General features: G+C 42.3%; 5 protein-coding genes and 1 long non-coding RNA gene across 7 annotated transcripts; 3 read left to right on the forward strand and 3 right to left on the reverse strand.

Moving 5' to 3' along the window:
- Nucleotides 1-8,305: 8,305 nt before the first annotated feature.
- On the reverse strand, nucleotides 8,306-18,573 carry LOC124140238 (vacuolar protein sorting-associated protein 37B-like). Its single transcript, XM_046507690.2, has 5 exons — nucleotides 18,511-18,573; nucleotides 15,455-15,634; nucleotides 12,115-12,280; nucleotides 10,634-10,716; nucleotides 8,306-9,103 (listed from the first exon to the last, which is right to left on the reverse strand). The coding sequence occupies exons 2-5, from the start codon at nucleotides 15,605-15,607 to the stop codon at nucleotides 8,813-8,815; spliced, it is 693 nt and encodes a 230-aa protein (XP_046363646.2). The 5' UTR covers nucleotides 15,608-15,634; nucleotides 18,511-18,573; the 3' UTR covers nucleotides 8,306-8,812.
- A 3,411-nt stretch (nucleotides 18,574-21,984) lies between these two features.
- Nucleotides 21,985-38,750, reverse strand: LOC124140268. The gene is made up of 11 exons (XM_046507774.2): nucleotides 38,717-38,750; nucleotides 35,152-35,228; nucleotides 34,424-34,539; nucleotides 33,964-34,090; nucleotides 32,522-32,668; nucleotides 30,034-32,005; nucleotides 29,168-29,323; nucleotides 28,093-28,584; nucleotides 26,867-27,078; nucleotides 25,797-25,857; nucleotides 21,985-24,496 (listed from the first exon to the last, which is right to left on the reverse strand). Exons 2-11 carry the CDS (start codon nucleotides 35,188-35,190, stop codon nucleotides 24,099-24,101), a joined length of 3,720 nt encoding a protein of 1,239 aa, XP_046363730.2. The 5' UTR covers nucleotides 35,191-35,228; nucleotides 38,717-38,750; the 3' UTR covers nucleotides 21,985-24,098.
- A 16,160-nt stretch (nucleotides 38,751-54,910) lies between these two features.
- LOC124140239 lies at nucleotides 54,911-63,243 on the forward strand. Its single transcript, XM_046507691.2, has 5 exons — nucleotides 54,911-55,649; nucleotides 57,376-57,559; nucleotides 59,798-59,928; nucleotides 60,611-60,670; nucleotides 61,237-63,243. The coding sequence occupies exons 1-5, from the start codon at nucleotides 55,589-55,591 to the stop codon at nucleotides 61,968-61,970; spliced, it is 1,170 nt and encodes a 389-aa protein (XP_046363647.2). The 5' UTR covers nucleotides 54,911-55,588; the 3' UTR covers nucleotides 61,971-63,243.
- A 2,754-nt stretch (nucleotides 63,244-65,997) lies between these two features.
- Nucleotides 65,998-91,268, reverse strand: LOC124140240 (cuticular glutathione peroxidase-like). The gene is made up of 3 exons (XM_046507692.2): nucleotides 90,978-91,268; nucleotides 68,323-68,564; nucleotides 65,998-66,630 (listed from the first exon to the last, which is right to left on the reverse strand). The coding sequence occupies exons 2-3, from the start codon at nucleotides 68,374-68,376 to the stop codon at nucleotides 66,319-66,321; spliced, it is 366 nt and encodes a 121-aa protein (XP_046363648.2). The 5' UTR covers nucleotides 68,377-68,564; nucleotides 90,978-91,268; the 3' UTR covers nucleotides 65,998-66,318.
- On the forward strand, nucleotides 78,986-82,814 carry LOC125380115. Its single transcript, XR_007221066.1, has 3 exons — nucleotides 78,986-79,462; nucleotides 82,484-82,553; nucleotides 82,705-82,814. It is a non-coding gene; the product is annotated as an uncharacterized LOC125380115 (long non-coding RNA).
- An 8,240-nt stretch (nucleotides 91,269-99,508) lies between the features above and the next one.
- Nucleotides 99,509-106,134, forward strand: LOC124140290 (nmrA-like family domain-containing protein 1). 2 transcript variants are annotated; one of them, XM_048395936.1, is made up of 6 exons: nucleotides 99,596-99,708; nucleotides 100,063-100,210; nucleotides 101,539-101,666; nucleotides 103,039-103,279; nucleotides 104,268-104,458; nucleotides 105,806-106,134. In XM_048395936.1, exons 2-6 carry the CDS (start codon nucleotides 100,132-100,134, stop codon nucleotides 105,995-105,997), a joined length of 831 nt encoding a protein of 276 aa, XP_048251893.1. In that variant the 5' UTR covers nucleotides 99,596-99,708; nucleotides 100,063-100,131; the 3' UTR covers nucleotides 105,998-106,134. The 2 variants fall into 2 exon arrangements, with proteins under 2 accessions (XP_048251892.1, XP_048251893.1); XM_048395935.1 differs by lacking the exon at nucleotides 100,063-100,210 and having other exon boundaries at nucleotides 99,509-99,708.
- Nucleotides 106,135-111,027: the final 4,893 nt, after the last annotated feature.

The raw sequence follows: 111,027 nt of genomic DNA on the forward strand, positions 1-111,027 counted from the left end.
GATTTCCCACATGGGTACAATAATATTGGAAGCCTATTTCGGGTGTTCCCCTCCGTGATATTGCTGGAATAATGCTAAAAGCGGCGTAAAACCATACCCACTCACTTGTGTAGAACGACCATTGGGTTGGTACTCCTTGAAGGTGACTGACGTCAGAGGCAAGTTGCTTTACTTATCGTCAGGGCGGTCGGGTAGCCTAGTAGTTAAAGCGTTCGCTCGTCACGCCGAAGACCCGGGTTCGATTCCCGACATGTGAAGCCCATTTCTGGTGTCCCCCGCCGTGATATGGCTGGAATATTGCTAAAAGCGGCGTAAAACTATATTCACTCACTCACTCACTACTTATCGTCAATATTTTATTTATTTGGATGGGACCTACTGTTCAGTACCCGGAGACTGGCAAACTCTGATTGTACTAAATTGAGCAGGTGATTGGGCTCGATAATTTTGTTAAGTCAATGTCATCGTACCCCTATGACGTGGATCGTGAATCATAATAGCAATCCCTTGTTTGTCTGGTCCAAATTCTATTATTTACAGGCCGCCGTCATAAAGATAGAATAATGCTAAGTGCTTCGTTAAACAAAGAAACAAACATCAATATTTGTTCAAGTTCTCTCTATTTTTTGTTTGTTTGTTTGTTGTTTAACGCCGCAATCAGCAATAGTCCAGCTACATGACGACAGTCTGCAAATAATCGAGTCTGGACCAGACAATCCGGAGATTAATATCATGCGCTTCGATCCACGCAATTGGGATCGATGAAATGCATCAATCAAGTCAGCGATCCTGACCACGCGATCCCGTTAGTCGCCTTTAACGACAAGCATAGTCACCTTTTACGGCAAGCATGGGTTGCTGAAGACCTATTCTACCCCGGATCTGCACGGGTCCAGTTCTCTCTAAATGATAAGATAATGATAAGAACCGGCGCCAGAACAAGGTCACGTTTATACATTGTCGCGCAGTGTAAAATAATCGAGTTTAAAATAATGATAGAACCATGTTTACAAATTTCGTTTGCGGGCACGTGAGTATTGCTTGGACGTTCATCATGTTCGTGCGTTGTCCGTTACTCCTGCTCGACACAAAATGCGCAAAATGATGAAGTTGAAGTTCTTTTACGAGCGCTTTACTCACTATCCTTTGCCGCACACACTATGCTTGACGCCGTCGTTAACAATGGCACAGCCAACTGTTTACAGTCATATAATAGAATCACGAAAAAGAGAAAATAGCTGCATGCGTGCTAATACTAATAAAATGAAAACAAGCCATTCCGCTGATAAGAAGTATTACCAACAGTAATGACAAAAATTGCAAAGAAATCTTTTAACAAGCTGGTACACAGCAGCTGATGTAGAAGGAATGGAATCAATTGAATAGTTGTTTGAGTGTCTCATCAACTCTTACAAAAATACTGGCCCGATCATCGTTAAGTCCGCAAAAGGCTGAAAAAATCATAAATCGGTATACAGTTACACCTTACTCTTAAATGTCATGTGGGGCACGGGTGGCACAGTCGTCTAAGTCGCTTTGCAGAGTTGCGTCTCTTGGGCACGCCAGAAACCTATGATTGTGGGTTCGAATCCCGGTTCGACCCGATTATACCCATGCACATGCATTATGTGGCCGGGGTCCCATAAACATATACATAGTGAATGCAATCGAGCAATATCTACATTTCAACCAATCAGAGGCCTCCGTTCCGTCGCTGTGGTATTACGATAGTAACAGAAATCGTGTTACGTTGTAGAATATGGTAAGATACACCTTTGCACAACAGTAAATTTGATAGAAATCGGTTGAAAGTATTAGAAGTCATGCCTTATATATAAAACCTGCAAACAGCAACCAGCATATAGTTGTTTTAGAGTGAGTGAGTGAGTGAGTATGGTTTTACGATGCTTTTAGCAATATTCCAGCAATATCACGGCGGGGGACACCAGAAATAGGCTTCACACATTGTACCCATGTCGGGAATCGAACCCGGGTCTTCGGTGTGACGAGCGAACGCTTTAACCACTAGGCTACCCGACTGCCCCCAGTTGTTTTAGAGGGGGAACCAAACAATTATTAGTCATTTTCACATCAAGACAATGTAACGATCAATTCAATCTTCATTTCAAGAACTTCCGATAAGTGTTATTTTATAGTGATAACCTGAATGTAAAACAAAATTTCACTTCAACCCTTAATGTAAACATTTTTAAAAGAAGAGTATTTTTTTACATTAATAATTGTAACAAAGGTTAACCCTCAGCCTATAATGTAAACGTTTTTACTTAGGCTGGTCCAAAGAGGGACCAAATGGATCTAGCAAAGTTCGGTGAATTATCAATCACTTGATTGTCTGGTTCCACCACAGAGCTTGAATACTGCGGAGTGAGGCATTCAACAAGAAAGAAAACAAAACTTTTTATTACATTCTTAAAATATGTAAATGAAGAAATATGTGATACATTGCAAGTTATAGTAAATTCCTTCAAAGACCTTTCACATCACATTATTGCTGAAATATTGCCGATGTGACGATTTTAAGTCACTCCCAAAAAATTCACTCTCACACACTCACTCACTCTCACTCAGGCAAACTTACAAATAAGATTACACAGGACCTACTCAGTTTTAAAAATAATTTATTCACAAAGACATGATACATAATTACCCAATAATGCAACAATGGCCAGGATTCTATGCCTCAGCCAGCACAGAGCATCCTCAGGTGCAGGAGACACTGTTTTACTCTTTATTCCCCCTTTAGGATATCAATAATCCATTGATAGATATCATATATTGGATATGAAACTAATGTAGTTTAGATATCAACTTATGGAATCATTGATATCACAAAATGAAGAAGTGATGTTTTATATTAAGATGTCATTTTGTGATATCAATAATTTGACACATATTGATTTCTAAAAATCAAGTATGTCATATCAATAATTCACTTCTTGATTTATCAAAATAATGAATTCTCCCCAAGAAGTCATACCACTAAAAGTCATGATGCAAAATACTCCCCACTCTCTTAATCAGCAAAGTCAAGGGAGCCGTTACTTATATATCACTTATTGGATTACAAGATATCATAAATTGAATTACTGATATCACTATACTTAATCTGTCCTATCAAAAATACATTTGAAGATATCAAAAGCTAGAATCTTAGATATAATATAATACAATGGATAACATACATTTATTGACATCTAAAATGAGAATTTGTCATGTCCATGAAAATCTTATCATATGAAATATTTAATAATAAATGATTAAATAATTTTCATCTGAGATATCAATAATTAATTTTGAGTATCAATAATTCATTTATTCAGATCAATACACAGGGAATAATTAGTAAAACTGTGACTAATATACACTTTCGAATTAAATTTGTAAGCGAATTATATTTGCTACAGCAAAATAACGCTTATCAAAAATGTCTTTCCATTAACTGCACTATCTCACTACAAGATCAGTAGTGTTACTAATCCAACAGATTTAGTTTATGCTAACCTATATACCTCAATACCTGAACATGTACATTTGGGAAAAATAGAGTAACTGAAATAATACAATCAACAAGAATATAAAAATGATCAAATAAGGCATGCCTTCAGTTATATGATCAAACATTGTTCATCAACCTTTGACATCAGGCAGTCATACAACACTCAAATGAAGGACTTTCTCTGAGTGAGTGAGTGAGTTATGTTTAACGCCGCTTTTAACAATATTCCAGTTATATCCAGCGTGTCCGCTTAATGTGGAGGAAAGCCCGATTTCAACTGAGACACCATACTCTGGTGATGTATTCACACATGTACAGACCTGTTTAATTCCAAATAATCTACAAAGGCATATTTATTACTCAAAAGAGGTTAAAGAACACCGGATTCTTTCATATTACGATAGTTAATCTTTCATGGAATATATACTACTCAAAAGAAGTTGAAGAGTACCCAATTCTTTCATATTTCTATAGTTAACATGACCGATTAACTATATACAGTAAAAAAAAAATATGAAAGAATCAAGAGCCGTTCCACAAAAGCGTCCTAGCGCTTAGTTGATTGTAAGTCCCATCTTTTAACCTCGGCTTATGAATAGTCATAGTGCAAAGATCGCTTTGTGGAACGGATCCTAGGTGTTCCTTAACTTCTTTTGAGTAGTATATATCCTTTAGGTGAAAAAAATGCATATTTATGTCTGTCATGCAAAGTAATATATATCATAGTTACAGACAAAACATATTGCTTGCACATCATCTTCTTGCCCAGACCCTCATGTTCAAACACACATTTTGAGGTCGTAGATGTTATAACTTCACACATAATATCCTTAATGTAAAAAAAGGTATATTTCTTTCACTTCTCAAAATACACAATGCTGCATCATGTATATCAGGCCACTGTCACTGATGATAATACTTGACAAGGGCAGACAACTCTAAAAACATGGTCGTTCTCAGCGGCATTCGTCACCACTCGCCCCTTTCCGTAACCTGCAAGAAGACTCGTCCCCCTCTCGATGAATGTTATGTGCGAAAATCAGAATGCGCGTATAATTTCGAGTTCTTTGTCAAATAATCCCTCAGAAATAATTTTTGATTATACATATGTCTTGCATCTAAAAATATACCCAAGACACAGTTAAATGTGTTCAATCATACTGTATAATTCTGCACATCCCGGTGTCCTTTAAATTGCATCTGAAATATATATATACTATATGGGGAAATATATGTGAACCATTACGCAACGAGTTGACAATTGTTTTAGGTATGCCCGTATGCTAAGACGGAACCTAGTCGCAAAAATGGTCATGAGAGGGACACGAGTCGCTATTCGGCTTGTCCCGGAATAACACAAGTTGGTCACGAATGTCTCAGCGGGTGACACTTTCATCATGTTCATTACCCTTACGCAAGCTCCTCACAGCGAAAGACCGTTCGCAGAGTTCGCCATACCACAAGCTGGGAAAGAGCTTGACCCTTATGATACCAAGGGCGGGTAACTCCAATTACATTTCAATGACAGTGACATATCAGTGTCAACAAGAATACTTTAATTTGTATTGTGTAAAGCCAAATTTAGAAAAGGAGGAAATTTTGCACAAACCAAAATGACAAGAACATTGTGCCAAGGGTGTTCATAGATTAATTGAATCTAAATGGTACAGATTTCAAATGATACAACATTCTGACACTCTCACATGAAGTACTGAATGATGGACTTGGTTTCACAGGGCTATAAACAGTATTACAGCAATATCACGACGCCTCAGCTTGATCTAGGAGAAAACCTGAAGTGATGCAAGTCATAGACATTTACAACTTTGATGAAACCCACAAGCACAGCATGGTGCTGACAAATCTAAAAACATAATCCGGGCAAATCAAACTTTGAACCAAAATTCAAACCCATGATCTAACTTTCCTGGCACGCCTAAGGGATGCAACTCTGTACAACCAAACTGCTGTTCCCTCGACAGCTCAGCCCTCACCATCTGCCTAAAAACCTTGAGTGGGCAAGAACCCAGAAATTAAAAACTAATTTCGGCCATGGGAGCCGTGCCAGTTTACACTTGTCAGAGGGGTACACAAAGTATGTGATCTAGACTACCAGTTGTCAGACTTTCCTTTTTGTGGAAGCCTCGGTGGCTGAGTGGGTTAGATCGCTGACTTTGTGTGCTGGCGATTAGGTGCCTCAATCTGGCAGTGTGAGTCGAATCCCAGACAGGACTCAACCCAAAAAAGTACAAGAATCTGTACTTTACAAAGAAAGTGTTATTCCAAATATAACATTTGTTACAACTAGTTTCAAGTCTTGTTTCGATATATTTATTTTAATACATTATTTTGCTGACAAAAACATAATTCTTTCTGTCAAATTAACAATGTGACATTACCCTTAGACCAGTTAATGAACAAGTTCTGATACATCGTCCTCACCTTTCATTCAAGAAGAAAAACAAGGAAGGCAGTGTTATACATACCTAACAAGGATGGGTAACCATAGCAACAGATACAGAGAGTATAGATCGCAGTTCCAGCCTAACGCTGTCTCCAGTACAACACTACCACTACTGCAGCATCCCTACTGAGGGCGGAGCTTCATCAGATCTGGGTACATCTTGACATTCTGTGTTGGTACACATTATTGATCACTATGCATAGAGTACCGGTACATTCTTTCAAAACAAAATATGCAAGAAAAACAAATATCACTGCAATTTTCAGGTGACACAAAGGAGTTAGGTGTTCAAATATCAAACAATCTGGTAGATGTATTTTGTCATCTTTGTATTTGTGATCAAGCAATTCACATATCGTCATTCGTGTTGAGTGAGTGAGTGAGTTGGGTTTAACGCCGCTTTTAACAATATTCCAGTTATATCGCGGCGTGTCAGCTTAATGTGGGAGGAAAGCCCGAAGTGATGCAGGTCTCAGACGTTTACCACTTCGGTGAAACCCACAAGCACAGGTATGGTGCTGACAAACCTAGAAACATAATCGGGGCGAACCGGGGTTCGAACCCACAATCATATGTTTCTGGCGTGCCCAAGGGACGCAACCCTGCACATTGAATCGCGGCGCCTTAGACGACTGGGCCACCCGTGCCCCCGTCATTCGTGTTGAGCACACAGCACATCATGAAAGCTTTAAACTGCTCAAGCTTCACACTTGGGACGCCAGCATAGCAGCGTGCATTGATAGGCTTCTGACATGCAATTTAGAACCCCCTGACTTAGGGAAATATTTTTTAAGCATACTCACTTGAAAAATATACACAACATCAATTTCTCTATATTAAGTTAAAAAATAGAAACAATTGGTTCCCTGATCATACTGATACTGATTCTCAATATTGGTACCAATTGTGTTTTTCTGAAAGAAACCCGATTTAGTTTTGACCTGGTGTTCAAAGTTACTTCAAACAGACTATTTTGAGGTCATTTCAGATGTTATATTGTCTGACACACGATATCAAGGTCATAACTGATGTTATATCCCCTGATACAGGATTTGAAGGTCATAACTGATGTTATATCCTGACACAAGATTTTATGGTCATAACTGATGTTATATCCTGACACAATATTTCAAGGTCATAAATGATGTTATATCCTGACACAAGTTTTGAAGGTCATAACTGATGTTATATCCCCTGATACAGGATTTGAAGGTCATAACTCATGTTATATCCACACACAAGATTTCAAGGACATAACTGATGTTATATCCTGACACAGGATGTCGAGGTCATTATTGATGCCATATCCTCTGACACAGGACAGTGAGGCCATTAACAATGCATCTTCACAAAAATATCACAGGTAATCAAACATTCCCGGAACCTTCTCACAAGCCAAATTAAAGACACCATTTTCATACCCCCTGGTTAATATACATAAGATGACATCAATAAATGTTCATAGTCAGTAAGGGTCCGAGGTTCTACCCTGTGACATGTCTCACATAGCAATCTTACCGTTACGAAATTTCCATTAACTTATGACTACAGACAGTTAGCCCAGAATGCTGTGTAAAACAGGCACTGATAGACTTAAGCATTGTAGAGTGAGATGACCTGCACAGGTAGCAAATAAATATGCATTGAGCAGTCCGACAAGACCTGAAAAAGGTTTTAAGAAAATCAAATAAATTCTGAGCATGTGGATTTAAAGCTCCAATAAAGCTGATATAGCGCCATGCACAACACACCACCTGTATCACCTGGGCCCCGTTCCTCAAAGCGATCGTAGCGCTACGATTGTCGTAGGTCTATGTTTAAGTATGGGAGTTACGATCGTCTTAGCGTTACGATCGCTTTGTGGAACAGGGCCCGGTACTGTTGTATCACAGGTGTTGATGCATCAGGGCATAGTTTATTTACAACATGGAAAAAGAGGACATGTTTATTCTCAAGGCATTGTTTGTTTTACGATAATCAGCGGTAACTGACACATGAATCAAGATTACTTAATACGCGTTGGCTGGTTTCTTATCACGCACAGTCATTCATTGACAAATTTCCATGTATCCTAGGCTTAAATAAAAGAGAATTGGTTCTCAGGCAATGGATTCTTAAAATATAGTGCGGGCGGGTGGTGTCTTTTTTTTTGTGTGTTCAAACTAGTATGTAACCAATAAATAGTTGTGTAATCAATAATTGTATACAATCAACCTGGGACAGGTCCTCCCTACATAAATGTATTCCTTGATGAGTAAAATACTGGAATAGAGTAGTTGACTACTGTTGGACTTGGAATATTTTAGGATCTTTTGGTGTTTTTAAAAAAAATGGAAATTAAAACGAAATTCAAACTTTATGATGATGCCGCAGTGCCTGAGAACCAAGACTATTATTTTTTTAGCCCTATTGTGTAATGAGGCTTGACTACGATGTAGGTCTTGTATTGTGCAGTGTGCTGAACATGTTGAAATGGCACAATTATAATGTTTCCTAAAGAACCAGCAAAATAAGTAGCTAACCCCTCACACAAACAAAGTAAGAATATGAAAGTTCCATGCATTTCTGGTTCAATGGCTTAATATCACCTGAAGCTGGATCAAGTAACGATGCATATGGTTAATTTCAATTTTCTTTCATGTTACCAGTCTGTTTAACACCTGCAACCAAAGCATCAATGTTAGTTTAATATAACCATGGTTACACTTACAGCATGTGTGCATGGAGGTCTGAACAAATTCCACAATTCTTGTAATTTCTGAGTGTCTCAGAGAGTCTTGCCATCACGCACTGATCAACACAAATATTTCCCCACCAGATCGGAAACGACGTCAACGGTTATAGTACCCAGGTTGTGGCATCCTAAAAGAGCCGTTAGTGGGGTACGGTGCCGGAACGGTACCAGCGCCACCTGCTTGGTGGGAACCATGCCAGGAATCACGCATAGATGCGTTTTGTTGTCTGTGAAGTGTGGGGTGGTTCTCAGCATGCATGTTGCGCAAAAGTTCGGTCATTTTATCCACTTTGACTCTCTGTGTGTGTGCTACTGTTCTCTGGCTGATGTACTGGTTTACGAAGTCCTCCACTGAGATCTTGTTGTCACAGAAATCATCGGCCATTTTCTGAAATAGGACACAAGAACAAGCATGAAACACAGTCAAACCTCACTTATCCAGACATGTATTGTCTGGATAAACGAATTCCCAAATATTTCAATCCCTTGTCAGTTACCTGCCTTACTCAAATTCTTAGGAGGCCAAAAAAAAACCTTTTATAATACAAAAGATTATTCGACTATTATGGCAGTGAAAAGTAACATCGTATCCCTTCAGCAAATTCAGTAGAATATACAGGTGATAAAAAACTCGGTCAATAAAAATATAAAATTTGCAACAAAACAGCACTGGACATGATGATTTACCATTTAAATTGTATTTCCTGTTCTGCTAGGCATTGTTTTATATTCAGGGATTAAGATTACCGTGTCTATTTTCTTGTTAACTAAGCCAGAAATAGCTATCGGCTGTATACATGTTTATACAAGTATGTTTTTAACATGTTTAACAAAGCTGTTCCAATTAATTCATTTCAGGTCAACTGACCTCAAAGACTAAAAACAATGATTGATCATTTGTCAATCATTAGCTCATAGCATTACAGTGGCAATCAATCTTACTGTCCTCCATGAATACTATGATTACTATAAGTGTTGAGACGCTTAACTCGGGTACTCCAGTCGGGTGGGTCCTGAGTAGGACCCGGATACTCACAGGACCACATATACCCATGGTGAGTCACATGAGTGAGTGAGTGAGTATGGTTTAACGCCACTTTCAGCAATATTCCAGCAATATTGCAGCGGGGGACACCAGAAATGGGCTTCACACATTGTTGTACCCATGTCGGGAATCGAACCCAGGTCTTCGGCGTGACGAGCGAACGCTTTAACCACTAGGCTACCCGACCGCCCCAGTAAGTCCCATGATTTACAGTACAATGACAATAATAAAACTACATGGTTCCACTACAAGTCACAAATGTTCACATGTCCTTCTGATTATCATGATTATGCACACATTGCTCCTGACTTTCATATGTTTGCGTAAAGATAAAGCTTCAGTCAACTTCAGTGCATACATGACCAGATCATTATATATGTGTATCTAAATAGCTTTTGCCACGTACAGGTAAAACCAGGGATCTGGAAATCGGTCTGTGCTCCGGACTTGTCCGATTGTGACTGCAAAATGTCTGATTTGAAATAGTGCAAACCGGACATTTTAAATTCGGTCAACATCAATCACCACAGGCACACTGACCCAATCAGACATTTTATACCCAACACTTGATACTTACAGCAAGTATCCGGTTACCGTCTGGTAACATTGGGTACATTGGTAGTAAAATTGGACTCATCCCAGCCCCAATTACTGTTTCAACAGACTGTTTCATAGGCCTGAGAGATTGAAATACAAGGGAGATAACTCTGCACATACTAAATCATAAGATAAGGCCCCCTGTGTCCATATTTCTACACTGACTTATCCAAGCTACCATTGTTTGCAAATCTGTACAAATATGAACCCCACAACAGAAAGAGTGTGGTCTCAACCACTGAAACATTTCAATCACAAATACATTTGATGTCTCACCTCAGACTCTTCCTCAGATTTGGCAGCCTCAGTCTGCAACAGCGCCAACATCGTGTCAAGGGACTGCTCCCCCACCAACATGTCTGTAACCATGGTAACAGTTCAGTAAGTGATCACATGGCAAAATCTGTATCAAGTGAGTCTATTTAATTGAACAGTTTTTCAGTTATATCACGCCATAACAGCTTGATGTGGGAGGAAAGCCCAAAGCGATACAGGTTTTAGACCACTGGGGAAACTCACGATCTTGTTATGGTGATGACAAACTCAGAAACATAGTCAAGGCCAACCTGGCAAGACGAGCTCCTCACAGTGAATGCCCGTCCATAGAGCTCTCTATATTATCGCTGCCACCAGTCACAACTCCCCGCTGTGAAAGGTGGCCACAGCCATGCTTGGAGTTGAACTCGACTGACCATTATGTTCACAAACAAGTGATGACTGCTGTGGAGCAGAATACTCTTCACCCAGATAAATTTCTTTGTTTGTCAATTTGAATTTCTATTTCATTTCAACTATCATGTATCACATAATTTCTGAGATGAACAGATTTTGTTTGTTTGTTTTGTTGTTTTAGCAGCACTTAGCAATATTATGATGGCATTCTGTAAATAATCAAGTCTGGACCAGACAATACAGTGACTGACATCATGAGCATCGATCCTTGCAATTAGAATACGATGACATGCATCAACCAATTCAGCGAGCCTGACCACCTGGTAGTGTTAGGATGGGTTGCTGAAGATCTATTCTACCCCGCATCTTCATGGGTCCTGAAGAACTCAACTAAGACTGACCCTATGACCCATGCAGTCATCTACCACAAGCATAGGTCATCAAGACACTGGCACCGATGAGGGATTATTTATAAACATGTTCATGGTCCAAATAAAGTGAGTAATTTGGGTTTAACATCATCACCATCATCATCATCATCATCATCATCGACATCATCGTCAAGACACTTGCACCGATGAGGGATTATTTATAAACATGTTCATGGTCCAAATAAAGTGAGTAATTTGGGTTTAACATCATCACCATCATCATCATCATCATCATCGACATCATCGTCAAGACACTTGCACCGATGAGGGATTATTTATAAACATGATCATGGTCCAAATATAGTGAGTAAGTTAGGTTCATCATCATCATCATCATCATCATCATCATCATCATCGTCATCGTCAAGACACTTGCACTGATGAGGGATTATTTATAAACATGTTCATGGTCCAAATAAAGTGAGTAAGTTGGGTATAACACTGCTTTAAACTGAACTTCCGCTACATCACAGCGTGTCGGCTTAATGTCAGTGGAAAATTGGAAGTGATGTAGGTCATCGGTATTTACCATCTTTGTAAAACCAACAGACATAGCTATGATCAGTGATGATGCCAGAAACCTACGATCTTAATTAGAATGTACTTCATCAACAAATATTATCGCAACTTGATATGAACAGTATTTAATCTGACCTAGTTGTGCCTTGTCCTTGCCAAGGGTCGTCTTCTTCGTGTTTATTTCCTCGTAACCCGTGGCAACCAGTCGTTTGAGCTCATCCAGTCGGGGCTGCAGGGACAGGTTGAACTCGGCCAGACTCTTGTTGCTGGTCAACAGTGTATCCTTGTCGTTCACAGAGGGCTGGAGCAACACAGAGACAGCATGGTCACTTCACATACTTCTGAACAGGCATGCATGGACGAGTTGAGTAATGTTTCGTTTGTTTGTTGTTTAACGCCGCACTCAGCAATATTCCTGTTATATAACAGCAGTCAGAAAAATAATCAAGTCTGGACCAGACAATCCAGTGATTGACATCATGAGCATCGATCTACGCATTTGGGATACGATGACATACATCAACCAAGTCAGCGAGCCTGACCACCCGATCCTGTTAGTCGCCTTTTACGGCAAGCAAGGGTTGCTGAAGTGAGTTGAGTTAAAGAACAAATTAGTGTATGTGGCGGTAACGTAATTTACACAGAGCTTCATACAAGAGAAAACCTTAAACAATCTCTTATACGATCACCTAGGATACACAGACTATGGTTACTAACAATTGAAAAAAAAACACTTCTATGATTTAACATATTTGTTATATCTTAGCACCTACAGTATACAATCTGATGAATGTTTATGCGGCACATTTGCTTATGATATAATTTAAACATGTATTTATGTATTGTAAAAAGACATAACAACAAAGAAATATTCTTGTTAAGTCTATCATTGATTCAGATGTGACAACTTTATCTGGCCAGTGGAACGATGATGACGAGTACTGAATACAACTTATGGACAAATGTAATGCTCCACGTATGTAAAACTGTTAAAATGTGGAAAAACAACCTCAGTAACCTTATATGATAACGATGTAAAACTGCCTGTACATATAATATATCCCCTGGTATATATATACATTTGTAGAACACTGTAATATCTTCATCACTTGGAGGAAATAAAGATGATCTATCTTCAGATATGTAAGTGACTTGAAAATTTGTTTAAATGGTTGTACAATATAGACACTTAAACGTAGTCAATAATGGTAAATTACAAACTCTTTTAAAAAGGATTTGATATAATGTCAGCAAATTAATCCAAATATCTGATTGATATACAGTCAAAAGTAGCTTAAACAGACACTTGCGTTTTCTCAATAAATGTCCCGATAAACAAATTTCTGGATATCTGAATCCCATGTCAACTGACCAGAGTTATCTCCCCTACCAACATTCTCTTCTTCTCTATCATCATGACCAAATAAGGCATACGATTTCTCGAGTATTATGCACAGTGAAAAAACTACACCTAATCCCTTATAATATATGTATCCATTCTCTGTGAAAAAACATTCCTTGGTTGCTGTAAGTAACGGTGAGTTGGTGCGATTTGCCGATCAGTTCCCATACTTAATGTAAACAACATTGAACATGTTGAATGAAATTTTTAAATAAAATTAATTGCAAAACAGCAGTATATACATGTACTAACTTTTTAGTCCACTAGTCCTTTTAATGACAACATATAGCAAAACTCTAAAAAAACGGCAATTTCTACTAGCCCTTATGATACCTTAACTATTGGGCAGCTTGGCAAGGGACTACAGGACTAGTGTCAATTTCTAACTCTGCAATACAACCATTGGCAAGCATGTTGCTGTCCGGTAAGTGGAACACAAAAGTGAGTAGTTTGCACTGTTGGTAATTAAAAATCACTGTCCGGATCTGGAAACTGGATTTCCGGATAAATGATGCATTTAATGCAGTATATATTTCATTTCACATAAGTATCATCCGAAAGGTGAGGGGTCTGGATAAGGGAGTTCCACTGTACAGATGGGCGAGGTCATAATGGGTTGTGTGAGTCAACAATTCCAGCTATATGACAACAGCCTGTAAATAATCAAGTGTGCACCCGACAATCCAGTGATTGATGTTATGAGAAACAATCAACACCGTCAGAGAAATATGACACACAATCCTCCAAGTCACCGAGTCTGACCACTCAATCCATTTAGTAACCTCTTGCGACCAGCATAGGTTGCTGGGGGCCTATTCTAACCTCAAATTCCCACGGCTGAGGTGTGGGATTCAAAATGGTGGACAAGATTTGCAGAGGAACAAACTATGGATATAACGAAGAAATGTCATTTGCCATGCTTGTATTTCTTTAAAAATTACATTGTATTATATATATCTATATAAATTCAATCCCAAGTTTTTGCATACTAGAAATTAAAAGTCATTTAATATGAGTAGTTGGGGATCAAAAATGGCGGACAAGGTTTGGAGAGTGACAAAACTACGGATATAATGAACACGTCAACAGTCCTTTGTAGTTTATGTCAAGTTTTATCTCGTTTACTGTACAATAAACAAGCTCTTAACATGGTTACACATCGAGCATTACATCTTACAGCCTTCCTTATTACAAAGATAGTATGATTTATTTTACACCTGTAAAACTGAACTGTCTGATCAACATAAATCATCTTTTGGTTACCATGGTTACTGACAATAGTTTTTATAACAATGTACATGACGCAGTGTTGGAAATTAAGGGAGGTCTTCGGGTCCTTGAGGTTTGCTCCTATAGCATTTGAATCAACAGACCTCCTAAATTAAATACATTTATTAACATTCCAGCTACGATTACATCCCTTTGCCTTTCATCAGTAGAAGACATAACGTGTAACCATACAAGTGACATCTTCCTGAGGCAAGGGAGTTAACTGACTTTAAAAGTCCAGTTTCCACCCTTGCCGAACTAGGCTGGAATTCCTGGGCTCGATTGTAGTGCCACCAGTGTTTTTTAGGAGTCCCTTCTATGCCTCTCCTATTGACCAATCAGATTCCGCCTCTTGTATCACGTGCCTTTGCTTCAAACAAAATGGCAACGCCCGGTCAAGACGATCTGATCAATAATCAAGATCTTTATTGTGATAAAACGGGTCTTACTTCGCAAATCATGTGAGCACCTTGATTAAAAACATAAAAAGATTTGGAAAATATCTGTTGACACCGAGTTGGCGGTGCACATGCTTTGCAAATCCTGGAATCGACTGAAATCTGCATGACAGTTTATGTACCTGATTTCGATTGGACTATGCATAGACTCGTAAGTCCATCCAAAATATAACTCCATAATACCAGCCTAGTTCGGCAAGTGTGGAAACTGGACTTTTATAGTCAGTTAACTCCCTTGCCTCGGGACGATGTACAAGTGACTGCATGAGAGAGGATCACTTGCACACGTGACTGACTGTCAATGGACCATGTTCAATTTCATTATTGCCATGTGATAGTATGATACCTGAGATGCATCTTTCACAAGGTCATCCAACTTTGCTGAATCTTCAAGTAATCTCTCCAGTTCATCTTTGTCCAGGTGTTGCAGCAGGGCCAGAGCCTGTTCTTCAGCTTGACTGGGCTGTGCTGGAGACTGGGAGGAGTAGGCGTTGTACATGGTGCTGCAGATCACCTTCACACAGACCTAGGAGCACACGAAAACTGAATAACATCAAATCACCGACAAATGGAATCGATCAATCTATAGTGCCGTATTCAACGCGCCCCGCTCTAACATGTGTCTAATAAGCGCCCACGGCGATATTTGCTAATATATTGGCTAGTGAACAATCCCATTTGGCACCCCTTCCTATTGATCAATATACACAAGACTTATTTATTCGCGTATAATACGCACTTGTGTGTTATATGCCCCCTTAATTATGGGCAATTAAATTCTGGAAAAATATATCAGTCGTATATAAACATTTCATATAAACCACGAAATTTATCCTAACTCTGTTTGTTTCACCAAAATAATATTCTAAAAACAGCCCCCTATTTCTAATATTGAGAGCACCCTGGGCGCTTATTACGTCGAATATGGTAAGTGAGTTGGGTTTAACGCTTTTTGAACAGTACTATAGTTATTTCAAGGCATGTCAGCTTAATGGGGAGGAAAGCCCGAAGTGAAGCAGGTCTCAGACATTTACCGGTACCACTTTTGTGAAATCCACGACCATGGGTATTTCGCCTACAAATATAGAAACATAATCTGGGCAAACCAGGATGCGAACCCACAATCATAGGTTTCTGGCATGCCCAAGGGACGCAACTATCCATATTGAATTTTGGCATCTTAGACGACTGTGTCCTCATGTCAATCTAGAACACAGTGAGTGAGTGAGTGAGCGAGTTGGGTTTAACGCCGCTTTTAACAATATTCCAGTTATATCGCGGTGTGTCAGCTTAATGTGGGAGGAAAGCCCAAAGTGATGCAGGTCACAGAGGTTTACCACTTCCGTGAGACCCACGAGCATGGGCATGGTGCTGACAAACCTAGAAACATAATCTGGGCAAACCAGGATTCGAACCCACAATCATATGTTTCTGGCGTGCCCAAGGGACGCAACTCTGCACAGCGAATCGTGGGGCCTTAGATGACTGGGCCACCCGTGCCCCCTCTAGAACACAGTCATGAGTTTGAAATTTGTTGATCATGTTGACTGGACTTCATTCTACTTTGTTCCCAGTTGTGGAACTATTCCTTAAGACATACTAGATTGCATGCAGTCAGTGTCCAAACTGAAATCCTCTTGAATCTTGAATTTGCTCATTCATTGATAATTCATATTCCAACTAAACATGGAATCCTGTGGGGACCCCAGCAACCAATGCTGGTCCTAAGAGGCAACCAAATGGATCGGATAGTCATGCACAGTGACTTGGTCAATTGTGTGTCATCATGGATCGTTGCATGACCTTGTTTGCAAAACAACAATACTGTGATACTTCTATTAATAAAATATTTTTAAACATTGTCAGACTGTTGCAAATCAGTTGCAATGGCAACTAATACGGTAATCTGAGACTAGTCAAAATCTGGAAGGACTAGTTGTTTTCTCCCAAAATCTAGTAGTGCAATTTACCGGGCGCACTTTTTCAGATCCAATTAGCGCTGTGGGGGCTCGAACGCGCTTCGCCGGCTCACCGGTTTGGTTAATTAATGTGTTAATTAGCCGACGCACTACCACTGGACCATGAGCGCTATCACATGTAATCAGTCCTCGTTTAACGGGTCATTAGCATCCCATTAACATGCATGTGTAATTCAGTAAACAATGAATTGCACACGTGTGTGATGTCACGGGCCACTCTCCCATTCATCTTTTCTTGAAACTACACCCGCCATTGTTAATGTCAACATGACCGACCAATTGGATTAACGCTTGAAAAGGTAAGAATTTATGGTTAATACTTACCATAACCAAGCTAACCCTAAGGACCGAAAAGGGGTGACAGATCGTAAAGATGTGTAACTTTCCCTAAGACCGAAAAGGGGTGTTGGATCGTAAAGATGTGTAAGTTTCCCTAAGACAGAAAAGGGGTGTTGGATCATAAAGATGTGTAAGTTTCCCTTAGACCGAAAAGAGGTGTAGGATTGTAAAGATGTGTAACTTTCCCTAAGACCAAAAAGGGGTGTAGGATCATAAAGATGTGTAAGTTTGCCTTAGACCGAAAAGGTGTGTTGGATTGTAAAGACATGTAATTTTCCCTTAGACCGAAAAGGTGTGTTGGATCGTAAAGACATGTAAGTTTCCCTAAGACTGAAAAGGAGTGTTGGAATGTGAAGCGAGAGTTACTGGAGCATGAGGCACGGTAATGGTATAGCGAGAATGCGGTCGCACTATAGCGCGGTAATTTAGCGGATGGTAGAGCTCGGGCTGCACTCGGTAAACTGCATTGTTGCATTGGAATCTTTTATGACACAATACATTTCTCTCCCCTAAAATTGAAACAAATAATTTTCCTGATGTGGATTTCATGTGGAACAAAGTTGGGTAGACTTGCTTTTCTATGTATCTAGATTGGTTTTGTTTTCATAAAATACATAGATTTCATAGTCATAGTACAGGACTAATGACAGATCTATGGGGGAATTGTCTTGGGAAAGAAATATCTATTCCACAATCAAACTTGCCTTTGAAATAGGGCCAGACGTAGCGTAGGGCAGCTGTAGGCTGTGGAGATACCACGTACAGCTGTACGGCTACACATCATAAATAATCCCCCCAAAAAGATCAATACCTTACTCTCCTACTAACTCGCTTGGTGGTTTTCATTAATCGAAGATGAGGTGAGGAAAGCAAGCCAGTCCGCAGATGGTGACACTGTCTGACACTGACAGATTATGGTATTTCGACACAAAACTGAGTCACCTTGTCACAGGACCGGACAACCATTGGGCCATATAAATACATTGATCACCCCGATGTTATGTAATTCTATGCTCCGTTTCGAGAACTTGTGTAGAAATATTAATGGGAGAGAATAGGGCAGTTTGTTGTTTAGTATACCTACATGACAGTAAGAACATAAATCCCTCGACTCTGTTGATGGACTGAGTTTACTTCCGGTTGGGATACTAAGGGGGGTAACTACGATTTGCTTGCACTTTCTCACTGCGAGAAAAAGTATTCCTGTTACTGCATGTTCGAATCCCAATAAAGTTATTTTGAAATGTCTTCTGTTCAAACATCACATTATTTTACGTTTTACTAAATTGATCAACCAGAACAAAGAGAACTACAATTATATGTTCGACAGTTCAAGAAATTATCAATATCCTTAAAATCTTCTGCGAGATGATGTGACGACACGAGTGAACCCTGAGCGGACTATGACTGACCAGTCTCAATGCATGATGCGTTGGCTCTTTAGCCAAGGCGATGGCAGCTTTCTAAAAGGATTTGGCTTCATTTCTTTACCATCTGAATTCGGACAATTGTATTTACAACCGAAAGTTAAGAAAGCAACCCCACACAGAACTCAAATATTCCTTCGATGGAACTCCCTTCTGAGTGTAGATTTCAGGGCGATCAGAAACGACAGGGTGTAAAAACTATCTAGAACAAAATGATTCCGTCGCCTTAATTATCTGCATTCCGAACTTTCCGTTTTCGGTTAATTTTCGAGTTACAGAAAAGAGATATGCTGGTCTGAATGCATCGCTTTAGAAAGGTGTCGTCATGGATCAGATTTCAGATGACCACCGACAAGTAATTGTTATTTCACGAATATTTGAAAACCGTACTATGCTGTGCTATTAACCTTCATTTTTGTGAAACAATGAGCAAATGCGCTCATTTTACTTCAGTGATAAAAAGCTTGAGTTGATATCTGTTATTCCTGTTAGGAAAGATATATATTATACCGCGAAGAAAGGTATCTGTTATATCGCAAATTCGCAGTCATTCGAACTAGGCTGGTATTATGGAGTTATATTTAGGATGGACTAACGAGTCTATGCATACTCCAATCAAAATCGCGCAACGAAATCGAAATCCGGTTCGTAAACTGTCAGGCAGATTTCGGTCGATTGCAGGATTTGCAAAACATGTGCACCGCCAACTTGTCAACAGACATATTCGAAACCTTTTCATGTTTTTAATAAAGGTGCTTGCGTGATTTGATGCACTTCGCGATGTAAGACCCGTTTTATCACAATATAGATCTTTATTATCGATCAGATAGTCTTGACTGTGCGCCGCCATTTTGTTTGAAGCAAATGCAGGTGATGGAATCTGATTGGTCCATAGGAGAGGCTAAAAAGGGACATAGCTTGTAATAACCACTGGTGGCGCTACGATCGAGCCCAGGAATTCCAGCCTTGTCCGGCAAGGGTGGAAACTGGACTTTCCAAGTCAGTTAACTCCCTTGCCTAGAGAAGGTGATCATATATGTGACATAGATATTATGACGTATGTCACGTAAATGGTAATTTTGTACACATATCGCATGATAAAACATTCTTGTATGCATAATTTTGCAGTGTGTGTGAGTTAGATTCAAAGACAATTTAAATAGTATTTCAGTTATCCGGTTGTCTAGGGTATATATCATGACCAAATGGAGATATAATTTTTAACCAAGAAAACTCGAGGAAGACCAAGAAAGGGACGCAACTCTGTAAAACGAGGTACAATGCCTCAGACTGCTTCGGCTCATTCCGAAAGGTGAAAGAAGGCCACATTTGTGACCAACTCGCCCCATTCCGTGACAAGCCGAATGTAGGTTACGGAAAGTACGAGTGGTGACGAATGAGAAGGCCATTCGGCTTGTCCCGGAATGGGACGAGTTGGTCGCGAATGAACCAGATAATCGTGACCCCTCGCAGGCGGGACGAGTATTTGTTTATGTGTCTCGTATCAGAGACACGGTTATAAATAACACTTTGTCATCCTTCCATGCTAAACATTAAAACGACGTTTTCCGTGTTCGGCATACATTGTTTTAAACTAAGTTGTCCCATCAGCTCTGGAAGTTACAGAGAAATATATCCCCCTGAAATGAAGAACAAACTTAATACATAGTCATTAAGGAACTGGTGATTGGTGATGTGAGTGAGTGAGTTGAGTTTAACGCCGCTTTTAACAGTATTCCAGTTATATCACGGCGTGTCAGCTTAATGTGGAAGGAAAGCCCGAAGTGATGCAGGCCTCAGACGTTTACCACTTCGGTGAAACCCAAGAGCACGGGTATGGTGCTGACAAACCTAGAAACATAACCGGGCCGAACCGGGATTGGAACCCACAATCATAGGTTTCTGGCGTGCCCAAGGGACGCGACTGGTGATGTGAACTTGGTCATGTGATGTATATAAAATATATAACGTCAACACCAGAGAATAACCAGTCTCGATTATCAACCGAAATAGAATCCATCAGGCGTAAAATGCAAAATTGTGCTAAAATTACGTGACTGGATCACTGAAAATCAATATTGATACCAGATGTTCGCGAAAACGGTAATCATGCCCAGTTATACCTGTGACAGCACTCGAACATTTGTATAAAAGTAAGTGTTAGTTTGTTGCATAACGCCGCCCCCAGCAACGGAGTATCACGTGATCTGTCATATAGTGTGTCATGTGGAGATTCTTGGTTTGAACTGAATCCCAGCAACCAATGATTGTCGAACAAGACGGATAAATGTTTGTGCGGCCAGCCTCGGCGACTTGGTTGATTGCGTGTCATCGTATCATCGTTGGGGTTTTGCTCATAATATCGACCACTGGTTTGTCTGTCGTTAAGATCCGGGTAAAAATAGGACTTCAGCAACCCATGTTTGCCGTAAAAGACGACTATGCTTGTCGTAAGAGGCGACTGACGGATCGGGTTGTCAGGCTCGCTGACTTGGTTGATGCATGTAATCGTATCCCAATTACGTGGATCGATGCTCATGATGTCAATCACTGGATTGTTTGGTCCATACTCGATAAGTTACAGACCGCCGTCAAATAGCTGGAATTTTTGTGAGTGCGGCGTTAAACAACAAACAAACAAACAAACAAAACAGTAACAGGCCGATTTCTCTCCTGTTCACTAAATGTTTCAACTTAACATCGTGAATTTGTTTTAGCTCCGCCATGAACGGTATTTCAGTCCCATCGAGGCGTGTCAGCTTAATTTTGGAAGACCGCCAACACATTCGTGACCAACTCGTGTTATTCCGAATACGGAAAGGGGCGAGTGGTGACGAATTCACGGGTATGGAGCTTTTAACTAAGGCTCAAAGTCGAGCTGAACTTCGAACCCAGCGCGAACCACACGTCGCATATACTATTGAGCATAGGTTTCCAAAGTAGATACAATTTTCTGGAAATCAACTTCTTTATTTTGCTGTACTGACGACGTTTCGGTATAGATCTTTATACCGTTGTCAAGGTCTTCTTTGTCATCCCTCAACTTCAGATATGCCTGTCAAACAATTCATGTTTCCACTTCGCGACAACGGAAGGTGAAGGACAAAGACCCGGAAGTGACTATAGATGCACTGGTTTATTTACATAAATTACGACAACAAGCAGCAGTGCAGCATACACTGCTGGGTTCGACAGATGATTATGCTACATGGACTCGATACATGGACTCGCTACAGTCTATGTACAATGGCGTGTTTGAAACAAAGAAGTGAAACACAAATTCCTATTACATTCTTGCAACAGTTCACTCTCAGCGCCCATCTTATAGCTGAGAAGATGCGACACACATCATCTGAGTGAGTGAGTGAGTGAGTATGGTTTTACGCCGCTTTTAGCAATATTCCAGCAATATCACGGCGGGGGACACCAGAAATGGGCTTCACACATTGTACCCATGTCGGGAATCGAACCCGTGTCTTCGGCGTGACGAGCGAACGCGTTAACCACTAGGCTACCCGAGCGCCCCACACATATCATCTGAGAGATTGGAACAAGTGATATATTTTTATCTAAGAGGTGGGAAGGATATGATATATATCATCTGAGAAGTGGGAAAGTATGATATATATAATCTAAAGGGGAAGGTATGATATATACATTATCTGAGAAGTGGGAAGGTATGATAGATATCATGTGAGAAGTGGGAAGGTGTGATATATATATTATCTGAGAAGTGGGAAGGTGTGATATATAAATTATCTGAGAAGTGGGAAGGTGTGATATATATATTATCTGAGAAGTGGGAAGGTATGATATATAAATTATCTGAGAAGTGGGAAGGTGTGATATATATATTATCTGAGAAGTGGGAAGGTGTGATACATATATTATCTGAGAAGTGGGAAGGTGTGATATATATCATCTGAGAAGTAGGAAGCTATGATATCTAAATTATCTGAGAAGTGGGAAGGATATTAAATATATAATATCGAGAAGTGGGAAAGATATGGTATATATCATGGGGGAATATGATAAATACATCATCCGAGAGGTAGGAAGATATAATTATATCTGAAAGGTCGGGTAAATATGATATATATCATCTACAAGATGGGAAGATAGTTGTATATTGTCTGAGAGGAGAGAACATGTACATCATCTGAGAGACTGGAAAGATATAATGTGTATATGTCCTGGCAGATATGTATTTGATATTTATTTCATCTGAGAGCAGAAAGAAATACGAAGTATCATCTGTGAGTAAGAGACATATGAGGTGGGCATCATCTGACGATGCGTGGGATGTTTCTGAAGACATTAATATTGAGATCCTTGATTCACGCGGGAACACCAAGCATCAAGACTATTGGTTCTGTATTGAGCTGTTTGTGTTAAGATACAAATCACTTGAACGTGATGAAATGTAAGTAATTCAAAGTATTGAAGCGGCAATAATTACGCGAATGTTGTTATGTTGTACATTGCGGTGTGTCCTGTTTACAACAGAACCACTCCAACACGAAGAATACCGCCATAGCCTGAACTATCATCAGCTGTAGGCGTTCCAGTCATCACGTGGTGTACACTCACAAATACATTATGATTTTCACAGATGGCAAACAATAAATAATAATAAATATTATGTACATGTGGTACATACATAACAAATGGACAGTATGTGAAACGGTGCGAGTATTGCGTGAAAAGGTGCACAATCACGAAGTAAACTGTTTATGACAACAGATCATCCTTGTCAACAAGACATGGACGCATATGTATTGTGTTCATGTTTACGAAATAAATTACGCAGATCACAAATTATCACGTGGATGGTAAACATTAGTGTCAGGGAAGGGGCATGGCATTCTTATATCATCCTGACGAATAAAAGTGTCTTAGTGACGTCACTTCAATGAAAACATCACGTCATATGTAAAAAATGAAAATGTCCTTGTGACGTCATGTCACAATCGATGACGACATCTAACAATGAAATATGACGTAAATCGTAACAAGGGTTATCACTCGCGACCCGATAAGCATGCCTTTCTTGGATATACATTACTATATACACCGCTGACAGTAGCGGTGATTGAAATACTGTACATAAATACTGTAAATATATAATGTACAATAAATACTGTAAATAAATACTGTACAATACATACGTCAAGCTGCTGTCATGAGGGCAGATTACCACTACAAAATTTCATATTGCACATAGTTATGACGTCATACCACGTGATTAATGTCTGTCCTTGACCCAGAGTGGATGAGATGGGCCAGCTCGCCTGAGTATGTGCCGTCGGAGTGAATTGTCTATCTTGTAGGAGGTGAGCCCCAGTAGCTGCACCACCAGCGAGAAGCTGAAGACCCCAGCCACCACGTAGCAGATGACGTCACTGTTTGCTAGCAGGTACACTGACGTCAAGAATGAATACCACACGGTGTTCATGATCACCATGGTGATCACGCACTTGTCTCGCAACGTCTTGAGATTATGCCTCAGCGACGCCTCATCCTTCCCACAATTCACGTTGGTGCCGAGGAGGGACTTCCGGAGTTTCTCCCAGAAGCGTCTCTCTGTTGCTGATGTCAGGGGTAGAGTATCGCTGGCCTTCATGGTCAGTGGTTGGTAGGTTTCTGAAACAAACAGATCTCTGATAACAACGGGTGACAGTAGTGGCACAGCGTATATACAGGTGTTTGAGACGGAATATTTGTTTCAGTCAAAGTTTCAAAACATACAATTCATCCCTGAAAGAAACAGCCAAACAATCTTTTTTTCGACCATTTTTTACACCCCGCTCCATCCCATTCTGTTAATATGGCAATGGTTGATTGTAGTGTGTTATATGCAATGGTTGTTAACACCATATGGCCCTAGTATGTCACTGATGGTGAGTGAGTGAGTGAGTGAATATTGCTTAACGCCGCATGAGCAATTTTGCAGCTATTCGCGGCGAGAAATGTCTTTTATGTAATCATATATCAACCAATATAATAAAAGTGATGTTGAAAATCACTAAATTCTCAGTCAAGTATCACATTCAGAAGTAAAAGACTGACTGTTCAGGTAAAAATCTATATTTTATCATAGAGTTTGATTTCCTTTAAATACGCTAAAATCAAGTGATTAGAAACTGTGGTAAAAAGTTCAGATAAGGTATGAACATTATCATAAAAACGTTGTCTGATAAATGCAAAATCTACACATTCCAGCAGAATGTGCTTCATAGTAAGAGGGCTATGGCAAGGTATACAAAAAGGTGGATCTTCACCCTTCAATAAAAATGAATGTGTATAATAACTGTGGCCAATGCGACACCGCTGCAAAACAACTTCATCATGACGATATAAACCAGAATGTGCGTGACCTCCAATCAGTGGTTTGATAGTATGAAGTTTGTTCAGAGTCTTTGTATTCCAACTTTTTGCCAATGATCATTCACATATTGTCTGATGGAAGGTTTTAGATCAGAATATGGGAGGTTTGTTTTAGAAGATGGTTTATTAAGAGCTGCTTTTGCCGAAGAATCTGCTTTACAGTTGTCACTGATGATAACATGACTGGGCAGCCACCAAAAAATTATATCTTTTCCAGCTACGGATAAATTGAGATGACACCTTAGAATTTCAGCTAAAAATGGATGATCCACTTTTCGATTTTCGATTGCCTGTAAACAGGACAAACTATCAGAAAATATGAGAAAACTGCTTTTGGAAGACTGTTCAATATATTGCAAAGCTAATAATATAGCCTGAGCTTCTGCCGTAAATATCGGACTTCCGTCAGTTATACGTATGGACACTGTATAATTGTTAGCAACAGCTGCAGCAGTCACTTTTGGTAGCACTGCCAGTGTTGGTTGGAGTGACAGCTGGATTGTTCAGGTCAAGGTCAACGTGTCAACATATTTGGGGACGTAGAGATTATTCGTACCTTCTTCTGTAGCTGCGGGCTTCTCTTGTTTCTTATCGCAGCAGTACTCTCCAGCGGTCGACTGTTGGGAAAAGCAGGAAGTTGTTATATCATGACGTCATACAACTCTACGTTTGTTTCATTGTAAAATCGGGGGCACGGGTGCCCAGTCGTCTAAGGCGATTTGCTGTGCAGAGTTGCGCCCCTTTGGCACGCCAGAAACCTATGATTGTGGGTTCGAATCCCGGTACTCCCCGATTATGTTTCTAGGTTTGTCAGCACCAAACCCGTGCTCGTGGGTTTCACCGAAGTGGTAGACTTCAGAGACTTGCATCACTTCGGACTTTCCTCCCACATTAAGCTGACACGCCGCGATATACAGTAAACTACGGTTATAACGAACTCAAAGGGACTACTAATTTTAGTTCGTTATAACCGTTGTTCGTTATAAGCATATATACAGCATAACTACATCAAATAAACGGGACCATAAAAGGAAGTATCCGACAGTTCGTTATAAGCGTGTTCGTTATAAGTGTAGTTTACTGTAACTGGAATACTGTTAAACCCAACTCACTCACTCACTATAACCGGTACACATCGACCTATCTGGCGTACACGGTAATCCTTTTACTAAAGTTTCACGTTTCACTACATTTAGAATGAGGACGTAAACACGGAAGAAATACAATGACGGGTTCTATAATTCCAAGTGGCGCTCCAGTATCTGTTGACAAAGTACATGACTACTTCGCGTTTGGCCCCCGTGAAGATCCGGGTTGGAATTGGCCTTCAGTTTGGTTGCCCATGCTTGTAGTAAGAGGCGACTAAAGGGATCGAGTGGGCAGGCTGGGTGACGTGGTTGCTGCATGTCATCGTATTCCGATTACATAGATCGATGCTCATGATGTCAATCACTGGATAGTCTGGTCCAGACTGTATGCCGTCATATAGCAGAGTCGGCGTTAAATAGCAAGCAAAAGAATATTGATCAAATGCATAACCTCATTATGAGCGTATAAAAAACAAAAGGTTTTTAACAACATTTTTAACATGTTAAAAGTATTAACAACTTCTGGCAAGAGTGGTACCTCTTCTCGAGTTCCCCAGGACTGGTCGACCATGTTGGAGACGGCGTAGATGGGGAGGATGATGAACATGGCGGGGAAGATGAAGGCGTACACGATACCGTAGACGAGGTTGAGCCACTCCCCGGGATGGATGAGTGCCGCGTAGATTGTCCCGCCGATCAGGAGAGGTACCAGGAAGTAGGGACGGAACTCCACATGGCCCTTGGCCAAATCTGAGGACCACAGAGGACAATGAGCACACCATGGAACTTTTGATCATTCACAAAACCATCTTTTGGCTAAGACAATAAAAACTACTTCGCATAACACAGATGATAATTGCACCACAAAGACGCCCACAATAGTTGTGTGAGGACCCTGTTTACCAAGGTGATCAAAAAAATATGTATAAATTTTGTTTGTTTGTTTGTTGTTAAAAGCCTCACGATTACCCTAATTACGCAGTGTCAATGTTTGTTTGTCTGTTGTTTAACGCCATTACTCAGCAATATTCCAGCTACATGACGGTGGTCTGTAAATAATCGAGTCTGGACCACACAATCCAGTGATTGATATCATGAGCATCGATCCACGCAATTGGGATCGATGACATGCATCAACCAAGTCAGCGAGCCTGACCACCCGTTAGTCGCTTCTTACGACAAGTATAGTCGCCTTTTGGGGCAAGCACGGGTTGCTGAAGACCTATTCTACCCCGGATCTTCACGGGTCAAGATGTATCAGTGAGTGAGTATGGTTTTGCTTCGTTTCAGCAATATTTCAGCAATATCACGGCTTGAGGTGTATGAGGCTCAGACAATTTTGTTGTGGTGGGTTTGGTTTGAACAGCTCGTATTTCAGTTGTATCAGAACTTGTCAAGCAAGGCCCACGTGCACAAAGCGACCTTAGCGCTAAGATGATCGTTACTCCCAAACTTTAGCATAGGCTTACGATAGACTTAGCGCTAAGATCACTTTGGGCAAGTGGGCCCTGATGTGGAGGTGAAGACCAAACTGATGCAGGTCTAATCTTTAACCACTTTAGCGAAGCTGTAAAGGCCTTTGATATTCAACATATACCATAAAAAAATACTTAGCTTCAAATGTGTTATCAGGATATTGCATGATTAAGACAAAGACACCCAGTGTATATGATAAACATGATCTCCATAAAAACGTGGAACCAGTGGCTTCTATCAACTCTTATAAGTCTTCTAATATTCGTAAGGTAAATAGTTTCACTGTACCTTCCTGGATGTTGATAACCATATAAGCAATAAAACCTGCACTTATAGCTATCATGAAAGTCGCTACAGACAGGAGGAAGGTCAAGGTCATGATGTTCTGAGCCCGCTTGCTGCAGGCACAGCAGACGACGGTGTATGAGATGATGAAGAGGAAGGCGAAGGGCGCGGACCAGATGAGGGGCAGGCCGAAGATGATCTCACAGGCGACACACAGGACGATTAGAGTGGTCGATGGGGACAGCAGGACCCACAGGAACATCTGCAGGAGTGACAGGATGAAGATGGCGGAGAAGGCAGAGTTCCGGCGCACCAGTTCAGACAGGGATTGGAAGATGAGAACCATGTTCGAGAGTTCCGAAAGCACCCAGCGTCGACGTTGTCGTAAGAACTCTGTGAAGGACTCGGGGCAGTGGGTGGAGTTCCTGCAGTTGTCGATGTACTCGAGTTTCCATCCCTGCATCATCATCAGCGTGCATAGCCATCGGTCCTCGCCTGCGGAGGACACAAGGAATTACAGAGGTGGTGGTGGTGACGTGAAATTGGATTTTCGCGCATGCGTGCGTGCTCGCGTACGTACGTAGGCTACCACCGCTAGTGCCAGTACCCCACTTAGACACATTATACTGACTCCGAGCTAACCAGCGAGGCAGGGTCACAACAAGTACCATCGTTTGGTGTGTTTCGGCGGGGATCGAACCGCCGCCCTTCTGATCTCCGGGGAGACGATCTATCCACTAGACCACGGAGGCGGTCCCACAAACGCGATGACAGGAACAGGTGTACGTCATACGTTGTAGCTACAATTCGTCCACGATGACAAGGTTTTACAAGTAACGAACACATTTGAACACTCCCTTGGAATGCGCTTAAACCATGTTTCACTTCGGAGATAAACATGCCGTGTTTTCAGGGCTAGTTTACCTGTGGATGTAACCGCGCTAAAGGAAATTTAGAACCGACTGAGCAGAAGGAGATATTTTCCTTCAATACTCCATTGTTGTATCGCGTTTTTATTTTCGACGTATGTGAGGACATATAAATCTTTTTATATTCTGATATCAATATAATTATTTACCATGGTCCTTGACGAGAGCGTCGAAGGCCGAGTAACTGGGCTCGGAGAATGTGCTCATGACGTCAGCCAATGCCTGGCCTCGATACAGGCTGAAACATCCGGGGCAGCACGTGACGGAACCGATAATATTCTGGGACGCCTTCACCAGCCAGAAATCTGTCAGCATAAAACAAAACAATCTCAGAAAGTTGTCGTAAGACTATACATCTCCAACTTGTTTCCAACAGATCTCTAAAATCTTGAACATAAGAAAAAATACATGTTACATCATTAAACTACCGTGGTTATACAGACATTAAAGAGAGTGTCCATGATGTGTTCCCGGTCTCGTTCTAGGCATCGTAACTAAATAACACGTGTCAGACACATTTACTGTCTGTGTATACCCGTTAAGATCCGGGGTAGAACAGGTCTTCAGCAATCCATGCTTGCCCCAATAGGCGACTATGCCTGTCGTAAGAGCCGACTAACGGGATCGGGTGGTCAGGCTCGCTGACTTGGTTGATGCATGTCATCGTATCCCAATTGCGTAGATCGATGGTCATGATCTCAATCACTGTAATGTCTGGTCCAGACTCGATTATTTACAGACCTCCGTGATATGGCTTGAATATTGCTGAGTATGGCGTTAAACAACAAACAAACAACCAAACAAACCAGTCGCCATATGTCTAATATAATGCCGATGCGACGTTAAATTTAAACTCACTCACTCACTCCACCAGTAAGAATGGTAGTTTTTATGACGCCTCCAGAAACTTCTACACATTACCAAAGCAGAGCTCATGTCCTTATGTTTGAATATGTAACGATTTCTAAACTAAATCCCAAATACAGTTCAACAAAGTATTGTAAATACCACATACCTTTAGCGTATTCAAACTTTTGGTACCAAACAACAGGATTAAAACCACCAGTGGGAACAGTGCGCCCACACGCAGCCCCGAGCGACTGGTCCCTGTCACAGAGGTCAAGCAGTGCCCGCACGCTCTTGGCCTTGAACTGTGTGTCAGCATCCGTGGCCAAGACGTAGACGTCGTCCTGTTTGCTGAGGCCTTGGTTGCCGGCGATGGTGAAGAGAGAAGTCTCGTTCGTACCCTCCTCGGCCATGAGGCCACTGTTTCGCCATCTCCCTGGCTGCCCAGTTCCTGGTTGGAAGTAGAACAAATCTGGCGGGAGATACACCCGATGTCCTCCGCCATCTTGTTTGTCGGCTCGTCTGGCCAGCTCCGCTTTCAGCACGTGCTTGACCATCTCGTTCCCGACGTCCTTCATACACGGCACCTTGGTGTGAGTTTTTGGCGGCAGTTTTTTGTAGGAGAACAAATCCGAATCATCACTATCGGTCCCTTCGCTGGTGAAACAGGACGCAGTGCTCTCCCTTGATACAGTATAGGCCTCTGATGCATCTGTCGAGGTGTCGCTGCCACTGTCGTCGAAATCGGTGCTGCTGGATGGATGTCTGTGAGAGCTGTTTTTGTGGACATCGTCTTTTTCTTTAAAATATTTGTATAAATTCGTGCAATAGTCCTCCTTTCCGTTCTGTTTTAATCCTGTGATAAATGTGTCGAAATTCCCATTTGAAGTCAGATCATTGTCTTTAGGACCTGACGGACTACTGGTGTTGAATCCACATCGGTACTTTAGGACGTAGTTCATGTACATGACCTGGCTCCATCGCTTCTTGACCTTGAACAACTCCCCGTTCTTGACGTGGACGTAGACGGGGAAGTTCTGGTCGTAGATGCAGCGGAACTGGAACCCGTAGGGCGTCTTGTAGCAGTTCAGGTCTGGATAGGACAGGTGGAACACCTCTATGAGCAGGTTCAGCAACTGGCAAGCGAAGGAGTTGTATTGGCCGTTCTCGATGGCGTTGTCGAGGAAGACGTGTGCCTCCACCGACACGTCGTTCAGGACGTTGGAGGACACCATCTTCTTTAAGCTGTTGAGATAACGTTTCATTTCTGTTCTCGTTTCTCGGAACATCGTCGTACACACAAACACCGTTTTATGTTTTCCTTGTTTCACGGTTGTATTTACCCATTTGTCTCTCGAGCCAATCCCTTTGTGGCTGTAGTTTAGGATGAGAGATTGTTCCAAAAACATAGCATTCCAGGTAAATCCGAAAAAGTTTTCTGAAAATGGTCGGAGCAGTGCTGTGGGTGATTCTATTATGTTCAGCGCTGGGATTATGTAAGGAACGATCCAGACAAGGAAGGCTAAAACTGTTGCTGACCACGTTGCCAGATCCATGCCAGATAATTCCCATATAGCCTCAGTTGAAATATCTCCCCACAAAATGGTGGCCGCTCCGAAGGTGAGAAGAGGGGCAAGGAGGGACGGTAGCCAGACGCCGGGCGTCGTGAGGGACACTTTAGACGCGATGTTCATGATCGCTAGGGCGGACATGCCTGTTACGATTGTCACCAACAAGGGCAGCCAGACTCGGTAGTCTGCCGTATTCGCAAATCCAACAGACATGAACTGGTACATGTCCTCTCGGAATGCTCTCAGGTTGAACGCCATCAGGCCTGTCAGGGTTATGGGTATAGCCACGATCTTGAGGCAATTGTAGGCTAACGTCGCCTTCCAGTTCCGTTGTCCCGAAGAGCAGACGATAATTTCCTGCACGCGGGGGGTCCAGGCGGTGGAGAGCACGAGGAGCAGGATGGGTAGGGCCACGCAGTGTCGGATTTGCATATTGAAAGGGGACCACAGGTAGATGAGGGCGGAGATAAGGGCTGGGGCCCAGAATGTGTATGTGCAAAGGGCCACATGCAGGCACTGGGTGAGGATGCGCACGAACCTCTTACTGCTGGACTTCCGGGTCGTCGTCATCTACAACATCCGGTCAAACTATTAATTAGCAGACATTTTGGTAAAATCATTTAACCCAAATGAGGCTTGCATTATCGCGCTATTTTTAGCGTCACTGGGGTTTTCTACAAATAAGTCTCTCTTTTCTTTTTTCTATTTTTGCACTTGCAATGCTCAAGATATATGACGACGATCTATAAATAATAATCCATTGATTGGTGATTTGATTCACGCAAGTTGGTTACAATGACATGTCATATGTGGTAGTTATAACACCGATATATTGAATTTAATTGCTGCTGATTAAAATCACGTGTTACTTTCGGTCTTCCAGCCTTTGGGTATCGTTCGATGGCTTTCTTTGATCTCTTTACAAACCATACACGCTGATGCGGAAATTGCTTATATCCTCATTGAAACATATTTACGGAAACAGAAAAGATTAAAGGTAAAGGGTACATTTATTAACACATCATAAACAGTGTAGGTTATTAGACCTTGAAGCACACAAAGCGCGTTATTACGAGGTAGCAGTACCTTCATATTGTGTGCAGCCTTGACAATGAGCGGTATAGTGAAGACAGCCGATGGAAGGAAGAGAAAAATGGGTTCAGGAAGAACTAAAGAGATTTCGGATGCGAAGATACAGACGGCAACTGTCTCCATGACTCCCCCGAGGATTCCCTGAAACGCAACAGACATTTACAAGGGGGTCAGACTTGGTGGGGGGGGGGGGGGGGGGGGGGGGGGAGAAGGAAGTATGATTGGGCGGAGCTGTGCGGAAGGGAGATAGCGGTGCAACCGAGCTGTTTCTCGAGAATTATTTTTGTTCAGAATTCCATTGTTTATCAAACATCTCTTTATGCCATTGCTTCAGGGTCATTTTATGCATTCTGTGATGTGGTGTGTGAAGATGGCTACACCGCTTCCCTGTACTGAGGCCGAGTCATGAGCGGTTTCCGAGAACAATGGATGTTCATCACGTTGTCAATGTTAGAAACAGAGGGATTACGCAAGAATGAACACAAAGACATGGTTGAGTGAGATTCAAAGATAAAAAAGAAAAATTGAAAAACACTGAAAAGGTAAAGCAACTGAAAATAAGTTCGCTGCCAAATATTATTTGTTTTGTTGACACTTGCACTAAAACATGCATGTGTAATTCAAAGCTTTGTTTATCGCCATGAAAATAGGACAGTTGTTGTTAAAGCGAGCATATGTAAAGTGGGGTTTTAAGTCGCGTTGAATATTATTACAGTTACATAACGATGTACATACATGTGTGTGTTGTGGGCAACTGTCGGGTCACATGATTTTGAAAAAATGAGTGAGTATGGTTTTACGCCGCTTTTAGGAATATTTCAGCAATATCACGTCGGGGGACACCAGAAATGGACTCGAGCTTCACACATTATACCCATGTTTGGAATCGAACGCGGGCTTTCGGTGTGACGAGCAAAAGCTTTAACTACTAGACTGCCCAACCACCCCGATTTTGTAAAAGTGAAAACAAATACTTGTCTCCAACATTTTAACTTGTTTTTTTTTATACCGATATATCAAATTAAATAAAATTGGGAAATAATGTTCAAAGCGGCGTTAAGCCAAACTCACTTGGTTGAAGATTACTTACATAATTAAATATTAATATATTAATTCATAATAGTGTCAGACTTAAAGTTCAAATATTTTCCATAATTTTTTGTTTATAAATGTAGCATAAAAGAGTGCGATTTGAAGTTAAATAACTGAAAAAAATGAAGAAAACATAAATATACAAAGGAATCAGTTTACGTTCACCATTATTTTTTTCAAATGTTGAATACAAAATACGATTTTATTTGCGGCCCGCGTACCACACTGCTGAGTCCGGATTATCCCCTAACTAGACCCCCAATCCCGCGTTCCAAAAGGGGTTTGTCAGCCTCCTTATTGTCAGGTACAGAATAGTGACTGTACGGCATCCCATTGGACCTTACCATGTAGATGTGACCAGGCCGGGGCATCTTCTTCTTGTGGGCGGAGCTTATGAAGGGGGTGTTCCATATTATGTAAATGAAGTTGGTCACGTGGGGTACGACCAGCATCACACAGATGAGAATGTACCTGGAACAAGATACCATGTATCTATAAACTGTACGTTAACGGCGGCAAACATACATGTACAACCATTTTATTCCCAATATGGGTGAATATAGAATGTGAATTTATTGCAACAATGCAAAAATAATGACACAGGAATTTAGTACTATTTTTCCCTTTTCTCGAATGTGATCCTTTCAACTTTTTTGGACTCCCTTTGTCTGGGATATTCATCTGTACAGTGAAATTGTGTGCATAGAAGCTGCGGGGGTTATTAATTTTATTGCCTCAATGCAAAATTAAGACGTATAAGTTTCATTTGTGTCCCCCTTTTTTCAATTTGAACCCGCGACTCACCACGTGGCTGGGTGTATCTGTTCATACTTGTACAGGCGCAGAAGCCAGAGCAAGGACACCTTGCCGGAAGTGAGCACCGCCGCCATCAGAAGGAAGAGCCAGACGGACACAGCCGACTACATAAAACACCGATTGTTGATATTGACGGAAAACGTAGATGAAATCAGCGTCGCCACTAAAACTGTTTACTTCCGTTGTAATAATAATAATAATAATAATAATAATAATAATAATAATAATAATAATAATGATAATAATAATAATGATGATGATGATAATAATAATAGGTGTTGTTGTGCATCTACAGAACCACGTTAGACAGGCACAGTGAATGCGAGCATTGTATTGTCGCCATAGTTGTTTGTTTGTTGTTTAACGCCGCATTCAGCAATATTCCAGCTATATGACGGCGGTCTGTTAATAATCGAGTCTGGACCAGACAATCCAGTGATTGACTTCATCAGCATCGATCCACTCAATTGGGATACGATGACAAGCATTACCAAAGACAGCGAGCCTAACCTACCGAACCCGTTAGTCGCCTCTTACGACAAGCATAGTCGCCTCTTACGGCAAGCATGGGTTGCTGAAGACCTATTCTACCCCGTGTCTTCACAGGTATGGAACTATGTGCGTCATATACCTCCACATTTTACTTCACTCCCGGACAAGAGAAAATATGTCTGATGGTTTAGATATAAAAACGTCTATCGATATATTGTACTTACCAGCCATTTTATGTTATGGCTCACAGAACTTGTTGCCATAGCAACACGTAGATAGTAAGTTAACCAAATGAACAGTTCTGCAACAAAAGAAATAGATATCAGAAAAAATAAGGATTGACCTCCTGAGGTGTAGATAAACATCTGCCATTTTTGTGAAACCACGAGTACGGGTGTTGTGGTGACAAACCGAGAAACATAATCGGGGCAAGTCAGGATTCGAACCCCCAATCATAGGTGTCTGAAGTGCCCAAGGGACGCAACCCTGCATAACGAGGGCAGAGCCACCCGTGCCGCCTCCCCTCACCACCCCGACCCCACCCCGACCCCACCCCACACTCCCACATCAAGCTGTAGGATACAGCTGAATACTGTTCAAAACGTCGTTAAATCAAACTCACTCACTCACACCAACAGAAACCAATCAAGAGAAAGGGGACCTTATTGGTGCTGGGATAAAATTGTGCTGCGACGTCATAAAGACGTTTGATGTCAAGTTACTTCAGCAAAATTCGCCACGTGTGCGGATTGTACAAACATATATTTTTCTCTCATTTGTTCGTTATGTAATAAATACATTATTTTAAAACATTTCAGCTTACATGTACTTTCAATTAATCAGATTTTATATATAAAACTTCAATTATTACGTAAACGGGCGGTCGGGTAGCCTAGTGGTTAAAGCGTTCACTCGTCACGCCGAAGACCCGGGTTCGATTCCCGACATGGGTGCATTGTGTGAAGCCCATTTCTGGTGTCCCCCGACGTGATATTGCTGGAACATTGCTAAAAGCGGCGTAAAACCATACTCACTCTCTACATAAACAGTTATAAGTCTGAAAATGAGTCCAAATGTTTGATACTTGTGAATTGTATTTTTGTGTTCCTAAGATACTGTAGCTTTAAAATATGATGAGAAGTAAAAATGTGATTTTTAGTTTTTAGAGAGAAATAGCTTCATACGTTCCAATTTCTTTTCATAGACAGTAAGACAGTAGAAAAACATAATATTTACAATTCCACACAGCTTATCAAATTCAAATACCTACACGAAGACAGATATCCACTAAAAGATGCCATGACGGATCAACAATAGTAATAAAAAACGAATTATATCCTTTTCTTGAGAAGTATATGTTAATATGTTATACGGGTTAAAACCATCTAAAAGTTGTTATATCCATCCAAGTATTTAATCCCGATAAACCAACGCAAGGCCATCGTTGTCTATATTTCTTTCATCGTGACCAGATGGTGGGTATGGGAAGGCAACACTTGTCCCTGTCAGACAGATGACTAAGTGCCCGCCCGTGACTAACAGTTGCAACCCATTGTCAGATCTGCTTGTTCGCAGCTCGAGTGTCATGGCAACATGGCGGCGGTGCGTGAATTGTCACTTCGTCCACCCCCCTGCCTCCCGGAGGTACGTTTCTGTGGAGCATGGTATGTCCCGAACCTAAGAGGAATTTGCAATGCTGCCCCATATTTACGATTAACCCTCCAACATTCTTGAATTCAAGAACTATTCCCCAAAAGGCGATACGAGATCTGAGCTCGTCACACACCATGATGTCAAGAAATGACGTCACAAACTGCACCCATGTGAGGTTCGAACCTCGGACTTCAGTGTGGTTATTGACCACACAGACCGCTGTCCCAATACCCCCGTAGCTGTGTGTTTGTATTTTTTATCTCACACATCCCTTAACATTAAAAAGATCGGACCATGTCTTTTAAGTAGAAGTGCAATCAGTGAAAAGTGTCATCCTCTGTTAATACCTGGACCGCATCAGTGGTCTTGTCTCTATAAATACCTCCTTATCGTCATTACGTGTCACAGTCTTCAGCTGTTAATAGTAAAACGTAAAGCGCTATCTTCAACCTTATTTATACACAATATAAAGGAGACCTCATGCCTTTTGAACATCAAGTAAAACAAACGACTTGTACAAGGTGCACGTAAACCGAATACTCCAGTTTAAATGCATCCTATTTCCTATACAGCACTGCATAGGATGCCCCAAGTTAAACAACTAAATTCTTGTAATTCCTTTCGGTGAACCAGTACGCTGCGATATGTTGTTTTGTTAAGTGATTTGATAATAATAATAATAATAATAATAATAATAATAATAATAATAATAATAATAATAATAATAATATATAAAAAAATAATAGTACATTATTATTTCAAAAAATATTATTATTATTATTATTATTATTATTTAAAAAAATATTATTATCATCATTATTATTATTAACCCATGGGCAGTTCTATGCATGCTGGTCGTAAAAGGCGACTTAATTGATTGGTTGGTCACACTCCGTTACTTGGTTGATAGCGTGTCGTCGTACCCCAATGGCGAGGATCGTTGCTCATAATATCATTTACTGAAATATCTGGTCCAGACTCGATTATTTACAGGCCTTCGCCATATACCTGGAATATTGCTGAACGCGGCGTTAAATTACGATATCAACAATAGCATAACCATCCCATTCTGTCGTCAACAAGGCGCTAATTTCGATACAGAGAAAATATATGACATATAACATTTAAAAAGATCATTTACACAGATAATGTATGCATGTATGACATAAGTCCCTAATTGCGACGTCTTGACCTTGACCTTGGCCTTGACCGTGGCGCATAGTCCTACTTTAACGACATTCGGCTATGAAGAAGGTATTTAAAAGGTCGGGTCATCTGCGTGACGAGCGAACGCTTTAACCACTAGGCTACCCGATCGCCCCTCATGGGGCAGAAACCAGAATTGACTTTGACCTTGAACGTGGCGTATAGTCCCACTTTAACGAAGAAAGAATTTATGAGTGAATGCGGTTGTACGCCGCTTGTAGCAGTATTACAGCCAAATCATGGGGAAATCAGAATAGTCCCACTTTAACGACATTCGGTTACGAAGAAGGCATTTATGAGTGAATACGGTTACACGCCGCTTGTAGCAGCATTACAGCCACATCATGGGGAAATCAGAAATCGGCTATACCCATTTTACCCATATGGGGAATCAAACGCTGACCGAGTGAACGCTGCAACTATCAGGATATCCCCCGTCCGACACGACTGAAGTCTACTTGACACAAAGGCTTGCATCAGATACAGGGTCTCTCTTGCGAATAGGTTAGGTGAACATAGGTTGTCAATCAGGAAGTTACAAATACGATGGCCCACTGGACAGACGCAAGTCAAAATTAATCAGGCCCAAACATTTTTAAAAAATGACAATTATAAAATATGAAATGCCATTTTCTGATTATCTTTTTCAAGAGAATGAAAGACGAGCATGCAGGTTTAGCGGAGTCGGACGTTACCGAAACTTGCATTCGTCAAACCCTTTAGGCGTATTAATAGAAACACGTATATGTATATTTAACTGTATATATATAAATGTTGGATCGAATACATAGGCATACATTAGCATTAGCAATATTTTAAATAATCATATCATTAATAAATTAAGTGTTTGAATAAGCTATAACATTAATAATATTAATAAATATTAAAGTTGATAAATATATAAATATCTATGATGAATACAGGACCAACCTTAAAAACGGTAATGTTCCGGGGAAATTCAAACAAGACTAAGTTATACCCTGTGTTAAGCCGACGCCTTATATACCACCAAGAATAGCTCGTCATCCCCAAATATTACACTTTCAGCCTAAAGAGGTCGCTCATTACTTCAAACGGACAAATCGGACAGAATCAAGCTCGTTAAGAGTGTAGCCAAGTGTTGACAGACGTGTTGAATCTCTAAGAAAAAAGCTGTATAACATTTTATGAACAAAGGGAAGCTAACAGCCTGGACGAGGATAAGCTGCCGACCCCACGTTAACGCGCTACAAGACTCAGGATGGTTTTCATATTTGCTGTGGAGCCGTCAAAAGCCTCATACGCTTGTATGTGTCTCGCGCCATGGGACTAAATCCCAGTCAAGTCACAGACGACGTGTTAGCGTGCCCCTAGTTTGTTTGCTTACCATCTCAACCTTTGTCTAGTGGTTAACCGACGAGCGTTCAGATGGCTTCCTATGCAGGATTGGTGCTTATTGACTTAAGAAATAATCCACACATACTTAAACTGATGGGTAAATATGTCAGGTTTTTTCCCCACTACACGCATACGCTTTACTACGACGCTATTTGTGAACACGTGGCCCCATCGTGTTCGTTGTAGGGTTAATGCATAGAAACAATGGGACAAGACTCGGCTGTGTTCTACAGCCCTGGTTATTTTGCGTAGAAATAGTCGTACGCCTGTCTGTACATATTGGGCAATAAGAAAATAATTTCTTTTTTTTTCATTGTTCCCTTTTGAGATGCAAATACCACGCTCTTTTCTCAAACGAGACAAAGATAAACATACGGCTTCAGAGGATCTCGTCGAAGTGTCAACAGATTCTTTAATATGGCCATTGTATACTGTATGCCTATCTTAGTCGTAGGTGTTTGCGTTGTTAAAACAATCTTTTATTTTCTCTTAATGGCCTACGAATAGACAATGGTACACATACGCATTGTGTGTCAATGCTCAAGCCTATATAAGAAGTAGTGGGTTTGCCTCGGCGGCAAATAAGATGTATTGAAACACAATCATCACATTTTGCTTGCAAAACAGAATTTACTGATCTATATGTGGCCTATCAGGAACTCATGAAAAGATATTTAAATCAGAGCCGGTAAAACTAATTTTATAATAAGAGGACTTCCGCGAAGCTTACATATATCTCACTATTTTCCTGTCTTGAGAAACACGAACCTTTTGGTATCGTATGTTTTCGTTGATGGTCTGTTATAGTTCTGACATGTCCGATTTTTCATGGTCTGTTACAGTTCTGATATGTCTGATTGTTGATGGTCCGTTATAGTTCTGACATGTCTGATTGTTGATGGGCTGTTATAGTTCTGATATGTCTGATTGTTGATGGTCCGTTATAGTTCTGACATGTCTGATTGTTGATGGTCCGTTATAGTTCTGACATGTCTGATTGTTGATGGGCTGTTATAGTTCTGACATGTCTGATTGTTGATGGGCTGTTATAGTTCTGATATGTCTGATTGTTGATGGTCCGTTATAGTTCTGATATGTCTGATTGTTGATGGTCTGTTTTAGGTCTGACATGTCTGATTGTTGATGGGCTGTTATAGTTCTGATATGTCTGATTGTTGATGGTCCGTTATAGTTCTGATATGTCTGATTGTTGATGGTCCGTTATAGTTCTGACATGTCTGATTGTTGATGGTCTGTTTTAGGTCTGACATGTCTGATTGTTGATTGGCTGTTATAGTTCTGATATGTCTGATTGTTGATGGTCCGTTATAGTTCTGACATGTCTGATTGTTGATGGTCTGTTTTAGGTCTGACATGTCTGATTGATGATTGGCTGTTATAGTTCTGACAAGTCTGATTGTTGATGGTCCGTTATAGTTCTGACATGTCTGATTGTTGATGGTCTGTTTTAGGTCTGACATGTCTGATTGTTGATTGGCTGTTATAGTTCTGACATGTCTGATTGTTGATGGGCTGTTATAGTTCTGATATGTCTGATTGTTGATTGGCTGTTATAGTTCTGACATGTCTGATTGTTGATGGGCTGTTATAGTTCTGATATGTCTGATTGTTGATGGTCCGTTATAGTTCTGATATGTCTGATTGTTGATGGTCTGTTTTAGGTCTGACATGTCTGATTGTTGATTGGCTGTTATAGTTCTGATATGTCTGATTGTTGATGGTCCGTTATAGTTCTGACATGTCTGATTGTTGATGGTCTGTTTTAGGTCTGACATGTCTGATTGTTGATTGGCTGTTATAGTTCTGACATGTCTGATTGTTGATGGGCTGTTATAGTTCTGATATGTCTGATTGTTGATTGGCTGTTATAGTTCTGACATGTCTGATTGTTGATGGTCCGTTATAGTTCTGACATGTCTGATTGTTGATGGTCTGTTATAGTTCTGACATGTCTGATTGTTGATGGTCTGTTTTAGGTCTGACATGTCTGATTGATGATTGGCTGTTATAGTTCTGACAAGTCTGATTGTTGATGGTCCGTTATAGTTCTGACATGTCTTATTGTTGATGGTCTGTTTTAGGTCTGACATGTCTGATTGTTGATTGGCTGTTATAGTTCTGACAAGTTTGATTGTTGATGGTCCGTTATAGTTCTGACATGTCTGATTGTTGATGGTCTGTTTTAGGTCTGACATGTCTGATTGTTGATTGGCTGTTATAGTTCTGACAAGTCTGATTGTTGATGGACTGTTATAGTTCTGACATGTCTGATTGTTGATTGACTGTTATAGTTCTGACAAGTTTGATTGTTCATGGGCTGTTATAGTTCTGACTTGTCTGATTGTTCAAGGGTTGTTTTAGTTCTGACATGTCTGATTGTTCAAGGGCTGTTATAGTTCTGACATGTCTGATTGTTCAAAGGCTGTTATAGTTCTGAAATGTCTATTGTTGATGGGCTGTTATAGTTCTGACAAGTCTGATTGTTCATGGGCTGTTATAGTTCTGATGTTGTTGGACTGTTATAGTTCTGACAAGTCTAATTGTTGATTGGCTGTTATAGTTCTGACATGTCTGACTGTTGATGGTCCGTTATAGTTCTGACATGTCTGATTGTTGATGGTCCGTTATAGCTCTGACATGTCTGATTGTTGATGGTCCGTTATAGTTCTGACATGTCTGATTGTTGATGGTCCGTTATAGTTCTGACATGTCTGATTGTTGATGGTCCGTTCTGGTTCTGACATGTCTGATTGTTGATAGTCCGTTATAGTTCTGACATGTCTGATTTTAATGGTCCGTTATAGATCTGACATGTCTGATTGTTGATGGTCCGTTATAGTTCTGACATGTCTGATTGTTGATGGTCCGTTATAGTTCTGACATGTCTGATTGTTGATGGTCCGTTCTGGTTCTGACATGTCTGATTGTTGATGGTTCACAGACTGTTGTAGTTGGATCATGTGTCACGGTGTGTCATGGTCTGCAGTGTTTCTGTCATGCCTGGTGTGTCATGGTCTGCAGTGTTTCTGTCATGGCTGATGTGTCATGGTCTGCAGTGTTTCTGTCATGGCTGGTGTGTCATGGTCTGCAGTGTTTCTGTCATGCCTGGTGTGTCATGGTCTGCAGTGTTTCTGTCATGCCTGGTGTGTCATGGTCTGCAGTGTTTCTGTCATGCCTGGTGTGTCATGGTCTGCAGTGTTTCTGTCATGCCTGGTGTGTCATGGTCTGCAGTGTTTCTGTCATGCCTGGTGTGTCATGGTCTGCAGTGTTTCTGTCATGCCTGGTGTGTCATGGTCTGCAGTGTTTCTGTCATGCCTGGTGTGTCATGGTCTGCAGTGTCTCTGTCATGCCTGGTGTGTCATGGTGTCTCTGTCATGCTTGGTTGATGGTTTGTTGTGCTTCCTGTCTGTCTGAAGAGACAAGAGACACAGAACACCCGTCCATTACGGTATTTGATTAAACATATGTCTTCCAAGTATTAACTTCAATTTGAGAGCTACTGAAATACGTGCCGACAGAGAATAATTTTGTACACCGAAAAGATAAGGACGTTATACTTGTATATAACTATCCATTAAATCGTCTGCCGAGAGCTTACACCCGATACTTCAAACATTTTTGGCTTAATATTGTTCAGGAATCTCACAACAATCCCAAGAAGTATATCATGTAGATGTCATAATTCTTTCCTTTTGTCGGTTTATCGGATGCTAATTTTTAATTCTCGCAATGGCAAAGATTCAATGTGCCCAAGGATAATGACTAATTGCACAGCATCGCACTTGAGCTTCTACGTGATGTAATTCAACTAAAACCAGTAAACAACGTAAACGAGTCATCTGAGCTGTATAAACTGTTTGTGTTTCAGACCTACATTATAATACTACTGAAAGTTGTCATGTCATGGTTAGCATGATGTGGCTTTTAATTATGTCAACAATTCCGCAGACCTAATATGCAATAATAACCATAAGAGGTTTAAAAATAAGCCTGTGTTTTTGCAGGGTAGAATGTGCCAAATCTTCCGACTTTATATATCCAGGCACACCCCGAGAGAGAAACGGGCCACGTGATCTGTAAGTAAATATAGTCTACCTGTTACATATCTGCGGTTTTCATGTGTATATATTTGCCATGTAAACGTTAAATAGGCTTATTACTTCTACAAATATTGTGTTGACTTCAGCTGTTCATGGAATGACTTGATCACACAACGACCTTATGTTAGCGAAAGAACCATGTATTATAACCAAAGTGTTCACGCTTAGACTAGTGTTCATTATTTTAGGGCGTTTTGAAATGGGCATGTTTCTAATAATTCTTTGGGCTGTCTCCGTCGCCTAGTGGTAGAGCTTTCGCCCGGAGAGCGGAAGGTCCCGGGTTCGATTCCCGGTCGCGTCATACCCCAAAACGTAAAACGATGGTACTTGTTGTTACCCTGTCTGACGCTCGGCATTAAGGGGCTAAAACAAGGACTGGACGGCTCGGAGTCAGTATAGTGTGTCTGAGTGGGGTATCCATGTTACACTGCAGCATGGTATCTCAGTGAGCTAGCACTATAAAATCGGCATTAGTCCCGACTAGTTCAAGCAGCCACACATACGTGCATGCACGTCGCTATATACATGTGAGTGCAATAATCTTGGACGCGACGAAAACCCCAATTTCACCCCTAATACTTCTTGTTTTTTCTTTAACTATTACGGGGGCGGTCGGGTAGCTCAGTCGTTAAAGCGTTCGCTCGTCGCGCCGAAGACCCGGGTTCGATTCCCGACATGGGTACAATGTGTGAAGCCCATTTCCGGTGTCCCCGGCGCTATAGGAGGCTCAGGATACAATACATCAATTTAAAATCCCCGTATCACAAAACTGATAAAATACATTGCATTACAAGTTATATTTGTATGTGAATAGCAACAGATGCCCTTCAACAACCAGCCTACGCAGATCCTCTCAGCTTCCCGGTTGGCTATAAATAGCATAGTATTCACTGTGCCCTCTAGCCTATATGTTTCCGACCTACAATATCTCCCCTCTTTGATCTCTGAAATTTATATTCAAATAAGTCAGGGTTGTGAATCACCCATATAATGACATAATATAAACTTTAAAAAATACAAGTATTGTATCGGGATCTGACCCATAGTATCGCGATACGTATCGTATAGACGACCCACCTTATCGTTACACCTCTCAACAAAAGACGTTAAAAATGGTACTTGTTGATACCTTGCCTGGCGCCCGGCATTAAGGGGTTAAGCAAGGACTGGTCGGTTCCGAGTCAGTCTACTGTGTCTGAGTGGGGTATCCATGGTAAAATGCGGCATGGTTTCTCAGTGGGATAGCACTGTAAAACCAGCATCAGTAAGGATTAGTAGAATCAGCCAGCCAGAAAGACAGACAACCACGAACGCACGCACGCACGCACACACAGAGTCAATATTACCTTTAACTATTTTAGTTTTTGACGATTATCAATGAAATAACATATTGCGCTGGTAGTGTCAAGTATATTTCTAATGAACAATTATATACTTGCTTGCTAATGAACAAGACCCGTGAAGATTCCGGGGTAGAATAGGTCTTCAGCAACCCATAATTACCGTAAAAAGGCGACTATGCCTGTCGTAAAAGGCGACTAACGGGATCGGGTGGTCAGGCCCACTGACTTGGTTGATACATGTCATCAATTCCTGGATTGTCTGGTCCAGACTCGATTATATTACAGATCGCCGTCATATAGCTGGAATATTGCTGAGTGTGGCGTTAAACAACAAACAAACAAATCTAAAGAACAATGGTAGATTTACGCATTAGGTTTATTCGTTTTTCACGCAAGTTATATCACGCCGTGTCACCTTGATATGGGAGAAGTCCGAAGTGTTGCCTGTCTCAGACAGTTACCACTTTGGTGAAGCCCACGAGGACGGGTATGACGCTCACAACCAGGGGCCACTTGCACAAAGCCATCTTAGCGCTAAGATTATCTTAAGCCTATGTTAAAGTATGGGAGTTACAATCATCTTAGCGCTAAGATCGCTTTGTACAAGTGGGCCCAGGGCGGACCGGGGTCCGAGCTCCTGGTTTACACCCAAGGAACGCAACTCGTCAACACGGCACTTTCTGTTTCTAGACGTCTGACCCCGATCGCTGGATGTTCTGAAAAAGTAATGTGTCGTGAGTCTCAACAGATTGTTTGGCTCCTCCATTCTGAGAAAACAAGGCATGTCTTTTACAACGGGGTGAGGGCGGTGAGGTAGCCTAGTGGTTAAAGCGTCCGCTCGTCACGCCGAAGAACTGGGTTCGATTCCCCACATGGGTACAGTGTGTGAAGCATACTTCGGGTGTCCCCTGCCCTGATATTGCTGGGATATTGCTGGAACCATACTAAGTCACTACCACGGAGTGAAACAATATTCTTTCTCAAACAAAAGTCCCTTTTTATCTTTCTGAGGTGAGGTGAGGTGAGGTGAGGTGAGGTGAGGTGAGGTGAGGTGAGGTGAGGTGAGGTCGCGTCCAAGAATATTGCACTTATATAGCGTCGTGCATGCATGTGTGTGTATGCGTGCGTGCGTGCGTGCGTGCGTGCGTGCGTGTGTGTCTGCTTGTTCTTATTCGGACTAATGCCGAGTTTACAATGCTAGCCCACTGAGATACGATGCCGTAGTTTAACATGAATACCCCACCCAGACAATACACAGACTCCGAGTCAACCAGTCCTTGTTTCAGCCCCTTAATGCCGAGCGCCAGGCGGGATAACAACAAGAACCATCTTTTGGTATGACGCGACCGGGCATCGAACCCCGGACCGTCCGTTCTCCGGGCGGACGCTCTACCACTAGACCACGGAGGCGGTTCCATTCCTCCGAGATGCCTAATACTTATTAATATTAATACTCATAAACATAGCACTACGTGCATGCTATCTGTAAGGCCCAAACCACACAGACAACATTATAGTTTGCTCTCCTATATCATGCATAAAGTAAACTTTTGTATTAATGTGTACATTGAAATACAACTCTGAATGTGACCTTGACATTGATATGCAAAAGGAACTACAATTAAAATAACCGTAATTTATACGTTCCCAAAAATATGACACCTTATGCTTGTAAAAAGTAGATGTTTTATTTAGATGGAGGAAAATTGAGAACGTCAAGTTTTACATACGAAAACAGATTCTAGGGCCTAAAGCCATGTGAATGGATCCTGGAAATACATTTCTCCTTTCTGTAGAGGGATGACCTGTAACATAAGCAATACAGATGACGTCCCCGTGGCTGCTATTAATTCTTCTTTCTTTCCTTCCTCACTTTTTTTTCGTAAATTAAAAAAAATCACGTTTTTACAGTTGGATTGACGTGGTAAGGGCATAAGGTTTATCTTGTCATGTAATTCAGGACGATTCAACTGTATCATACGTGACATACTATCATAACAGACCACGAGGCTGCAAGGATGCAGGGAATATATTGAATTTCCTTTCATTGAGCTACTTGTATCGGTGTATTAGTGCCGGTTGTGTCAGTTCAGCCCTAAATCCAATTCATGACAGAGCATCTCTGTTGCCTTAAATAGACAGACAGATATTTATTTTTATTCTCGGTGGTGGTGGTGGTATGGCGGAGGGGACGCTGGTTTTTTGTATGGAGATTGGATTTTGATTTTATACAGTTTTAATTTAAACTATGAGTCTATGTATATGAAAAAAACACATCTTGCAACTATGTATTTTTTGTGATAGGTAAATTTTTTTTTTTTTAAACAGTCAGAAGTATAATTATGTTTTTTGAGCATTTACTGGGACAACACACTCAGCGTCACACGACTCTTGCTCAAAATTTTATTTGATCAATACTCAAGCCTTTATAGTAAGGCTTTCAAACATATTTATGGTAAACACATGGATGACATTTCCAAATTTGAGGATTCAGAGACCAAAATTATGTCTGATGCAAGTCCTTATTTCGACTTGTACCATATGATCCCGTGTTTGTTCAGGTGAACACTTGACGTGCCTTTGCATGTGTTTGTGACGATGCCACCGGTGGTGTAGGATAAGCTCACCTTTCCTCCAACACCTGGTATCAGCATATTGATAGTGATTCTTAAACACGTGCTCATACAATAGTCGGAATCGTACAACGGACACTGCTTTTAGGGGAGATTTCTTTGGACAACGGAAAAGGTTTTATCGCGTTCATGTGTAAATTAATACACGTTATCGCCCGGTAAGCAGGGGTTGCTGGATTACCGGGAACCCGACCAGAGGACGACCTTTCACTGTATATAAAATACATTCCTAGCATTTAGAAACTGTCATCGTAAATGACACTTTCAAGGACACTTCAAGTGAAGATGACAGAATTAAAACACACGTGTTAAGTATTTGTGTCACCAAAACTCAATCCGAAAAAATACTTTAAATAAATTAAAGAAACAACTTACGTATAAACAAGACAAACTTAATATGTGTGACACGAGATACGTTAATACGTTAACTGCGCCATGGAATCTGGCCTGATCTGTCTAGAGTACACGATGCGACACAGGTCACAGCATAGATCCAGCCACTAACCCCAAATATGTCAGCTTTTCTATTTTGGTATTTTGGTGCTAATTTGCTGAGTCACTGTCAAAATTTAGCGGCAGACTGTAACATGTTGTAAGTAATCACTAGCTGACCTTCCGAATTCAAGAGCGATTAGCAAAGGGAGATAACCTTGGCGCGGCTCGGCCCACGCTCGAGACGTGCCTCAAATCTCCGGACAGATATACAATCAAAAATCTAATCTATCGTATCAAATATTCAAGTTTACATGTGTATGTATGATTGTTTGCTCAAATTTTAAAACTCCTGATTATGAGGCCGACTACTTGACTACAAATGCGAGTAGTTCAGATTGACATGGGTTGGTAAACATCGCTACGTGACGAAAGAGGGGGAAAATCTGGTTCTGATCTGCTGGGGTGTATCGGCGACACAAATAAACAAACAAATTAGTTGTATTTTTTACGAACATCTCATGACCTAACTTCAAAGGGCAGAGTACGCGGACAATAGAAGGTTAAAATTCCATACACGTCTTGGGAAGGGTCTGAGTCGCAACAAGGCGACATGCTTTCACTCCAACAATGGCCATTATCACGGTAGATACCAGCTAAGCACCAAAGTCGCTTATATATTGCCAGTTTTTTAATTTTAGTCTTATACTGTCTTATTAAACATGTATGCAGAAGAAGACTGGCAGTGATCACAAAATGACGGGCTCATACATACCAACATACCTTGAATACAGGACAATCCTGGTGTAAGGTGCTTTGGTTGCGTATAGGCAGTAGATGCAATGCGGATTTAACATGATCATATGGAGACACAAACTTCTCCGTGGCTTAATTACAAAATGACCGAGACATCATCGGCTGTGATCGTTTGTAAATATGACTAAGTCGAGTTCCTTTATCCGCTGCATTTGTCACATGCACCGTTTGGGTTGGGTACGGTACACCTCACATTTATGTATCATGTATTATCCATGCGATGATTCCAATGCGCATGCAGATGTATCATGTACGATCAGACAAAACACACACGCACGCACGCACGCACGCACGCACGCACGCACACACAGGTTTACTTGATTGTCCGCGTCATGTTTCAAGTTTCAAATTTCACGTTTCACATTATATGGCTCAAGTTTCATTATTAAGTATCAAGTGTTAATGTTTATGCATCAAGTTTCTTGTGTCGTTGTACACAAGCGCAAACAGACACACATACACAGACGCACACACACACATAAAGGCACATGCACAGACACACACATAGAGGCACAAACACACACACAAACACACGCTGACACACAGACACACCCATTGACACAGACACACACACAATCAGGTACAGACACAACCAAGCACAGACACACATACACACACTGACACACACAGGTACAGACACACACACACACACACACACGCACAGACACATACAAGTACAGACACACACAGACACACACATAGGCACTGATACACAGGTACAGACACATACAGGCACAGACACAAACACACACACAGAGGCACAGACACAGACACACACACAAGCACAGATATATATATACACTCACAGACACAGTCACACACACACACACACACACACACGGGCACAGACACATATACGCACTGACACACACAGGCACAGACACACACACACACAAGCACAGATACATACAAGTACTGACACACACAGGCACAGACACACACACACACACGGGCACAGACACATACACGCACTGACACACACACACACACACACGGGCACAGACACACACACACACACACACACACACACACACACACACACACACACACACACACACACACACACACAAGCACAGATACATACCAGCACTGACACACACACAGGCACAGACACACACACACACCAACTTGATAATGCTCATCATTCGCTATCCCAGTTCCTTTTAAAACCACGCCCGTTTTCTTCATGCAGTGGAGGCTAGCTATATCATATACTTGTTGAAAGAGGATCAGGGTGGCCCACTGGTCCTCTGAAGCTGAACATATCTGTTGCATCCACTGGTTGCCAGACTCCAAGATTTACTTACTGCCCATCCGTCCCGAAGGCCGAAAACAAAAGTATCAGTTAAATTGGATTCTGATCAACTAGGCTGCATATGCATGCCATCTTTTTGTCTTTGTGCTGAAATTCTAACAAGGAATCGTTCCCCATGAAACACCTTAAGTTCAAGGAAGCTAACCCCTCGAGGAAGCACGAATAGGTGGAGATATCACGGTGTGTCGAGCTATTTGTTACTACGACTACTTCTGTTACTAGGAAGATGTAACGCAGTAAGTATTTATATAACAGTATGTAGAGGCGGAACACCTCCTTAGATCGACTAAAGTTACCGAGAGACTGCAATGCCACATGACACGTAGATATATTGTAGTGGCACCTGGTCCTCTGCACAGTGCGCAGACCCGTGAAGATCCGGGCTAGGATTGGACTTTAGCAAACCTGCCTGCCCGAAAAGCAGCAATTATATGTAATGTTCGGAAGCCTTTTAGGGCCACTTGTTTTTTTCTTAAAAGTTAAAATCTTTAAATGTCCACATATCTAAGAATTTCATGATTATTATCTTGAAATTACAACATAACATATTAAAATTTTAAGAAATAAGGTTGGCCCTGAGGGCCCAACAATAACTGTCTACTACAACCAAAAACGACTGCCTGCTACAACCAACAATAACTGTCTACTACAACCAACAATAACTGTCTACTACAACCAACAATAACTGTCTACTACAACCAACAATGACTGTCTACTACAACCAAAAACGACTGTCTGCTACAACCAACAATAACTGTCTACTACAACCAACAATGACTGTTTACTACAACCAAAAACGACTGTCTGCTACAACCAACAATAACTGTCTACTACAACCAACAATAACTGTCTACTACAACCAACAATGACTGTCTACTACAACCAAAAACGACTGTCTGCTACAACCAACAATAACTGTCTACTACAACCAACAATAACTGTCTACTACAACCAACAATAACTGTCTACTACAACCAACAACGACTGTCTACTACAACCAACAATGACTGTCTACTACAACCAACAATAACTGTCTACTACAATCAACAATGACTGTCTACTACAACCAACAATAACTGTCTACTACAATCAACAATGACTGTTTACTACAACCAACAATGACTGTCTACTACAACCAAAAACGACTGTCTGCTACAACCAACAATAACTGTCTACTACAACCAACAATAACTGTCTACTACAACCAACAATAACTGTCTACTACAACCAACAATGACTGTCTACTACAACCAACAATAACTGTCTACTACAATCAACAATGCCTGTCTACTACAACCAACAATGACTGTCTACTACAACCAACAATGACTGTCTACTACAACCAACATTAACTGTCTACTACAACCAACAATGACTGTCTACTACAACCGACAATGACTGTCTACTACAACCGACAATGACTGTCTACTACAATCAACAATGACTGTCTACTACAACCAACAATGACTGTCTACTACAACCAACAATAACTGTCTACTACAACCAACAATGACTGTCTACTACAACCAAAAACGACTGTCTGCTACAACCAACAATAACTGTTTACTACAACCAACAATAACTGTCTACTACAACCAACAATGACTGTCTACTACAATCAACAATGACTGTCTACTACAATCAACAATGACTGTCTACTACAACCAACAATGACTGTCTACTACAACCAACAATGACTGTCTACTACAACCAACAATGATTGTTTACTACAACCGGCAATGACTGTCTACTACAACCAACAATAACTGTCTACTACAACCAACAATAGCTGTCTACTACAATCAACAATGACTGTCTACTACAACCAACAATGACTGTCTACTACAACCAACAATAACTGTCTACTTCAACTAACAATGACTGTCTACTACAACCAACAATGACAGTCAACTACAACCAGCAATGACTGTCTACTACAACCAACAATAACTGTCTACTACAACCAACAATGACTGTCTACTACAACCAACAATGCCTGTCTACTACAACCAACAATGACTGTCTACTACAACCAACAATAACTGTCTACTACAACCAACAATAACTGTCTACTACAACCAACAATAACTGTCTACTACAACCAACAAAGACAGTTAATTACAAACAGTAAAGCACGACTGTCTACTTAAACCAACGATGATCGTCCACTCCAATACAACTCGTGTCAACATAGCGCATGCGCCAGTCAGATGTCCTGACCTTGTTACAAAGATCGCGTCACTAAAATGGGACTTTGAGATCTCGTGAGAGTTCACTTCCGACGATTGTCAGTTTCGTCCTGTTATTGTGGCTTAGTCTACCGCTCCCTACTGACACTGCAAACTCTGCTTCCGTGCAATCGCTGTGCGGAGCATCAAACAGGTCAACCAGTGCACGTGCACACTCGGCATGCTGCAAGAGGTTAAAGGTTATTACTGCGACAAACAGCGTGGTATTGTGCACGTGTCGCTATTGCATAGTTTATGTCTTGCAATGTAGCTCACATGTTAGCCCAGTACATAGTTATTAGCTGGACCACACACAGCTTCTCACAACCATACACAGCTACACAACTACATACAGCCACATAGCGCTACAGGGGCGGTCGGGTAGCCTAGCGGTTAAAGCGTTCGCACGTCACGCCGAAGACCCGGGTTCGAATCCCGACATGGGTACAATGTGTGAAGCCCCTTTCTGGTGTCCCCCGCCGTGATATTGCTGGAATATTGCTAAAAGCGGCGTAAAACCAAACTCACTCACTCACTCACGTAGCGCTACACAACCACATAGACCTACACAGCCACATGGCGCTACACAGCCACAAGCGCTACACAGCCACATGGCGCTACACAGCCACATGGCGCTACACAGCCACATGGCGCTACACCCAGCTACATATTACTACGTAGCGCTGGATACAACTACACACAACCACATAGCGCTACACAGCCACATGGCGCTACACCCAACTACACACGCAACCATACAGCGCTACACACAGCTACACATAAACACGTAGAGCTAGATACAAATACACACAGCCACATAGCGTTACACACAGCTACACATAACCTCATAGCGCGACACATAGCTACAAACAACCGCATTGCGATACACAGCTACATAGCGCAACACACATTCGCATAGCGCTACAGACAGTTACCAGAACAACATTGCGCTACACAGCTACATAGCGCTACACCCAGCTACACACATCCACATAGCCCTACACACAGCTACACACAATAACATTGCGCTACATAGCGCTACACACAGCTACATACATCCACATAGCGCTACACACAGCTACACACAACAGCATTGCGCTACACAGCTACATAGCGCTACACACAGCTACACACATCCACATTGCGCTACACACAGCTACACACAACAACATTGCGCTACACAGCTACATAGCGCTACACACAGCTACACACATCCACATTGCGCTACACACAGCTACACACAACAACATTGCGCTACACAGCTACATAGCGCTACACACAGCTACACACATCCACATAGCGCTACACACAGCTACACACAATAACATTGCGCTACATAGCGCTACACACAGCTACACATATCCACATAGCGCTACACACAGCTACACACAACAACATTGCGCTACACAGCTACATAGCGCTACACACAGCTACACACATCCACATAGCGCTACACACAGCTACACACAATAACATTGCGCTACACAGCTACATAGCGCTACACACAGCTACACACATCCACATAGCGCTACACACAGCTACACACAACAACATTGCGCTACACAGCTACATAGCGCTACACACAGCTACACACATCCACATAGCGATATACAGAGCGACACGGAGCTGCACAGTTCAACACAACTACGTTAACTTCATTACTTACACCGACCGCGGTTGAATGAAGAAACTAGCTACAGGATATGCGCATCCTCTTTAGCTCAAGAGACCATTCTGGGGGAAGCTTGAAGGAGGCGTGATTCAAGACAAGATGACTTCAACCTTCCGGTGATGCGAGTCGTCTTATGTCGCCTTCCTGCACTTCCTTAATTCGGCGAGACTGCTCGACCTCGGAGATGATTGAATATCTCCACAAACCGTGTGTTGCCCAAGAGAGATGATTCACACACATCTGTCTACTTAATGACACTGACAGGATATTCTACAGTGTTCAATGAAAATGGGGTGGTATGGTTTGGGTGGCTTGGGGAGTCGGGTGATAAAGAGATAAGGGTAAGATCGGGTGGGTTGTGGAGTCGGGTGATGTGGGGATGGGACGGTAAGGTTGGGTGGGGTGTGGAGTCGGGTGATGTAGGGGTGAGGGTAATGCTAGGTGGGTTGTGAAGTCGGGTGATGTTGCGATGGGGCGGTAATGCTAGGTGGGTTGTGAAGTCGGGTGATGTAGGGATGGGGCGGTATGGTTGGGTGGGGTGTGGAGTCGGGTGATGTAGGGGTGAGGGTAATGCTAGGTGGGTTGTGAAGTCGGGTGATGTTGCGATGGGGCGGTAATGCTAGGTGGGTTGTGAAGTCGGGTGATGTTGCGATGGGGCGGTAATGTTGGGTGGGTTGTGGAGTCGGGTGACGTTGCGATGGGGCGGTAATGCTAGGTGGGTTGTGAAGTCGGGTGATGTTGGGATGGGGCGGTAATGTTGGGTGGGTTGTGGAGTCGGGTGATGTAGGGATGGGGCGGTAAGGCTAGGTGGGTTGTGGAGTCGGGTGATGTAGGGGTGAGGGTAAGGCTAGGTGGGTTGTGGAGTCGGGTGATGTAGGGGTGAGGGTAAGGCTAGGTGGGTTGTGGAGTCGGGTGATGTAGGGGTGAGGGTAAGGCTAGGTGGGTTGTGGAGTCGGGTGATGTAGGGGTGAGGGTAAGGCTAGGTGGGTTGTGGAGTCGGGTGATGTAGGGGTGAGGGTAAGGATAGGTGGGTTGTGGAGTCGGGTGGTGTTGGGATGGGGCGGTAAGGTTGGGTGGGATGTGTGGTTGGGTGATGTTGGGATTGGGCGGTAAGGTTGGGTGGGTATGGAGTTGGGTGATGTAGGGGTGTGGGTAAGGCTGGGTTGGTTGTGCAGTCGGGTGATGTAGAGATTGGGCGGTAAGGTTTGGCGGGTCGTCGAGTGGCCGGTAAAGTCACGGTCGCCGTAGATTGCGTAGTCGCTGAACTGAGAATTGTAGAATTGGCTTGGGTAAGATTCGTTTTTTAAATACACGTGAACTGTAGGCTGGATCCAATGTAACATTGGTGATTTACAAACAACATCCACAAGTCTTCACAAGCAGGACAACAGTGACATATACGCAACTGCACACCCCCTTATTCAATGGCCAATAACAGCATAGCGGGACAAGGAAGAATATTATGCGCGTCACAAACGGAAGAAGCATCACTGACGAGTACTATTAGTTAAAGGCTTGTACTGCGGGAGTCGACCATATGCGCCTGACACCGTACCCGAGATCACATCCTGGTTTTGTACAAGAACAACAGTCGCCTAGATCCAACATCTCTGTACTGCAGTCCCGGATGTAAACAAACACGTTTATCTTAAATGCCAAGAACCTTTGGAATACGCATAATCTGCTCTAACTGTAATTTTACAGTGGATGGATATATGAAACTTGTGTTGTCTTGAAACATTTCAAAATCAGGACTAACAATTCGGGAGAACTGACGATTGGCGTGTGGCTTTTGACTCAAGAGAGATTGCACGAGCCACGCCTAACAACTCAGATCCTTGATCGGTGCCACTCTACTGTTCGCCATGGCTGGATATATGTGGCTAACAGCATTCGCACTCAGCCTCGCGTACAGTATTGCTTCAGGTAGGTTTGAATGTTTTCTACGCTGTCTAATAACGCAGGGCTAAAACAAGGACTGGTCGGCCCGGAGTCAGTATACTGTGTCTGAGTGGGGTATTCATGTCAAACTGCAGCATGGTATCTCTGTGGGCTAGCACTATAAATCGGCAGTAGTCCGAAGTAGTACAAGCACACACACACACACGCACACACACACACACGCACACACACACACACACACACACACACACACACACACACACACACACACACACACACACACACACACACACACACACACACACACACACAAACACACACACACACACGCACACGCACACACACACACACACGCACACACACACACACACATAAGTGCATTAATCTTGAACGAGACGTTAAACCCCATTTCACCTCACCTCACCTCACCTCACCTCACCTCATAACGCAGAAAACCTGGTTCGATTCCTCACAGAGAACGGGGGCACGGGTGGTCCAGTCGTCTATGGCGCCGCGATTCGCTTATATTTACCACGCTTTTAAGTTAAGGAATTCATTTTTGCAGAAGTAATATTCTTTATCTATGAATGCCTTGCTGTTGTGTATTTAGGTGTACACAGTTGTATTTTTATACATGTCTGGTGAACCGAATTGTACTATGGGCCGCTGGCCCACTCATGTACTGAATAAACAGATTAGAATTAGATTCGCTTTGCAGAGTTGCGTCCCTTGGGCACGCCAGAAACCTATGATTGTGGGTTGGAATCCCGGTTCGCCCCGATTATGTTTCTAGGTTTGTCAGCACCATACCCGTGCTCGTGGGTTTCACCGAAGTGGTAAACGTCTGTGACCTGCATCACTTCGGCCTTTCCTCCCACATTAAGCTGACACGCCGCGATATAACTGGAATACTGTTAAAAGCGGCGTAAAACCCAACTCACTGACTCACTCACTCACAGAGTACACTGCGTGGAGCGTAGTTCTGACGCGTGGTGAAATGGCTTTGATATTGCTGCAAGCGGATGATTTTAACCAGGGCATTGTCGTGCACTCTTCAACTACCAGGTTACACCAAGCCCCGAAAACATTTGTTATGACAGAATAGCATGATATGCGACTACTAATATATCATTTGCTAGCACCAGGACATGGTTTGAATAATGCTTAACGTGGAGCCGAACTATACCCACTCACTAGTATTTCACAAACATCGTATTTCACAAACATCGTGTTTCACAAACATTGTATTTAAAAACATCGTATTTCACAAACATCCTATCTCACAAACATCGTTTGTCCGGCGGACACAAATACAGTCTTTTACTCGTTGTGTTAATGTGTCGGAGCATCGAAGTCATTTGGCTCCCTCCCTTGGTGTCAAACAGTTGTCTCGAAGACGCTCTTCGGGAATATTAGAATCGGTACCTAAAATTATGCTTCGGTGAATCCATTTGTGTTCAGGGAGCACGTTGTCTAAAGCGCCATGCTCCGTTGTGCAGAGTTGTGCCCCTTAGACGTGCCAGGAACCTATGATCGTGGGTTCGATTTCCGGTTCTCACTGAATATGTTTCTAATTTCGCCAGCCCCATATTAGTAAGGGGATAAGACACTCTTCCGGCTTTAGCAATACACCAAGCTGACGCGCCGTGATATGGCTGTATTAGTGTTCAAACAAAAACTGTCGACCAAAATCATTCACCCCCGGGTTGTATTTGTCAGTGGTTGCTCATTCTCCCGTTTCTCTCCCCAGCTTGTCCAGATACAGTCAACTACACCACCAGTCAGACCATCAGCTCCCATGACTACCCAAAGCCTTACCCCCAAGGGGTCCGATGTACCTGGGTGTGGCAGGCCGACTCCGGGTTGTGGGGAGTCAACTTCACCGATGTCGACCTCAATAAAAATGACTATCTAATGATCGATGTTGGGAACGGGTACGTAAACGTCCCCTGAGCGTGATGCTTACACCTTATAGGCAGATTAGATGGTCAGAGATAGGGTACGTTTATTTACCCCCGAAAGGTCCGTTTTGAATACGCGTAACAATAGCATTATGCCTGGGCTATTCAAATATGTATTTCTCGCAAAATACATCATGAGCAGGGACACTTATGTCATAACTCAGCACTTTTCCCGGGTTTTACCTAAAGTAGTCAAATTCCGTGCTAAATCAAACTTCCAAAAATAATATAATGTATGAAAAAAGTAAACTGATACATTTCCTTTTATTTATGCATAATAGTTACAGTTATAATGGCAATTCATGTTCTTTTTTTTAACACTTCATCTTTGTGAGAGGGTGGGGGTCGGGGGAAGGGGGTGTGGCGCGAATTAAATCCCCTTGAGTCACAAACTCTCAAAAAAATCATTAGGCTCATTTAGGAAAAAGTTGAGTCTCTCACCTTGTCATTAGAATAATCTGTTGTCAAACAACAGCCAGTCCCTGGTTTGGTCTCACATTTCAGACGCTGTCAGTAGGGCAGGGCATGCTTTCCTTTATCACGAACACCTGGTGTCATCACTGAATTCCAGAGATCTATTCATATAATTTTCACCTAATTTATACTTGTACGGCCAGTGGTGACGGCGGATAATTGAAAGTAGTTATTCTCTGGCGTTGACGGTTTTATTGTATACAGTAAAGTACGGTTATAACGAACTCAACGGGACTACTAATTTTAGTTCGTTATAACCGAACTCAACGGGACTACCAATTTTAGTTCGTTATAACCGAACTCAACGGGACTACTAATTTTAGTTCGTTATAACCGTAGTTCGTTATAAGCATATATACAGCATAACTACAGCAAAATAGTCGGGACCAAAAAAGTAAGTTCCTTATATCCGTCAGTTCGTTATAAGCGTGTTCGTTATAACCCGAGTTTACTGCTTATACATTTATATAACGGTATTTTGAAATACGTTCATTAACATGACATGACATTTCTTATCTAATGAGAATGTCATTGACAAACATTGAAGATCAAAATTCGCAGAATGTTAGGTCCGTCATAAATATCTTGAAATAGATCCTGCTTTCCCGTTTCCAACATTGGCAGCCACGATTGGCTGGGAGCGAGGCTTTGACTGCGGACTTAACACACATCCGGGATCACGTCTCACATCTACGACACAGTATCCTTATGAATGACAGTTGCTATTCACAAAAAGCGGTCAAGATCATGACGTAATCTAATCTTTGTGTAAAGGTTACAGAGGACTGTGATCCAACGCATTTTGTCGCTTTTCCATTATGATACATACCCCGGACGTCGTTTCATCAAGTGACGTCACCACCTCCATCTTCTTTATAACTTACTCTTGCTCATGAGTGTGACTTGATAGGATGTGGGTCTTTGACTCGCGGGCTCTAAACGACGCTCTTGTGGTGAATGGGTACTAATGGGTATCCTAATTTCGTGGATCGATGCTCATGATAACGATCACTGGATTGTCTGATCCAGACTCGATTATTTACAGACCGCCGTCATACAGCTAGAATATTACTGAGTGGGGCGTTAAACAACAGACCTAACAAACAAAAATACTTATTATGAAGTACTACAAATATAATTCCCTGGATCATTGAGGAAGACTGGTTGTGTCGAATTCTTATCACATAAGGTTTTATGGTGTTTATCAGGTTAGGGTTAGGAATAATACGCTTTAGAATCTGCGCCATTGTGGTTCTGACACAGAGCTCCATCCATGAAATTACCCAGAATATGTAGAGGGCGTAGAGAAAAATGATAAATACAAATTCTTTGGATTAGGCCTGTTTACAGCCTAAGACCAAACCAAGCCAAAAAACCTGATCTTGCCCTTTTTTTATAAATCCAATGATATCACATATATCATTGAATTTACACATCGACGAGCGAACGCGTTAACCATATGCTGCCCCTCCGATCACCACTGGTAAAGAATATAGTGGTTGAGTGACGTTTTACGCCGCTTTTAGCAATATTCCAGCAATATCACGGCGGGGGACACCAGAAATGGGCTTCACACATTGTACCCATATCGGGAATCGAACCCGGGTCTTCAGCGTGACGAGCGAACGCTTAAACCACTAGGCTACCCCACCACCCTAGAGATTATAAAGACATCCATCTGCCAGTTTCTAGCATTGTCTGGTTATATTTTCTTTATATTTATCTTTATATTTTCAGGCTTGTAGTGAGGAAACCACATTCCAGTATCTACAGCCCGGGTCCCAGTCTGAAGATAACCTTCACTTCCGGTAACTCTGCCACTAGAGGGCGGGGCTTCCGCATAAACGTCCTTTACGGCAAGGATAAACGTAAGCTAGATTTGTTCAAATATATCATATCTCGTTCTTCGGTCCTGCCCACACAGAATTCGAAGCACACGTTGCATGTGGTGTCTCCTTGGGAAAGTGACATTGTTTAAATTATGCCTCTGTTCACTTAGCAGCGTATGAGTACACGTTAAGACGGTGATGCTGACTTGGTTGATGCATGTCATCGTATCCCAATTACGTGGATCATTGCTCAGGATGTTAATCATTGGATTGTCTCGTCCAGACTTGATTATTTACAGACCGCCGTCATATAGCTGGAATATTGCTAAGTGCAACAACAACAAATAAACAAACAAAACTTCCAACATCAATGTCATTCCACAGCTGAGCAAGGTGGCACAACTCATTCTTTATTCTTTTAATTTCATAAACGCCTACTGCCTTTATGAATCATTAAGTATTAACTTAATATATAAAAAAGAACATGAGTTAGCAGACAAACAAATTGAGTGTTGAAATGTTTGCAGTCAATTGGCTTCTACCGCCACCAGTGTCCAAGGTCACGTGGTTAGTTACATCACTTCCGGTTAGCAGCTTCGTTTTTCAAGCTAATGATTTAGAAAGGAATCGTGACGTCGTGTTGCCTATTTTTGTTTAATGGTTTAAACCTTGAACATATTATATGTATATTATTAGTCAATGATTTTCTCTGTATCTTCAGATGACCTTGACCGCCAGTTCCGGCGCCCCGCTTCTCCGCCACCTTCTTCAGGGTCACCAGGTGGGTAATTGTATTTCTCGATGTCGGCACTTTTCCACATACCTCCATACGTTTGCTTCTTATTGAAATAGAGTGAACGAGGGAGTGCTTTTAGCAGTATTCCAGTTATATCACGGCGTGTCAGCTTGATGTGGGACGAAAGCCCGAAGTGATGCAGGTCTCAGACGTTTACCACTTTGGTGAAACCCACGAGCACGTGTATGGTGCTGACAAACCTAGAAACATAATCGGGGCGAACCGGGATTCGAACCCACAATCATAGGTTTTTGGCGTGCCTAAGGGACGCAACTCTGCACAGCGAATCGCGGCGCCTGAGACGACTGGGCACCCGTGCCCCCGTATCACAAGAGGAAGCACTTTGTCATCACTACACCTCTAATGTACTTAATTGAATCCTCTCTTTTAATCCTTTTGGCTTCGTCATTAATATAGTGTTAATTTTGTACATTAACCCTATCTCCTTGGCTTCGTCATTATATTCTTATCTTTGTACATTATGATGTTGCCGGAAGAATTTTAAAAATGACGTTAAATATTATTCACTCACTCACAACCTTCCTCTTCAGATACGGCCTCTTTCATGCCACTGCTGCTGGGAATAGCAATGGCAACTCTGTTTCTGTTCTTTGCCGTCTTCATCTGGGTAGCGTGTCGACGTCATCGGCGACAGCGTCAAATACGTCAGCAGCAGGAAGTCTCGCTCAGCGTCAACGTACAAAGTATTCGCCGAGATTCGGGCGTCAAGTACACACGAAAGGCCTCCACCAATTCTCAATCCGAGGACCCGCCTTGTGCCAAGAAAACAAACCAGGTTGCAAGGTCAAATAGCAACCGCTCGTGGGCGGTCCGAGCGGAGTTGACGTCAACGACTACAACGACACCTTGTGACGGTGACGGTCATCCTCACACCGTGCATAATCTGTACACTCCAATTGAAAAAATGGAAATGCTGAAAGCTAAACAAATGCGTGAAGGTCAAGGTCAAATCAGGGGTCATATCGACGTTCGTGGTCGAGTGGTGGATAATCAGACCGGGCCTCGCGACAGAGTAGGAACGCTGGAGAGGGTGCCGGAAAACACATTGTTGATGAAAATACCTACATCAGGAATTGAACCAGACGAGGATGATGGTTACCTTGGTCCGTCTGCCGCACCAAAATTATCCTCTTCATATCTTCATTGCCCCGTCACTCTCAGCCCTGATCTAAACACTACCAGATTTGGTTCAGTTTCGTCTTCTGCAAGCTGCGACAGCGGCTACCACAACTTCACCGTCGTCGGCCGAGTCGACCTGGCGTAAGCTTTTATCTCTACGTGGTCTCAAGAGCCGTCTATCGGGGCCCACCGATATTGATCGTGATTATTGATGATGGTTCCACTTCATGGCCTTCCGTGCCATCTCGACTCTTTACGGGGCCTACCCCGTAGCTGCACGAGTAGTTACGAAAGTAACAGGACTTGAATGGGTCTTGTTACATAGACCGTAGTGTGTGTGTCGCCTGAGGAAACTCGTGTTCCGGTCGTGACACTGGCCGTGAAAATGTACTTCAAATGTTCTCGTTGACGTCGAGCCAAGGAACCTGCCTGGACAGGAACATGTGTACAATAGAACGAACAAAAGCTTACATGATAGAGAGAAACAGTTTGGATGTAAATATGTAATTAATCACTCCTCGTCTGTCGGGATTTCTAAGATGGTGGCACAACCGCTTCCGGTGAACGAAGAACATGAGAACCGGAAGTACCGTCCTCGAACTCTTTCCAATATGGCGTCAATTCCGGTTCCGTCGCATACATGACTACACCGGAATCAGTAATGTCGCCATCTTGGAAATCCCTCCAAACTGACGGTGTTGACTCATCACGTGAACCTCCACGGCTCACATTGATGGACAAAAAAATAATATGTTGTCTGTGGCTCTTGGTCGCCTGGTGTGAAGACGTCCATTATGGGAATACGTGGTCACCCCTATCATGCCTATGCTGCTGTTCAATATGAGAGGCCTGCGGGTTTGGGCAGATACCGTATGATCCCTAATTAGGCCCGAAAGGATGTAGAAGAGTGACATGGGCTGCCAAGTGAACATGGGAGTTCGACCAGTTAGGTGCGTGGGAGTCTTTAAATGGCTGACCATGATGTAAACTGATTATCGGTTTTAAAGGTACCGTTATATTGACGTGTACGGTAAATATTGGAATGTTTACGCTAATTAGGGATGTGCGAGATCAGAAGAGGATGTTATACACTGAATCACAGCATCAAATCATGGTAGCAGTATGCTATCACCCATGAAATTACTTATGGACCAATTGCCTGTGTGGACAAAGGACTGATATCGGTCACCTAATGTTAGACTCCGATTAACCGAAGTGGATTGGTTGTAGTATTCAGGGTTTATGTCTCGCCCTTATATTGCATACAGAACTGGAAATAATGACCGTGTCCAATTCTGAAATTGTCTCATGTACATTTTAAAAAAATCTGTTTGTTTGGTTTTTTTATTTTTTATTTTTATTTGTATGTCTAATTCTTCATTATTACCCATTGCTATGTAAATAAATTTTGATTTTTTCCAATATTTCGTTTCTGTTTGGAATACAAACGTCCTGTGAGATGTGACGGAATGTAAAAGATATCGTATGAAGTGTATGGATACAATGTCAACCGTGAATGAAAGAATGTTGTTTAACGCCGCAGTCAGCAATATTGAAGCTACGCAAAGGCGCGATGAACTCACAAGTTTATAGTATACACGGAACAACGATCCACGCCATCGGTATACAATCATACACGGCCATTTTACACACGGTGACCACCCAATCCTCAATTCCACCAAACAAATATTAAATTATTCCGTCAAATATATCTCCCTTAGCTTAAATAATGGCAGCAAATCTGCCTCTAGATGACTCGTTCACGTCCAGGAGACATGAACTACATCGGTCGTATTTCCAACGCGAGGAGTGGAGTGAGTATGATTTTACGCCGCGTTTTGTAATATTCCAGCAATATCACGACGGGGGAAACCAGAAATGGGCTTCACACATTGTACCAATATGGGGAATCGAACCCGGGTCTTCGGCGTGACGAGCGAACGCTTTAACCACTAGGCTACCCGACCGCCCCTTCTTGATGATGATGATGATGATGATGATGATAAACCCAACTTACTATATTTGGACCATGAACATGTTTATAAATAATCCCTCATCGGTGCAATTGTCTTGACGATGATGATGATGATGATGATGATGATGATGATGATGATGAACCCAACTTACTCACTATATTTGGACCATGAACATGTTTATAATCCCTCATCGGTGCAAGTGTCTTGATGACCCAACTCCGTGGTACAAGTCACGCCTTGTTGTTGTTTTAAAAGGCGGAACCAAACAATCTGTTGAGACCCACTACACATTATTTTTTAGAACATCCAGATCGAGGTAAGACGTCTAGAAACTGAAAGTGCCTTGCTGACGAGTTGCGTTCCTTGGGTGTAAACCAGGAGCTCGGAACCCGGTTCGCCCTGGGCCCACTTGCACAAAGCGATCTTAGCGCTAAGATGGCTTTGTTTGTGCAAGTGGCCCCTGGTTGTGAGCGTCATACCCGTCCTCGTGGGCTTCACCAAAGTGGTAAAAGTCTGAGACAAGCATGGGCGGATACAAAAGGGGGGTGCGGGGGTGCCCCCCCCCCCCCCCCCCCCCCCTCCCCCCTTTTTATTCTTTCGAAAAAAATCTTTATTTCTGTATAAATTACCACCAAAGACAATAAATAGATCTTAATTGTGCACCCCCCCTTTTCAAAAAAGCTGTATCCGCCCATGACATGCATCACTTCGGACTTCCCCTCCCCCCACACACCTCTCCCCCCACCAAGCTGACACACCGTGATATAACTTAGTCTTAACCACTAGGCCACTCCATCGCCGCCGGAATCCGGCATCTCTCCCTGGTTTCTTCGCATCTGCGGCATCTCGTGGTGTACTGACTGGTACTGACTGGTACTGACAGTCGCCCCAGTAAGAACTGACGCATGACAAGTACGTCGGTCATTGACTACCTCCTTGGTACATTTGGTTTATGACTATACTTTGATCTAAAAAAGTCACAATTGTGTTCCCTTCTGCACCAAAAACACTCGTTTGTAAATAGGAACAAGGGTATTAAAGAAACCCATCGAGCGATACCCATAGGCCAGAAGACCTCAAGTAACACGTGACTTAAATAAGGCATGGTATTTGAGTGTGCTAGTATTATAAGAACAAACGATCTCTCTCTCTCTCTCTCTCTCTCTCTCCCTCTCTCTCTCTTTCTCTCTCTCTCTCTCTCTCATTAAAAAAAACCCACATGACACACGTGAAAAAATATAGCGTTTATTATTGAAATGGCGGATACTGGGTCACTAACAGCCTCCGTGAACGCTACCAACAACAAGACTGTGGTTGAATGTACAAAACCACATCCCCTTTTGGTTATCAGGCCATGCCTTCTGCGCATGCGCAGTTTACAGCGAGACCGTCATTTAGTGTATCAGAGGAAGAGGTCAGTGACCCGGGGGCCCAAAGCACGTGCAGACAGAGATTATTAGTCAACACAAATAACCAATAACACGGCAGGAAATTAAATTGATACAATGAAATTTTATGACACTGCAGATTGGAAAATCAGATCTCGAATGTAATATAATGCAGGCTTCATCAAACATAACCAGGGATGCCCTGTACCCGGCGTTAAAAATCAGCTGTATTTATCAAGTGCGGATACAGCATTTGGAACAGGAAGATGGAGTTTGTGATTTGCAATTTGCGTTCAGTGATCGTGTAATTTGTTAAGCAAATAAATTCAATGACGTAGTCATAATGGCGTTACAATGTTAAAGTTTAGTATACCAGATCACCCTGGAAACCTTACGAATGGACCAATGGCTAGTACACCCCCACCCACTACACCCTACACCCACCCCAACAACCCCACACTCGACAGACCTACATCACCTCTAGGTCCGTGTAGGAATTATGATATCAAACACCTGATTAACTAACAGTAAGTTGAAATCGCAATGAAATTTGTAGTAATAATAGATTCGACAGAAAATGGAAGGAATTATCAGCCTACTCAGAGACCATAGACCGATACATATCGGTATATGATCTGGCCTACTTATTATAATTTCTCAGTCAATCAATATATGTATATAACCATATCTGATCATATTCTGAACTGCTACTCTTATATACCTCATTACCAATGTTACATTTATGTCTACGAAATTGAAATAAAAATATTATTTAAAAAAATAAAAAATTTAAAAAAATTAAAAAAAAAAAACAGTAACTGGTTCCTATGAGGTCAGGTAGGTATATATAAACTTATATAATCTGCTAGTTACAATCAAACAACTCATTTCTTCAAATTTTACACGTTTCCATTAGTATAAATACACCATGAGGACAGAAGTTCAGCACATCCGGTACCAGACTTCCGGTTACTCCGGGGTGAATACTGTGTATGAATCACTCATCATAGGCACCTGAAGAGCACGATTTACTATAAACACAATGCCAATAAATAAAGAATTTAAAAATAGTTGATCGGGACAAAGACATCATTTTTGAATAATATACTCAATTTTCGATAGATGAAAGTTAGTTTTGTTTCTTTTTCTCTTCCTCTCTTTTCTTCGCCTCCTCTCTGACCTCCATCTTGTTGTGTATAATTTGAAGTTCATCCTCCGCTTTCGCCTTCCACGGGTCGCGATCCATGGATGTCTCCAACATCAGCTCAACCAGCTTTTCCAGGTCCGTAGGTTCAACATCCGGTCGAAACCGGAAAAGTGGGCGGCCATTTTGGTCAATGAGAAACTTCTCGAAGTTCCATGAAATATCGTTGACCTTAATAGGGTCCCAGAATGACTCGGTTCTGTCGTAAGAAGCGTCTAGAGGAACGGGACAAGAATCCTGAAACAGGAGAAAGGATCTTCATGAATGTGAAGCAACGGTTGAGTCGGATTACATACCGTATTCGACGTAATATGCGCCCCGCTCTAATACGCGCCAACAAGACTTATTTTTTCGCGAATAATACGCACTCGTGTGTTATATGCACCTTTAATTATGGGCAATTAAATTCTGGAAAAATATATCTGTCGTACATAAAAATTTCAGGCTGTCAGCATAAACCACGAAATTTATCTCTCGACTCTGTTTTTTTTCATCACAAAAATATTCTAATAAGAGCCCCCCTATTTCTAATTTTGAGAGCGCCCTGGGCGCTTATTACGTCGAATACGGTATATCTTTTAAACCAGACAGTCAGTATAGGGTACCATTAACTTTCGACACACTTTTGGGGTACTTGTTGGGGTGTTCCCCATATTGGCATCGGCCGTGAATTGTCAAGTATTGTAATGCCCTGGCTGTACATGTAGAACCGCACTTGAGTGTATCAATGTCTACTCACATAAAGGTACCTGTAACTTGTCATCTCACCTTACGGTACCTGTAAATTGTCTACTCACCTTTCCTTACCTGTAAATTGTCTACTCACCTTTCCTTACCTGTAAATTGTCTACTCACATTACCTTACGTGTAAATTGTCTGTAAATGTTCTACTCACCTTACGGTACCTGTAAATTGTCCACTCACCTAACCTTACCTGTGAATTGTCTGTAAATTGTCTAGTCACCTTACGGTACCTGTAAATTGTCTACTCACCTTACGTTACGTGAAAATTGTCTGTAGATTGTCTACTCACCTTACGGTACCTGTAAATTGTCTGTAAATTGTCATCTCACCTTACGGTACCTGTAGATTGTCTACTCACCTTACCTTACCAGTAAATTGTCTACTCACCTTACGGTACCTGTAAATTGTCTGTAAATTGTCTACTCACCTTCATCTCCCCGAGGCAAGGGAGGTTACTAACTATTACAGTCCAGTTTCCACCCTTTCCGAACGAGGCTGCAATTATGGAGTCATATCTTGGCTGGACGAACGCGTAACGAAATCGACATCCTGTTCGTAATCAACATAGATTTCAACGTGCAGATTTCCGTCGACTGCAGGGTTTGCAAAGCTTGTGTACCGCCAACTGGGCGTCGACAGATATTTTCCCAAACTGTTCATGTTTTTAATCTAAGTGCTTACGTAATTTGATACACTTCGCGAGGTGAGACCCGTTTTATTACAATCTATATCTTGATCATCGATCAGATCGTCTTGACTGGGCGCCGCATTTTTGTTTAAGGCAAATGCAAGTTAGGTGTGGAATTCGATTGGTCAAAAGGAGAGGCATAGAAGGGACATAACTCGTAATAGCCACCGGTGGTGATTCCATCGAGCCCAGAAATTCCAGCCTAGTTCGACAAGGGTGGAAACTGGACTTTTTCAGTCAGTTAACTCCCTTGCCTCGGGAAGATGAGTGAGTGAGTGAGTATGGTTTTACGCCGCTTTTAGCAATATTCCAGCAATATCACGGCGGGGGACACCAGAAATGGGCTCCACACATTTAACCCATGTCGGGAATCGAACCGGGGTCTTCGGCGTGACGAGCGAACGCTTTAACCACTAGGCTACCCGACCGCCCTTCGGGAAGATGACTCACCTTGCGGTACCTGTGATTGTCTGCTGAGTATATCAATGTCTGCTTACCTTCAGGTACCTATAGAGGGGCAGTTCTTCCTCGCCGTTGACGTGAATCTTCATGTGTAGTGTGAAGTGAGGGGTGTAATTTTTGCCAGGGCGGACATATCTGAGTCCCGCCAGCAACTCAGTCTTGTTAGCGCCGGGCTCCTGATGGGCGAACTGGTCACATGGGAATCCCACGATAGAGAAGGGAGACTCCGTGAACCGGTCGGCTAGTACATTCAACTGCCAGTACTGGGGAGTGAACTCTGTAAAAACAGGAGGGTGGTTTGTGAGAAGGGATAGTGTGAACCGGCCGGCTAGTACATTCAACAGCCAATACTGGGGAGTGAACTCTGTAAAAACAGGAGGGTGGTTTGTTAGAAGGGAGACTCCGCGAACCGGCCGGCTAGTACATTCAACTGCTAATACTGGGGAGAGAACTCTGTAAAAACAGGAGGGTGGTTTGTTAGAAGGGATAGTGTGAACCGGCCGGCTAGTACATTCAACAGCCAATACTGGGGAGTGAACTCTGTAAAAACAGGAGGGTGGTTTGTTAGAAGGGAGACTCCGCGAACCGGCCGGCTAGTACATTCAACTGCTAATACTGGGGAGAGAACTCTGTAAAAACAGGAGGGTGGTTTGTGAGGAGGGATAGTGTGAACCGGCCGGCTAGTACATTCAACTGCTAATACTGGGAGTGAACTCTGTAAAAACAGGAGGGTGGTTTGTTAGAAGGGAGACTCCGCGAACCGGCCGGCTAGTACATTCAACTGCCAATCCTGAGGAGTGAGCTCTGTAAAAACAGGAGGGTGGTTTGTGAGGAGGGATAGTGTGAACCGGCCGGCTAGTACATTCAACTGCCAATACTGAGGAGTGAACTCTGTAAAAACAGGTTTTTGGTTTGTGAGAAGGGATAGTGTGAACCGGCCGGCTAGTACATTGAACTGCTAATACTGGGGAGTGAACTCTGTAAAAACAGGAGAGTGGTTTGTGAGAAGGGATAGTGTGAACCGGCCGGCTAGTACATTCAACTGCTAATACTTGGGAGAGAACTCTGTAAAAGCAGGAGGGTAGTTTGTGAGAAGGGACACTCCTTGAACCGGCCGGCTAGTACATTCAACTGTCAATACTGGGGAGTGAAGTCTGTAAAAACAGGAGGGTGGTTTGTTAGAAGGGACACTGTGAACCGGCCGGCTAGTACATTCAACTGCCAATCCCGAGGAGTGAGCTCTGTAAAAACAGGAGGGTGGTTTGTGAGGAGGGATAGTGTGAACCGGCCGGCTAGTACATTCAACTGCCAATACTGAGGAGTGAACTCTGTAAAAACAGGTTTTTGGTTTGTGAGAAGGGATAGTGTGAACCGGCCGGCTAGTACATTGAACTGCTAATACTGGGGAGTGAACTCTGTAAAAACAGGAGGGTGGTTTGTGAGAAGGGATAGTGTGAACCGGCCGGCTAGTACATTCAACTGCTAATACTTGGGAGAGAACTCTGTAAAAACAGGAGGGTGGTTTGTTAGAAGGGACACTGTGAACCGGCCGGCTAGTACATTCAACTGTCAATACTGGGGAGTGAGCTCTGTAAAAACAGGAGGGTGGTTTGTGTGAAGGGATAGTGTGAACCGGCCGGCTAGTACATTCAACTGCTAATACTGGGGAGTGAACTCTGTAAAAACAGGAGGGTGGTTTGTGAGAAGGGATAGTGTGAACCGGCCAGCTAGTACATTCAACTGCTAATACTGGGGAGTGAACTCTGTAAAAACAGGAGGGTGGTTTGTGAGGAGGGATAGTGTGAACCGGCCGGCAGATACATTCAACTGCTAATACTGGGGAGTGAACTCTGTAAAAACAGGAGGGTGGTTTGTTAGAAGGGATAGTGTGAACCGGCCGGCTAGTACATTCAACTGCCAATACTGGGGAGTGAATTCTGTAAAAACAGGAGGGTGGTTTGTGAGAAGGGATAGTGTGAACCGGCCGGCTAGTACATTCAACTGCCAATACTGGGGAGAGAACTCTGTAAAAACAGGAGGGTGGTTTGTTAGAAGGGAGAGTGTGAACCGGTCGGCTAGTACATTCAACAGCCAAAACTGGGGAGTGAACTCTGTAAAAACAGGAGGGTGGTTTGTGAGAAGGGACAGTGTGAACCGGCCGGCTAGTACATTCAACTGCCAATTCCGAGGAGTGAACTCTGTAAAAACAGGAGGGTGGTTTGTTAGAAAGGAGACTCCTTGAACCGTCCGGCTAGTACATTCAACTGCTAATACTGGGGAGTGAATTCTGTAAAAACAGGAGGGTGGTTTGTGAGAAGGGATAGTGTGAACCGGCCGGCTAGTACATTCAACTGCTATTACTGGGGAGTGAACTCTGTAAAAACAGGAGGGTGGTTTGTTAGAAGGGATAGTGTGAACCGGTCGGCTAGTACATTCAACAGCCAAAACTGGGGAGTGAACTCTGTAAAAACAGGAGGGTGGTTTGTGAGAAGGGATAGTGTGAACCGGCCGGCTAGTACATTCAACTGCTAATACTTGGGAGAGAACTCTGTAAAAGCAGGAGGGTAGTTTGTGAGAAGGGACACTCCTTGAACCGGCCGGCTAGTACATTCAACTGTCAATACTGGGGAGTGAAGTCTGTAAAAACAGGAAGGTGGTTTGTGAGAAGGGACACTTTGAACCGGCCGGCTAGTACATTCAACTGCTTATACTGGGGAGTGAACTCTGTAAAAACAGATAGGTGGTTTGTTAGAAGGGAGACTCCGCGAACCGACCGGCTAGTACATTCAACTGTCAATACTGGGGAGTGAAGTCTGTAAAAACAGGAAGGTGGTTTGTGAGAAGGGAGACTGTGAACCGGCCGGCTAGTACATTCAACTGCTAATACTGGGGAGTGAACTCTGTAAAAACAGGAAGGTGGTTTGTTAGAAGGGAGACTCCGCGAACCGGCCGGCTAGTACATTCAACTGTTAATACTGGGGAGTGAACTCTGTAAAAACAGGAAGGTGGTTTGTTAGAAGGGAGACTCCGCGAACCGGCCGGCTAGAACATTCAACTGCTAATACTGGGGAGTGAACTCTGTAAAAACAGGAGGGTGGTTTGTGAGAAGGGATAGTGTAAACCGGCCGGCTAGTACATTCAACTGCTAATACTGGGGAGAGAACTCTGTAAAAACAGGAGGGTGGTTTGTGAGAAGGGATAGTGTGAACCGCCCGGCTAGTACATTCAAGTGCTAATACTGGGGAGTGAACTCTGTAAAAACAGGAGGGTGGTTTGTTAGAAGGGATAGTGTGAACCGGCCGGCTAGTACATTCAACTGCTAATACTGGGGAGTGAACTCTGTAAAAACAGGAGGGTGGTTTGTGAAAAGGGAAAGTGTGAACCGGCCGGCTAGTACATTCAACAGCCAAAACTGGGGAGTGAACTCTGTAAAAACAGGAGGGTGGTTTGTTAGAAGGGAAAGTGTGAACCGGCCGGCTAGTACATTCAACAGCCAATACTGGGGAGTGAACTCTGTAAAAACAGGAGGGTGGTTTGTGAGAAGGGAGACTCCGCGAACCGGCCGGCTAGTACATTCAACTGCCAATACTGAGGAGTGAACTCTGTAAAAACAGGAGGGTGGTTTGTGAGAAGGGATAGTGTGAACCGGCCGGCTAGTACATTCAACTGCTAATACTGGGGAGTGAACTCTGTAAAAACAGGAGGGTGGTTTGTGAGAAGGCAGACTGTGAACCGGCCGGCTAGTACATTCAACAGCCAAAACTGGGGAGTGAACTCTGTAAAAACAGGAGGATGGTTTGTGAGAAGGCAGACTGTGAACCGGCCGGCTAGTACATTCAACAGCCAAACCTGGGAAGTGAACTCTGTGAAAACAGGAGGGTGGTTTGTGTGAAGGGATAGTGTGAACCGGCCGGCTAGTACATTCAACTGTTAATACTGGGGAGTGAACTCTGTAAAAACAGGAGGGTGGTTTGTGAGAAGGGATAGTGTGAACCGGCCGGCTAGTACATTCAACTGCTAATACTGGGGAGAGAACTCTGTAAAAACAGGAGGGTGGTTTGTTAGAAGGGATAGTGTGAACCGGCCGGCTAGTACATTCAACAGCCAATACTGGGGAGTGAACTCTGTAAAAACAGGAGGGTGGTTTGTTAGAAGGGAGACTCCGCGAACCGGCCGGCTAGTACATTCAACTGCTAATACTGGGGAGAGAACTCTGTAAAAACAGGAGGGTGGTTTGTGAGGAGGGATAGTGTGAACCGGCCGGCTAGTACATTCAACTGCCAATCCTGAGGAGTGAGCTCTGTAAAAACAGGAGGGTGGTTTGTGTGAAGGGATAGTGTGAACCGGCCGGCTAGTACATTCAACTGCTAATACTGGGGAGTGAACTCTGTAAAAACAGGAGGGTGGTTTGTGAGAAGGGATAGTGTGAACCGGCCAGCTAGTACATTCAACTGCTAATACTGGGGAGTGAACTCTGTGAAAACAGGAGGGTGGTTTGTGAGGAGGGATAGTGTGAACCGGCCGGCACATACATTCAACTGCTAATACTGGGGAGTGAACTCTGTAAAAACAGGAGGGTGGTTTGTTAGAAGGGATAGTGTGAACCGGCCGGCTAGTACATTCAACTGCCAATACTGGGGAGTGAATTCTGTAAAAACAGGAGGGTGGTTTGTTAGAAGGGATAGTGTGAACCTGCCGGCTAGTACATTCAACAGCCAATACTGGGGAGTGAACTCTGTAAAAACAGGAGGGTGGTTTGTGAGAAGGGACACTGTGAACCGGCCGGCTAGTACATTCAACTGCCAGTACTGGGGAGTGAACTCTCTCAAAACAGGAGGGTGGTTTGTGAGAAGGGATAGTGTGAACCGGCCGGCTAGTACATTCAACTGCCAATACTGGGGAGAGAACTCTGTAAAAACAGGAGGGTGGTTTGTGAGAAGGGACAGCGTGAACCGGCCGGCTAGTACATTCAACTGCCAATACTGAGGAGTGAAGTCTGTAAAAACAGGAGGGTTGTTTGTGAGAAGGGATAGTGTGAACCGACCGGCTAGTACATTCAACAGCCAAAATTGGGGAGTGAACTCTGTAAAAACAGGAGGGTGGTTTGTGAGAAGGGACACTTTGAACCGGCCGGCTAGTACATTCAACAGCCAATACTGGGGAGTGAACTCTGTAAAAACAGGAGGGTGGTTTGTGAGAAGGGACACTGTGAACCGGCCGGCTAGTACATTCAACAGCCATTACTGGGGAGTGAACTCTGTAAAAACAGGAGGGTGGTTTGTGAGAAGGGACACTGTGAACCGGCCGGCTAGTACATTCAACAGCCAATACTGGGGAGTGAACTCTGTAAAAACAGGAGGGTGGTTTGTGAGAAGGGATAGTGTGAACCGGCCGGCTAGTACATTCAACTGCCAGTACTGGCGTTAGGGGACTCGCCACAAGGGGGTGATTTAATTGAAAGAAGGGTCACCATGACCCGGTCGATTAGTGCGTTCAACTGCCAGTAATTGAGTGCAGCATTACTTCTGATTGAGTACAAATTGATAGACGAACATTCAGTCTCTGAAATGAAACTAACAAGCTATTTGAAGTTTCATCTTTTTTCAAAATCTAGACTTGCTACGGTAGTGTTGATGTGTATTGGGTATTTACGCATATTTTTGTTTCAGTTTGTTTCTTTGCTTGTTTGTTGTTTAAAGCCCTGCCTGGCCACCCGAACCCGTTAGTCGCCTCTGACGACCAGTATAATCGCCTAGCTCATGGGTTGCTGCGTGTGCGTGCGTGCGTGCGTGCGTGCGTACGTGCGTGTGTCCAATAGGCCAAAGAGGCGGTCAAACAGGACTGGTCCTTATTTCTTCACTGTACGACTGTGTGTTCTGCGAGTTGCAAGCGCTGTATGCACGCAGGGATCAATTAGGAGATACAGTTGCAGAAATGTGATCTCTCATGGTGAGCACTGACTTGATCAAACATTGCATGATCGAATAATAACTGTTGTCGTGCCAAGTTATCGTGCTCCTGTCTGGCGGTGGCCTCAGTCTCCGTGTTCTCCACAACACACAACTCACGGCTAATTGTAGCAGACGCCTCCACCACGCGCTTCCTTCAATCGGAAGTTGCCGGCAACCTCCATAATTTACTTCGAGTGGAGTGTTGGCGTCAGTAATAGCTACGTAACTCATAAGTCCAGCTGGGGATATCACCATATGAAATATCACACAGCAACGTCTATTGTGTAATAATAATGATAATAATGATAATGATGATGATGACGATGATGATGATAATGACGATGATGATGATGATGATAATGACGGTGATGATGATGATGATGATGACGACGACGACGGTGATGATGATGATGATGATGATGATGATGATAATGACGGTGATGATGATGATGATGATGATACTAATAATAGTAATAATAATAATTCACCCAAACCCTCTTTTCTGCAATTATTTATTTTAATCCGTAAAATCGTGGAAAGCTAATCTGGAGATATTACACGAATAAAAACCCCATTTACACTGCTCGTTCCGTGGCGCCGGAAACAACGTCAGCCGTATTTAGACATTGATGAATAAAACGTCCTCGTTGTCGAGTGCTTCCCAGAAGACTAGTGTCACGTGATGACAATCTATCATTTAAGGCAGGGCGGGACAACTTAGGAATGGCCAGGAGTCCGAACTTGACCACACAGAAGGAAGCGAGCTACAAAAACATGTTTTATATCATTGGAAAGCTCTCGAGGAGTCGAATCCAAATAATGTGTGTCTCAGTGTGTTCACATGTTCACAAGCTCAAAAATTGGCTCAGAAAATGCATTACTGCAGAAATTTCTGGCCGAATTTTTTTTTTCTGCAGAAATTTCTGGCAGTATTTTTTTTTTCTACAGAAATTTCTGGCAGAATTTTTTTTTCTACAGAAATTTCTGGCAGAATTTTTTTCTGCAGTAATATCAACCATCAATCTTTGGAGAGTTTAAATTGAATTAAGCAATTGAAGATATTTATCTTGGTATTATATTTACCAAATTTATCAAGAAAAGTTGACGTCACTCGAATTAAACAATTGAACAACATGTTGGCCTCATACCTTTGTATACTAGACAGATGCAAATCATTGAACCTTGAGCTTACCCTATAATTATCTTAATTATTATGAGAATTTCAGTGACCATCTTCAATGGCCTTGTTACGACTTTGAAGTATACAACATTAAAGGTGAATGTGATTCTCAAAAAATAAAATTTCATAATTATTCCATGGGGCCAACCAAATATATAATCCCCAGTTGGAATTCAAAGAAACAACCTACATGTGATATACGGTACTCTGAAAGTAGGTTAACTTCAGACATGGAAAAAAATAGAACACAACCAAGATTTTACAATATAACTGCATATATTGTTTCATAAATTTCATTGTGCACATTTCATCTTATATATGTATATTATATATATACAATTCTAAATACACAGCTTTACTAAGAAACAAAAACATACAAAGTACAAAACTCCTGCAATGCAATCCTCGGCAATATCTCAGCCACATAGCTTAGACAAAAAATATGTTCATTTCAGCAAAACTTGCTGCTCCTTCTTTATTGTTCTGATACTGACGCTTGTCTTCGGTGCTTTGTCAGAGTGATCTGAAAGTAATGAAAATAAATGTAAAGAATATGAGAACATAATTAAAATCACAGTGCATCTATACAGTAAAAGCAAAAATAGTAACCTCATGAAGTTGGGTTGTTTCTCTGCCCACATTACACATATTCTAAGTAACGCTGACTAACCCTAATATTACACATCACAATACATATTTCAAAAGAAATGCAATATTTATTGAAATTACCTTTGATTGTTTTTGCAGTTTTTCATTGTTATTCTCTATTGCCTCTTGAACTTTAGTTGGGAGGGTTGTCGCTTCCCTTGGGGCAGGCATGAAGGGCTTGAAGTCTGATAGCTTGGTGGTGGGTGTCCGGATGTCCCCAATCTTGAAGGAGTGCCGATGCAATAAATGAACTATAGTTGACGACATTGCACATAAACATTACTTACCAATTTCAGTGTTTTTCCTTTTGGGCAGATTTCTTGAAGAAAGATGTCTGCCTTGACTGTTGATGGCGTTGGTAAGATCTGTAATAGGGTAGCAACATGTTCAGTGAATATGACTTTGTTCATAAAGAAACCATGATCCAAACAGAAGGCAAAGGTTCTTCAAGATATATACAGTGTTTGGTGTACAAAAATAGAATAAAATGCTTCTTACCAATGTCAACGTTGTTGAAGCAGAGCTGGTGAACCCTCCTCAAGGCATCCAGAGCTTCTCACTGCGACCAGAACTTGGGCTTTCGAAGTGATTTACCGACTTGTTGAATAGTTATCGTTTGATCGTCTGACAGAACGTTCTCGACGATTTAACGATATTTAACGATACCTGATTAGGGTTAAATCTATATATACCATTTTTATGGTCGGGCGTCCACGGCTGATTGGTATATCAAATCAAACACAAGGGTGTATATTACGCTCCCTTGAGTGTTCACGCCTCACTGGGTGGTCACGTAATAAGGTGTGGCACCAGCATCTCGGGTTACAATTTGATATTAATTCAAGTACTCCACTGATAATGTACATAGGTAGTTAACTTAATTACATTCAGTTTTGTCCGACAAGGAGCGAGTTTACTTTTTTTTAGACACAGACTTTGTAACAGGCTCTACCCCTGGAAACACATATATTGTAAATAAATATTTTGCCGTTTCCATCAACCTTATCACGTGATGTTCTATAACTGTTGTCTTGTACACTATCCATAGTGTAAGTCAGCTGGCTCGAGGAATGTTCATATAGTATTATAATTAAACAACATACCCTATGCAACAGTTATGTTGCTACGCAGACAAAACTATTTTTATATTCTATATTAAATGTAAACGATCAGTTTTTATTATAAATACAAAACCACCTTTTGGGCGGTAATACCTATCACGCATTAAATAACATATATGAACAACCATGTGATTATAAAGTCTCACGTTGGTTCCTCCGTGCAACTTCATGCCTGACTTACATTCAACAGACTTAGATTCAAGTTGAAGTGTTTAGATGTTTTCATAGAGCTGTCACAGCCGAACCAGATTCAATAATAGGTATTATTCACAGGTGGTCAGTAAGGCGGAAATCATCATGGGACTACAGGGTTATGGTCATGGTTAAAAAGCTTGCTATCACCAATAGAGGCCAGACTGTATATGATTACTGTAATAACACAAGCCGGCCAGTGTTCCTTGATCAAGCATTGCAGGAGCTGGATAAGAAAGACAGAGAGAAGTGGTATTCAGATCTATTTAATGATAAAAATAATTCAAATGGAAACAAGTTAAGAACTTATTATTAGATTATTTCAACAAGACATTGAAACATGCCATTATGTTAAAATGTCTCTACAAAGGCAATATAGAAGTGTATTAGCATCATTGCGTTGTGGTAACCTGCCAATTAATATAGAATGTGGAAGATATACCAAGCCCATCACTCCTCTTTCAGAAAGACTATGTACTCTCTGTGACAAGCAAGCCATAGAGGATGAATTTCATTTTTTTGTAGAATGCAACTTCTATAAAGATATCAGACTATCTATATTTAACACAGCTAAATACAAGAAACAAATTTCACTGAATTTTAAAATTTTGAAAAGTTTCTGTGGCTTCTTAAAAATGACAACATTCAGTACCAGTTATCTAAATGTTTGCACACTGTGTACAGCAAAACGCGTTTGTGCTTATCCAAACTACCATAATTTAAAAAATATCTGTTTTTAGTGAACAATATCCTTAGGTATAATTCTATGTTCATATGTTGTACATTATCGGTGAAAGAATGTGATTAAGCAGATTAGTAGTTTGTGCTTATCCAAACTACCATACTATAATAATATCTTTTTTTAGTGAACAATATCCTTATGTATAATTCTATGTTCATATGTTGTACATTACCGGTGCGAGAATGTGATTAAGCAGATTAGTAGTTTGTGCTTATCCAAACTACCATAATATAATAATATCTGTTTTTAGTGAACAATATCCTTAGGTATAATTCTGTGTTCATATGTTGTATATTATTTGTGAGAGAAGGTGACTAAGTAGAAATTTTGAAATACGACAGACTGACCAAGGGGATTGGGGATAAACAGAATGACTGGATTAAAGTATATGCATGACTGTGTGACATGGTGTGACTTGGGGCGTATATGGGTGTGTGCTTGGAAGGGTGGGCAGATTGAATACAGAATGGTTGATTGACACGGTTGAACTTGTGCATGATTGAATGTGTGGGGGTCATATTCAATAATGCGTGTAATTGAGTGACCGAGTTGGATTTCTGTGACTCGCTGATCTGGGACATGTATAATGGGGGGAGGATGTGTGTGTGTGTGCTAAGGTGTGTGAACTGGTGACTAGGTTGATCTTGCATGAGAGTATATGTCCGTGTGTCTGTGGAGTGGGGCGGGGGGAGGGGTGGTGGGTTGGTGGGGTTTGCTGTATACATATGAAGATATTGTTAGTTATAATATTTTATTGATGTATTTTATTGATTGTATAATTTTAGGTGTCTTTTAGGCCAGTAATGGCCAGGTGTATTATGTACACATGACACATTAATAAACTATATTCTTCTTCTTATTATTATTGTTCTTTCACCACACTTACGCTTCTCCAAATTTAGAAAGAAGCTGTGTACACAATGTTCTTGCGAGTTACAATTACGCGTCCGGTTTGGCGGCAACTTCAAAGAGTGGACATATGGTTGCTCCTTCAGGTAGCTATAATTACCCTCTCTATAATGCAATATCGTATTATCCAGTTGTAATGAATGATAGTAACACTTAATCGGATTGGATTCAGTTAAATCTACATTTCTCAAGGTCTCTAACATTGAGATTTGATTATCTTTCATGTCAATACCTTCTTTGTCATGTGACTTGTATATATTCGTGTACATTCAGAATCGTACCTTCGCACAATGTCTTTGCACAATGGCACAAGCAACGTGGTCTCTTTCTGTAAAAAATAGCACTCTTTATTTCAGCCACAGCAAAGATCCCGAACCACGTGCAGTCAGCAGAGTTACAGCGTCTGGTTACCGTCTTGCAGTTACGATACAGGTAAGACGTCAAAATATTTATTGTCTTATTTCTGGAAACGCCGACCCTAGAACGTGGAATTTTGGTAACACGGTTATTTCATATAACAACAACCAAATAACAACCTGTACTCCAAACAGTGAATGTGTGGCTTTGCTGCCATGCGAAACGCGTTTTGTAAGAGTCTAATTTTAGTGTATTTATTTCTACCACTTTTGATAAAAAATTACGCAAACAAACTAATCTGAAAAGGAGATATCTCCATCCCCTGTGGTGTTATTGCGACTTGTATACTGTCTACATGTACATTAGGCAACTTATTGTATCTGTATGGCGACACTTGTAGTGTAGCTATGTGACCATGAATTTGCCTGTGGTGATCAGTGAAAGTGAAAACACGGAAAATTACAAAATACCAATCCATGCAGTATTTTGATAATTTACATGCGAGTTTTCTATCATTTATAACGTTGGAAATATTTAGATAAAAATAACTTTATAGACCCAATGTTTATTAATATAACAAATTGTTGTATTAATGTTTTCCTAAAATAAACATATATATCATCTTCTCTTATTGCCCCATCAAAGCTGGTGCTGAGATAATTTAGAATACCCAAACGACGCATATTGTACGGGCCGTGCCGCCAGACTTCCTGCCAACTTGGCAATTAAATATCCTCGGGTATTGTCACTTCATACGGTGATACATAGTCTCCCGCACGTGGTCGGTGGGTATTGTCTATCAGCGCCACGATCACGTGATCGTTTTGTTAATTACACTGTGTTACGGTCTCGACGATCCTAAACTTTCAAAGCCTTCAATAAAATTTATGAGATCATTATCTTATCTTTATTCCGACTGAATCATCCTTTATTTCAGACGCCCCCTCACACACACACTCCCAATGCAAAGTCACTGAGGCTTGACCGTTACCAATTAACAGCTGTCAATTAAACAGTTCGCATCTAAGTAGTATGTTATCGAATATATTGAAAACCGTGAGCGTGCTACTTTTTTTTTGGGGGGGGGGGGGGGGGGGGGGGGCGTTAAGGAGGGTGTTGGTTGTTCACAAGGTCACTCGACAAACAGAATGTATACGGGTATTTCAATAATTGTATGATATATTTAGTCCTTGGGCGGCCCCAATCTCAAAACAACAATAAAATCCTAATTCTCACCGACTCCCTTAGTGGACTAAAAGCCCTCCAAAACAAAATTACCAAAAACGACCTAAATTAATAAACCAAATACCTAAAAGCTCCGACGACCTAACAAAAGCAGGCAAACAAATAACCTTCTTGTGGATCCCCGCCCACGTAGGAATTTACGGCAACGAAAGCGCCGATAAAGCAGCTTAAATATCTCTCAAAATACCAGTAATAAGCCTAAACCTACCCATCTCAAAAGCAGAAATTAAAAGTGTAAACAAACAAAAAATAACCAAAAAATGGCATAATCAATATCAAAACTCAAATAGCCAAATCAAAAAAGTGCTCAGAAAACCACTAGCCAAACCTAAAATCCTACACCCCTCTAAAAAAATTGACAGATTTATTACAAAACTCCAAACAGGACACACGAACCTAAATAAACACCTAAAAAAACTTAAAAGACACACCACAGGCAACTGCCCCCACTGCAAATAACCCGAAACCACAGAACACGCACTCATCCACTGCACCCACTACCAAACACACAGAACCACACTACAAACCACCCTCAATCTAAATAAGGTTCCTACTCTAGATGAAATACTAAACCCTCAAAATAAACTAGAAAACTTCAAAGCCCTAGGCGTATTCCTAATCAAAACAGACCTAATTAAGCGCATCTAAAAACTAATTAATCTACCAATCCAAAATCCAATAAACATACAAACACCCACCTCACCCGGCTCCCTTAGTTCCCTCCTCCACCCACCTCGGCATTTATTCCAAATTTAAAAATTCCAAAACTTCAATATAAGCAACCCCTAAAAGCCCCCTCTTGGGTTGCACACATCACTTTTCGGAATACACTAAATGGTCCGGCCAGACCCGTGTGCGAAATACGCTACAGTCGGAAAGCGCACGTTAAATCTTCTATATCAGTCAGTCAGACCCCAGTGTTTCATATCATTTTTCCACCAAACTAAAAAAGAATAACCCCCAACTGGATATGTCAAGCGAACTAATTTTCGTTTCGTCTGTCGATTCATATTTTGGAAAATCAAGGGGAACCACTCCAGCTTATGCAGCACACACATTTGGGAAGGTTGCTTCAATAATAATAATACTTCTTACCATGGTTTCACAGTCGTTCGGAACTTTTTTAAGATCTGACACCAGATTATGCTGTCCGAAAATTTATCTATTTTTTTTTAGTGGAGACAAAGACTAGGCTAGCTTTACACTAAGTCTTGTACCAGGCTGGCCCCTCTGGGTAGTAGGTTTAGTCTCTCCTTTGTCCTTGGACCCCCTTTCCGATCATAAGGGTTGAGTACCCCTTGCCAATGAAACACGTGTTTACCATCCTTTTTACCTTAGAGCACCCATTTACGACACATGGTGTTAGTTTTGAGTTCGGTTATGGTTTAGAAGTCTCTTGATATAAACATATTTATTTCCATAAAGTGGAGGGATTGGCAAACAAGCACATTTTGCTTATCTGAATGCCTCTCCCAAACATGATACATAAGTCTCTTTTAACGAATTAATCCAATGTAATTTTCGCAGTATACTCATCCTTATATAATTTTCAGCTACATGACAGTGTGAACATTGAGTGCCCCCTACACAAGTATGCAGTCACTGACAACTTATGGAGTGACCTGTACAAAACGGAAGATGCAGACGACTAGTACAAGCACGCGCACACACACACACACACACACACGCACGCACGCACATCGCTATATAAGTGCAATTATCTTGGACGCGACATTCAACCCAATTTCAACTCACCTCACTTATCTTACTTTGTTCATGTGTCTAAAGCTTGTGGAATGTGTTAATTACTGAAATGAAAAGCATTTTAATGGTTTTTTCCTATCTTTTCAGAATATGTGCACATAGCTTTCAATGACCAGACGAAAAAAAGAATTCATTTCAAGTATGTTGAGAAGAAAACGTAAGTAAAGCACACTATTTACATTCATAATACATTTTATTCCGCAGGCTCTATTGTAAAGTTAAACTCTAGCTGCGTATAGGCTGCCATTATCCATTATATTAGACACTATGGATCCACTCATCTATACATCTATTTTCTTTTGTGACAGGACCCATCTCTGAAAAAGTCACCTCACCCAAGAAATGAGAATGAAAAGTGCAAAGTCTCCCAAGGAATTGTCTTGTAATAAAGCATGTGAATAAATAATTTTTTGAAATATCTCACGAAATTAGTTTTATTTTTTTGCTTGAAATCATGTGAAGCAACTCCAGGTTAAACTATCCAATGATTGAATCTTATTTCTCCTGAATTAAAATAATTCTGCTAAATAATTCTGCCAGAAATTTCTGTAGAAAAAAAATAATTCTGCCAGAAATTTCTGTAGAAAAAAAAAATACTGCCAGAAATTTCTGCAGAAAAAAAAAATTCGGCCAGAAATTTCTGCAGTAATGCATTTTCTGAGCCAATTTTTGAGCTTATGAACATGTGAACACACTGGGACACACATTATTTGGATTCGTCTCCTCGAGAGCTTTCCAGTGATATAAAACATGTTTTTGTAGCTCGCTTCCTTCTGTGTGGTCAAGTTCGGACTCCTGGCTATTCCTAAGTTGTCCCGCCCTGCCTTATTTACAGTCTGATAACATATCGTTGCTATGGTAGCGGCAACTTACATAGAAACAGTTTCCTTAGACGGATAACAAATCTGGATGTTGAAGTGTTTGCGACGAAAGTCCACACTCGCGAAGCTGTCTTTTTTCTAGGGTTAATCGTAATAACCCTTGACCCTGAACCCTGACCTCATATTTCGCCCTCAGAATACATTTTTTAGATGAGGACATTTGTTATGTATCGTAGATACGCCAAGAGCTAAATACATATACATATACCACTCAAATCTTGATTGGGATACAACAGAATAGATTAGTGTACAACACCTATGAAAATGAATACTTTGGCTTGTTTTAAAAAAACCCATTATGTTGGTGTAAATGAGCAAGTACCATTGGTTGGTTGGTTGGTTGGTTAACGCCGCACTCAGCAATATCCCAGCTATATGACGGCAGTCGGTAAATAATCGAGTCTGGACCAGACAATCCAGTGATTGATATCATGAGCATCGATCCACGCAATTGGGATCGATGACATGCATCAATCATGTCAGCGAGCCTGACCACCCGATCCCGTTAGTCGCCTCTTACGACAAGCCTAGTCGCCTAGTACGAAGGCAGTTTTATATACTCGTGAGAAAACATCGCCTAGGAATCCGTCCCGACTATCCCTATCAAACGTTGAGCAGTATGCACATGAACACGAGAGATTCTCAGTCCACAGTTACCGTCATCCCAGCATATAGTTAATCAAAGTATAATCAACCAGATATAGTTATGGAACCCGAGAAGGGACACTGTGCCCTTATAAAAACAAGCATAAGGTATCAAAATTAGTAGCGCTTTGATTAATTTGGACAATCTTGGCTTCTTTTTGTAATGCTCAAAACGCGACAATGCAACAATATCCCTTCCGGGTTTCCATATACAATGGTTCTTCCTTTTCTATTCTCGGAACACTCTCTAGTCCGGAATGGGGTGGTTACCTTCCGGTTTGAAAGTGTGATATCACATGAAAAGCGATTGTATTTCCTTAAGTTTCCGCAGTTGCAGTCTGACCGGTATCGTTGTACAACAATATGACCATCATCAACCAGACAAGGAAAACAATAGGGTCATCAATAAACCAAACAGTGAGAACAATGGGGTCATTAACAACCAGACAATGAGAACAGTGGGGTCATCACCAACCAGACAGTGAAAACAATGGGGTCATCAATAAACCAAACAGTGAGAACAATGGGTCATTAACAACCAAACAGTGAGAACAATGGGGTCATCACCAACCAGACAGTGAAAACAATAGGGTCATCAATAAACCAAACAGTGAGAACAATTGGTCATTAACAACCAAACAGTGAGAACAATGGGGTCATCACCAACCAGACAGTGAAAACAATGGGGTCATCAACAACCAGACAGTGAGAACAATGGGGTCATCAACGACCAGACAGTGAGAACAATAGGGTCATCAATCACATACAGTGAGAACAATAGGGTCATCAATAACCAAACAGTGAGAACAATGGGGTCATCACCAACCAGACAGTGAAAACAATAGGGTCATCAATAAACCAAACAGTGAGAACAATGGGTCATTAACAACCAAACAGTGAGAACAATGGGGTCATCACCAACCAGACATTAAAAACAATGGGGTCATCAACAACCAGACAGTGAGAACAATGGGGTCATCAACGACCAGACAGTGAGAACAATAGGGTCATCAATCACATACAGTGAGAACAATAGGGTCATCAACAACCAGACAGTGAAAACAATGGGCTCATCAACAACCAGACAGTGAAAACAATGGGCTCATCAACAACCAGACAGTGAAAACAATGGGCTCATCAACAACCAGATGGTGAAAACCGTGGGGTCACCAACAAGACAGTGAGAACAGTGGGATCATCAACAACTAGACAGTGAGAACTATGGGGTCATCAACAACCAGACAATGAGAACCTTAGTATCATCAACAACCAGACAGTGAGAACCTTAGGGTCATCAACAACCAGACAGTGAGAACTATGGGGGCATCAACAACCAGACAATGAGAACCTTAGTATCATCAACAACCAGACAGTGAGAACCTTAGGGTCATCAACAACCAGACAGTGAGAACTATGGGGGCATCAACAACCAGACAATGAGAACCTTAGTATCATCAACAACCAGACAGTGAGAACCTTAGGGTCATCAACAACCAGACAGTGAGAACTATGGGGGCATCAACAACCAGACAATGAGAACCTTAGGGTCATCAACAACCAAACAGTGAGAACTATGGGGGCATCAACAACCAGATAGTGAAAACTATGGGGTCATCAAAGACCAGACAATGAGAAGCGTGGGGTCATCAACAACTAGACAGTGAGAACTATGGGGTCATCAACAACCAGACAATGATAACTATGGGGGCATCAACAACCAGATAGTGAAAACTATGGGGTCATCAACGACCAGACAATGAGAAGCGTGGGGTCATCAACAACCAGACAGTGAGAACAATGATGTCATCAACAACCAGATGGTGAGAACCATGGGGTCATCAACAACAAGACAGTGAGAACAAAAGGGTCATCACCAACATGACAATGAAAATAATGGGGTCATCAACAACCAGACAGTGAGAACAATGGGGTCATCAACACCCAGACAGTGAGAACAATAGGGTGATGAACAACCAGTCAGTGAGAAACTTAGTATCATCAACAACCAGACAGTGAGAACCATGGGGTCATCATCAATTAGACAGTGAGAACAATAGGCTCATCAACAACCAAACAGTAAGAACAATGGGGTCATCAACAACCAGACAATGAGAACAATGGGGTCATTAACAACCAGACAGTGAGAACAATGAGGTCACCAACAACCAGATGGTGAGAACCATTGGGTCATCAACAACCAGACACTAAGAACAATGAGGTCATCAACAACCAGATGGTGAGAACCATGGGGTCATCAACAACAAGACAGTGAGAACAAAAGGGTCATCACCAACATGACAATGAAAATAATGGGGTCATCAACAACCAGACAATGAGAACCTTAGGGTCACCAACAACCAGATGGTGAGAACCATGGGGTCATCAACAACCAGACAGTGAGAACCTGAGGGTCACCAACAACCAGATGGTGAGAACCATGGGGTCATCAACAACCAGACAGTGAGAACCTTAGGGTCACCAACAACCAGATGGTGAGAACCATGGGGTCATCAACAACCAGACAGTGAGAACAATGAGGTCATCAACAACCAGATGGTGAGAACCATGGGGTCATCAACAACAAGACAGTGAGAACAAAAGGGTCATCACCAACATGACAATGAAAATAATGGGGTCATTAACAACCAGACAGTGAGAACAATGAGGTCACCAACAACCAGATGGTGAGAACCATTGGGTCATCAACAACCAGACACTAAGAACAATGAGGTCATCAACAACCAGATGGTGAGAACCATGGGGTCATCAACAACAAGACAGTGAGAACAAAAGGGTCATCACCAACATGACAATGAAAATAATGGGGTCATCAACAACCAGACAATGAGAACCTTAGGGTCACCAACAACCAGATGGTGAGAACCATGGGGTCATCAACAACCAGACAGTGAGAACCTTAGGGTCACCAACAACCAGATGGTGAGAACCATGGGGTCATCAACAACCAGACAGTGAGAACCTTAGGGTCACCAACAACCAGATGGTGAGAACCATGGGGTCATCAACAACCAGACAGTGAGAACAATGAGGTCATCAACAACCAGATGGTGAGAACCATGGGGTCATCAACAACAAGACAGTGAGAACAAAAGGGTCATCACCAACATGACAATGAAAATAATGGGGTCATCAACAACCAGACAGTGAGAACAATGGGGTCATCAACACCCAGACAGTGAGAACAATAGGGTGATGAACAACCAGTCAGTGAGAAACTTAGTATCATCAACAACCAGACAATGAGAACAATGGGGTCATTAACAACCAGATAGTGAGAACAATGGGGTCATCAACAACCAGACAATGAGAACAATGGGGTCATTAACAACCAGACAGTGAGAACAACGGGGTCATCAACAACCAGACAATGAGAACAATGGGGTCATCAACAACCAGACAGTGAGAACAACGGGGTCATCAACAACCAGACAATGAGAACAATGGGGTCATCAACAACCAGACAGTGAGAACAGAGGGGTTATTCACAATGAGGCCTTTTTTTAAAACAATTTTTCCGATCCTTGCATTAAAGTTATTCAGAGTTATTCAATTATTTTCTTAACTGAGACACCAGTGGATCACAAGAGAAAGTGTGCGTACAGCTGATAGATATTTCGGGCTTATTTCATGAGACAGTTACAAGCAAATTATCTTAATCTCTACATTGCCTAACGTATTAGGAAAAACAATAGAAATTGTAAATCATGTCCAGTAATGTTTTATCGCAAAATTGACATTTTCATCGGCGGAGTTCGTTGTCCTCTGTTTGTTCACCAAAAGCGATGTAATGTGGGTTTTTAATGATCATTATATACGAAATAGCATTTATTTTAACCGAAAGTTTGATAGTACTTACACCTACAGGATGCCTCACGACTGACCGCAGTTAATGCTTATTCGACGTATTTACGTGTTTACACAGCGTCAAATACGCAGGAATGTTGCGCCAATTCTAACCCGGATCTTCACGTGGGACAAGCATGGGTTAATGAAGACCAATTCTAACCCGTATCTTCTCGGGGGACAAGCATGGGTTGCTGAAGACCTATTTAAACCAGGATCTTCTCGGGGACAAGCCTGGTTTGCTGAATACCAATTTTACCCCGGACCTTCTCGGGGGACAAGCATGGGTTGCTGAAGACCAATTCTAACCCGATCTTCACGGGGACAAGCATGGGTTGCTGAAGACCAATTCTAACCCGATCTTCACGGGTACAATCATGGGTTGCTGAAGACCTATTCTAACCCAGATCTTCACGGGGGACAATCATGGGTTGCTGAAGACCCATTCTACCCAGATCTTCACGGGAGACAAACATGGGTTGCTGAAGACCCATTCTAACCCGGATCTTCTCGGGGAACAAACATGGGTTGCTGAAGACCAATTCTAACCCGGATCTTCTCGGGGGACAAACATGGGTAGCTGAAGACCAATTCTACCCAGATCTTCACGGGGGACAAGCGGATGCTTTCAAAACCATATTTTGAGTTGAACGAGTTCGATTTAATCGGGTTCACCGCTCTGTGGGTTATATTGTGTTCACTGAAGAAGTAGTTTGAACAAACGCATTGACATGAATACCTTGGAGATAACGGGTGACACTGGAGAACAATTACCTTGACATTTGATGTTAAAGGTATTCAAATATGTTACCTTGGAGATTCAATCCCTGATACCCTATGTATCAGCCCCCGGGCTTGAACTAATAACGGTATATGATCCTGCCATATGACAGTGCAGTGAATCTATAACAATATCATATAACACTATTCTGTAGATTCTATCTAAGTAATATTATTTCTGTTCATCAAGCTGTTTTATATGCCGATATACAATATGCTGCAAGAAAATAAGCCGGCATATAGTATGCTGATTTAATATTATGTACAATAAGTTTATATATGATCGATTGACATACAATATACCGATGTGCAACCCCGTCAGGAGACGGTAAGATACTTCTCTCTGTTCCAAATGTCAGCCTCATGTCCTTTGGACAAAGATATTTTTCGCATTGTACTCTTTTCTTGTGGAGCTCTCACTGGAACTCTCTCACGGCGGTCCGTAAATAATCGAGTCTGGACCGGACAATCCAGTGATTGACATCATGAGCATCGATCCATGCAATTGGGATACGATGACATGCATCAACCAAGTCAGCGATCCTGACCACCCGATCCCGTTAGTCGCCTCCTTCGACAAGCACAGTTGCCTTTTACGGCAAGAATGGGTTGCTGAAGACCTATTCTACCCCACATCTTCACGGATCGATTGAACTAAAACATTATCGCATAAATATGATATATTTGTTCAAAGAAATATCTTATAGTAGTAGAACCATATGCGCTTTTGGCTACGTTTGCATTTTCTTCGGTATAAATCACAATTATTGTTAATGTAACTGCACTGAATTGGGAACCCTCCGGTCTCCAAGGCCAGGAAGAGTCCATTTTGAGGCAGGGGAGCAACGAGTACTGTTTATATAACTGATAACGTTCTATTGATCACGAGGGGCTGTGAATTGCTGAAATCAGGAAATGTTGAATAAAAATGACAGATTACTTAACCTGTAAAGTGAAAATGACGAATAAATCCATACATAAATTGCTCCAAGTTTCTATAAATGGTTGCCGGCCATTATGTGTAATTTGAGGAAGTAATCAGGATAGAAATTTCAGTAAAGGTCAGACCGCCATTCAGAGGGAATAAGCCACATTGGGCTTGTGGAGAAACACAATATGATGAACTGTTATCAATGTGTAAATGCATTCCCTGTATAAATGATATCACGCGTGCTCAGAGGGGAATAAACGCTTGCGTGTATGAAGGATATCCAGAATATATCCCACGTGTAAATGATATCACAAGTGCCCAGAGTGAAGAAAAACGCAACCATGCTCATACATTAAAACAAGTAAAAAGAGGCATTTTTTCAAACTTTTACAGACTTTGTTATAAATTAAGTTTGATTTAACGTCTATGTCCCTTTAAAAACTGTTTTCGAATTTGTGCTGAGTTCGCACAGCATGGAAACACTGTTAATTATGGTTAAATCATATACTGCTAAAATCACATATACATCAGGAGTACAAGTATATTTATTGTAATAACGATAAACATATATTCATTGAAAATGACGGCATATTGTAGTCTGTTTAACTATAACTGCCAGTGGCGTGAGTGCAGACTGACACTATCTGTGCAGCTGTAACACGTTACAATAACAGGAGCGGAACCCTTGGACGTTATACTGAAACACTGGCGACAGCTACTTCCCACTGGGCGTTTGAGGATGCTGACAGAAGACAATACCTATTTCCCCTCAAATATATCACCCTTAATTTTACTTTATCGCAACTTATTTTTTTTTAATTATTTTTTTGGAAAAAGAATGATTATTTTTTATTTTTTTATTTTTTTAATGTGATTATGATTATTGCTGTTGTTATTTCACTTATATCCCAACACAGGTCGTAGACGTTATATTTGATACAACTGAAAATATAGTGTTTGTATATGTTCCCAAATCACTTTTGCATAAGGTGTAAACATTCTTCAAGTATAATCCAACAGTCCAACTGCGCTCCCACCTCAGATGCCCCGTTGGTATTTCGGGTTATAACTGGTCCGGCAACCTATGGTGGTCTTAAGAGGCGACCATATGCTTCGGGTGTTCATGCTTGGTGACTTGCTAGATTGAGTGTAATCCTACTCCGACAGCATGGATCGTTGTTCACAATATCAATTACTGGAACTGCCTGTAGACTAACATTTAGTCTCTGAAATCTTATATTACACAATATCCTTCTTGACTCTAAAAATTAAAAAAATTCCCTATGCTGATTTCAGTGGAATAGAGCTAGCTTGAGCTGGCTAGACTTGCTTTTTACTTTTTCTAGATTATTATTTTTTCATAAAATAAATATATTCCACGGTCATGGTGCAGGACTAGATTGCCTGGTTCAAACGCGACTATTCACAGGCAGCGGGACTATTTTGAGTTCGGCGTTAACAAACAAACAAACAAACGTACCTCAGAAAGTGGCCACATTGAGTAGGAGCATCACTTTCCCTCGATTCCCGTCACCCATACTGACATTCCGCGTCCCCTCCAGATTGAGCGCCTTGTAGTCATACGCAGATTTGTCGTCCGTGCTGTCGCAGATGCTGTAGTACTTGTGTTGCGCTGCCTGCACCACCCCAAACAGAAGGAGGTAGCACCCCCGGGCCATCCACCCCGGATTGAGGTACCCACGGGACCGTTCGCACATGCTGCTAGAGAACTGTGCTCAACAACGTGACGGTTGCGTTAAATAAGCATGGGCTAGTCCATACCAGACTGTAGGGAGATGCTGCGAACAGCTGTTGCTTCTATGATAGATTATCGATACAGATCTCTGCCTTCAGCAACTCGAAAGTCAACGTCAGCACGGAGTATTTCCTATATTGGACAAGATCAACGTGTACTGATGGCTGTCATGGACCCGCGCTTTGTAGTCATTGATTTGTTTATGACGGCTGTTGCCAATATGGCCATTATTGTTGTAGTAAACTGAAAAACCTCTTTTGTTAAGATCGATTTTGATTTTAAGTTGGTTGGTTGGTTTGTTGTTTTACGCCGCACTCAGCAATATTCAAGCTATATGACGGCGGTCTGTAAATAATCGAGTCTGGACCAGACAATCCAGTGATTGATATCATGAGCATTGATCCACGCAATTGGGATCGATGACATGCATCAACCAAGTCAGCGAGCCTGACCACCTGATCCCGTTAGTCGCCTCTTACGACAAGCATAGTCATTTATTTTAAGCTTCACTTTTCAATTATGTTTTTCTTTTTTTCGGAGAGTGGGTTTTATGCAATATGGATGGACAGCATTTATTTTAGGATAAATACGACTGGAATTACGGGGAATTGTGAAGCCGGAAAAGTTCAATTTGTTAACTGTTTATAGATTGGTTTTATTGATTTAACAAGTTTTGTTTAAAGTTTTAAATGAGTACATGACTACCCATGTCTTGTTTATGGTTTACAAAATGTGTTTTCTTTTATCAGATGAGGAGTTTAACGTCGCGTTTAATATTGCGACGTGCATGCATACGTATTATCTGTGTGTGTGTGTGTGTGGGGGGGGGGGGGGGGGGGGGGGGGGGGGGGGGCGCAATTAAGATTTGTTGTCTTTGGTGGTAATTTATACATAAATAAAGATATTTTTCCGAAATAAAAAGGGGGGTGCCGCATGCAGTCAACTTCAGTGCATGCATGACCAGATTGTTTAATACATGTATCTAAATACGTTTTGCCAGTGCTATGGTAAGAAAATGACCAATCGGACATTTTGTACCTATCTCTTGAGACCTACAGATGGTTGGTTGGTTGGTTGGTTGGTTTGTGGTTTAACGCCGCACTCAACAATATTCCAGCTATATGACGGCCGTCGGTAAATAATCGAGTCTGGACCAGAAAATCCAGTGATTGATATCATGAGCATCGATCCACGCAATTGGGATCGATGACATGCATCAACTAAGTCAGCGAGCCTGACCACCCGATCCCGTTAGTCGCCTTTTACGACAAGCATACCTACAGATGGTACCCGGGTAGGGTCGGGTAATAGGGGGGTGGGTACCCGGGTAGTAAATTCGGACTCGTCCCAGCCCTATTTACTCTATGTTTTTACGAGTAAGGTCTAATCACAGACTTGTGTGTTATATAGGTCCGTGGTCTGATTTATAACAGGCGCAATAAACACAACATCAGGTGTTTTTCATCAAACAATCATCTATCAGACGTATTTCTATACCATGGTGCATTACGAATGCATAACACACCTCCTAAAGTTTCAGTGTTACTGAATGTGGTGTATTTATCGCCTGATAGAGTTTCAGCGCCTCTGCCAATGTTTGACAACACGTCTCCCGCCACTTCCGGTTACGTGGCAAGTGCAGTGACTGCTCCTGCCTTCGAAATGCGCGACCGCCAAAGCTGACTTTGCTAGACGGGACCAAGTATACTACCACGCTTGGTTGTCACCGCTGTTGACAGTCGTAATTGTTGTCTTATTTCGGAATAATATGATCGGTTATTTGACATTCCTGCAGAGTTCATCGGTTCCGTTCGTGAAAGTATTTGTTCTTTTCTTTATCTCTAAAATAATTCTAACTGAAGGAGACAATATATAGGGTTTTGTGCAATGTAGAAAGCATGTGCATAAATTGTTGAGTAATTAACCAAATTAGTTTGTGTATTAAATGTGAATAAATATAATAATGCAGATGTATTATTTCTGCACTTTGGTAGGCTTACACTAAAATGTTTCTCTCATCCACATGTACAGGATGACTGTATGGAAGTTCAGAGGACCAAAATAAACAGGAAAGACTCAACGATTAAAAAAAAAAAGTCTGTTGAAATAATGAAAAGTTGAAAGAAAATGAATGATTTACACAACTTTGGATAAATGACAGTAATTAATGCATGCCAAATATATTTCTTAGCCTTTGCTGTAAATATATTGATCCCAAAAATATTAATTCTAAATAAAAAAATGTCCTCTGAATATGCACACATATAAGTATAAAGGTAACGCTCTTTTTCAGGGCATTATCATTTGCAGAAGCCCGAGGTCTTCCATTAACTGCCCGACGAAGGAGGGCAGTTGAAAAGACCAAGGGCTTCTGCAAATGATAATGGCCTGAAAAAGAGCGTTACCGTTATTATAGCTAAAATGGATGGAATTGATCAAATAAAAAGAAACAACAATATCGGTTTTGAAACATTTACTGCAATCAACACGAATGTCACTGACCGACTTTTACAAATATGGAAACGTCATAGAACAAAGCAGATGACGTCACAATAATACGTGACGTCACTTTCTCTACCCTATGACGTCACCTAACAACGGGCTTGATAATGGCCCGTCGTCATGCAATATGAGGGCATTATCAAATTACAGTGGCCCGCTCATTTATGATAACGTGCGGGCGGTTTAATGATAATTCTATCCATTTTAGCTATAAAATACAGTACCACAAACTTGGCAAACACGTGATCATACCCTATGACGTAATTTTTAGTATTTTGTTGCCAGTCACACCGGCGAAACAATGCTCTGTGACGTCAGGGGTCATCGAGTTGCATAAGCTCCTCTCAGTGATCTATCATCTCTACACGAAATGTCATAACGACATTGAATCATGGTTACTATAGTTTTAGTTCGTATTTGTTTGGTTGGTTGGTTGTTTGATGTAATTTAGTATTTAAAATAAATATATCAAACCCTAACCTGTAAAACACACACACCCCTTAATTTCGAATTCAATTTGATTATCCACTCTCATGGTCATAATGAAGGAGGGGGCACAGGTGGCCCAGTCGTCTTAGGCGCCGCGATTCGCTGTGCAGAGTTGCGTCCCTTGGGCACGCCAGAAACCTATGATTGTGGGTTCGAATCCCGGTTCGCCCCGATTATGTTTCTAGGTTTGTCAGCACCTCACCCGTGCTCGTGGGTTTCACCGAAGTGGTAAACGTCTGAAACCTGCATCACTTCGGGCTTCCCTCCCACATTAAGCTGACACGCCGCAATATAACTGGAATACTGTTAAAAGCGGCGTTAAACCCAACTCACTCACTCACTCATAATAAAGGTATGTCAGCCCAAATGTTTTGTTGTACTTGTATATTTCAGTTACAGCAAACCATGACACTACCACCTCCATAAGCCTCCACCTCTTTGACGCAACAACCTTCCGTCCGTTCACCACGTCGTCGGTAGATTCGAACCCGCATATCAGACTTGAAGAGCTGGCACCTACTCTCGTCGCTGAAGAGCACTCTTCGCCAAGTTCTCTGTTGCCACTGCTGTACAGTCATGGCCCATCTCAGTCTGTGACGTCGGTGTAAAAACGTTAACGTCATGCCCTTGAAAGGTCGATAGGCACGGAGACCATACAGGCGGAGTCGTCTGCAACGGTCCTTCTGCTGACTGGATATCCAAGGCTGTTTGCGGATGATGACGTCACAGTTAGGAATCTAGACTTAGGTGAAGCACCCGTAAATACCGGTCTTCCTGTGGGGTCGTGACCTTGGGTCTTCCGCTCATTGGCCTGTCTGCAGTACTGCCAGTTTGCCTGTGACGTGTGACAAGTCTGGCGAGGGTGCACTTGAAGCAGCCCATGATCCTGACAACGGGCACCTGCGTCGCTCCCATTTGCAACACACCGATGACTGTCTCCCTCTGCGCTGCGGTTAGTCGAGGCATGTTCGTTGTTTTAAACGGTTTCATGTGATGAGAGAGTACAATCCTGCTCATGTTTCATACCTAAATTCCATAGGGTAACTTTGTGCACATTTCGCATTATTTAGTAATTGAATTAACCTTTCTCGCAAATCACGTGAAGCACGTGCACATGTTCACAGAGAATAGGTAAGTTGCATTTCAGCTATGCGTTCCCAGTTGTTTTCGTGCTGTTTGGCAATCTGTTGAAAACTGACGACCATTATTTATTTGGTGGCGTTTCTTATGCCATCAGTTTAGCACTTTTGTTGCTGCTTGGTTTCTTTAGATATAGAATAACATTTAAAAAAACAGTCTACGTATATCCTCTCACGTCTGTACAATACCGTGGTCTCCCCTGTGTGGAGACAACGCCTGCTGGTGGAGTACCGTTATCAGGACGCAGATCATGGCGTCTCATCTAAATGCACTGTACATCCGCTGACACAATATAAAACTGCAAAGTGATGTCGTAAACGTGTGTTGCATGTTAATGAGGTCCATAAGTCGTGAAATGGGGTTTAACGCCGCGTTCAGGATTATTGCACGCGTGTGTTTGTGCGCGTGTTATTACGGGACAAGACTTCTTGCAGGTTACGGAAAGGGGCGAGTGGTGACGAATGGATCGAATTTGTGTTAGCAGCCCTAAGAGCACAATCGGAACGAATTGTGATAAGAACAAAGTTATTTCGCTCTACGTGTACACATATAAAGACCCGGTTTGACTGGGTTCAAACCCAGCACTCCATTGCCTATAAAGGCGGTCAAGTAGCCAAGTGGTTAAAGCGTTCGCTCGTCACACCGAAGGCTTGGGTTCGGGCTCGGGCTCCATAGGTGTATGAAGAGCCATTTTCATATCACCCGCGGTGAAATTGCTGGAAAATTGCGGCGTAAAAAATAATTCACTCAGTCACTAATAAGGTCTGAGACTCGGTCATCGTGGCCGACAACGTATAGGACGTTATTAAAAATAACATGCACTGATATGTCTGGTCCAGGTGTTCCACAAAGCGATCTTAGCGCTACGACTATCGTAAGCCTTTGTTGTAGTATGGGAGTTACGACTACCTAAGATTGCTTTGTGGAACAAGCCGTGAAGATACGGGGTAGAATAGGTCTTCAGCAACCCATGTTTGCCGTAAAAGGGCTTCTGCAAATGATAATGGCCTGAAAAAGAGCGTTACCGTTATTATAGCTAAAATGGATGGAATTGATCAAATAAAAAGAAACAACAATATCGGTTTTGAAACATTTACTGCAATCAACACGAATGTCACTGACCGACTTTTACAAATATGGAAACGTCATAGAACAAAGCAGATGACGTCACAATAATACGTGACGTCACTTTCTCTACCCTATGACGTCACCTAACAACGGGCTTGATAATGGCCCGTCGTCATGCAATATGAGGGCATTATCAAATTACAGTGGCCCGCTCATTTATGATAACGTGCGGGCGGTTTAATGATAATTCTATCCATTTTAGCTATAAAATACAGTACCACAAACTTGGCAAACACGTGATCATACCCTATGACGTAATTTTTAGTATTTTGTTGCCAGTCACACCGGCGAAACAATGCTCTGTGACGTCAGGGGTCATCGAGTTGCATAAGCTCCTCTCAGTGATCTATCATCTCTACACGAAATGTCATAACGACATTGAATCATGGTTACTATAGTTTTAGTTCGTATTTGTTTGGTTGGTTGGTTGTTTGATGTAATTTAGTATTTAAAATAAATATATCAAACCCTAACCTGTAAAACACACACACCCCTTAATTTCGAATTCAATTTGATTATCCACTCTCATGGTCATAATGAAGGAGGGGGCACAGGTGGCCCAGTCGTCTTAGGCGCCGCGATTCGCTGTGCAGAGTTGCGTCCCTTGGGCACGCCAGAAACCTATGATTGTGGGTTCGAATCCCGGTTCGCCCCGATTATGTTTCTAGGTTTGTCAGCACCTCACCCGTGCTCGTGGGTTTCACCGAAGTGGTAAACGTCTGAAACCTGCATCACTTCGGGCTTCCCTCCCACATTAAGCTGACACGCCGCAATATAACTGGAATACTGTTAAAAGCGGCGTTAAACCCAACTCACTCACTCACTCATAATAAAGGTATGTCAGCCCAAATGTTTTGTTGTACTTGTATATTTCAGTTACAGCAAACCATGACACTACCACCTCCATAAGCCTCCACCTCTTTGACGCAACAACCTTCCGTCCGTTCACCACGTCGTCGGTAGATTCGAACCCGCATATCAGACTTGAAGAGCTGGCACCTACTCTCGTCGCTGAAGAGCACTCTTCGCCAAGTTCTCTGTTGCCACTGCTGTACAGTCATGGCCCATCTCAGTCTGTGACGTCGGTGTAAAAACGTTAACGTCATGCCCTTGAAAGGTCGATAGGCACGGAGACCATACAGGCGGAGTCGTCTGCAACGGTCCTTCTGCTGACTGGATATCCAAGGCTGTTTGCGGATGATGACGTCACAGTTAGGAATCTAGACTTAGGTGAAGCACCCGTAAATACCGGTCTTCCTGTGGGGTCGTGACCTTGGGTCTTCCGCTCATTGGCCTGTCTGCAGTACTGCCAGTTTGCCTGTGACGTGTGACAAGTCTGGCGAGGGTGCACTTGAAGCAGCCCATGATCCTGACAACGGGCACCTGCGTCGCTCCCATTTGCAACACACCGATGACTGTCTCCCTCTGCGCTGCGGTTAGTCGAGGCATGTTCGTTGTTTTAAACGGTTTCATGTGATGAGAGAGTACAATCCTGCTCATGTTTCATACCTAAATTCCATAGGGTAACTTTGTGCACATTTCGCATTATTTAGTAATTGAATTAACCTTTCTCGCAAATCACGTGAAGCACGTGCACATGTTCACAGAGAATAGGTAAGTTGCATTTCAGCTATGCGTTCCCAGTTGTTTTCGTGCTGTTTGGCAATCTGTTGAAAACTGACGACCATTATTTATTTGGTGGCGTTTCTTATGCCATCAGTTTAGCACTTTTGTTGCTGCTTGGTTTCTTTAGATATAGAATAACATTTAAAAAAACAGTCTACGTATATCCTCTCACGTCTGTACAATACCGTGGTCTCCCCTGTGTGGAGACAACGCCTGCTGGTGGAGTACCGTTATCAGGACGCAGATCATGGCGTCTCATCTAAATGCACTGTACATCCGCTGACACAATATAAAACTGCAAAGTGATGTCGTAAACGTGTGTTGCATGTTAATGAGGTCCATAAGTCGTGAAATGGGGTTTAACGCCGCGTTCAGGATTATTGCACGCGTGTGTTTGTGCGCGTGTTATTACGGGACAAGACTTCTTGCAGGTTACGGAAAGGGGCGAGTGGTGACGAATGGATCGAATTTGTGTTAGCAGCCCTAAGAGCACAATCGGAACGAATTGTGATAAGAACAAAGTTATTTCGCTCTACGTGTACACATATAAAGACCCGGTTTGACTGGGTTCAAACCCAGCACTCCATTGCCTATAAAGGCGGTCAAGTAGCCAAGTGGTTAAAGCGTTCGCTCGTCACACCGAAGGCTTGGGTTCGGGCTCGGGCTCCATAGGTGTATGAAGAGCCATTTTCATATCACCCGCGGTGAAATTGCTGGAAAATTGCGGCGTAAAAAATAATTCACTCAGTCACTAATAAGGTCTGAGACTCGGTCATCGTGGCCGACAACGTATAGGACGTTATTAAAAATAACATGCACTGATATGTCTGGTCCAGGTGTTCCACAAAGCGATCTTAGCGCTACGACTATCGTAAGCCTTTGTTGTAGTATGGGAGTTACGACTACCTAAGATTGCTTTGTGGAACAAGCCGTGAAGATACGGGGTAGAATAGGTCTTCAGCAACCCATGTTTGCCGTAAAAGTCGACAATGCTTGTCGTAAGAGGCGACTAACGGGATCAGGTGGTCAGGCTCGCCGACTTGGTTGACGCATGTCATCGCATCCCAACTACGTGGATTGATGCTCATATCCGGTCCAGACTCGAATATTTACAGACCGCCGTCATATAGCTGGAATATTGCTGAGTGCGGCGTTAAACAACAAACAAACAAACAAAGCTCTGTGGAACGGGATCCAGACCTGATAAGTTGCAGTGGCTTTGCTTGAATATATGCTACCTATGCTGTACAAAGCTATCGAATAAACAATTATAAGCTATATATATGTGCAGTATACACATGTGATATGTGGAGTTTTAAGTCGTGCAATACGTGACATGAAAACGCTATGATTATCAGTCGTGGCTTAAACCCATTGAGCTCTGGGTCTCCTGACACAGCGTTGCGACTCCCAGTCAACATGGCGTCCCGTAAAGTGGTGGTGGTATTTGGCGCAACCGGAAAGCAAGGTGGGAGTGTTGCGAGGGCTCTGGTCAAGGACGGCAACTTCAAAGTACGCGCTGTCACCCGTCATGCCGACAGTGATAAAGCCAAAGAGCTCAAGAAAGAAGGTAACAGAGTTTGAGTGAACGAGTTAACATTGAACATTTCATCTCCTCCATTTTGCGACGAGAAGGTATGGTGAGGTGAGGTGAAATGGGGTTTAACGTCACGTCCACTTATATACTGTGCGTGTGAGTTTTCTTGTCCTGGTTGATACCGGTATTATAGTGCTAGCCCACTGAGATACCATGCCGCAGCTGTAACATGGATACCCCGACTCCGACACAGTACAGATAGACCTTGTTTTATGTCGCCAGGCATGGTAACAAAAAGTACCATCTTTTAACGGAAAAGAATGTCGGTTAGTTGATGTTTTCATATTGTTCATTCGTGTCTCGTTTCCTGTCTGTCGGTCTCCGTAGTCTCGTGGATAAAGCGTCTGCCCGGAGAACGGAAGGTCGTGGGTTCGATCCCCGGTGGAATACCAAAAGATGTTAAGAGATGGTACTTATTGGTACCCTGCCTGTCGCTCATCATTACGGGGCCAAAACAAGGACTGGTCGGCTCCAGGTCAGTATACTGTGTCAGAGTGGGGTATTAATGTTAAACCGCGGCATGGTTTGTCAGTGGATAAGCACTATACAATCGGCACTAGTACAAGCACAAGCTCGGTGACATGGTTGATGCATGTCATCGTATTCCAATTGGTTGGATCGATGCTCATGATGTCAATCACAAAAAATGAAGGATGCATGGGTTCGTGAGCCAATCAGATTTCTGAAACAATTCAAATTTCTTTTTCTTTCGCCACTCTTCCTAAATTCGATCTAAGCAAAAAACACCACCACAGGACACCGAAATACTCCCCAGATACACCCTTTTGGATGTAGATCTATTGCCCTCAGGAACATTAGGATGTGTAAAATATCTTCAACAATATAACAGCGCGGCTTTATACTTTTTTGATTCGGCACTCTCCGATTATCTTCGATTTCGAGATTTGAATTCAGACACGTTTATCTGAAAGCGTTGCTCCCTCGTACAGAGACTTTAGAATCAATAACGCTGATTGGCTCAATAGGAAGTTTACCTGGCAGCCTCCTTTTGAGATGTCCTCAGATCTTCAGGCAGAGAGTGTCGGAGTAAAAAGTCTGATTTTGATGAGATTGACCCAGCCTGTGGACCCTCTTCATTCGAGATGCTATAGCGAATACACTGGGTAATGAGGGGAGTTATTTAAGAATTGACTCCAAAACGCAAAATTAATTAAGTAATTTCATGTAATTACAAATCTGTCTACCCGTGAAGATCCGGGGTAGAATAGGTCTTCAGCAACCAATACTTGCCCTAAAAGGCGACTATGGTTGTCGTAAGAGGATACTAACGGGTTGATGCATGTCATCGATCCCTATTGCGTGGATCGATGCTCATGATGTCAATCACTGGATTGTCTGGCCAAGATACTGTCGCCGTCTAAATGTCATTACACCATGGAATATGTTCAGAAACCCGTATGCATGTACAGTAAACTACCTTTATAACGAACACGCTTACAATGAACTAACGGATATAACGAACTGTGTTTTAGGTCCCGGACATTTATTGTATAGTTTAGTTGAAATTCTTATAACGAACTACAGTAAATTACGGTTATAACAAACTCAAAGGGACAACTAATTTTAGTTCGTAATAACCGTAGTTCGGCATAATCATATATACAGAATATATATCACAAATGGCTGGGACTAAAAAATAAGTTCGTTATATCAGTAAGTCCGCTATAAGCGAGTTCGTTATAAACGTAGTTTACTGTACATTTATAACGATCAATAATTAGTGGTCCCTGTGAGTTCGTTATAACCGTAGTTTAGTGTATGTATGTATTTATTCCACTGCAGGTTGTGATGTGGTCGAAGCGAATCTAGATGACAAGGCCAGTGTGGTGGAAGCGATGCGAGGAGCTTATGGGGTGTTCCTGGTGACTAACTACTGGGAAGACATGGACGAGAAGCGGGAGTTCACGGAGGTCAATAGTTCCACATACACGCATTCTGGACAACCATCCTCGATAATCCAGTACATTATATGTCTTCTATTCATTGAGTTAGTGAGTGAGTGGGTAAGTGAGTATAGTTTTACGCCGCTTTTAGCAATATTCCAGCAATATCACGGCGGATGACAACAGAAATGGGCTTCACACATAGTACCCATGTCGGGAATTGAACCCGGGACGAGCGAACGCTTTAACCACTAGGCTACCCGACCGCCCCTGTCCTATTCATACCGATTCTGACCCGAATATTTACCGGGAAGAGTGAAAGTATTGATGGAGTCGTTGCGATGCAGAGGAGTTGGAATTGTTTCTATGACACCTTGCAACTGTCCAGCAAATTGTCTATGGGACCAGTTATTTATTCTGTTTGTTTCTTTGTTGTTTAACGCCGAACAATATTCCAGCCATCTGGCGGAGGCCTGTAAATATTTGAGTCTTGACCAGACAATCCAGTGATTGATATCATGAGCATCGATCCACGAAATTGGGATACGTGACATGCATCAACCAAGTCAGCGAGCCTGACCACCCGTTCCCGTTAGTCGGCTCTCAAGACAAGCAAATTTGCTTTCTACGGCAAGCATGGGTTGCTGAAGACCTATTCTAGCTCGGATCTTCACGGGTCTTATATTTTTGCTGTGGCTCTGCCAGAGGGGAGTGCTTTCATCCTACCTCGCCACCATGTGTATTGGGTGCATCCTGTATTTATCTGAATTTACAAACTTTATCTCGAGTATTTCACTCGACAGACGATGTATCTTGGAATGGCCCCATGTATTGTGTGTTTGTTGTTTAACGCAGCACTAAAGCAGTATTCAAGCTATATGTCGGCGGTCTGTATATCATCCAGACAATCCTGTGATTGACGTGAGCATATATCTACGCAATTGGCATACGATGACAACTATAAGCAACCGAGTCACTGAGTCTGACAACCTTATCCATTTTGCAAGCATCTTGCCGTAGACCTCATAAAATAATATTGAAAAAATATGTTATTTCATTTTTTCATGACACTAATTCCTTGACCTTGACAGAATAGGGGCTACAGACCGTGAGTGAGTGATTTGGGGTTAACGCCGCTTTTAACAGTATTCCATTAATATCACGGCGTGCCGGCTTTATGTGGGAGGAAAGCCGGAGTGATGCAGGTCTCAGACGTTTACCACTTTGGAGAAACCCACAAGCACGGTAATGGAGCTGACAAACCTAGAAAAACCGGGATTCGAACGCCCATTTATATATTTCTAGCGCAACTGTGCACAGCGTGGGGCGTCTTAGACGACCTTACCACCCGTGTCCACGCAGTATCAAGTAATAGCATTGCTTTTCAAACTCATTACAGGGTAGGGACGCTGTAGACGCTGCCAAAGAGTGTGGTGTTCAGCACCTGGTGTACAGTGGCCTGGAGAACGTGACGGAATCGTGCGGCTATTCCGTGGCTTGCTTTGACGGCAAGGGCAGGGTGGAGGAATATCTTCGGTCATGTGGCCTGGAATACACCATAGTCAGGCTGTCGTTCTACATGGAGAACCTACTGACGATGTTTCCGCCTAAGAGGCAAGAAGACGGCTTGTACCATCTGGGTACGATTTCTTTGCTAAAATGTTTTTCAAGAAAACTGCGGTGAAATTATGTTTATGCCGCAAGTTAGCAATTGCCCCATCGCCCCGTAGAGATTAAAAGTGTATGAATATGATACGGGATGATTGGATTGCGGAACTCAGAGATTTCCGTGGATGTCAGGAGACACCGGAACTGGAAGTACCGCCATTTTGGAAAAAGAAGCCAGGGGTTTTACTCTGGCGTCTTTTTCAAGATGGTTGGACAACCGGTTCCGGTGCAAGTCGGGATGTACCGCAACCGGAAGTGCAGCCATGTTGAAAAATAGATAAAAACAAACACTACAGAAATAGGGGTCTTTGTATCTGAAAGCCCTGTACGTGCTATATGTAGTGATTGTTTGGTGAGGGTGACATTGAAGAATGACCTCTGTTGACCTTGATATTCTAACTGCGGGCTAGGGGCCTAAATTGCGACGGAATAAACACAAAAGAGTTTTTCACCTTCTGATAACCGGCCTCAGACATGACAAGCGAACGCTTCAACCACTAGGCTACTCCCGTCACGCGTAAAGACGAGCAGGGCGTTGATATGGTGGAGTAGGTGGAGTGAGTGAGTGAGTGAGTTTGGTTTAATGCCGCTTTTAACATTATTCCAGTTATATCACGGCGTGTCAGCTAAATGTGGGAGGAGGCCCGAAGTGATGCAGGTCTCAGACGTTTACAACTTCGGTGAAACTCACGAGCACGGGTATGGTGCTGACAAACCTAGAAACATAATCGGGGCGAACCGGGATTCGAACCCACAATCATAGGTTTCTTGGAGTAGGTTGAAATTTACCCACTTGATTGATGTTTTCCGGTTTCGGATCAGATATGGATACAGATAAGGATGTTCGGTTTTAGGAGTGGAGGCACTTTCCACAAGGCCAGATGAGTTGGAGGTTAACGGAGGAATCTCTTTGGCTTCGGGTTTTCTATTGAAGTCAATACGCCATTTCAAATGTTTCAGAAATACCAATGGAGGGACATCCCCTACATGTTGTGAGTGTGGGTGAAATAGGCCCAATGATAGTCTGCATCTTTGAGGATCCCCGGGAATACACAGGGAGAACACTTGGGCTGAGCAGCGAACACCTCACTCTAGACGAGATGGCACGTGAAATGACGGAATGTTTGGGGGTCAAGGTCAAGGATGACAAGGTGAGGAGACATCCGAGTGTATCATCATTTATATTCGTAAACAACCAAATAAACAATTATGTGCATTTTATTGAGAGAGAAAACAAATTGCTAGTACAAGCATCCTCCATTCTTTGTTTGTGACTCGCGAAAAAGGAAGTCCTCAATCGAAAGCGAGGCTGTGACCTATTTTCTACACTAGTCTGAGTACAGTATGGCGGTAACCACAAATCATGTCGGAAATCTCCCTCGGTCTGTATCACTGTAAACAACTTGATGATCACGTAAGATAATCTAAACTTGAACATTTGAGAAAACTTAAATTTCCTGAATTGAAATCTACATAATTATTTATTATATAAAATTTAAGGACTTAAACGTGATCAGCTTCACAGGGTAATGTCCCCCTTTCAGCTTCATCGTTCCGCAGACAAAAATGCCTTCAATGTATTTTGTTCCCTTTTTAGGTCAAGCAACAACTGAGAATAAAAAGAATCATAGAAACATACGACTAGTGTGCGGTGGTGTCGTGTTTGATTTGAGTCCCGTGAAGATCCGGGGTAGAATAGGTCTTCAGCAACCCATGCCGTAAAAGGCGACTAACGGGATCGCGTAGTCAGGCTGGTGGACTTGGTTGATGCATGTCATCCCAATTGCGTGGATCGATGCCCATGATGTCAATCACTGGATTGTCTGGTCCAGACTCGATTATTTACAGACCGACGTCATATAGCGGGAATATTGCTGAGTGCGGCGTTAAACAACAAACAAAGCAATGTTAAGAGACCACAAGAAAAATGACCGTTTTCGCGATGCAATCTGGGCGCTCACTGGTGTGTGTACTCGGGGGCACGGGTGGCCCAGTCGTCTAAGGCGCCGCGATTCGCTGTGCAGAATTGCGTCCCTTGGGCATGCCAGAAACCTATGATTGTGGGTTCGAATCCCGGTTCGCCTCAATTATGTTTCTAGGTTTGTCAGCACCATACCCGTGCTCGTGGGTTTCGCCGAAGTGGTAAACGTCTGAGACCTGCATCACTTCAGGCTTTCCTCCCACATTAAGCTGACACGCCGTGATATCACTGGAATAATATCAAAAGTGGCGTTAAGCCCAACTTACTCACTCACTCTGCGTACTCGCTTGGTTCCGTATCGCTTGAACAAGTCTCGATCCGTTGGTTAAAAATACCCACCATTACCAACAAATTAGCCGTATGTCGGGGTCGAAATTAACCAAGAATGTATACCAGCCATGCGGTAAAAGTACGGCAATAACCCCCAACGTATTTCCATTCCTACGCATGTATTCAAACCAGGAAGTATTGCCGATGCAGATCCAAATATTGAAAAATATTTCTTTTTGATTCCCAGATAACCTTGGCCGCCTTCTGCCAACTGAAATTCCCTGGAGTCGAAGTGTTCTGCACCATGTTCAAGTTCTTCCAATCTGACGACTTTAAGAGAGACATAGAACTCAGCCGGAAGTTGAATCCAGAATTGTCTCCCTTCAGAGAATGGTTGGCGCGCAATAAAGAGGCGCTGCTCGCTATAATGAACAAATAATGTCGCACATACGTTCTGTGGGGGCACGGGTGGCCCAGTCGTCTAAGACGCCGCGATTTGCTGTGCAGAGTTGCGTCCCTTGGGCACGCCAGAAACCTATGATTGTGGGTTCGAATCCCGGTTCGCCCCGATTATGTTTCTAGATTTGTCAGCACCATACCCGTGCTCGTGGGTTTCACCGAAGTGGTAAACGTCTGAGAATCGCATCACTTCGGGCTTTCCTCCCACATTAAGCTGACACGCCGTGATATAACTGGAATGCTGTTAAAAGATGCGTTAAACCCAACTCACTCACTCACTCACATACGTTCTGTATTCCCCAAGTTGACAAGAATCTGATGATGCGAGTCAGTCATTTTATAGGCTGGTTGAGTTGCACAGTGGTTAAAACGTTTGCTCGTTAAGAGTTCTAATCAATTGGCTAAGGCTTGTTAAAATACATTAATTTTAAGTCGCCTACCTAAAAACTAGTTTCTTTTTAAATTTTAAGCACTGATAATAATAAACGTCTTTATCAACTAACATTTCGTTGTTGCATCGTATTTCCGACGTTTTGCGTGGTTCCATCGTAGTGCCGCCAGTGCCAATGTCCCTCCTATTTACCAATCAGATTCCACCTCTCATATGAATATAGGAATGAATGGATGGATGGATGGATGGTTTGTCTTTATTTCCTCCAGTGAACCGAATAGGTTCAATGAAGTTACATAGTCACATAATTATATTTTACAATGTGTGTGTGTGTGTGTGTGTGTGTGTGTGTGTGTGTGTGTGTGTGTGTGTGTGTGCTAGTTCACACTCATGCCGGTTTTATAGTGCCAGCCCACTGAGATACCATGCCGCAGTTTAACATGAATACCCCACTCAGACACAGTATACTGACTCCGAGCCGTCCAGTCCTTGTTTTAGCCCCTAAATGCCGAGTGCCAGACAGAGTAACAACAAGTATTATCTTTTAACGTCTTTTAATACCGCGCGGCCGCGTAGCCATTTACAATACATACACCGTCTCGTTTACACAAGTCAAGTAAAGCTCTATCATAGTTATTTGTTTTGAAGTCACGAACACTTCTAACAACTTAAAAATCTCTAACCTAATGCTGATCAATTAGTAAATACTTTATATGACCATCAAAGATAAAATCCCGCCACATCCAGTTCTTACATTAAAACCACCACATAATATGAATTTACTGGACTGTTCATAATCGTGTTTGATATGTAGTATCTGATTCTCCGATCAATCTATACACAGTAAACTACGGTTATAACGAACACGCTTATAACGAACTGACGGATATAACGAACTTACATTTGGCTCCCGACTACTTGCTGTAGTCATGCTGTATATGTACTTATAACGAACTACGGTTATAACGAACTAAAATTAGTAGTCCCTTTGAGTTCGTTATAACCGTAGTTTACTGTCTACCAGTCCGCACAGTTGTTGTAGAACGGGGATGTTCGTAGTGAATACAGACAAACCCAATAAAATAAGTGTGGAACTTACAGCATTCACAATCCTGAAAAAGACAGCATTCTTCCACTTTAAGTAATCTCTCAAAAGATTCTGCCAGACAGTGTATAATGCAAACTGCTATTCCCCCATATAACCTTCGACGGTCAGAGAAGCGTTTTGCATCACGAACGTACTTATCACAGTCACGGAATGCGTTCGTTAGTACATTACCAGCATCTGTACACGATGTTTCAACAACACAGAATGTATCAAGTTCTTGACAGAATGGAATAAAGTTATTGAGGCCAAGACTGCCTAATGTCGACTTCTTGTCAGTCATTCCATTGTTCAGGGGCGGTCGGGTAGCCTAGTGGTTAAAGCGTTCGCTCGTCACGCCGAAGACCCGGGTTCGATTCCCGACATGGGTACAATGTGTGAAGCCCATTTCTGGTGTCCCCCGCCGTGATATTGCTGGAATATTGCTAAAAGCGGCGTAAAACCAAACTCACTCACTCACCATTCCATTGTTCGGTCAAAGTTCCCGAAAGGTAGTTCTGACGTGACCCCTGGTGGGATGTCCTCAGATCTTTGTTTTGCGGTAGCGATAACTAAGATCTGAATTTAATGAAATTGCTACGCTTTGAAACATATTTTGACAAGTTCCCGATTAACATTTGAAAACGGAACAAACGAACATTCTGGAATTGCTAAAAGATGGATTATATGGATTCAGTTATAAAGCCCGTTACTCTCGTTCGGAATACCCCGTGTTAACGCTTTCGCGGTTGCATGATCAGAAAATCACATTCCGACTGTCAATTTCATGATCTGGTAAGCGACGCTCTGATTGGTCGGATGGGATGTCCTCATGATTTTAATGAGATTGGTCATCTCCCAGATCAATAACAGACCCATCAACTACCAGTTTATCGTAACTCAGATAGGCAGCTGTGTTCTCTTGTCGGACACTCATCATAAAGGGAAACAACTGTAAGGTAAGGTGAGGTGGAATTGGGTTTAACGTCGCGTCCAAGATTATTGCACTTATATAGCGACGTGCATGCACGTGTATGTGTGGCTGCTTGTACTAGTCCGGACTGATGCCAGTTTATAGTGGTAGCTCACTGAGATACCATGCCGCAGTTTAACATGGATACCCCACTCAGACACAGTATACTGACTCCGAGCCGACCAGTCCTTGTTTTAACCCTTTAATGCCGAGCGCCAGACAGGGTAACAACAAGTACCATCTTTTAACGTCTTTTGGTATGACGCGGCCGGGGATCGAAGCCCGGAGCTTCCGCTCTCCTGGCGGACGCTCTACCACTAGACCACGGAGGCGGTCGGAAACAACTGTGACCGAACCTCCCTCACGCTCTGAGTGTCGTCTCCTGATACCCTATAATCTGTGTTCCTCTTCGGAAACTTTCAGACAGCTCCCATCACTGTTGTTTTGTCCTTACATAAGGAATATCGGTTTACTTCCAGATTGTGATTGCAGCCGATGTGCTCTTTCTATGCTAATGGATTCAACTTCGATATAAGCCTTGACGTCCATAAAATCTTTGACATGCGTCACGCTCTTCCCACTTTCCATGCAAACCACGAAAGATTAGGTGTGATCGACGAGATTGTGCTTCAATTCTGTCATTTCTGGATTCCGGGGCACCAAGTTTTAAACTTGTGTTTTCCTCTTGATGCACGCGAAGTTGGTCATCATAGTCCTTTGTAAATCGACCGCCCCCGTGGTCTTGTGGTGGGGCGTCCGCCCGGAGAGCGGAAGGTCCGGGGTTCGATCCCCAGCCGCGTCATACTGTCATAGCGACTGTTTTACGACTACCATCGTCTGAAGTACATTTGACTCAGAAGGCTAATTACCCTGTAGCCATGTCTCCATAACTTAATTGCCATTACGTTTTAGGCGCTAATCCCCGTTGTTAATCCTCACCAACATTTCATTGTATATTGACTGACAGCCAAACTGGGCTACTTTATCACTTCCCGTTAATTACTGTTATTTATAGTATGACATTTATTGCCTTAATTGTTCATCCCCTGAGCTGTGTTGGTTCATCACCCCCTGAAGTCCCATGTCCAGAGCAACATCATTGTCTTTCCATTGTTGTTCATTACTATGTATGTGCTACCATTACACTGTTACTAGGGTGTTAGTAAAGCTTGGTATTCCGAGCGTTGGTGTAAGGACGACCTCGAGCAGGATGTGCCGCTCGTAGGAAACGTCCTGAGGTTGAGCTGGAGCTCCGCTCACCTCATGTATACCTGAGCTGGAAGGTCCGCTCATCGCTGTTTGTGTTATCAGAGCAGGTATTCCACTCAATGTGCAATTGTTGTTTATTGTTTACATGTTGTGCATAAAGTGTTCCGGGACAGTGATTTGGATTTTGTCTTTTATTCTCCCAAGAGCTAATTCCCCGTCAACATGCGCGTTGACAATACCAAAAGACGTTAAAAGTAATACTTGTTGTTACCCTGTCTAGCGCTCGGCATTAAGGGGCTAAAACAAGGACTGGTCGGCTCGGAATCAGTATACTGTGTCTGAGTGGAGTATTCATGTTAAACTGCGGCATGGTATCTCAGTGTACTAGCAGTCACACACACACACACACACACACGTGCATGCACGTCGCTATATAAGTGCAATAATCTTGGACGCGACGTTAAACCCCATTTCACCTCACCACTTTGTAAATCTGGCCACCTCGTCATTAAGGGAGGTAATCTGTGTTTGTATTGCTTTGAGTGTTACAGCGGGATCATCTAGTGTTGATTGGATATATAAAGTGTCAGGGGTCAAACACTAGCCAGATATTTTGTTCAGATAATCTAGTCTACTCTTTCTGATGAAAGGGGTACTATGGGTTGGATTAAGATCTCCGGCTATTGTTAAGGGTGACAATGTTAACAGAGGAAATCTCAGAACCATCCTTACATCACTTAGTAGCTGTATACCGGGGTGACTTCCAATGGGTCTTTTCTTCCCGGGCAAAAACACACTATTCTGCTCCTCCAAACGACAATATCCACCCCCATGTTTATTGATGCAACCGTGAAGATCCGGGGTAGAATAGGTCTTCAGCATCCCATGCTTGCCGTAAAAGGCGACTAAGCTTGTCGTAAGAGGCGACTAACGGGATCGGGTGGTCAGGCTCGCTGACTTGGTTGATGCAAGTCATCGTATCCCAATTTCGCGGGATCAATGCTCATTATGTCAATCACTGGGTTGTCTGGTCCAGATTCGATTAATTACAGACAGTCGTCATATAACTGGAATATTGCTGAGTGCGACGTTAAACAACAAACAAACAAAATAGATGACAAAGTGCAGGAATTTCGGCTCTTACTTGTACACAATATGTTCTTTAACCACTTTTTGATATCTTGGAATCACATTTTTCCTCTCCAGCGAATGTGCTGTGTCAACACCATTCAATTGTCACATGATCATCCCCCAAAATATGCTCTTCATGAAAAGGCCCTACATTCCGGGTCAGATTATTTATTTCGATATTCCGAAGTTTACGTCTAAAACAGAAATATCAATACATGAAAC

Source organism: Haliotis rufescens, unplaced genomic scaffold, assembly GCF_023055435.1.
Source record: "Haliotis rufescens isolate VD_foot unplaced genomic scaffold, xgHalRufe1.0.p SCAF_15, whole genome shotgun sequence".
NCBI classification, from domain to species: Eukaryota; Metazoa; Mollusca; class Gastropoda; order Lepetellida; family Haliotidae; genus Haliotis; species Haliotis rufescens.

What these genes read in the sequence shown, in the direction of transcription:
- LOC124140238 (XM_046507690.2), bottom strand. Translation starts at nt 15,607, where the DNA reads ATGTACAACGCCTACTCCTCCCAGTCTCCAGCACAGCCCAGTCAAGCT. An exon ending in TTGTGAAAGATGCATCTCAG is followed by an intron (nt 12,281 to 15,454) that starts GTATCATACTAT and finishes GTGTTGCTCCAG; the next exon opens with CCCTCTGTGAACGACAAGGA. An exon ending in CAAGGACAAGGCACAACTAG is followed by an intron (nt 10,717 to 12,114) that starts GTCAGATTAAAT and finishes CCATGGTTACAG; the next exon opens with ACATGTTGGTGGGGGAGCAG.
- LOC124140268 (XM_046507774.2), bottom strand. Translation starts at nt 35,190, where the DNA reads ATGGCAACAAGTTCTGTGAGCCATAACATAAAATGGCTG. An exon ending in GCCATAACATAAAATGGCTG is followed by an intron (nt 34,540 to 35,151) that starts GTAAGTACAATA and finishes TGTTTTATGTAG; the next exon opens with TCGGCTGTGTCCGTCTGGCT. An exon ending in CAGATACACCCAGCCACGTG is followed by an intron (nt 34,091 to 34,423) that starts GTGAGTCGCGGG and finishes ATCTTGTTCCAG; the next exon opens with GTACATTCTCATCTGTGTGA.
- LOC124140239 (XM_046507691.2), top strand. Translation starts at nt 55,589, where the DNA reads ATGGCTGGATATATGTGGCTAACAGCATTCGCACTCAGCCTCGCGTAC. An exon ending in ATGATCGATGTTGGGAACGG is followed by an intron (nt 57,560 to 59,797) that starts GTACGTAAACGT and finishes TTATATTTTCAG; the next exon opens with GCTTGTAGTGAGGAAACCAC. An exon ending in ACCTTCTTCAGGGTCACCAG is followed by an intron (nt 60,671 to 61,236) that starts GTGGGTAATTGT and finishes CTTCCTCTTCAG; the next exon opens with ATACGGCCTCTTTCATGCCA.
- LOC124140240 (XM_046507692.2), bottom strand. Translation starts at nt 68,376, where the DNA reads ATGAAGATTCACGTCAACGGCGAGGAAGAACTGCCCCTCTATAGGTAC. An exon ending in CCCTCTATAGGTACCTGAAG is followed by an intron (nt 66,631 to 68,322) that starts GTAAGCAGACAT and finishes CTCCTGTTTCAG; the next exon opens with GATTCTTGTCCCGTTCCTCT.
- LOC124140290 (XM_048395935.1), top strand. Translation starts at nt 99,558, where the DNA reads ATGGCGTCCCGTAAAGTGGTGGTGGTATTTGGCGCAACCGGAAAGCAA. An exon ending in CAAAGAGCTCAAGAAAGAAG is followed by an intron (nt 99,709 to 101,538) that starts GTAACAGAGTTT and finishes ATTCCACTGCAG; the next exon opens with GTTGTGATGTGGTCGAAGCG. An exon ending in AGAAGCGGGAGTTCACGGAG is followed by an intron (nt 101,667 to 103,038) that starts GTCAATAGTTCC and finishes AACTCATTACAG; the next exon opens with GGTAGGGACGCTGTAGACGC.